Below are 144,179 nucleotides of genomic sequence, written 5' to 3' on the forward strand. Positions count from 1 at the left end.
TCTTTATAGATTCTGGTTATTAAATCCTTATCAGTTGCATAATTTGCAAATATTTTCTCCTATTCTGTTGGTTGCCTCTTCACTTTCTTGACTGTTTCTTTTGCAGTGCAGAAACTTCTCAATTTGGTGTGATTCCAGTTGTTAATTTTGGCTTTGACTGCCTGTGCTTCTGGGGTCTTTTCCAAGAAGTCTTTGCCTGTGCCTATATCTTGCAGGGTTTCTCAGATGTTCTCTAATAATTTGATGGTGTCAGTTTGTAGATTTAGATCTTTAATCCATGTTGAGTGGATATTTGTATAAGGTGTAATGTATGGGTCTTGCTTCCTACTTCTGCATGTGGAAATCCAGTTTTCCCAGCTCCAGTTGTTGAATAGACTGTCCTAACTCCAGGAACTGGTTTTAGCTCCTCGGCCAAATGTAAGTTGGTTGTAGATGTTTCTATTCTGGTGTTTCTATTCTGTTCCATTGGTCTATCCATCTGTTTCTGTATCAGTAGCATGCTGTTTAAATCTATGGTGTTTTCACACAGTTGATTCCTAACTTCTTTATTGCAAAGGGCAAACAAAACTAGGACTTTGTTCTGATACGAATAAAGGAGATATCTTCTCCTCATTAAAAAGTACGTCAATTCAAAAGCAGACAATGAAATCATCCAGTGAGCAAATAAAGTGGATTGTTTAGGAAGGAGTATTTCCTTTTTTTTACATCCAGGTTAGTACTTCCTATGTGGATTGGAGTCAGCTTGAAGGCAAGATCCATCTCCAAGGCTTTTGTAAGTCATCACTCAATCATATACACTGATAATTTCAGTGTAAATTTATACTTTTGTTATACTATGCCAAATATTCATTTCAGTACTAAATCTAGCATTCAGTTTATGCCCAGTTCTCTTGTAATGTATTTGATTCACTTTCAGGACACTTGGAGATCAACAAAGTACTTCAAATTCCATTAATCTCCACCGGTTTATTTAAATATTTTTGAAGACTCTTCTTTCCTCCAGCTAATACCTGTGCTCTTTAAGTAGTGAAAAAGTTAAACTTACTACTGTTGTTTTACATTGGAAGAATCAGGTAGCCTTTTCCCACAAGATTGTTTCAGTTGTATTTTCTTGACCTTTCCATTCTCAATATCATAGCCATCCAAACCAATTCCAGGTTTTGTTTTCTTAGCAAATGCTAGAAAGGGCAGATGGAATATTTGAATTTGGATTTGAAAAAAAGAAAACTTCAACAGAAATAAGAGGGTTTATGGCATTGACTCTTAACTTATCTGTGTCATCATCCTCTAATAAGAGCTGTCAGCTACAGAATAGACAATGGGAAATTAGGGAGAGAAAGGATGAAAAGACAGGGAACTAATCATAAGAAAAATTAAGTGAGGAAGATGGGGAAACTTTCCAAATGGTAATTTCATATAGGCTATGTGCAAAATTTGTAGCATTATGTTAAACATAATAATTTGCTGTTTTCAAACTGGAACCCTGAAATGAATTGATACCCATATACTTATTCAACAACACAGCTATTACTTTATTCATTTGGAAAGATGTTAATTCATTATTAGTAAAGAAGTTTTTATATTTGTAAAAGTAATTTTCTCTAAAATTACAAAATATTCATAGTCATTCTCTCTCTCGCATCCCTCTCTCTCCTCTTAGGATGTTAGAGAAATTTAGAAATATTTTATATTTCTGTAGTTCAAGACAACTGGTCCTTAAGACTTGGATGTAAGCTTACAGGAAATAAAGCTTTCCTCACTGGAATAAACATGAGAAGATGAATTTATCTCCCTCACCAACATTATTTCTTTTGAAACCAACAAGATGCTGCATTCAGCATTACAGTCTTCCACATAGCATTGCTTCTGACCAAAGAGTTCATTTAATAGCAAATGAAATGTGACAACAGGTTCATGCTTATGGGATGAACATTGTCCTCAAAATTCTGAAACAGAAAGCTTTAAAACACACTTCCAGTCAGGTGACATTGTAAAAAACTGGATTATGTTCTGTAGGATGTTGTATATACTTTAAATTGGTGACTGCTATGATGCTGTTTCTTCCATATCCAGGAAACTACATGAAACATATGTGTGTCCCCTCTCTCAATTATTCCTTTGGATCTACTAAAACATTCCATTCTTGCAAAACTCATCTCTTATGCTTCCTGAAAGGGTCACTTTGGTCTCTTCCGTTCAATGAATAGGAGGCAAAATGAAGAGTTACTGCATTGACTGTGTTGATGATTAATTCGTAATGTCAAAGGGAAGTTGAGCTACTAAAAGTGGGGGAAAGGTAGACTTGTTTGGAATGTAGTAGATACCTCTGTAGTGTCTGATAAATACTAAAGGAAAACGATTATTGGTCTGGACTCTGTGAATGAATCCTCTGGCCAGTAGCAAATCATGACCACTTGCCATTGGCTGAGAACAAAGACAATGTAGAGTTATAAATACCAACCATAACTATGTGATCAGTTGAAGAAATAAAAACTATAATTATTATTACCTCCTTATTTTTATTAAATGTTTATTTATCTGTTTTTATTTGTGAGGCAGACTTGGGGGAAAGAGAGAGACAGAGACAGAGACAGAGACATAGAGAGATAGATTGATTTCTCATCTGCTGATTCACTTCCCAGTGCCAGGGATCTGAGAACTCAGTCCAGGTCTCCTATGTGGGCGGCAGTTACGCAACCACTTGAGCCGTCATCTACTGCCTCCCAAAGTGTATGTTAGCAGAAAGTTAAAATCAGAAGTGGAACCAGATCTTGAGACCAGTTGCCCTAATATGAGATGTTGATGTCTCAAATGGTTACTTAACTGCTATGCCAGTTACCCACCCCAGCTTCCTTTTTTTTTTTTAAGCAAACACATTTATGCCTGTGTTAGCTAACTTTTTTCCATCCTATTTCCCTGATATTTTGATATTTAACTTCTTATATGATAATAATGGCTAACTATTTCTCAGTATTTATATTACAGGATATTAACGTGGATGTGTATGACTTAGCTAGATGAAGAACATGACAAGTCCTAAATTTTATTAAATTAATATAAGAAATTTTGTTCCTTATTTAGGAAAAGCATATTTTTAGTTATATGATGGATGGTTGCATCAAATTAGGCAGATACACAATTTTATTAATGCTTTTGTTTGTAAGTTACGTATAGATAAATGATGTTTCTATGGATGTCAATTTGACAAGCATGAACTCTGGATGTTTTATATTGTGACAGTCTGGTTAAGCCAGATGTTTCTTCCAGAATTACTTTTCTTTTATGGGTTGAGGATAGAACTGGCCAAAAGAAAATTTTGTATGAGTTTTAAAGGTGAAAGTAGAGCATCAGCCATTGTGTGCTGAAGATCGGTATAGGACACTAGACACCTCTGCAGCTTACACAAATTATTATTGAGCTCCTCACTCATCTTTTAGCATGGGGCAGCAACCACTCCTACAGATCCTTCTGCTCCCACAAGAGCTTTCCCTTCTGTTCCTCTTAACCTTTGGACCAGGTACCTGTGCTGCTTCATGATGAAGTCTCTAGGTTTTCCTATAGTTTATTCAGGTCATTGAGTTTGGAGGTAGATTCAATTTGCCTGTGTGCACCAGTTTGTTACTGCTTTCCACTGCCTCGTGTTCATCTTTTCTTCCTGACTGTTGTCTCTTGTGACCTATAGGCAATTCAAACCCATCATTATATGTAGAGGTCAGTGCCTTCCATGAACTGTGGAAGGTCTAATCCATGTAATAACTCCATTACTTTGTTTCACCCTTGGCAGTCCCACTTCTTCAATACAATTCTAACCAAAATAGCCTTTAAAAGAGCGTTTCTAACAGAGAATAATAAAAGAACTGCCCAACAGTCATTGCTAATCTACTCTATATAGTTATATCATGCTGAGAGTTGACCAATCATTGAACTGAGTCAATTTCTAATGTTTAGAAGTACACATTTAATACACCACACCAACAGATAGAGCAATTACAGTGGACATCTCTGGTATAGGAGAGGGGTCAGACTTTTTGTGCCTTTACAGTGAGAGCAATTGCTGACTTGGTAAGTCCAGAAATCTAGGATGTGTCTGGAAAAGAGCATTTGCCTTCACATCTGCTGTTTTCTGCTTCAGAGGACCCAGAATCCATGCTGTTTAGCTGTTTAAAAATATCCTACTTTGACAGAGATAGGAGGTGACCAAGTTGCCTTGTGTGACTACTGTACTCAAAATAAATTGGTTTCTATATAAAAAAAAAAAAACACCTTAGAATTCAGAGTTTGTCTAAAGAACTATTCCTAGAGAAAAAGTAGCTGGGCTCCTCTTGTGAGTGGATAAAAATCTGTTATGGGAAGTTAAGATGCTACTTGGGATGCCTCCATTGCATTTCAGCATTCTGGGTTTGAGTCCTGATTCCTTTTCTGATGCAGCTTCCTGCTTATGTACACTCTTGGAGGCAGCAGATGATAGATAAAGTGATTAGCTTCATACCACCCATGTGGAACACCCAGATTCAGTCTTGGCTGCTGACTTAGGCCTGAACCAGGCCTGGCTGTTGGAGGCATTTGAAGAGTGAACCAGCAGCTAAGAGATCTTCATCTATCTCTCTGTCTCTTTCTCTCTCTGTCTCTCTACCTTTTAAGTGAATGAATAAATACAGACTTTTAAAATTGTGGCAAAGTTATGTTTAGACAGAAAAACTGATTTCAGTCAAAATAACAAAGGTATTTCAATTTTTCCCAGGATACCAATTAATGCAGATAACATGGTTAGTCTTGAATTACATATATTACGGCAATTGTAGAGAAGAAGAATATCATGAAATTTTCTATGGGTTTGCAAGGTTGTCTTTGTGAATACTTTTTAATATCCAAAAGTATATTATGATTTGACAATCTCATGTTTAGGAATCTTATCATATCTTTAATTGGATAATTTAAATTCTGGAACACATAAACATCATTAAATAAAAATTTATTCTGTGAAAATATATTTTAAAATTTTGAATATTTTACCAAAGATATCTTCTAAAATATAAAAGAAAGGAAAATGAAAAGGAAATAGAAAGTAAGCAAACAAGTGAAAGAGGATGAAATAAGGGGAAAGGCAGAGACACAGAAAAAAAGAAAGAGAATGAGAAAAAACGCAAGATCTTGTAATGCTTATTATATGCAGAGTTAACCAAAGAAATAACTGGTTTAATGTTCTCAATTTAGTAATTGTATTTCATCTCATTTCTTTGAAAGTTGAAAATTGAATGCAGTAAGGGAGAGGACAGCTGTCCCTTCTCCATTCTTGTACAACCACCCAAATTTTTATTTTTGGCGTTCTCCTACAGCACAAATGCTAGTACATGTAGGGTGACATCTAGATCTCATTGTGCTGTCCTGGAAGAGGGAAATTGGCACATGGGTAACTGGAGCAGCTATTTGTTGAAGTGAAAAATAGTCCTCCTTGGTCCAAAAACTTGATATTTGTACTAAGGACATTTTAAAATATCATTATGTTCTTAGATTTGTATCTACAAAGCACATTGAATCTGTTAAAAAAAAAAAAAAAACTAACTAATTTGAAAATAAATGAAGAGTCTTCCAAGATGGTGGATTATGACATACTGTTCTAGGCTATATAAATATTAAAAAAAAAAAAAAGTGTAGGAGGTTCACTCTCAGGAGAGAATTGGAGAGAAAACCACACTGAAAATCCTGCAAGAAGAAGGGGAAAGTCAAGGAGCTGGGCATAGGGTGTGGACACACAGCATGAACATGAACACAACATAACAGCTGCAGCAGCCGATAGCTGGAGCAGGTGACAACTTGGAGACAGAGGTGAGACTGGAATGCAGCAACCTGTGGTGATATAGCCAGATAGAGAGGGTGGCCTATGTCTGGACTGGAGCCCTAGTGGCTAGCATTTGGTAGCAGTTGCCCGCTGACCCAGTAGAAGTAGAGAGGGCATAGCTGAGAAAGAACTTCTAAGATTGATCCCATTCACAACAGCTACAAAAAATTTTAAATACCTTGGAATAAACTTAACCATGGGTGTCAAAGATCTCTGCAATGAAAATTAAAAGCACTAAAGAAAGAAACAGAAGACATTAAAAATTGAAAAAATCTACCGTGTTTATGGATTGGAAGAATCAATATCATCAAAATGTCCATACTACCAAAAGCAATTTACATATCAATGTAATCCCAATCAAAATACCAATGACATTCTTCACAGATCTAAAAAAAACTTGCTAAAATTCTTATGAAACACAGGAGACCCAGAATAGCCAAAGCAATCTTATACAACAGAAAGAAAGCCAGAGGCATCATAGTTTTCAAGACTTACTACAGGGTAGTTATAATCGAAAACAGCCTGGTACTGGAAAAAAAACAGGCTTGTAGACCAGTGGAACAGAATAGAAACTCCAAAAATCAATCCATGTTTCTACAACCAACTTATCTTTGACAGAGGAGCTAGAATCAATCCCTAGAGTAAGGACAGTCTGTTTAACAAATGGTGTTGGGGGAAATGGATCTCTACATGTAAAAGTATGAAGCTGGACCACTATCTTACACCTTACACAAAAATCCACTCAAAATGCATCAAAGACCTAAATCTATGACCTGATACCGTCAAATCACTAAAGAACATTGGGGAAACTCTACAAGACATTGGCATAGGGAAAGACTTCCTGGAAAAGACCCAAGAAGCACAGGCAATCAAAGCCAAAATTGACACATCCGTTACTTCAAGCTGAGAAGCCTTTGCACTGCATAAAGAAACACTCAGCAAAGTGAAGAGGCAACCAACAAAACGGGAGAAAATATTTGCAAACTATGCAACTGATAAAGGGTTAATATCCAGAATCTATAAAGAGCTCAAGAAATTCAACAACAAAACAATCCAGTTAAGAAATAGGGAAAGGACTTGAACAGGCATTTAAGAAAGGAAGTTCAAATGGCCAACAGACACTTGAGAAAATGCTCAAGATTACTAGCCATCAGGGAAATACAAATCTAAACCACAAGGAGGTTTCACCTCACTCCGTTTAGAATGGCTCTCATACAGAAATCAACAAATGACAATTGCAGGCAAGAATGTGGAGAAAAAGGTACCATGGTGCACTCTTGGTGGGAATGTAAAGCGGTGCAGCCACTGTGGAAGACAGTATGCAGCTACGTTAGAAATCTGTATATAGATCTGCCATATGATCCAGCCATCCCACTCCTGGCAATTTACCCAAGCCAAAAGAAATCAGGATATGAAAGATTAATCTGTACCCCCATGTTCATTGCAGCACAATTCGCAATAGCTAAGAAATGGGATCAACCCAGATGTCCAGCAACTGTTGACTGGATAAAGAAAATATGGTATATATATATACTATGTAGTACTACTCAGCTGTAAAAAAAAAAAAAAAGTTAAAAAAATCCTTTTGCAACAAGATGGATGCAACTGAAAACCATTATACTTAGTGAAATAGGTCATTCCCAAAAAGACAGATATCATGTTTTCCCTAATCCAAGGTAACTAATAGAGTACATGAAATGCAATGTATTGGAATGAAATAGACATTTTGAGATTTGATGACTTTATAGTCCTTGTCTCTTCTGTTGAAGAACAGTGTGGTTCAACTTTTTGTTGATCTCTTTTACTTTTTTTTTTTTTAATGCATTAAGTACACTGAAAATAGATCTTTGTAAAAATCAAGAGTGGGAATGTGAAAGGGAAGACGAAGAAGATTTGGAGCATGGGTATGTTCCAAATCTGTACATATGAAATATGTGAAACTTGTATAACAAATTTTTTTAAAAAAAATTAAACTAAAAAATAAAATAAAATGGATGTATTAAAATTAATATGGTCTTAACACAAGAAATGCATTAAGGGCACTTTTGTTACATTTGTTCACAAGAAAATATTTAAAAATATCAGAGGTAATAGAAATTCATTCGCATTCATTAACCTTGAGTTTCTCAAAAGGCTTTGGAATTGTGAGTTCTATTATGCCCTGAAGTAATGAAACTGTTAATGGTCCCTCTATAGAAAAAAAAATAAGACCTCTTTAAATTACAAAGCTTTGCAGTACTTTCTTTGACCGCACCCTTCTTCCACAGTCACAAGCCAGAGCTATTTGGTATAAGTAGAATTTGCCCAATTTTATAAAGGCAAATCTACTTAAACAGAATGTGAATTGAGTCTGTTATGCACAAAAGGAATGACAGGTAACTGAATGGTATTTTAAATGTTAAACCCACTCAAAGACTTACTACCTTTTTGTCTCTTACCATAAGGATGATTACCTGCACATCAACATAAATAAGCTCACTTAATGCAAATTTATGTATTAAGTGTAATATTCATTTATTTGAAAATATTAATGCAATTATCATGAGACACTGATGCAGCTACAATTAAAACAAAACTTTGTTATACCCCATTGCATGTATTTCTCCTTTACCCCTACATATACCCTCACACTAAAAGTGCTACAAAATGAGATATGCTTGTAACTAAGGCAACTGGGTTCTCTTAATAGAAAATCTAAAGAAGTAGAGCTTACAACTAGGAGTGTGAAACACACATATGGTATTGTACTTACATTTTTGTGGCAGTAAGGAAAAGTAATCAATAATGCTGGCTATCTAAAGCTAAACTGTTATTGCTCTATTGAGGTGCTTCTGTGCCACATACAAGAGAAACCAGAATGTCTATTCTCATCTGAGTTCAGTTCTAAGTTTCTCCATCAACTTACTGTGATCCCTTAGGAAATTTTATTAAGGTTATGGTTTTTTACCATCTGTAATATGGGAATAAAGTATTTGATACTTAAAGCTCAATAACTCTGAAGAAAACTTGTGGAATATCATCAAATCTTATGGGAAGAAAGCACTATAAAGCATGAAATTTTATTACATCTTTTCTTTCAAGAAGGAGCAGATGATGAAATTTCTGTAGGCTAAGATAATTAAAGTGGTTCTATAAAAGTTTGCCTTATTACAAAGATGTATTTCAAGGCATTTCATCCTTGTGTCCCCACAAGGATTTGTAGTGTTGGGTTATATCCACTGACAGATACCAAATACTTTTTTCTGGAGTAATTCATGTAAATTGATTATATTAAATAAAATTAAAATTAAGATATGTTCCTGTAGTTATTTCAGTAAGACTTTTGCACTTTAGCCAAAATAAAGAAATATAATTCACTTGGAACATTGGTGGGGACATAGTTCTTTATACCTATAGAGCCAGAAAAATGTGATTATCTCTTTTCTAAAAAATAAACCAGAAAAATATGTGTAATGCATCACAACTTTCTGTGTTCCTGCAAACTTTTAAAAATTATTATTAAAGAATTCTTATGTTGTTTTCAAATTAAATGATGGTGGGAGAACTCAGCAGAGAGAAATTGCTTGTAGTTTTCATAAACAGACTTACTATTTTTTGAAATGTGGCAGGTAATTGGAAACTTTAAAAAAAAAAACTCTCCATTTCCACTACTGATTACCAAGTTGCCTTTAGAGGCACAGCATCAATATAGATAGATGCAACATGACCAACTTTCAGCTTGAAACAATAGCATCTTCAATCCCAGGGCTTTTCATTTTATATTTTATTTCTATATGAGCTGTTTCAAAAGTTTTGCTAGCAATAAACACCTGATGTGGGCTGTCATCTATAAAGAAAGCATCGTTTAAAAATGTAACTATGCAATATTTGCATCAACATTTCAATAACAAGTCAAAATTAAAAACATTAACTTGCAATATCCTACTGATGATCAGTACCACTACAAACCTGTTATTAGTGAGGTTTTTGTTTAATTCAAGATATTTTAATATCGAGAAAGATACTTCCTATTGCCTCAAAATACATGCCTCAAAGTTAAAGTAATGGTTTTACCAGTATGACCGCTTCTGTGAATATGTGAATTAAAGAGTAAATGAAAATCAACAGATGTTCACTATATGCCACTTCTATACAGCTCTCTTCAACAGAAACAGTAATAAACATTGATGCTTTTTTTCTTTAACAAAAACTTGTCATGAAGAGTGTTCCATAATTAATATCTCATCATCTGATTAAATTCTCACTGTAATTTGTTGGATTGTGTGGTTTTCTTAAGATCATTTTTCAGATAAGCAAATATTTATTTAAAAATTGTATACACTGCAAGGTTGCACATCTTAAAAGTGGTAGTGCTATTATCTTAAACTAGTTCTGTTTGACACAAGAGTTCAATTTCAACTGTCAATAAAGGCACAATCTCACAGTAAGATTACAGGTGTTCCCCAACTTAAAAATAATACATTTTCCCAAAGTCTTTTCCCTAAGGTTAGATCTCAGATTCTTTGAAAGGTAGGACAGAAAAGTCATTTTATCATTTACATTGCCAAACTGTTGTGTTTAATGCATTTAACTAAAGTTGCCAAACAGCCTTTTCAATATTTGTGCCCTAGCCTTTATACAAGATCAGATCCATAATTGGGTTTCTCACCCTACTTCAATCCCTTTCACTTACCCACCATTACCTAACTCCCAATGGAGTGATCCCATGTTCCAAGCAGAAATGGGTATCTCAGCAAGCTACAATCAGCACTTCAGGAATAGAGCTTATTAGATGATTTTTTTATATCTTTGCAAAAAATCAATCGCTGATATAGAAGAAATAATCAACATTTGATCTCCCTTGTTTCTATTCTAGCCAAAAACTTAAACAAAGTTCAGTTATTAGTGAGAATAGGGCAGGAAATCTTAATTTTTTTGTTCACAAGGAATAGACCACATGAATTGGCAGCAAAGTCCATTTTTGCCATTTGTGTCAATTTAGATACATTTTTTACCATTTTTCTCAACACCTCTTCCACAGGAACAAGAATGACTTTCCTGAAACTTGTAGGAAAAGTTAACCTAAATGGTTTGTATCTTGATTAGTTTCTGTAACGGCCTGGATACTGAATACAGGGTTGACTTTGTGCCCTTGGCTTTTGACCTTTGACCATTACCTTCTTCAATACAGTCTCCATGCACTAGGTGGCAGCATGTCTTAAGGTAGTGATTCATTAAAATGTTTAGGTCATTGTTAATAGTTGATGAGACAAGGACCAACTAGATTAACTTTTATAAAGTTTAGAACATAGATTCAATAACACATATGCAGAATTAACTATTCTGTTTTTATTTTTGCAAGAGAAGCTTTTAGAATAAAGTAGTCCACAAGCAAAGAAACTATGTAAATAACTTGCAAAATATGAAAAATTCAAAAACAATCTTGAAAGGTTTATATCACTGTATTCATGAAAGTAGTAACATCTCTTTCAGTTATTTCCCCCTTTTTTGAAAATAGAAAAGTGCAAAGACATCATGGGAACTAGTACTCACACCAAGTCCTCATAATAAATAGAACAGTCATGGAACTTAAGAGACTTATGACTTCAGTTTTCTGTGTCATGCTGAGCTAAATAACTTATAAAGCTCATGTGGTAGAGATAGATTCAGTTCACCCGTTGTAACAAAAATATTGACTCTAGTGTCACAAAGGTGAACAATGACACTACCAATTTTCTAAGTAGCCACATAAGGCATTCTGTCACTTCTTAAATACTCAGTTTTGGGAATAGATTATTTTGTCCTCTAATTTAAAATATTTAGGAGCACAAAGTTTCTGGGTTCTTCTTCTGAGGACATTTCTGTAGGAAAAAAATCCATGTGAATTTACGTGGTGAACATGAAAATAAACCTCTCATATATACTTTCTCTCTTTTTTGTGTAAATATGTGTTTATATTCTTTGTTTTTTTAGAAAGATTTTATTAATATAAATTTCATAAGTACAACATTGGATTATAGTTGTTTTTCTACCCATAACCAACCTCCGACCCACAAACCATCCCATCTCCTACTCCCTCTCCCATCCCATTCTTCATTAAGATTAATTTTAATTATCTTTATATACAGAAGATCAACTTAGTATATACTAAATAAAATTTTCAACAGTTTGCACCCACACAGACACACAAAGTAAAAAGTACTGTTTGAAGACTAGTTTTACTGTTAATTCAAATAGTACAACACATTAAGGACAGAGATCCTACATGGGAAGTAAGTGCGTAGTGTTGTTGATTTAACAATTGACACTCTTATTTATGACATCAGTAATCACCGGAAGCTCTTGTCATGAGCTGCCAAAGCTATGGAAGCCTCTTGAATTCAGCAACTCTGATCTTATTTAGGCAAGGCCATAATCAAAGTGGAAGTTCTCTCCTCCCTTCAGAGAAAGGTACCTCCTTCTTTGATGGCCCGTTCTTTCTACTTGGATCTCACTCGCAGAGATCTTTCATTTAGGTCATTTTTAAAAGGCCATTTACATTCAATGTGACTACTGATAAGTAGTGGCTTTGCCCTGCCATTTTTCCAAAGGTATTTCTAATATATAGTTTGAACTTCCTGTGATCTCTTACTGAGAGATTTTCTTCCTTTACCTTCTATTGATGACCGTGTTCCTGTGTTTCTGTGTGTAATACAACTTTAAGCATCTTTTGCAGGGCTGGATGAGTGGTGACAAATTCTTTCAATGTCTGTTTGCTATGAAAAGTCTTTATTTCACCTTCATTCACAAATGAGAGCTTTTCAGGATATAATATTCTGGGCTGGCAGTTTTTCTCTCAGTACTTGGGCTATATCTCACCATTCCCTCCTAGCCTGTAGGGTTTCTGATGAGAATTCTGCTGTGAGTCTAATTGGAGATCCTCTGAGAGTAATACCCATTTCTCTCTTGCACATTTTAGAATCTTTTCTTTGTGTTTCACTGTGGTTAAGTTTGATTACAATGTATTGAGGAGAGAATCTTTTCTGGTCATGTCTATTGGGAGTTCTGTGTGCTTCCTGTGCTTGGACGTCTCTTTATTTCTCCAAACCCAGGACGTTTTCTGCTAGTGTCTCACTAAAAAGGCCTTTTAATCCTTTCTCTTTCTCCATGCCTTCAGGAACTCCTAGAACCCGACTGTTGGGTTTTTAAATAGTATCCTGTAGATGCCCAACAATATTTTTTAGATTTCTAATTTCCTCTTCATTTCTTTGGTTTGACTGTATATTTTGTCTTCCTTTTTTTTTTTTTTTTTTTTTTTTTTTGACAGGCAGAGTGGACAGTGAGAGACAGAGACAGAGAAAGGTCTACCTTTTCCATTGGTTCACCCCCCAATGGCCGCTCCGTCCAGTGCACTGCGGCCAGCGCACCATGCTGATCCAAAACCAGGAGCCAGGTGCTTCTCCTGGTCTCTCATGAGGGCGCAGGACCCAAGGACCTGGGCCATCCTCCACGGCACTCCCGGGCCACAGCAGAGAGCTGGCCTGGAAGAGGGGCAACCGGGACAGAATCCGGCGCCCCGTCTGGGACTAGAACCCGGTGTGCCGGCGCTGCAAGGCGGAGGATTAGCTTAGTGAGCCGCGGCGCCGGCCTTGTGCTTTGTCTTCTAAATCTGATATTCTCTCTTCTGCCTTAATGATTCTGTTTTTAAGGCTCTCGATTGCATTTTGTATTTGTTCTATTGAATTCTTCATTTCATTTTGATTTCAATATCTCAATTTCATGTTCTATTGAATTCTTCATTTCATTTTGATTCCTTCTTAGGATTTCATTTTCTTGAGAGAGCTTTTCTTTCATGTCCTCCATTACTTTCAGTAGTTCATGTGTGTTTTTTTTTATTACTTTTAAGTATTCTTATCAATCTTTTGAGTTCCATTTCTTAAATTTCTTCTATCTCGTTCTTCATAATCTTGTATTGAAGTGTGATGTTCTTTTGGGAGCATCATGTTGTCTTCCTTATTCTTGTTTCTTGGATTTTTGTGTTTGTTGTTCAGCAGTTGTGGAGATGCTTGTTGGTTTCTTCTTTTTTTTTTTTTTCCTGCTGTGGTGGTTTTTATCATTGTACTATGACTCTGTAGTTAAGTGGATTGTCTGCTTTCAGTGAATCTCTAGGGGCTTGTGGTGGATGTGGCCAGAGAGCTATGTTCAGTTCTTCAGGTTTAATGGTGTGCCTAAGGTGACACACCCAGGTTTGGCATGGTAAATCTCTCTGTTTTAATCAGAAGGGAAGTAATTCCACTCAACTGAGCTCTTCTCAATGAAGATCAGTGCCTGAGTGCTAGCCCCAGTGGGTATAATACTCGTCTACTCTGTCCCAGGGACCACAGAAATGATCTGTGCAGTCCTCAGTATAAGTTCAGATTCCCCTGCAATGTCTCTCACCAGGGAGCCGCCTGAGCTTGTGGCATCTCCACCAAGACTACTCACAGTCTCAGCCATACAGTGAATTCTCCCACACACGCTCAGTTTTTTTTTTTTTTTTTTTTTTTTTTTTTTTTTTTTTTTCACAGTCCTGGTTCAGAAGTTCTATACAGTCACTAGGTCTTAGCCTCCAGTTATTACTACCCATCAGAGTCAGGTTTCTCTGCTTTGCTGATTGCCAGGTGCATACACGAGCTGGCATAGCTGTTTTGTATGCCCAAAATGGCCCCTGCTCTATCGGCTTGTATAACTTTGTAGGGTGATTGGAGAGAGAGAATTGTGTCTTTACTGTCCCTTTTATTTTTTTGTCTCCTCTAGTAGGCTGGTGCACTTTCCCCCACAGGGCTTTAAGCCTCATTTCTTCGAGGCTCTTCCTGCCACTTTTCCACCAGTGTCTTGGGCTACTGCAGTCTCCTCTCACCTCACTTTCCAGCGCTGGTGTGGAGGCTCTCTGCAGCTGGAGTCTCAAGCCATGGCCACCCACGCTCTCCACTTAGGTCCACCCTGTCCCTCTAATAATGGAAGAGTTTCCTCTGCTGTTTTTTCCCTAACTCTTCCCTGAAACTACACTATCTTCACTTTTATTAAACTATCTTCTCCTGGACTAGGTCAGTAAGCTCCCTCCCTATTCCACTATCTTTGAACCAGCCTCATATATTCTTTTTCAAAAACTATATTTGACTGATGGTCTTTGTTACTGGTCTTTGATTCCATTACCATGTTCATATCAAGGCCACTTGCTACATCCAGGATGGCAGGGTGTCAGGTTAACCTGAAAGAGAGATGACATCCCATCAATTAAGGAAGCAGACTCAGATTAAAGATTTAAATGTGGGAAACCAAGAGACACTGTCTGGTGCCAAAGGTGGAGGCAGAAGCAGAGACTCAGATATCTGGTTACTCCAAGTATTATTATTAATGATGTTCTGATCGATTAATCATAAAGAATGTGCAGTTTCATGAAAACAGGATTTTGTGATGATGGAGTTTAAACATAGTGAAACAGGGAACAATGGGGAGTTTTGGTGTTTACAGGAAAGACTTGTTTGCTTGGAAGCTAGGATTAAGAGAACAATGAAAATGTAGAGGGGTTTTGAAGGGGGCTAATTATTAAAGGGAGTGAACATCCCACTTGCTGTTTACTGGAGCCAACAACATTTCCTTAGCTGCTTCAGCAGCATGTCAAATGACTTTTGCCATTGTCGACATAACTTGACAGATAACCTTTGCAATATGGCTAAGCATGCCTTCAGTAGAATTCAGGCTGTTCGGTGGTCCCAACAGCCACTAAAATGACTCATTGACCCAATATGGAGGGTAAGTCCAATGAAATGAAGGATTCTGCTAACAGGTGATTTTGGCTCTATGACTCCCCTTTGGCCTTGATAAAACTTTATTGGAACTACATGATTGTTGAAGAATTTTCCTGTAAATTTCACTTGCCTCTCTCTTTCCTATTCTCATACATAGGGATTACATGTGAATTATCTGGTTATCAAATCCTCTTTTGGTTGATACATTGTTTTCAGATTAATTTAATCTTATTTCAGTTTGCTAGTATATATATATATATATATAAAGTAAATTTTGCATATTTCTGTTCTAATTGATTATGTGTTGTAGGTATAATATTTCCAAGTTAATAGGCAGTGGCATTTTACTGGGTTTCCCAAGTAGTAGACACTAAAAGATGCCATGTGATATAACTAGGGATTTTATTATTCAAAATTCAAAATTCCTAAGAATCCTTGCCTAAAATGCAATATTTTAAATTTATTAAGCATTAATTTATTTAAATATATTGGAAAATATTTGTGTTGTCAAATCTATATGATTTCCACATAAGTATACAACTTGCAATATAACAATGTTAGAGTAAATTAAAGTTATCATCCTGAATCTAAGAGATAATAGTCTCTTTTATGTAATGTCCCAATTAGAAAAATATGCATGTTACCATTAATTGTGCTTACAAATTAAGAATCCATGAAACTAAAATATTTGCAAAGAAATCACATAAAATAGTGAAATAATTGACTGTATAGCCTTTAAAAGATATCAAAGATAAATGTGATAGATATTTTCAAAGACTTGAAAGAGATGTCATATGGAAAATTGTTGATTTTTTTCAGTCTCCCTTTAGAGGATAGAACAAAAACTTGCAGTTGACAGTTGATATTATGCAACACTTCACTCAGTATGAAGAAAAATGTGTTCATGCAATGTATTAGTCACTTTAGGGATTGAATTACCTGAACTTAATATGATATTTTAAGTATAGGTGAATTCTAGTTTTAAGAAAAATATAGCAGTTATATAACATTTAAGGTACATATATATTATGTATAAATACTTCATGTGCTCTTTAAATTAGAATTTGAGTATTTTATGAATTGCTTACAAAAATTAATGACACATTAATACAGGTATCAGGCATGAAGTTCTCAATACAAAAGGTCTACTGAAGAAAAATTATATCCCAAGAGTTGCTTTCTCATATTTAATTATCCCCACTAGGTGATCCAGCCAGTTGTTCATGACTTTTCCAAGATAGTCTATTTCAGTTTCAGTTGACACCTTCACAGGGATCTAATGGCCTTTGTCTTTGCACCTCATGTCTAAATCCCATACATCCATTCAGGACTTAGTTAATTGTTCCTAGACCTGGCTCTATTTGAATTGTGATGCATGTTTTTTGTGTGCATCTGCCACCATCCTCAAAGTAGAATAAGGAGAGAATGTGAAATGACATCAACACAGGAAACATTAGGAATATTTATTAGTAATAGTATCTGATAGATAAAAGAATATGTATGAGGGATCTTCAAAAACTTCATGAAAATACATGTTATGAAAAACCTGTTCATGAATTTACAATGTTTTGATTTCAAAAACATTCCATTTCTCATGAGCTTTTTAAGTACTTTCATGTCTGTGTGTGCATGTGTGTGTATGATAACCTTATGGATAGAACACATGCTTTTTCCTTACATGACACATATCCTATAGAGGGCAAAGGACATACTTCATTCATTTCTGTGTTATAAAATATCTTTGAATGCTAGGGTCAAGGGTTACAAAGTTGAGGGTATCTACTTTGAAGAAATCTCCGTTATAGATTGAGAAAGTAGGCTGGTGTGCCTTCTTGTGCATTTGTACAATATACTACTATGTAAAAGTGGTCAGCAGGAGTTGAGTAATGAAAGAATCTCTCTACTTTGTCTAGCACACCTCCTCCTGGCTGTTTCTGGTTTCTGAATGTGGCCTATCTTCTTCACTCATTTTTTAAAAAGTTTTATTTTATTTGTTTGAAAGACAGAGTTACAGAGAGAGGTAGAGACAGAAAGAGGGGTCTTCCATCCACTGGTTACACTCCCTAGTTGGCTGCAATGGCTGAAGCTGTGCTGATCTGAAAGCAGGAACCTGGAGCTTTTTCCAGGTCTCTCACATGGGATACAGGGGCCCGAGGACAGGGACATCCTCTACTGCTTTACCCAGGCCATAGCAGAGAGCTGAGTCAGAAGAGGAGCAGCTGGGACTAGAAAAGGCGCCCATATGAGATGCTGGCGCTTTGGGCCGGGCCAGGGCTTTAACCTGCTGCGTCACAGCGCTGACCCCCTTCTTTGCTTATTTTTAAAGGAGAAGGAAGAAGAGACAAAATAAGATTAAATGCAAGAAACTATATTCAATACAGCGATTTCTAACAAGGCTGAATAGCTGAGAACTTAGGTGCTAAGCTAACCATTACTTAAACACACAGGTATACTCACATATACCCCTCCAGAGGGAAAGATCCACTGGAAGATGAGAATGGAGACCAAGAACCTCACAATGAACTTCTGAAGGAAAGGATCTGTTTAGCTGTAATCTTTCCTTGGTGTTGGCTGAGCATATTATGATCACCCTAGATATGCCATAGTCCCTCCCTAAAGTCAGTTCAGGGCATAAAACTGCATAGGGCACATTCTTGTCCTCACACCATAGCTAGATGTGCAGAATAGTCTTCAAGCCATCTGTAGCCATGGTGGTAATTTGGGAGATGCCTTTTTAAATGTCTCATTGGCTCCTTTACAAAGTTCATTTCCGTTTCCTTGCTTCTGAATTGGTTCCGGTAGTATTTTGCTGGGGCTGTAGGCTCTTAGATTCATATGAACCTCTGATAACTGTGCTTTTTAGTCTACCTACTCTTCAAGGAGCATTGCCAAATTATAACAGTGGAGTCTATTTCCTGTTTTTTTAATAGATAAATCAAGGCCGTTTTCATCTTAGTAAATTTTGGGTTACTTTTTTAATGTATTGCCTTGAACTATTTCTACTGCAATTCACCTTTTATTCCTCTGTCTACCCACATAGTCTCCTGAGAACTTTTACCAGTCAGTCTTGACATTTCACTACTCAAAGAACTGACAGGCATGTAAGTGGAAGATTTCAGCATCCACACTCCTTGTTCAGATCAGTTATAAAGATAGGCGAAGTCAAATGTGTTATAGGGCAACATCAAGTCACATTGTTCTATTTGGAGTTCATTGTGCAATATATTTTCACTGTTTTTTTTTTCTACCATTTCTTTCTTTATAATATTCTGGTATTAGAATTTAAAAACACTGATCTGGAAGGGGATGAATAATTGTGTGAGACAGTTAGCTTTAATTTTGAGTGTTTCGATTACTTTGAAATTCTTATCCCACCGTCATCTTCAATTAATAATCATCACAGTTTTTTAATATGCTAGCTAGAAAACAGCTTAATAATACCTTCATATCTAAACATAAATAAATAAGTAAAATAAAAATCTAGCTCACTTTAGGACAATTTAGGATAATTACATCTTTAAGATGTAAAATCCTAAATTTACTCTCTTATATTTATCAATACACATAATTTTTTTCCTACTAGGGAAAAGCAATAGTAATAGGCCACTTTTCAGTTTTGATTAATTGTTTTGAAAGGTTTACTTCTAGTTTATATAATCTCTTTATCTCACAATTCAGTAAGTTTTATAATGGAAGTTATAAGTTTTAATAATGATAGTTTACTGATCTGTGATTCTTAAGAAATTTTGCTTGGGGATTTGGAAATCTATCAGCATGGGTGCTTTCTGCTGCGTATAACTGTAAACATCAGTGCAAACACAGTCATAGAAGAAAAGTATTATCTCATATAATAATAATTCAGGATAGAAAATGAGGATGAAGTTACCCAATATGGAAGTTGTGGTTAGTTTCTCTGTAGCTCTCATGGTGCTATCCTTAACTATACTTTGACTTTATATTCAGATTAGTAGAAAGACAACTCTAGAATTTCCAGGCATAATTTCTAAAGTTGGAGATGTCCATTGGAATAATGTGTTACTCTTTTCTTATGTCTTTTTTTTATATCAGAAAGAACTTATTTTCTGCATGATTCATAGAAAAATTCTTCTGAGCTTGCTATATGCCCTTTTCTAAATATAGAGTGGCCAGGAAGATGTTTTTGGCCTAATCTCATCACTTAGTCAACCACAGACTATTTGGATAGCAAAATGCATGTATGAACCTATACATATTTTTTTTTATTTAATGAGCATAAATTTCCAAAGTACAGCTTATGGATTACAATAGCTTCCTCCCCCACGTAACTTCCCTCCCTCCCACAACACTCCCCTCTCCCACTCCCTCTCCCCTTCCCTTCACATCAAGATTAATTTTCAATTATCTTTATATAAAGAAGATCAATTTAGCATATATTAAGTAAAGATTTCCACATTTTGCTCCCACACAGAAACACAAAGTGTAAAATACTATTTGAGTACTAGTTATAGCATTAATTAAACACCTAAGAGTAATTGTGTATTAAATACAGAGTTCAACCAATAGTTTTAAGTAGAATATAAAATGCAACTTTTGTATTGTTGTGGCCCCCCCAAACCTCCCTCCCTCCCGTGGCCCTCCCCTCTCCCACTCCCTCTCCCATCCCGCCCTTCATCACGTTTCATTTTCAATTACCTTCATATACTAAAGATCAACTTAGTATATACTAAGCAGGGATTTCAACAGGCTGCACTCACACAACCGAACCAGGTATAGGGTATTGTTCGACTAGTAGTGTTGTTTTTGAGTTTCATAGTGAAACACATTAAGGACAGAGATCCTACGTGGGGAGCATGAACCCAGTGACTCCCGTTGTTGATTTAACAATTGGCACTTTTATTTATGATGTCAGCAATCACCCGAGACTCTTGCTATGAGCTGTCTAGGCTATGGAAGCCCCTTGAGTTCACCAACTCTGAATTTGCTTAGTCAAGGCCGTATCACAGTGGAGGTTCCTTCCTCCCTTCAGAGAAAGGCACCTCTCTCCTTGATGGTCTGATCCTTCTGCTGGGGTCTTGTTCACCAGGATCTTTCATTTAGATTGTTTTTTTGCCACCGTGTCATAGCTTTCCATGCCTGTGAGACTCTCATGGACCTTTTAGTCAGATCCGAATGTCCCAAGGGTTGATTCTGAGGCAGGAGTGTTGTTTTGGGCATTTGCCATTCTATGAGTCTGCTGTGTGTCCTGCTTCCCCCGCAGGATCATTCTCTCCCTTTTAATTCTATCCTTCATTATTTGCTTACACTGGTCTTATTTGTGAAATCTCTTCGACACTTACCCTATCTTTTTGATCAGTTGTGTATTTATATTTATCACTTTACCAAGTGTGCTGGCATTGGTAGCTGCCTCCTTGGTAAGGTTGAGTTGAAATCCCCTGGCACATTTCCAGTTCCACCATTGGAGGTAGGTCTGAGTGAGTATGTGCTGTCCTATATATCTCCTCCCTCTCTTATTCCCACTCCTATGTTTCACAGAGATCAATTTTCTGTTAATTTTTAAACGCTTAAGAATGGTTGTGCATTGATTGCAGAGGTCAACCAGTGGTCTTGTGTAGAGCAAACCGGGCAACAACAACAACAACAATACTAAAGGAACAAAATAGTAAGTTGTTCCTCAACAGTCTAGACAAGGGCTGCTCATGTCATTGTCTCTCATAGTGTCCATTTCACTTCAATGGGTATCATTTTAGGTGCTTGTTTAGCTGCCATTGATCAGGGAGAACATGTGATATTTGTCCCTTTTGGACTGGCTTATTTCACTCAGCATGATGTTTTCCAGCTTCCTCCATTTTGTTGTAAATGCCCAGATTTCATTGTTTTTTACTGCTGTATAGTGTTCCATAGGGTACATATCCCAGAGTTTCTTTATCCATTTATCCGTTGATGGACATTTAGGTTGATTCCATGTCTTAGCTATTGTGATTTGAGCTGCAACAAATATTGAGGTGCAAATGGCTTTTTTCACCCCTTTAATTCCATTTGGGTATATTCCAAGGAGTGGGATGGCTGGATCCTGTGGTAGGTTTCTGAGGATTCTCCAGACTGTTTTCCATAGTGGCTTTACCAGTTTGCATTCCCACCAACAGTGGATTAGTGTCCCTTTTTCTCCACATCCTCGCCAGCATCTGTTGTTGGTTGATTTCTGTATGTAAGCCAATCTAACCGGAGTGAGGTGGAATCTCATTGTGGTTTTGATCTGCATTTCCCTGATGGCTAGGGATCCTGAGCATTTTTTCATGTGTCTGTTGGCCATTTGGATTTCCTCTTTTGAAAAATGTCTGTTAAGGTCCTTGGCCCATTTTTTATTGGGTTGTTTGTTTTGATTCTGTGGTGTTTTTTGATCATTGTGTAGATTCTAGTTGTTAATCCTTTATCTGCTGTGTGGTTTGCGAATAACGTCTCCCATTCTGTTGGTTGCCTCTTCGTTTTCCTGACTGTTTCCTTTGCTGTTAAGAAACTCTTCAATTTGAGGTAATCCCATTTGTTTATTTTATCTTTGATTACCAGTGCCTGTGGGGTCTTCTCCAGGAATTCTTCGCCTATTCCGATATCTTGAAGGGTTTCCCCTATGCTCTCAATTAGTTTCATGGTGTCATGGCGCATCTCTAGTTCTTTGATCCATGTTGAGTGGATTTTTGTATCAGGTGTAAGGTAGGCGTCTTGCTTCATACTGTGGCATGTGGACATCCAGTTTTCCCAGCACCATTTGTTGAAGAGGCTGTCCTTGTTCCAGGGGTTGGTTTTAGGTCCTTTGTCGAATATGAGTTGGTTATAGATGTTTGGATTGATCTCCGGTGTTTCTATTCTGTTCCATTGGTCTATCCATCTGTTTTTGTACCAGTATCAGGCTGTTTTGATTATAACTGCCCTGTAGTATGCCTTGAAGTCTGGAATTGTGATGCCTCCGGCCTTGTTTTTATTGTAAAGGATTGCTTTAGCTGTTCTGGGTCTCCTGTTTCTCCATATGAATTTCAGCATCGTTTTTTCTAGGTCTTTGAAGAATGACTTTGGTATTTTGATTAGTATTGCATTGAACTTGTGAATTGCTTTTGGGAGAATGGACATTTTGATGATATTGATTCTTCCAATCCATGAGCATGGCAGGTTTTTCCATTTTTTTGTGTCGTCTTCTATTTCTTTCTTTAGTGCTTTGTAATTTTCATCATAGAGGTCTTTGACCTCCTTGGTTAAATTTATTCCAAAGTACTTTATTGTTTTTGTGGCTATCGTGAATGGGATTGATCTTAGTAGTTCTTCCTCGACCCTGGCATTGTCTGTGTATACAAAGGCTGTTGATTTCTGAGCGTTGACTTTGCATCCTGCTACTTTACCAAACTCTTCTATGAGTTTCCGTAGTCTCTTATAGGAGTTTATCGGGTCCCCTATATATAGTATCATGTCATCTGCAAATAGGGATAGTTTAACTTCCTCCTTTCCCATTTGTATCCTTTAATTTCTTCTTCTTGCCTGATGGCTCTGGCTAACACTTCTAGGACTATATTGAATAGCAATGGTGAGAGTGGGCATCCCTGTCTGGTGCCAGTTTTCAATGGAAATGCCTCCAACTTTTCCCCATTCAATATGATGCTGGCCTTTGGTTTATCATAGACTGCCTTAATTGTGTTGAGGAATGTTCCTTCTAACCCCAATTTGCTTAGGGTTTTCATCATGAAAGGGTGTTGTATTTTGTCAAATGCTTTCTCTGCATCTTATTGAGATAACCATATGATTTTTTTTCTCAATTTATTAATGTGATGTATTACATTGATTGACTTTCGAATATTGAACCATCCCTGCATACCAGAGATAAATCCCACTTGGTCCAGGTGAATGATCTTTCTGATGTGTAGTTGGATTCGGTTTGCCAGAATTTTGTTGAGTATTTTTGCATCTGTGTTCATCAGGGAGATAGGTCTGTAGTTTTCTTTCTCTGTTGTGTCTTTCCCGGGCTTAGGAGTTAAGGTGATATTGGCTTTGTAGAAAGAATTTGGGAGGATTCCCTCTCTTTCAATCGTTTTGAATAATTTGAAAAGAACTGGGGTTAGTTGTTCTCTAAATGTCTGGTAAAATTCGGCGGTGAAGCCATCCGTTCCTGGGCTCTTCTTTTTCGGTAGTGCGTTTATTACTGATTCAATTTCTTCCATGGTTATGGGTCTGTTTAGATTTTCTGTATCTTCACGGCTCAGTTTAGGAAGGTTGTATTTGTCCAGGAATCTATCCATTTCTTCCAGGTTCCCCAATTTGTTAGCATACATCTCTTTGTAGTGGTTTCTGATTATTCTTTTTATTTCTGTTGTGTCTGTTGTTACGTTTCCATTACTATCTTTGATTTTACAAATTTGGGTCTTCTCTCTCCTTTTTTTGGTTAGTTGGGCCAATGGTGTGTCGATTTTGTTTATTTTTTCAAAGAACCAGCTCCTGGGTTTGTTGATCTTTTGTATTGTTTTTTTTTTTTTGGTTTCAATTCTGTTTATTTCTTCTCTGATCTTTAGTATTTCTTTCCTCCTTTTGGATTTGCGCTTGATTTGCTGCTGTTTTTCTAGATCCTTGAGGTGCATAGAGAGTTCATTTGTTTGGTTCCTTTCCAGCTTCTTGATGTAGGCACTAATTGCTATAAACTTTCCTCTTAGCACTGCTTTTGCTGTGTCCCAGAGGTTTTGATAGGTTGTGTTATCATTTTCATTTGTTTCTAGAAATCTTTTGATTTCTCTTTTAATTTCTTCGATGACCCACTGTTCTTTTAGGATCAGGTTGTCCATTCTCCATATATTTGCATATGGTGTAGAGATTCTTGGGTTGTTGATTTCAAGTTTCACTGCACTATGGTCTGAGAAGCTGCATGGTATAGTTTCAATTTTTTTGAATTTGTTAAGGCTCTCTTTATGGCCTAGTATATGGTTAATCCTAGAGAATGTTCCATGTACTGGGGAGAAATATGTGAACTCTGTGTCTGTGGGGTGGAAGGTTCTGAAGATATCTATTAGGTCTATTTGGTCTATGGCGTCAATTAGCTCAGTTGTTTCCTTGTTGAATTTCTGTCTGGTTGATCTGTCCATTGGTGAGAGTGGGGTGTTGAAGTCCCCTGTTACTATTGTATTTGAGTCTATATCTCCCTTTAAATCCTTTAGTAATTCTTTCAGGTAGCCAGGCGCCCTGTAATTAGGTGCATATACATTTATAATAGTAATGTGTTCCTGTTGGATAGATCCTTTAATCATTATATAGTGCCCTTCTCTGTCTCTTTTAATAGTTTTTATGTTAAATTCTATTTTGTCTGATATTAGGATGTTCACACCGGCTCTTTTTTGATTTCCGTTAGCTTGGAGTATCTTTTTCCATCCTTTCACTTTCAGTCTGCGTGCATCTTTGCTGATAAGGTGTGTCTCCTGAAGGCAGCATATAGATGGATTCTCTTTCTTTATCCAATCAGCTAGTCTATGTCTCTTTGTCGTGGAATTAAGACCATTCACATTCAGTGTGATTACTGTTAAGTACTGTCTTTTCCCATTCATGTTTCCTGAAACGAGCTGTTTATGTATTTTGAACTTTGTTTGTGGGTTACTCTACATTCGCTTTTTTTTGTAGTGAAGTTCTTGTTTTTGTATTTCTGTGTGCAGCACATCTTTGAGCAAGTGTTGTAGGGTTGGACGTGTAGATACAAATTCTTTCAGTTTCTGTTTGTTGTGGAAGATCTTTATTTCCCCTTCATTCATAAATGATAGCTTTGCAGGGTATAGTATTCTAGGTTGGCATTGTTTGTCTTTTAAAACTTGAAATATATCATGCCATTGTCTCCTTGCCTGTAGTGTTTGCGATGGGAAGTCTGGGGTGAGTCTGATTGACTTACCCCTGAATGTGATTTGTCGCTTTTCTCTGGCACATTTTAGGATTGTTCTTTGTGTGTCACTGAACTGAGTGTTGCCACAATGTGTCATGGTGAATTTCTCTTCTGGTCTACTCTGTTTGGAGTCCTGGCTATCTGTTGTATTTGTGTGTTGTTATCCAGCTGCCTTTGTTTGAAGTTTTCTGATATTATTTCATTGAAGACACCTTCCAATCCATTCTCTCTTTCCACCCCCTCAGGGACTCCTATTATCCGAACCTTACACCATTTGATTGAATCTTGTAGGTCTCCGACGGTATTTTTTAATTTCTTCTTCTTGCGTTTGAACTGACTGTATTATTTCTGGAAGTTTGTCTTCAAATTCTGATATTTGGTCTTCTATTTCATCTGTTCTATTTCTGAGGGATTCCACGGTGTTTTTTATATGGTCAATTGAGTTTTTCAGTTCTAGTATTTCATTCTGGCTTCTCTTTAGGATCTCTAATCCTTGGGCTTGTTTTTCATTCAGCTCTTGACACTGTTTCTCATTATTTCTAAGTATTCTGATTATTAATTTTCTGAATTCTTTTTGTGGCATGGTTTCAACTTCTTCTTCTTCAGCCTCTGTTATGGTTAGTTTAGCCTGCTCCATTGGCAAGTTTATATGTTCTTCTGTATTCTTATTATGGGTTTTTGTTTTGTTTTTTGACATTCCGTCTGGGTGGTTTTTCAGGTTGATTTCTCTCTGCTATAGGCTGCTGTGAGTCTGCACCAATATCCAGTGTAAGCAGGCTGCTCTACACAGCCTGAACGTAAACAGACAGGATGGCTGCTCTCTGCCCGCTGCAGCTCTGATTATGGGTTGGGCAGCTCCTGTTGATCCCTCAGTTCTGGATCCTGCCCTTTGCCTGCAGGAGCTATTCAATTTTTTTTTCTTGTAACTTGTGTAGACGGTCGTCAGGGCTTTGAGCTGCCCTCCCTCCATGCCCGCCCCTGCGCAAGAAGTGTCCTGTTGCTCCGCTCCACCTTTGGGCTCCGCCTCTGAAGGTTAGTGTTGAGGCAAAGACAGTTCTCCTTTAAAAAGACAGTTCTCTTTTAAGCCCGAATGTAAACAGACAAAATGGCTGCTTCCTGCCTGCTGCAGCTCTGAGGAGGCACCAACAGATACTGGCTTACTCAGTCTCTCAATTAGTACCCCTGAATCACGCACTCTTCCCGCAGGCGCCACTCACTCTGTTCCATTTTCTATTTCTCCCCCACTCAGTCATGTGTGTCTCAGTGTCCGTCCCAGGGTGGGTTGGGGGAGGGGCAGTGGTCGCTGTTGTGGTGGTGCTGGGTGAGCGCCCTGTCTCAGCTCAGCTTCCAGTGCTGGTGTATACACACTCCTGCTGGTGTCCTGCTCCTTAGGCATCCACGTCCTCCTCGCGGGTCCACCCTGTCTCCCCAGTTTTGGGAAGAGCTTCTTGTTCCCCAAAACTGCAAATTCTCACCCCTCTTTGAACTTTTCCTTCCCGGACCTTCGGTGTGCTCCCTCCCTATTTCGCCATCTTCCCCCGCATCCCCTATACATATTTTTTAAACGTGTGAAAATTTCTATTTATGTTATTTCAATGCTAAAGGGAAGGTGACTCCAATTTAAGAAAATAAAATAAATAGGGCATGTGACTTGGAACTGGGAAAAACTATCAGTTTATATTGATGTATGTTCCAAGTGACTGTAAATTGCTCATTATCTCTCCAGATTAGTACAGAAACTAATGTATTCATCATATCAAAGGTCCGAGAGGAGCTCATGTTCCTAAGCCTGTATCAGTCAACTGCAGCAAAGATACCCATTTGATGCAGTGCCTTCAATTATAATACTCTACTGAATTTGGGAATTTCCTTCTATGTGCTATGAACCATTAATTTTGTTTAGGAGCCAGAATGGTAAGTTACATGGAAAAAATTTAGGGCCCGCCATCTATTTTGTTTAGGTAATTGTGGGAGACACAAATTTCATCATCTTTTCATAGATGTAAGTAATAATTTTGATTCACTATCTTAGCTAAAAGTTATGTAATTTCAGAGCTTGCCACTTAGCCTTTTCTTTGTTGTAGTGCTTATCCCACAGGCAAAAAGCCAATCTGGTACTTGTACTGGATGCCAAAAAGGTCACTCAGTAATATACCTATGAGGGTGGCCAGCACTGTGACATAGAGGAGTAAAGCCCCTTGCAGTGTTTGCATCACATATGAGTGCCAGTTTGTGTCCTGGCTGCTCCACTTTTGATCTGTCTCCCTGATAATATGCCTAGGGAAGCAGTGGAAGATGGCCCAAGTCCTTGGGTCCTTGCACCCACGTGGAAGACCTGGAAAAACTCCAGATTCCTGACTTTAGATCAATTCAGCTCTGGCAGGCTGTTGCGGCTCTTTTGAGAGTTAACCAACAAATGGAAGATCCTTCTCCCTGCCTCTGCCTCATTATAACTTTGCATTTCAAATATATATATATATATGTATATATATATGTATGTATATACACACATACACACCAATACATATACTTAGGATGACCAGTGGAAGCAACAAATTAAGTATGATCTGGACTTGATTTATTACATAACCTACGTAAGGCTGTTTTCAAGGGCTCTAAGATGGTGAGGACTTTGGTTACCAATTCTAACTCAGAACCTGTGTCTGTCAGTTTTATGATACCTAGATAGTCCCTCCTTTTGTGGATATATTGTTTCCTGAGTCATAGGTCACTTTGGCAAAGTTGTGGAAAATTCCTCTGTATACTTGCTGTGATGCTCTCCTAACACATTGGACACATTTTTAGTCAATGGTTCCCGCATTTGAAAATAGGATTAGTCTGAAATTGGGGAAGCAGCTATGATTTTTATTGAGGTGACAACCAGCAGTGATGTAATCATCCATTCTTGTTTTCTCTGATGGTAAAAGTGCACGTCTATTTTACCCCTCATTTATTGTATCATTAGATACCATTGGCTGTCATTCTAAACTCACATATCATTACAGTAATTGCAACCTCTTCCCTTCTGGTACTTAAGTAACATCATTAGGCCTCTACTTTTTCAGGATCATGTTATCCCTATTGAAGTCAGTATGACAAGTTCTCTAACAGCCTCTCTTATCATCAGTATTGGCCAAGAGATGCGATTGCTACTAAAATGTTTGGTGTTTCCAATGGTCCTATCATTATTGCATTCCTCTAGGCCTTGGAATATGGTGTATTTTTGGACCTTTCTATGAAATGTAACATGCAGCAATTGGGAGCATACATTGTATATTTATTTCTGAAAGTCTGCTGCTTTTATTTTTTAAAAAGCTTGTTTGAAAAGTATCTGAAAGGTTTGAAAGTGACAGAATGAGAGAAAGAGAGAGCGAGAGAGAGAGGGAGAGAAAGAAAGAAAGAAAGAAAGAAAGAAAGAAAGAAAGAAAGAAAGAAAGAAAGAAAGATCTATCAGTTGCCCCTAGCAGCAAGAACACCTAGATCTGCCAGGAGCTAGGAACTCCATCCTGGTCTCCCACAGTGGGTGACAGTCCATATTTTGCTTCCTTTGCAGGTGCATTAACAGAAAGCTAGATCAGAAGCAGAGTAGCCGGGACTTGCACCAACACTCCTATATGGCAACTCCAGTGGCTTAACCTGTTGTGTCAAAATGTAGTCCCCATTCTCTCTGATCTGTGACAACTAACTGAGCACCTAAAAGGAAACTTTTAGAAGTGAAACTGACACTAAGAGAAGCAGTGACTTGATCAGCCCTTGTCCTTAACTGTTGAGGAACAGGTTACTATTTTATTCTTTTTAGTATTTTCTTTTTCTTCTTAATACCATTGGCTGAACCTTTTACTTAACATGGAATTATTCTTAGGTGTTTAAATCCTACTGAAAATTGATCCTGTTAAAAAATAAGAGTGGGGTTGGGGCCAGCACTGCGACGTAGCAGGTTAAGACATCACCTGCCGTGGCAGCATCCCTTATGGGTGCCGATTCAGTCCCAACTGCTCCACTTCCAGTCCAGCTCTCTGCTATGGCCTGGAAAATCAATAAAAGATGGCCCAAATCCTTGGGCCCCTGCACCTGTGTGGGAGACCTGGAAGAAGCTCCTGGCTCCTGGCTCTGGATCAATTCAGTTCTGGCTGTTGTGGCCATCTGGAGAGTGAAATATCAGATGAAAGTCCTCTCTCTCTCTGTCTCTCTTTCTCTCTCTGTGTAACTCTGACTTTCAAGTAAATAAATAAATCTTAAAAAAGTAAGTGTGGAAATAAGAAAGGGAGGAGATGTACAGTTTGGCAGACTCCCTCAGACTCACCCCTAAGGGTAAATTTAAAAACTTGCCAAGGGACTTCAAATCCCATTAAGTTGGCAGGTAACAATGCCATCTTACTAGTTAAAGTGATGATTAGTTGAAGTTCATACTGATCATAAAGATAGGATGAAGTGTCAAAGGCATCACATAAATAAGACCAAGGGTCTGCTAATAAAAATAGATAGAATTAAAAAGGAGAGAACAATCCAACATGGGTAACAGAACACACAGCAGACTCACAGAATGGCAAATGCCCTCAACAGCACTGTTGCCTCAGAATCAGCCCTTAAGGCATTCAGAGCTTGCTAAAAAGCCCATGAGAGCATTTTAGGCATGGAAAGCCAAGACACTGTGGGAAAAAATGTCCTACATGAAAAATCTCTGTGAGAAAGATTGGGCCATCAAAGAAGGAGGTACCTTTCTCTGAAGGGAGGAGAGAACTTCCACTTTGATTATGGCCTTGCCTAAATAAGATCAGAGTTGCTGAATTCAAGAGGCTTCCATAGCTTTGGCAGCTCATGACAAGAGCTTCCGGTGATTACTGATGTCATAAATAAGAGTGTCAATTGTTAAATCAACAACAGCAGTCACTGTGCACTTGCTCCCCGTGTAGGACCTCTGTCCTTATTGTGTTGTACTATGAGAATTAATGGTAATACTAGTCTTCAGACAGTACTTTATACTTTGTGTGTCTGTGTGGGTGAAAACTGTTGAAATCTTTACTTAGTATAGAGTTGACCTTCTATATATAAAGATAATTAGAAATGAATCTTAATGAAGAATGGGATGGGAGAGAGAGTAGGAGGTAGGAGGATTTGGGGATGGGAGGGTGGTTATGGGGGGAAGAACCACTATAATCCAAAAGTTATACTTATGAAATTTATATTTTTTAAATAAAAACTTTCTATAAAAAAAAAAACAAAAAATAGTAGTTTTCCAGTTCACTCCTTTTAATCTTTTCTTTTACTGTCAGTGCAAGTTCCTTTAATAAGCCATCATTCCTTCATGCTTCTCATTGTTATTCTAGTTGCAAGCATGCAGCAGCTCACTGACTCTGCCATAATATTAAATCCAGTATATTCTGCGGGGCTGGTGCTGTGGTGCAGTAGGTTAATCCTCTACCTGCAGCGCCAGCATACCATATGAGCTCCGGTTCTAGTTCTGGCTGCTCCACTTCCAATCCAGCTCTCTGCTGTGGCCTGGGAAAGCAGTAGAGGATGGCCCAAGTCCTTGGGCCCCTGCACCCACATGAGAGACTGGGAAGAAGCACCTGGCTCCTGGCTTCAGATCAGTGCAGCTCCAGCCGTTGCAGCCACTTGGGGAGTGAAGCAATGGATGGAAGACCTTTCTGTCTCTCCCTCTTACTGTCTGTAACTCTAGCTCTCAAACAAATAAATAAAATCTTTAAAAAAAAATCTAGTATATTCTGCATGCACTCTAAAGTCAATACATTATCCCTGCCCCAGTTGTATATTCTCATTAACTTTATCAATCACCTTCAAAATCTAGCCCTGTCTTTACTTTCTTTGCTACTGCCATGATTTGCCCAGTAAGTCTTAGAAATGCTTCGTAATACAGTTTCCTTTCTCAAAAAATATCAAGCCTAGCAATGCTCTAGGAAGGTCACATTGCAACTAAATCTTTCTTATTAGTAGTATTGCCAAGGTGGTTGGTGAAGTAAAATCCAGAGGAAGTGTTCTGTTTCCTCTTAAGATAGAGACTCATTTTATTCCATCATGGGGTTGGAGATGGTGTATGGATTGTGTGTGTGTGTGTTTAATGGGAATCAGGTCACTTGTTCAGGCTCAGAAGTTAAGAAGGAGGCTGAAATGTCAGTCAATTCATATATGACTGCTCTAGAAGTATCCACCTAAATGTCAAAGTTTCATATTTTCTCAACCAAGGGTTTAATCTCTGCATAACAGACCTTCCTTTGTGTAGCATTTACTTTTCTTGGCAGTTCAGTCACTAAGACAATTAAATCTAGACATGGCCCTCCCCTTTCTCTGTTCTTCTGCTACAGAAGATAAGAGCTTCCTCAATGCAACCAAGATTGTCTGGTTTTTACACTTGTTTTTCAATTGCCTGGTGTTCACCTTCAGCTGTTCTTTATCTTTCTGTAGTGAATCCATAATATTTAGACATAATCCTAAAATACTTAAACTTATTACTGCATTCTCTTCCACCATATTCCACTAATTCATTTCTGTTGAAATTTTAGCAACAGGACTGCCACTCATGTCTAGGATAATCTATGTTCCTGTGTACCACCAGCGATATGATTGGATCTTCATCTAGCAACACAGTGAATAATCCCCATCTCATTGCTTGCTTTCTTGGACAAGTCTTCATTATCCATGAATTTGAATTTCTATTAAGTGAATGCTGAGATGGTAGAGGGTACAGATATATATTACAGATAAATACCTGTGAAAGGAAGAAAGTGGAGTTCTATTGAACCAAAGGAGAAGTTCTGAGAGAGGTTAGCCTTAGCTAACCCAGTAAGGAACTTTGGTATGATTAGTGCATGAGTAGTCCCACATCAGGGAGAGGTGGCTTCCTGCACCTGACCTGCGAGCTGAAGAATGGAACAGCTGGAAGCCATCTGCCAACTGCCTCGTGTATCTTGGAAAAAAGTATACCTTGAAGAATGATCTGCCTGGTGCAGCATCAAGCCTAACACAGAGGCAGTGAGTCTTCCAAATGAATTTCCTTCTTCTGTCTTTCTCTGTTTTATGCACAGCCAGGGTTAAATAAATTCAGACAGATGAGAAACTATCTTAACTCTAAAGGTCCTTAGCGAAGAAAAATCTAAATCCCCCCTAAAATATTCATCTCAGAGCTGTGGTAAGGTAAACTACAAGGTTGAAGAAAGCGTATTTTGACAATCTCCTCAGAAAACATTTATTTTTCCTTCCCGATGAATCAGAGAATTATAAGGCTGAATACACTGTGAGTGTAATTCACTAGACTCTTCTTGTTAGGTCAACTGTCCTGGCAAGCTAAGCACTTTGTGTGCCCAGAGATAATCTTTCTTTTAAGGACACCAGTAAGTTCTTGCCCTAAAGATAGGTAAAAGCCCTTCCAAGCAGAACAAATATTTTGTGCAGAGAAAATGTTGAAGAACCAAAATAAATCTACTTAACATGGTAGGCTTTATGAATTTCCATGTAGTTTCCTCTGTTTCTGCTTTTGACTGCAGTTTCAAGTTATATTATTTTCAAATAAAATAAGGGCTAATTATTTAATGTTTACTCCCATGAATCTCAAAAGTCTTAACCCACCCTCCCCTTTGAATGTTTAAGTTGAAAATTTGAAGTTGAGTTTTAGAAATATAATTTTATTGAATTATTAGAAGTTAGAAATATTTGTGATTTTGTGATTTTTAATTCTTTGTGATTGAGTGGCATAAAAAAAATACCTCTATATTCTTCAACTGAGCCTAAATTTTGTGTTACTGCTACGCTACAGGAATTACATTAGGGTCTGAGAATAAAAAGATAGGAAAGAATATGGATATCACATTATTAGCTGGTCATGAGGATGTACTGTTTGAAATTAACCGGGATTTTAGGATGCAAGGGAGTGTTAACGGCACCCTGAATTTCTCTTGTTAGGAGCTCTTTGTGGAAGGGAAGAAGATCTCATTATCTGAATTCTCTATCATTTATACCAATCTGTGTGTGTGATTCCTCTGTACATGATCAAACATGTATCCCTGTTATGTCTTTGTAGATCTAAAGGCTGTTCTTAGAGCTCAAAATGACATATTAAAGTGTCTAACCAAGAGAGAACTGTAAGAATGTTTATAGCTAAACCATCACTATCCTCATATTTCTTGACTCTTGATGACTCTTGATAGGGAATAGCAGGTGTGCTTAGCATGTGGCAAAACAGAGCTTCTCTCAAAACCAAATATAAAGGTTAATCCTGCTATAAAATTCCATGCCTTTTCTTTTCTCTACATATTATGGCTTTCTACATCTATTTGTAGAAGATTTTGTCATTGATGTAACTGGGATTTCTTTTCAGGACTACCCACAGATATGAAGAAATGGAAAGGAAATCATTTATGCATTTGCTCCTGGATCAATAATCTTGGAGTCTGACTGATTAGCGTCTTCAAATGTTATCACTGTTGATTGCAGAACCCTGAGAATAAAGGGGAGGTGGAGTGGGAAAAAATTATTATTCGCACTGTGAACTCTGATATTTTTACTTTCAGGTTACTGATGGAAGAGCCTAAAGGAAAATGTAGGTCAAGTGCTTTTATCCTCTGCAACTTGCACAAGAGCAATCACAAAATCACAGTGACTGGCCCTGATTTTCAGTGATGGAAAGTGAAAGATAATAGGCGAGAAAGCAACACACATGTATTCGTAAGTATTATTTGAAAATACAAGGCAGCATATATCACATTTTAAAAAATTTGAAAGATTAGCTTAATTTGACATTGACTTATTATCACTTATTATACTTATTAGATGTAACTTTTTATGTGATTTTCTCTGGTAATTATTATATTAATATGACAAAGTGACAAAAGGAGAAATTTATAAGGTACCATGTTAATGTGCTCAAATTCTCTAATTGACACAAAGCCTTCACAAAACAGTTTACTACACATTTAGATATTTAAGAGTAGATACTTTATTCATCAGTGTAATTATTGTAAAATCAAATCTACTTAACTTCTTGTTTACAGATAGTGCATTAATTTAAAAATAACTTATAGCATCTTAGAGTACTTCTTGTGGTTTCAAAATGGCATGTTTGTTAGTTAAAGGAATTTTTCTTTAGCTATATTTTAATTTAATTGGGATAGAATCGATTTAATTAATATAATTAAACATCTCATGAAATTTCCTATTATATTAGAGCTGGTTGTGATGAGTCTATAATATTAACACATTATAAAATTTGAGAAGAGTGAGTGCAGCTAGAAAAGTAATGCAAAAATGTCCATGTTTCAGTTAGTTTTTAAATGCTGCCTTTAATTTTGAGCCAGGACAGGTATTTATTTGAATTTATTGGATGCAGCATATCAAGATTTTATAAATCATAGTGTGAAGTTTTGCAGACAGTCAAGAAAACCATGTGTTGTAGATTCAGGGCATAGTGCTGATAGAAAAACAGAGAGAAGAGAAGAAGTAGGGCAGTTGGTTCGATTTTCTTTTATCTGTTTTATTGTTTTTCCTTTAAAGAGCCCAAGACACACACATCTAGAAAAATCCAATGGAAAATTGGGGTATAGAAGAAGGGAGAAGAGGCAATAGAGAATCACTAGAGCAGTTTTATATTACTTTCTCTTATCCCTTAGGGTTACAATTAACTTATTAGGTAATAAAGATGTTAGATTTGCTTATTGGTTTTTGACTGTATAAGTTGTCTACATAATAGCATACCATAATCAGTGATGAAATATATCACAAGAAATTTGGGATAACATCTTAAAAATATTAAAAATTCTCCTTAGCAGTGCTTTTCTTTTGCCATGATGACTAATTTTTGAGCTGGGGACTTGTTACCTCAGTAAAGGAAAGAAGAAAAACTACCAAGGAAGGATAAAATATAAGTCCTAAGCCTAGTTTATAACATAAAATAGTGGGAAATAGAATATTCTTTTTATGCTGGGAGAGAAATTATAGGGGATAGGTGAAAAGTCAGATAAATTGAAATAGGGCTAGTGCCAAATAGTTTGACCAAGCATCTTAGATAATTAATCCTCTAACCTTCCTTGGAGTTAAATGTTGGGGGAAGCAGGAGAGGACAACTTGGTAAGTTTGGGATAACATCTTGATTCTCAGATATAGCCTATAATACCACAAAAAGGCTTAGCACTCATCTTTCCCTATTGCTACATCTTGATAATTTAAGCTTATTCCAGGAGGGAAATAAGAAAAAGTGAGACAGACAGTTCAGAGTTAATTGAGGTGAAAATAATTTGCTTTAGATCAGTGATTTTTACATCAGTGCCTTTTAAAATGCTGGTCATAACTCATTAGTAAATGATGAAATAAATTTGTGGGTTTAAAACAGCTTGAAATAGGAAAGTGCAAATGCCCCCTTACTTGGTGCATAGTGAGTGGTAAGTGTTGCTTGGTAAAATTTGAAGATAAGTTTTGTATCTGTAGCTAAATTTATATATTTGCACACACACATGCATATACCTATTTATGTTGTGCTATATCACAATGAAAAAACAATATTTTTACACAACTGTGATCTTTTTTAAATTGAAGATAAAGTTACCTTAAATGGAACTTTTAGTTTTGTTTATTTACTGCCAAATGGTAATAGAGAATTCAGAATAAACATGAGACCTGTGATTGAAAATAACTTAATTTTCTTATATCTGATATTTGCCATGTAAATGTTGATCCCATACACCACAAGCAGTTAATGTACTTGAGTATATGTATCATTTACCTTACTAGACTATAGTGGAGTTAAGATTACATATTAAATATAAGCACTTTGTACTGTATTCTTATAAGTTTTCTTGATTGAATAGAAGTAGTAGAGTGAAAGTATACTTAACTCTATGTCATTTACCATTAGAGTCAGAATGGAAAATGGTGGGTCTTTTTGCATTAGGATTCTGTTACATGTCCCCTACTCTTAAGTTATTTTCAGACCCTGAGGAATGAAGGAAATATGTGTTGAGGCAATTGGCTTCTGTATTCTAATCATTATCCAGCTATCTCAACAAATCTTCATAATAATTTGTATATTATTTTGGGTTTTCTATTTAAATGATATCATGTGTAAAGAAACAGTTTTATTACCTTCTTTTGAGCCTTGGTACTTCTAAATATTCATCTCATTACTCTGGCTTTAATGTCAAGTAAAAGACAGCAAAAGGATGATAATGGACCATCTTTTGCTTTTTAAAGTCCATTTGTATAGCTTTCATTCCATTTATGTCAACTTAATACATATGTTCTTAACAATTATGCTTAGATTATTCTTGCAAATGTCATAAGACATTAAACAAAACTATTTATCATCTCAAATTTTGTCTACAGTCATGCATTTATAACAAAAATAGAAAAGACAAAAGTTAAATATATTTTTTACTTTTTTTGCTGCTATGACTTATATACCTGAACTAATGGCTATCAAACATTCCATTTCTACTGCATTTTCACTTGTATTTTGTTCTTAGGTAGCCTCAAACATTTAAATATAACTAAATATTTTAACATAATAAATAGCAAATAACACTACAAATAATGGAACATGAAGATTTATATACTTAGCCACAGAACAGTGTGTCATAGCTTTCTCCAAAGGAACACTTCTGTATCTGTTGTCAAAAAGTGTGCACATTGAGATCATGTACTCTATAGATACACATATTATCTCTTCATAGATTTATTTCTACTATAGTCTTCAGATCCAAACCTTTAAAGTAACTACAGTAACTACATTTTGACCAGAATCCCCATTATCTGTCAACAGAACAAACCAATATGTGGCAGATTTCTTTGCTTAAATGTGGAAGCATTTAAGGGCTTTATGAATCTACACTGTACCAAAAGTACTATGTAAAACCCTTAGAAGTTACATAAAATTTCTACATCCTTATATTAAACACTTGAAAATGAAAATAGATAACTCCCCAAATGTTAGCTGGCCCTACTTTCCTAATATTAAAATCCACACAAGGAAGGTAGATTATTATATAGAATAACAAACATTTTGCACACCATAGACCAAAACTATTTTTACAGAGGAAAAAATATTCTATTATGGAAATTTGAGTATGAGACAAATGAAAACTGGGAGGCTAGTTAATTTTCCCACTTCAGTTTTGTTTCCTTGGATATCAGCCTGGTATGATAGATTGGCTGCATTTCCTTTTAACTATTTTCAAAAGCTTCTTGGTATGCTTGTTGTGGCCAATTCCACAGTCACTTTCCTGTCATCACTAGGAACAACCAGAGTCAAGTAACTTCATAGTCTCCTTTCATTTCCAGATGGAGGACTGTGCTTTCTTTCTATAAAATGCTGAGATCAAGAACTTTTCAGAGACATACTGCATTATTGCAGACGTGCTACTAGATTGGTCCCAGTTTTCTGTGTAGTCACAACTCAGTTGTTTTTCTCAGCATATTTCATCAGAAGCTCAGTGTTTGAGATGATCCTCCAAAATGACCTATAGTTTCCTACAACAGTTTTAGAAATCACTGAAAAAAATTTATCTCTTCATGGGATAATTTAGTTCCTTGCTCAGCTACAGACTTCTGTAACGGCACATTTTTATCCATGACTGCATGTTTTGCATCTGGAGGTTGTGGTGGTAGATGGACATGGCTCAACAGTCTCTACCTTTTGTTTTTCAAAGATACTTTTATTGGATTAACCATATTCCTCTCTATTACTGAATTATTAAATGGGTTTATTGTAATCATGAATTTAGATTGAATTTCATGTTACCCTTCACTTATTCGAAGTAACCATATTGTTTTTTACTTCGATGTATTAATGTGGTAAATTACAGTTATTGATTTTTCTAGTCAAAAATCTTAGGAAAAACACTTTTATACATTTTCTTTTTATATAAATTTCTTTTACTTTTAATTTTCCTATGTATCTATAATAAGTATATACAGTTTGATTTTTTAATTTTATTGAAAAATATACGGTGCTACCTATGACAATATAGGACTTTTTCTACCAATGATATATTGCCAAGCTTCATACATATTATTGTATATAAATGTAATTCACTCATTTTGATTGCCTTGTATTTCATTATATAAATAATTTATTATATATTCATACTATTTTTAAGGACTTAATTATAAACTTGAAAATTTATTATGCATTTATTTTCATTTTATTTGAAAGGGAGAGAGAGAGAAATATCCTCTACCTACTAATTTAATCTCCAAATGCATGTAGCAGTCAGAGCTGGGGCAGATCAAAGCTAGGAACCAAGAACTCATCCAAGTCTCACACATGGGTGGCTGGAACCCAAGTACGTGAAGCATCATCCAATCCACTGCCTACCAGTTTGCACATTAGCAAGAGGCTGGATTAGAAACACAGTGACTAGAACTAGAACCATACAGTCTTTTATGAGATGTAGGCATAGCCAGTGGCAACTTAAGTTTCTGTGCTAAATACTCACCTCAGATCTTAATTATAAATTTCAGTAATGACTATGGCATGTAAGTGGTTCAGGGATATAAAACTTGTCTAATGAAATAAAGAACTAGACTCATTCGTTCATACAAATTATGAGGTGACTCACTTTCAGAAAGGAAAGGTGGGAGGATCCAGTAAATGTGGGATGACTGAATAGAATAGGAGAACAAACTATCAACAAAAGTCAAACTATCTCCAGATATATTAAGGTCTTCAATATTGAAAACAAAAAGGTGATTGTCTTAGTGAAACATACCAGTGAGCATATTTTAGGTTTAACAATCTCTGACAATATCACAGTTAAGAAATTTGGTTCATCAATAATAATTCTAAGTGAAAACATAAATTATAAGGGAGGAAAAATTATCAGCAATAAATTTGGACAATAAAGAATTCATTAACAAGACAAACTAAAGAACTAAAAATTAGTAGGTAAAGCACCAACAACAGAAATAATAGATATGGGATAAGGGGATGAACAAGATTTCACATCAGAGGAAACATATTGTCTAGTAAATAGGTAAATACACATTTTAGAAGATGTATACCCTTACTTGTGGTCAGGGCAATGTAAATCAAGACCACTATGAGATATCATTTTAATATTATGTGGGCAAAAATATTGAAATCTTGACTATGCATGGTGTTTTACCATATTTGTCTTTTTTTTTTTTTTTGACAGGCAGAGTTAGTGAGAGAGAGAGAGAGAGAGAGAGAGAGAAAGGTCTTCTTTCTGTTGGTTCACCCCACAAATGGCCGCCACGGCCAGCCCGCTGCGGCAATCCGAAGCCAGGAGCCAGGTGCTTCCTCCTGGTCTCCCATGTGGGTGCAGGGCCCAAGCACTTGGGCCATCCTCCACTGCCTTCATGGGCCACAGCAAAGAGCTGGACTGGAAGAGAAGCAACCAGGACAGAATCTGGTGCCCCAACTGGGATTAGAACCTGTGGTGCCGGTGCCGCAGGCGGAGGATTAGCCAAGTGAACCACGGCGCTGGCCAACCATATTTGTCTTTTAAACTGGAGGTGGAACTGGAGATGGGACTGTGAAATCTACAACCATTTTAATGTTATCTTATCAATTTTGATATAGTGATGCCCTATGGACCAGAAATTCTAATCCTCTATAGAAATCTAAGAGAAATTCAATATAGGTAGGTGTGGATAGCAGAAAATGTTTATAAAAATGTTTACAGCAACACTGTTTATAATAACAAAACCCCAGAAACACCTCACATGCTCATCAACAGGAGTGTAGATGAATACAAAGTATCTTTATATGATGGAATATAGGACAACTAAATTGGAAAAATTACATCAATTATATGTGAATACTAATGGCATATTGTTCAGTAAAGATATATTCTAAATTACTACATGTAGAATAATACACTTTTTAATAAAGTTTAAAACAACTTAAGTCATATGCTCTTTATTGAAACGTATAAGAGTTTTTGTAAAGATTTATTTTATTTGAAAGGCATAGTTACAAGAGGCAGAGACAGAGAGAGAGAGAGAGAGAGAGAGAGAGAAAGAGATCAGTCTTCCATCTGCACTGATCTGAAGCCAGGAGGCAGGAGCTTCTTCTGGGTCTCCCACTGCAGGTGGCAGCTTTACCCACTATGCCAGAGTGCCAGCCCAGCATATGAGTTTAAAACTCTACATTAAAAGAGAAGCAAGAGAATTGTGAACAGAAAAATGCAGATGATAGTTTCTTTGGGTGGAGTAGTTGGATGAAGGAAATGTATAGTTATCTGAAAATTGTGGAGCCATAAAGGAGATACTTTCAAGAATCTGGCCTTCATTTTGGATAGTATGATCATAAAAGTTTATTATATTAAAATGAACTATTACATAAATTTTAGTAATACATAAGTACAAAAAGGGAGGACACAAGCAGACCAGTTCGATCAATCCAATTCTAAGCATCTGAAATCCCTTAAGATTGCAAATGTGCTGTGTCAATATTAATTATTTAAACTTTTTAGAAAACCTAAATGAATTTTATTGGCATATCCTAGCACTAATATCTGTTCAGCATTTCTTCAACATACATTACTGTTACCCTGATATTTAAAAATTTATTAATTTGGGGGGTAAACCAGCAGAAGGAAGACATTTCTGTCTCTCTGCCTATAACTCTACCTGTCAAAAAAATAAATAAAAATAAATAAAAATTTTTTAGAGATATAAGGAGACTTACCTTTCTCCTCAGCTGCTATATACTGTTGTTTTTTTTTTTTTATAGGCAGAATTAGACAGTGAGAGACAGAGAGAAGGGTCTTTCTTTTCCATTGTTTCACCCCCCAAATGGCCACCACAGCCGGCGTGCTGTGCTGATCCGAAGCCAGGAACGAGATGCTTCCTCTGGTCTCCCATGTGGGTGCAGGGCCCAAGCACTTGGGCCATTCTCCACTGCCTTCTTGGGCCACAGCAGAGAGCTGGACTGGAAGAGGAGCAACCAGGACAGAATCCGGTGCCCCAACCGGGACTAGAACCTGGGGTGCTGGCACTGCAGGCGGAGGATTAGCCAAGTGAGCTGTGGCGCTGGCCATATATACTGTTAATATGTTTAGAAACAACAGAGTCTTGTCTTGAATGTTCAAATCTCTACAGAAATGCTTGTAGGTAGAGTTAACAGCTGATTGTAATTTTCTGGGGTTCTAAGGTAGAGTGAAGAATGGAGCAAGTGATCTAAGTGCAGAGAAAGGGCAAAATCTTTGTTTCAAGGAATACAGGGTAGAAGTAGCTGTTCAATGTACCAAATAGCCAAAACAGATGAAAGTCAGAATTAGAAATTATGTTATTATCCTTCACTGTTTGGATCCCATTTATTGCTCTAAAAACCTAGATCTATAATCTTTGTTCCTAGCCTAACCTACAGCTTTTTAAGCAAGTAAAAGTTGCCCGTCTCAAAAGAACGGAAAATGTGGTTGTGAATTTGAAATTACATGCTTCTCTGGACATGACTAAACTTTATACTATTATGAAGACATATTTTCCCAAGAATTCCACACAGCAATCATTAGAGTTCTCCATTTGCTACCATTTAATGGAAATAACTGTAGTAGTGATCTAATCTATTATTTAACCCTCAGATGTCATGCAGATTTTCTTTCTGTCCTGAAACCCTTGGCCGTGTTTCTTGCTTGAGGGACAGTAGAGTATAAACACTGAAGGTGAAAATTGAGGAGTCAAGGTAGACATGGGTTCATGTTTATCTATGCCATTTATCTATTTGATATCTACCTTTTCTTTTTTTAAGACTTATTTACTTACTTGGAATTCAAAATTATAGAAAGAGAGGGAGAGACAGAGGAGAGAGAGGGAGAAAGAGAGAGACAGAGACAGAAATCCTCCATCTGCTGATTCCCTCCCCAGATGACTACAGTGGCCAGAACTGAGCCAGGCTGAATCTAGGAGCCAGGAACTTCACCCAGGCCTCCCACATGGGTGGCCAGGGCCCAAGCACTTAACCACCTTCTGCTGCTTTCCCAGGAAATTAGCAGGCAGCTGGATCAGAATTGGAGCGGTTCAGACTTGACCCAGTGCTCACATGGACACCAGTATCACAGCCAGTAGCTGAACCTACTACGCCACAACACTGGCTCCAATATCTATCTTATGTACCTTTTTTTTCCTTAGTATTTTATCACAATAGTAATGACAGTAAATATTTGATAGTTTTGCATATATATGGGATTGGATGAAGTAATATATATAGAGAGCTCTCAGCAGAGTAACAAATCAGAATGCTACAGTTAATAAAAAACATTTAGCAATAATTTTGTTTCAGAAAAATATTTATGCAAGGATATTGTATGCTATACATTTGTCCTGAACTCTGAAAGACCAATTTTCTATCTGAGAGAGATTGAACTCAAGGTGCTCTTCACTTTCAAAAATATCCTATAGAAACATTCTCAATGAACTTCTGTGTGTTTGGAAATCTATACTTCAAACTGAAAATGATTAAAAGAAGAATGGAGGAAAACATTTGTTTTTATTTCTTGAAGGATATTAACAGTGCTGAGTGTAACTCTGTGATCCTCTTCACTAATACTCTGACTACTCCCATCAAAGCAGATGCAAATGTGCTGTACTGGGGTTGGTGATTCACTGAGATCACTTTTGCATCCATTTGAAAGTCACTTCTTCTTATCTCTGTATTTTTCCTGGTGCAATTTTGGAAAGGTATTTGTATGTTTCACTCCTCCTCTTCAGATGAAAACAAAACAAAGCCAAAACTCAACTGCATAATACAAACACTCCCCATTCAAACAAAATTCAGAATAAGCACTTATGTAGCATGATCTAATCGTAAACTTTTCTTCCGTAGCAGATACTTTGGAAGATACTAATTCTAAAGAAAAACAGTACTGGTTAAAGGTTAACAAACTCTAAAAAAGTTAGGATGGTGGGTAATTCTAGAGAATATTACCATATTATCATCATTAAGCTAAGATCCGGATTGTTCTACCCTCTAATTGTTTGCTTACAAGAGAAAAATTGAAGCATTCATAATTATTTATGCTTTTAATTAGTATTTCTTTTTTTTGCCTTTTCCCATTTTTTAGAACTTTTATTTAGTAAATATAATTTTCGAAAGTACAGTTTATGGATTACAATGACTTTTCCCACCATAACTTCCCCTTCCACCCACACCCCTCCCATCTCCCATTCCCTCTCCCATTCCATTCACATTAAGATTCATTTTCAATTATCTTTATATACAGAAGATTGATTTAGTATATATTAAGTAAAGATTTCATCAGTTTGCACCCACACAGAACATAAAGTGTGAAATACTTTTTGAGTACTAGTTATAACATTACTTCACATTGAACAACACATTAAGGACAGAGATTCCACATGAGGAGTAAGTACACAGTGACTCCTGTTGTTGACTTAACAATTTGACACTCTTGTTTATGGCATCAGAAATCTCCTTAGGCTCTAGTCGTGAGTTTCCAAGGCTATGGAAGCCTCTTGAATTTGCTGACTTCGATCTTATTTAGACAAGGTCATAGTCAGAGTGGAAGTTCTCTCCTCCCTTCAGAGAAAGGTACCTCCTTCTTTGATGGCCCGTTCTTTCTACTGGGATCTCGCTATCAGAGACCTTTCATGTAGGTCTTCTTTTTTCTTTTTTCTTTTTCTTTTTTCTTTTTTTTTTTTTTTTTGTCAGTGTCTTGGCTTCCATGCCTGAAATACGCTCATGGGCTTTTCAGCCAGATCCGAGTGCTTTAAGAGCTGATTCTGAGGCCAGAGTGCTGTTTAGGACATCTGCCATTCTATGAGTCTGCTGTGAATCCCACTTCCCATGTTAGATTGTTCTCTCCCTTTTTTATTCTATCAGTTAGTATTCACAGACACTAGTCTTGTTTATGTGATCCCTTTGACTCTTAGACCTATCAGTGTGATCAGTTGTGAATTGAAATTGATCACTTGGACTACTGAGATGGCACTGGTACATGACACCTTGATGGGATTGTATTGGAATCCCCTGGCACATTTCTAACTCCACCATTTGGGGCAAGTCCGATTGAGCATGTCCCAAATTGTATTTCTAAAAGATAAACAACTTATGTCAAATAGAAATGTTTGCATTTACACTTACAGATAGTTTTTAAAAATGTATACTTTAACGGGAGCCAGCACCATGGCTCACTTGGTTAATCTTCCACCTGTGGTGCTGGCATCCCATATGGGCACCGGGTTCTAGTTCTGGTCGCTCCTCTTCCAGTCCAGCTCTCTGCTGTGGCCCAGGACGGCAGTGGAGGATGGCCCAAGTGCTTGGGCTCCTGCACCCGCATGGGAGACCAGGAAGAAGCACCTGGCTCCTGGCTTCGGATCAGTGCAGCGCGCCAGCCGTGGTGGCCATTTGGGGGGTGAACCAACGGAAGGAAGACCTTTCTCTCTGTCTCTCTCTCTCTCACTGTCTTATAACTAAAAATAAAAGAAAAAAATATATACTTTAAAAACAAATAAATGATCAATTCAAAATATCCGAACAGTAATAAAATACCACCAGGGCTGGTGCTGTGGCTTAGCGGATAAAGCCGCTGCCTACAGTGCCAGCATCCTATATGGGCGCCAGTTCAACTCCCGGCTGCTCCACTTCTGATCCAGCTTTCTGCTATGGCTTGGGAAAGCAGCAGAGGATGGCCCAAATCCTTGGGCCCCTATACTCGTGTAGGAGACCCGGAGGCTTCAGATTGACACAACTTTGACCATTTTGGCCAGTTCGGGAGTGAACCAGTGGATGGAAGGCGCTCTCTCTCTCTCTCTCTCTCTCTCTCTCTTTCTGCTTCTCCTTCTCTCTGTGTGTAACTCTGACTTTTAAATAAATAAGTAAATCTTTAAAAAAATAAAATACCACCAATTCTTAGAGAGCATGTCATTGGACAAGTAACAAAATACATTCATTATACATTATTTTATAAAGTCTCAAAGGGAAAGGTTATATTCATACAATTCAGACTACCTACTTTATTTTACAAAATAATTCCTATTGGAAAATAATTATCCTTTTTTTTTTTTTCATATGAGGAGATTATCAAGAGAGAAGCAGCTTTCTAAACTCATCCTGAAATTGAAGAAGAGATCCTGAGTCTGTATGAGCACCACTTGTTTCATAGATCATGAGTTGGTCATGGTTGATATATTCATATGACTAGACTATATCAGTAATATTTTTAGATCTTATTCCCGTTTTTACTAGTGTTTAATTAAACAAATCTCATTGCTAGTTAGGACTAGGCATATTAATGTTACCCTTCTTATTTCAGTCAAAACATCCTTTAATCAATTCAATGATAGGCTTTTCTGTGGAACAGGACCTTCTGGTTCCCCAAGACACAGTTATTCCACAGTCCAATTAAACTCTGCAGTTATGTTTTCATGTGCATCTAGGTAGCCTATTTTTTAACCTTCCTAAACTGGGATCTCTAAATCTTGGAACTATTGACATTTTGGATCAAATAACTCGAAAGTATGTGTGTGGGGAGCTGGCAGAGGGCAGAAGGTAGAGGTTCATTGTTTTGCAACATTCCCGGCCTTTCTCCACAAAATATCTGTAGCACTCCCTCCACCAGTCACAATCAATAATGCCTCTAATTCTTATGAAATACACCCTGAGAGGCAAAATTGATCCAAATTAAGAACCACTGTTCTGGGGGCTGGCACTGTGGCATAGTGGGTTAAGCATCCACCTGTGGCACTGGCATCCTATATGGCTCTGGTTTGAGTCCCGACTACTCCTCTTCTGACCCAGTTCTCTGCTATGGCCTGGGAAAGCAGTAGAAAAAGGCCCAAGTACTTGGGCCCCTGTGCTTGTGTAGGAAATCCATAAAAAGCTCCTGGCTTAGGATTGGCTCAACTCCAGCTGTTTGGAGAGTAGACCAACAGATAGAAGACCTCTCCCTCTCTGTAACTATGCTTCTCAAGTAAATAAAAATAAGTAAATCTTGAAAAAAATCATTGTTCTCACCCTTCACTTCATTGAAAATCTTGCATTCGTACCCTTTTATACCATATAAAAAGCCTTATATATCTTTAAAATGTATAGGATATTATTCTAACACATGGTGACTGATTATCAGTTATGCCTTTGCTAGGTGCCTCAAGTAATAATATGTGGTTGGGTTCAGTAAGTGTGGATCTAAAAATATAAGATTTCATCCTCAATAGTTACAATATTGACATTGATTATGGAGAATAGTTACTGTGGTCCCCCTATGAAGGACTTTGAAGTATCAACCTTCAAACACAACCCTTAGACAACTGAAATTTCTACCTCATGAAGTAGCAGATTTCTGAAATAAAAACAACACCCCATCCTCACCCTAAGGAAATGAGTTTTAAAATCTTACCTGAAGAATATGTGCCACAAACCATAATTTACAATTATTGCAAGATCATGTCCTAGCCTTTGCTTTGTTGAAGTTTCTGTTTAAAGGAGAATGAGCAAGGCCTTTAAATATTTAAGATGTCTCTAAAAGAAGGAACTGGAGAGACAGAATTCGCAACTATAAAAGCCTTAGGCTGATTTAAGTCAGAGCTGAGGAAGCATTTTATTTCCTGTTTGAAGTTCTGATTTTTTTCTCCTAATTTTATTGTTTTTAGGCCGATATCCTTGGACTTCATATCATGTAAGTCCCTATTTACTAATACTATACTCAATTTTTAATCACCCTTTTTTCTATAGTATATCATCACTGACAGTTTCTTTTCTCTCACCTTTCTAGCCTTAGAAATGTGATAATAGATCTAGTATTCTGTCAGAGTAGGAGATAAATTATATATATATATATATATAATATAAATATATTAAACTAACCCACTATACATGTACAATATAAATTACTTTTATTGCTTTTAATATAATGATTAACATAGTATGTCATTTACATCAGGAATTATGTTATATGTTAGGAACAAACAAAAATGTCATGAACAAATATGGGACTTTACTTTGATAGGCTACTTACTAAATCATAAGTTTGAGCATTTTGTAGCCTTGTTGATCCATTAAATAACAGAGAAAAGTAAAAAAAAAAAAGACAAACATATTTATACTATGCAAGGTTATGCATACTAATTTCACATACAAGTGCAAAACAACTGCATGTACTAAGTTTTCAAGAAGTCTTCCATTTCCAGTATCTTCTACAATGAAGCTAACATTTTCACAAGCTGCTGAACTAACTTTTTTTTTAAGATTTTATTTTATTTTAGATGTAGAGTTACAGTGAGAGGGAGAGACAGAGATAAAGGTCTTCCATTTGCAGGTTCCCTCCACAAGTGTCTGCAGTGGCTAGAGCTGAGCCAATCCTGAGCCAGCAGTTTCATCTGGGTCTCCCACATGGGTGCAGGGGCCAAAGCGTTTGGGCCATTTTCCATTGCTCTCCTAGGCCATAGCAGAGAGCTGGATTGGAAGCAGAGCAGCCAGGGCTTGAATCAGCACCCATATGGGATGCCAGCACTGCAGGCAGAGGATTAACATACTGCGCCACAGCATCAGCCCCTGTACTAACTTTTTTTTTTTTTTTATCTTTTATTTAATGAATATAAATTTCCAAAGTACGACTCATGGGTTACAATGGCTTCCCCCCCCATACCGTCCCTCCCACCAACAACCCTCCCCTTTCCCACTCCCTCTCCCCTTCCATTCACATCAAGATTCATTTTCGATTATCTTAATATACAGAAGATCAGCTTTGTACTAACTTTTTTTTAAAAAATATTTATTTATTTGAAAGAGTTACACACACACACACACACACACACACACAGGTCTTCCATCTGTTGGCTTACTCCCCAGTTGGCCACAATGACCGGAGCTGTGCCAGTCCGATGCCAGGAGCCAGGATCTTCTTCCAGGTCTCTCAGGCAGGTGCAGGGGGGCCCAAGGAATTGGGCCATCTTCTAATGCTTTCTTAGGCCATAACAGAGAGCTGTATCAGAAGTGGAGCAGCTGGGACTAGAACCAGTGCCCATATGGGTTGCCAGCACTGTAGGTGGTGGCTTTACCCACTATACCACAGCGCTGGCCCCTTGTACTAACTTTTGATTGAAAATTAGTTTGTAATAATTTTTGAGAAAGTATCTTGCACTAGTACCAGCATTTTTGATTACCAAAGCAAAAACTGAGGGCTGAAACTGTCAAATCATAGCAAATGATTCAACCTTTTTTTTTTTTTTTTTTTTTTTTTTTTTACTGTATTGCTTACCATCAACACACATTTCAAAATTTACCCAGTATTGTTGCCTTTTGGCGTTGGCACCAGTCGTAAAGTGATGATATTTCAAAGAAAACTGAAATGCAAAGGATGTTATGTTGCATTTACTTTAAGGTTCATTCATTTTGACTTTTACATGACTTGTTAGACATTAGCCTCCCTGTTTTGAAAAGGCCAAGCACATCAGGGTTAGTGCGGAGGGTGAACACCATTAGTTTGCACTTTATCATTGTCATCCAGCTACTGAGTGCTTGCATTTTACACAGGTAACGGGAGATGTCAGAGCTATTTCAACTGTTACACAAGTCAAAATAAACTGAGGAGTCAGGGTTTCTGATTTTAAGTGAGATTTTTATCTTCTAAGCCCTTAAATAATCTACATTCAATTTTCAATATAGTAGTATTTGAAATATAGAATATAGTAATTATTGAGTGCATTTTGTTAACTTATTAATGAACTCTATGGTTCAGAACTTATTATTTTAAAACATAATAGTTATAGAAGATGTGTTTAAACTGTACATCAAATGTTTTTTTAAATTAGATTTTAACCAAGATTAAACAGTTCGCAATGTGTTGCCATACATTTTTTACATTAACTCATGGGCACATAAGATTTCTGAAACATAGAGTTGTTCACTCAATTTTATGTGGAATTCACTGGTTTCTGTCTGTGTGTAGCCTAACAGAATTTAGCAGCCATTTGGGGGGTGAACCAACGGAAGGAAGACCTTGAAAAAAACTGAACTTTTCTAAATTATTAGTAAATTAATAATTTTATGTATTGAATTTATATATTTATGCACATCCTTCAAAATGCATTTGTACATATTATTTTTTCCTGATTTTCTATTTTAAAGTGAGGATCACTTGATACATTTGGACTGATATTACCATTTCCATTTCAACAAGAATGATTCAAGATCAGAAGAAACTAAGTGGCTTAGCAAAGATTCTGTGGCTTTTTAAAATCAATAACTTATTGAGATATATAATACTGTGAACGTAATGTGGATCTACCACACAGAATGTTACTGGTAGAATGTTACTGAAATCCCGTATGTCTCTTTCTGTCTTTGCTGTGACACTTTACAATGGCTACTCATCTCTAACTGTACCATTTTTTAAAAGACCTGCTGTGCTCTAATGAAGCTTTAAGCATTTTCTTTGCTGCACTTGGATGTTAAGCATTGTGGAGGGAGGCTTTGCAAGAGCTTTGCAGGAGGAAGGGGCTTATCTTCCTGATCCCTGCGTTGCCTTTGACTTTTTTTTTTTTTTTTTTGGACAGGCAGAGTGGATAGTGAGAGAGAGAGACAGAGAGAAAGGTCTTCCTTTTGCCTTTGGTTCACCCTCCAATGGCCGCCACGGCTGGCGCGCTGCGACCAGCACACCGCGCTAATCCGAAGGCAGGAGCCAGGTGCTTCTCCTGGTCTCCCATGGGGTGCAGGGCCCAAGCACTTGGGCCATCCTCCACTTCACTCCCGGGGCCACAGCAGAGAGCTGGACTGGAAGAGGGGCAACCGGGACAGAATCCGGCGCCCCAACCGGGACTAGAACCCGGTGTGCCGGCACCGCTAGGTGGAGGATTAGCCTATTGAGCCACGGCGCTGGCCGCCTTTGACTTTTTTTTTTAAAGATTTATTTTATTTATTTGAAAGAAAGAGTTACAGAGAGAGGTAGAGACAAAGAGAGAGGTCTTCTATCTGTTGGTTCACTCCCCAGATGGCCACAACTGCTGGAGCTGTGCCAATCTGAAGCCAGGAGCCAGAAGCTTCTTCCGAGTCTCCCATGTGGATGCAGGGGCTCAAGGATTTGGGCCATCTTCTACTGCTATCCCAGGCCACAGCAGAGAGCTGGATCAGAAGAGGAGCAGCCAAGACTAGAACCGGTGCCCATATGGGATGCGAACACTTCATGCCAGGGCTTTAACCCGCTGTGCCACAGCACAGACCCCTCTATATCATTCTTATAATGCATTTTGGTATTAAGAAAGATGTTAAAGTTTAGTATTTTCCTGAGTGATGCACTGAAGTTTAGCACCTTTCTGCACATTTGTTGTAAACTTGGCTTCTTAATTTGTAAAATGCTTGTTTTAAGGGTTTTACCTAAGTTTTTATTGGTTTATCTGGCTTCTAAGGAGTTTTCTTCATATAAAATTTCGATAAAAGTCCTGTATCAGCTATATGTATTGCAAATAAAGTTTTCTGTTCTATAGCTTTTCATTTTTAAATGTCTTTTGAAAAAGGCAAAATTATGACCATAATTTTAACATCACTGAGTTTATTAATATTTTTCTTTGTGGTTACTGCTTTTTGTGTTTTGTTTAAGAAATCCCTTCCTGTCAAGGGCATTAATATATTATTCCCTATTATCTTTTAAAAGCTTTATGGCTTTGCCTTTCACATTTAGGTTTTTAATCTACCTGGAATTGATTTTTTTGTACAGCATGAATGCTTTTGCTATTATGCCATCATTTCTAAAAATCAAATGTACTCAAGGTCACCATTACCATTTAGTTTATTCAGCTACAGTTGTGGGAGTGCTAGCATGATGTAGAATGATGCTGAGTGAAGTGGGACAGTCTGTTCTTTTTAAGAAACCAATAATTATGCTGTTAACTGAGTATCAGATAAAATGTAAGTGTTTTATGTATATAACCTGAAAAAAAAAACCCTCATTTTTATAAGAAATCAATTAAGGGTTAAAGAGATTAAGGAAGTTGGCTAAGGTTACATAGTAGTATAAATTGAAAAGGATTTAACCTTTCACAATTTAATCCAAAAGCTTCTGCTATTTATATCTATCTAAATATATAGTTTTTGTGTTGACCCATTATTTTTTTTCTTTTCCATGTCTTTAATATGAAATTTGGATTTTCCTAGAATTATTAACCATCTTTGAGTCCTACTCTACGCGTTGCTTATACTCAAAGTCCCCTCACTTTCCTTCTGTTCTCTAGTGTTGTTTTCAAATAGTCCCATTTGAAGAGTTGTGCTTATTTTTCTGTTTACTTCATATTATCATTGAACAAAAAAGTGGTTTATTCAAGAATTATAGAAAGTGGGCAATTTTGTAGAATTTAAATGCTTATTATAAATGCAGAGTCTCTAGAACCTGGATCAGAATTGGGTAGTTTTGTGTGTTGGAATCATTGAAGTTTCTGCCAGGTTTCCATATAATCCAAAATGGGAGTTGCTGAACAAAGAAGGCAAGATTTTAAGTCCCCCATTCCACACAAACACCTCACATCAGCTTTAGCCAAAGACAGTATGGTTTATGTGATGAGGTTTTTGGACTACCATACATAATTTCATTTGAATGAAAGTTTTTTATTTGAAACATATCTGAAAATACTCATTGTGTTGAATAATTTAACATCTAATATTGTGCCCTCAACTCTTCAATTATATAAAAATATGATTATAAAATCATCTATGGCAGAAAATTAATAAGATAATTTAGTAAAATCAATACAAAAACAATTTCATTTTTATATTCGTAATAGTCAGAAAATGATATAAAAACATTTTTAAGAGCATCATAAAACAAAAATGCTTCAAAAGATATTTTTGAAAAGATGTGAAAGATCTCTACTTAAAACTACAAATAACATCTGTGAGAGATAGAAGAAAGTATTAATAAGTTTAGAAATATATTCAGAAGTTGAAAAACTCAGTATTGCTAAGATGTATGTTCTCAGCAAAGTTTTTTCAACCCAAAATTATTTCAGCATTTAAAATTCTTTCTGGATATTTTATTGTGGCTGGATCTTCTGATAATTCTTTGTTGTTTTTATTTCTCTAGTGTCCTCAAGCTTTATATATGTTCTTGTGTATGTATGTGTATCCATGTTCTCACCTGTACCAAAATACCTCCATCTTGGTGGTGTTAACATTGGGGGCTGGAGAATTCTGTTTTTGATGATTGTTCTGTGCATTTCATTTACAGTAGTATCACTGTCCTCTTTCCACTAGTTTTAGTAGCACTCTTGTCCCCCTTTTGATGAACAAAATGTGTCCAATTACTGCCAAATATTTGTTAGGTGGTAAATTTGCCCTATTTGAGAACTGACCCAATACAGTATTTCCTGAAGTAGAGAACTGATCTTCAAATAGTTATTTTCTTCTCCTCCTTTCCCTTTTTGCTTTCAGACATCATCTCCCATCCTGAAGCTTCCAACAATGTTATTATATATTGAATCACTAATAATTATTACACTCCTCTAAATCATTAATTTATTTCCTATTAATTATAGAATATATTCAAAATTTCTTTTTTTCATTTAAAATTTCCTTACTATTTTTGAGATAAAATATTTTTCATTTAAATTATAATCAAAGAGTTGATTCTCCACTAAACAAAGAGTTCAACACAATAAAAGCACCATAGTGCAGCAAGGAAATAGGCAAGGACTACTAATGATAATCGAATGAAAAGATGCTCAACTTCACTCATATAAAGTATATTTTAAAATACTCACAATGGCCGACGCTGCAGCTCAATAGGCTAACCCTCCACCTAGTGGCGCCGGCACTCGGGATTCTAGTCACAGTCAAGGCACTGGATTCTGTCCCAGTTGCCCCTCTTCTAGTCCAGCTCTCTGCTGTGGCCCCAGAATGAAGTGGAGGATGGCCCAGGTCCTTGGGCCCTGCACCTGCATGGGAGGCCAGGAGAAGCACCTGGCTCCCAGTTTCGGATCAGCGAGGTGCACTGGCTGCAGCCGCCATTGGAGGGTGAACCAACGGTAAAGGAAGACTTTCTCTCTCTCTCTCTCTCTCTCTCTCACTGTCCACTCTGCCTGTCAAAAAAATAAAAATAAAAATAAAAAATACTCACAAAATCATTAAAACTGTGGTAGCATTTAAATCCTCTTAATTTGTTTGATAAAGATTGACACAAAGTTTGAGAAAACATTGCATTTAAAGCAAAGCTGATACACACAGGCATTTTTTTTTTCTTAAAGTTCAATTTACTTCTCCAGTCTCTTGTCTCACCATACCTTGCTATACACAGAATATTTTTGAAACAGCACTTTTCAACATTACTCTTATTGCACACATCTGGAGCCTTACCTTGTGTCACTTCTCAATGTCTTTGTGGCCTTCTTTCCCCTTGCCTGTGAATGAGACACTTTGCCAGCCTCTCTTCACTTTCTTTATGCCCCACTCTGACTTCAGAAACTCTGTGAGTAATGTTGTGGTATTATTAAGCAGTTTCTCATGAGTGTTGGCCTGCAAACACATCTCATACCCTGCCCTGGGATTCTCTGATGTTATAGCATAAGATACTTATGGAAGTTTTTTTAGAACTCATGAATGAGTGAGCAGTGGTTGGTGCCTGGGTGCCATCCTGGAACAAACAGAATTATCTGTACATGTCTCCTCTTTTTCATCTGCTGGTTGGATAATTTGAAAATATTTTACAAAGTTCTTCAGAAAGTTCCACGTGATCGAGTACCATTATTTTTTTTTATCTTGGTGAGCAAATTGACTGTACTACTTATTTTAAATTTCCGTCTTTGCTTGTTTGGGTCCTGCAGTTTGCTTTCTCTGATTAGAATGATTTCTCCCAATAAATTATCTGTACACAAATTTTGACTACAGGCTCTGCTTTCAGGGAATCTCAGATTATAATAACCTGGTTAACTCTTGCCCATCCTTTAAGACTGTTGTCTAGATATAATTACTTCTAAAAATATTTGTTCGCCTCTCCCCTTCCTACCTGTTTCATTATTACTCCTTCTAGTGCCACTGATCTCACCATACCTTTTTCTTAGTATTTGAAAAACTGCTTAAGAACTGGACTTATATCATAATTGTCTTTGTGTCTGTTAAACAGTTAAAAATAAGTAAATTAAATAAATAAATAATAAAAAATAAGTAAGTTAAAAATAAGTAAATAATGATATACCTAGTTGGTCATGATGATATATTCAATATCTTGAAGAAAACAATCAACTATATAATTAAATAATAAAAATACTGGTTTAATTATTTTGTCCTCTGACAATAATTTGGAAGGATAAATCTGTTCTCTGATAACCTCTTTTCTCATATTTTGTGCTCATTCTTTAGACATTACTATCTCATTGCTACCTGTTCCTCTCAAATATAACTATACCTCAAAACTTGGAGCAATATTTTAATTACTAAATCCAGTGACTTTCTCTGTCTTCCTCTTCCTTAGTCTCCCTGAAGAATGATATTTTTGACAGTTTCCTCTTTCTGGAAACTCTTGGCTTCCAGGATGTTGCTGTTTTCTTTTTTCCTTTTTGATTATTCTCTCTCAATTTCCGTTAATATCACCATTCCCCTCCTTACTCTTATTTAATTCATTTTCCCTATTTTCACTCATTTATCTTTCTTTTGTAACTCTATACATCATGTCTAGGCTGGCACTTAAATACTGGCAACTTTATTTTTAATTTTTAAAAAATTATTTATACATTTTACTTATTTGAAAGGTAGGAAGAAAGAGAGAGAGTGTGTGAATGGTCTGTCAACAGTTGGTTCACTCCTCAAGTACCTGCAATGACCAGGGCTGGAATAGGCTAATGTCAGGAGCTGGGAACTCAATCCAGGTATCCTGTGTGGGTGGCAGGAACTCAGTCACTAAGGACTAAGGAAGAGGAAGACAGAGAAAGTCACTGGATTTAGTAATTAAAATAGGGATCACCTTTTGCCTCCCAGAGTGTGCATTATTAGGAAGCGGGAATTGAGAGCAAAGTACGTACTCAAACTTAGTCATTCCAATATTACATGCTAATGTCCCATGTGGCAGCTTAACAGCTGTGTCAAATACCTGCTCCAATGCTGGCACTTTTCATTGTGGGTAGTCATTTTGTAGAATATATTATCTGAATGTTTATAGGCAATTGTAACTCATTAGGACCAAAACTTCCCATGTTATTTGTGTTTCTCAAGCAAGCTCTTTGTTTCTGAGAATTGGTTAAAGACACTAGCACATTATCAGTATCTCTTTTTCTAAATGAGTACAGTCTTTTTAGTGCCTGGTTCCAGTTCTAATCATCCCAATCTTATTCTCTGCCATCAGAGGGATTTATCTGGACAGGAAACCTGACCTTGTCATGTATCTACTTATAAGCTCCCAATTGATCATCTAAAGTATAAAGGTGATTTCTGAAATCTTTGGCATGGCATTCAGGATCTTCCATAATGAAGTTCTACCTTCCATTCTCCTCATTTCATTAATTCATCAGTTTTGCTGTGTTTGCTGTTCTTTCAGGCAATAGGATTGCCTGTTTGATCAAAACCTACACAGTCCCTTTCTTAGATCTTTTATTTCCCCACACTTCCTGTCTCCATTGATCACATGCTAGACTCTCCTGGTTGTTAATGTGATATACGGATAGATTGTGAAATGATTATCAATATCAAGCTAATTAACACATCTATCACTTAACGTAGTTTTCATACGTGTGTGTGTGTGTGTGTGTGTGTGTATGTGTTTGTCCCATGATTTGGCCATTAGTTGCAACCCTCTAATTTTATTTTAAAGCCTTTACTTAGAACTAGAATACTATTTCACTATGTAAATTAAGAGTCTTTCATATTCTCGGACATCTAATAAATACTTTGAAAAGATGGAAACATTGTGGGATCCCAGTTTTGCTATTAAATGTGTGATCTTGGGAAAAATATGTATTTTCTTGACTATAAAATGGTTTTAATGACATGTCACAAGATTATTTTAAAGTTTTTTTAAAGATTTATTTTATTTATTTGAAACACAGAGTTATAGAGGGAGGTAGGGAGAGTGAGAAAGAGAAAGAGGTCTTCTCTCTGCTGGTTCACTCCCCAAATGGCTGCATTGCCTGAAGCTGAGCTGATCCAATCTGATCCAAAGCCAGGAGCTTCTTCTGGGTCTCCTACATGGGTGCAGGGGTGCAAGGACTTGGGCCATCCATCACTGCTTTTCAGGTACATTAACAGGGAGTTGGATTGGAAGTAGAGCAGACAGGACTTGAACAGGCACTCATGTGGGATGCTGACACTGTGGACCAGGGCTTTTACTCGCTGTACCAGAGTGCCAGCCCCAGATTAGTTTAAGTTTTAAATGTAGCTGAAATTTATTTAAAGCTAGATAATTTTAATTTCCTGCCCATTAAATTGAATTAATCAGTGAAAAATCCATTTTAGGCAGGTGTTTTTCTAATTTTCTTTTTTAACTTTAAAATTATTATTATTAAATTCATAAAACAAAAAATTGAGATAGTATTACAAGTTCCCGCATGCCCCTCATCCCATTTCCCCTATTTTTATCTTGGTATATTTGTCATATATAATGAACCACACCCAGATTTCCATATTTTTATAATCAAAACTCCCTCTAAGTCTGACCCTGTCACACACTTCCCAGTAGCTAGTAGTCACCATTCTGGGTTCAAATTGAGTTTTTTTTTTTTTTTGTTAAATTTTAACTCCCACATATATGGGAGAGTATGCAGTATTTTGTCTTTCTGACTCTGGGTTTTCTCATTCAATGTGATGTCTTCCATTTCCAACCCTTTTGCTTCAAATGATAGGATTCAGTTCTTTTTTAAAAAACAGATGAGTAATATTTCATTTCATTTATATATTGCATTTTCTCTATCCATTCATCTGCTCTTGGACATCTTGGTTGACTCCATATTTTAATCATTGTAAACAGTGCTGCTGTAAACTTCATCAAACAAGTATATCTGATACAATGAGTTCCTATATTTTTGGTATATACCAGTAGTGGGATTGTTTGAACAAGTCCCTAATGTATTTGCATCCACAGAATATTCCAGAATAGGCAAAATTGTGATCCTTGTCAAAACTATTTGATTTTCAAAGATTTATTTCATTACTGATTTCAAAGGCAGAACAATAGAGATACAGGAGGGGATACACACACACACACACACATACACATACACACGGGGTTGGGGGGGAGAGAGATAGAAAGAGAGACTGACTTTTCATTCACTTGTTCACTCCCCAAGTGACTACTGCAGCCCAATCTGGGCCAGGCTGAAGCCTGGCCTTCTGTAAAAGGGTCAGAGACCTAAGCACATGGGTCATCTTTTGCTGCTTTACCAAGAACATTAGCAGGAAGCTGAATTTGAAGCAAAATAGCCAGGACTCAAACCTGCACTCTGATACGGGGTGCTGTTGTTACAAGTGGGAGTTTAAACTATAGTACTACAATGCTGGTCCCAATGCAAAATCTTTAAAAAGGTGATTGATGCAGGAAAATAGATAGGCCAAAGATGAGGCTTCAGTGAAAGAGTGATGTCATATTGTTAAAGACCTTGAATCTCTTAGGGCCAGCGCTGTGGCAAGTGGGTAAAGCCACCTCCTGCAGTGCCAGCATCCCATATGGGCCCTGGTTCATGTCCTGGCTGCTTCACTTCCGATCCAGCTCTCTGCTATGGCCTGGGAAAGCAGTAGAAGATAGCCCAAGTCTTTGGTCCCCTGCACCCGCATGGAAGACCCGGAAGAAGCTCCTGGCTCCTGGGTTCAGATTGGCACAGCTGCAGCCATTGTGGCCAGTTGGGGAGTGAACCATCAGATGGAAGACCTCTCTCTCTCTCACTCTCTCTGCCTCTCCTTCTCTCTCTGTGTAACTCTGACTTTCACATAAATAAATAAGTCCTTAAAAAAAAAAGACCTTTAATTCCATAGTTTATTTACTTTTTACTTTTACAGAATTGGCTGTTATGGAAACCATTGTAGTTCACCAGTGCCATACTAAATATGTGATTTAGAACTATCCCTCGAGCAGAAGTTAGGTCAACTTTGAATGTGTCTATACTTCTGTAATGGAGTATATGACATGGAGAATATGACAGTTTGGGGGATGCACTGGCATTGGGGATGGAGCTGAGTAGGTTGGTATGAAGCATGTATAGGTAGTATCTTACAAGGACTTGATGGCAAATTGTCTGTTGAGAGATGTTAGAAAATAAGACTATAGGAGGCTTTGTCACTCCCCCTCTTCACGGAGGAACGACACTAGACCCTGCACTGTTCTTTTGTCTGCTCGGCCCTTCCCGGGTTTGCTGCTGGTTCTTCCCAGGTTGGCTGCCGATCCTTCCACCTCTGTGGAAGGGTGGCTCCCCCTGCCACTTTCCCCACTTCCACGGGGGAGCGGCACGCTGCCGGCCAGCTCTCTCGGGGGCTGCTCAGATGTTATTCGGATGTTCCCCTTAGATGTTCGTGGTGCATGTTGTCTCTCTCCTCCTTTATAGTCCTCTTCCACCAATCCCAACTCTGCTACCCAGACGCCAAGTACACTGCTCTCCTCCAATCAGGAGCAGGATCAGCTCCTGCAGGTTATTGGACGAACTGGAGGCAGCTGTGTAGAAGTTGTTTACTCCTCTCCCAGCGCCATATTGTGGGAGAGCAGATGCATAGAATAAGTCTTAATTCCAGTAACTTAGTCTAGTCCGAGTTGCTCTCCACAGTTCCCCCTTTCTTTTTATTTTTTGGTGTTGATATGCGCCTGTCTTCGGTGCCCCGCGGCACACACTCTGCTCTGCTTGCTGGAGTTGCCCACAGGTGCTTACAGGCCCTACCAATCAGGCAAACCGAATCCGGGTCCTCTCTTTGCCATGTTGAGAGGAGGTTTTTAGGTGCTGATGCGTGCCTGTGTTCGGTGCCCCGCAGTGCAGGCTCTGCTCGAGCTGCCTGCAAGTGCTTATCGCCTTAATCAGGCAGACCGAATCCAAGCCCTCTCATTGCCATATTGTGGGGAGACTTATTGGTGTTGATAACGTGCCTGTCTTCGGTGACCTGCAGCGGATATTCTGCTAGCCGCCCGCAGGTGCTCATCGCCTTACTAATCAGGCAGACCGAATCCAAGCTCTCTCATTGCCATGTTGTGGGGAGGCCTTATTTTTCTCCATTTCTCTATCTCCGGGCATTCCTATCTCTCCTACTTTACTTCTATCTGCCAGCATTCCTATTTCTCTCATTTTACTTCTAAACTTCTGTTTCTCTTATCCCCGCGGCTTCTCAGCGCCTCGCCCCGCGGCGGCTTCCCGGCTCTGCGCGGCTTCAGCCCGTGCTTTTCTCATCTGCGTGGCTTCCTGGCTTCGCGCGCGCTCCGCGGTCTCCGCACCCCGGCCTCCGCACCAGCCCCGCACTTCCTATCTACTCACGCCCCGTGTGCTCTCTCCGCTTGTGCCCCACACGCTTTCTCTGCGCTTGGCGGCTTCCGCGAATCACAGCCTAGCTCACGTTTCTGCCATCGGCTGGTTTAGTTTTCAGTCTAAGTTCCCGGGCTAACCTGACGAAATCCAACCTAGCTTAAGTCTCTGCCTTTCGGTTTGGCTTCCTGTCTTTTGCTCCCCGGGCTAATCTGACGGATTCCAACCTAGCTTACGTCTCCGCCTCTGGTTTTAGTTTTTTGCCTTTTGCTCCCCGGGCTGACTTGACGAATCCCAACCTAGCTTACGTCTCCGCTTTGGCCTGCCCCGGTGGCTTCATTTTCCCTAACATATTTTTCTCTACCCGGTATGTTTCCTAACTTTTCTTCCAACAATATTCCCCTCTCATTTCTCCTGGCTTCTCCCCACAGTCCGTATCCGAGTCTGAGTTTCTTCTAGCTTTCACTTTTGCTTTTAACCATAGATTTCTCCTAACTTCCCCACCATAGTCTGTATCCGAGTCTGTTTCTTCCAGCTTTCACTTTCGCTTTCAATCCTAACTTCTTCCAGCACTTTTTCCATCCAGCTTTTCCCTAGGCTCTTCCCTAGTCTCTCTCTCCGGTATTTTCCCACTTCTTCCCGCTTCTTCCCTAGTCTCTCTCCGATATTTTCCCGCTTCTTCCTGCTTCTTCCCTGCCTAGGTTTCCTATCCGAGTCACGGCACCATTATGTCGCCTAGGCTTCCTATCCGAGTCACGACACCATTATGTCGCTCCCCCATCTTCGCAGAGGAATGACACAGGACCCTGCAGTGTTCTTTTGTCTGCTCGGCCCTTCCCGGGTTTGCTGCTGGTTCTTCCCGGGTTGGCTGCCGATCCTTCCACCTCCGTGGAAGGGTGGCTCCCCCTGCCACTTTCCCCACTTCCGTGGGGGAGTGGCACACCACCAGCCGGCTCTCTCGGGGGCTGCTCAGGTGTTCTTTCAGGTGTTCCCCTTAGATGTTCGTGGTGCATGTTGTCTCTCTCCTCCTTTATGGTCCTCTTCCACCAATCCCAACTCTGCTACCCACACGACAAGTACGCTGCTCTCCTCCAATCAGGAGCAGGATCAGCTCCTGCAGGTTATTGTTCGAACTGGAGGCAGCTGTGTAGAAGTTGTTTACTCCTCTCCCAGCGCCATATTGTGGGAGAGCAGATGCATAGAATAAGTCTTAATTCCAGTAACTTAGTCTAGTCCGAGTTGCTCCCCACAAGGCTTCAGTATTTTTATCAGATGAATGTCCGGTGTCAATCTTCACTAAGGCAGGAAAGACTCACATGAGCACGTAATTTGATGATTATTCATTGAAAATAATTATTAAATATAAAAATATAAGTACCGTCTATTAAGCATTCTAAACTGCCCTGTGTTTTATTTAATGGAAGCTTCATTCTGATCTTTTCAGATGGATTATTTCTATTTCACAAGTAAGAAAAATAAGTTCCAGAGATAGTAAGTGACTTGCATAAATTCCTTAAGCAGAGCTATTATTTGAATACATATTTGATTGTAGTGATAATGTGCTTAAGTTAGATGCTACATTGTGTGTCATTAAGGATTTAGTAAATTGGCCTATTGAAGAAAAAGCAAAGCTTGTGGCATTATTTAGCCCAGGATAATAAAGACTGACAGGTCACGGAGTACTATCAATAATATGAAACTTTTTACATATACAATGAATTGCTGTTTTTATTTTTTACTAGAAGGTTAAAAGGTCAATCTTTTCAACCTAGCTTGCAGTCACAGCAGTACAAATAGGTTATTAAAAATAACTCACCAAGAATTCAATTAACATTTAAACAATTGAAAAACAGATTTTGGGGGAATGGTGTATGAACATGTAAAATGTATCCTCCTGGGTAAATATCTGTCTCAGGGAATAGTACTCTGTGAAAAGATTCAAGAGGTAATCTATGAATGTTTTTGTTTCATAAATTGTTTAATGCTTGTAAGTCAAAGAAGCTCAGTTCCAGAGAGAGTAGACCCAGATTTGGACAGGCCAAAGAATAATTTCAGAACTTTTTGCAGGTTCATACCTCTTTATTCTTGCAGTGGGAAGCAAGTATACACTGGAAAACTCCACTTGCACGTGATGGCAGTTGGACTACAAAGAAGTCTGCATTTAACCACAACCCCCTCAACATCTACACCACTACAGGAATACTGACTAGTAGGCAAGCCAGTTGCATAACAGAGCCACATCAATTCTTGGTCTGTCGGTTACCACAACACCAGTTGCATAGAAGCATAGAGGTGTTAGAACCTGATAAGCCTCACTTTTCCAACACTATTCCTTCTGGTTTCCTATCATAAATTCCTGTGCTTACATTATCTTCTTGGAAGGTCCCTGTGCAAGGAGCATGCATGGAGTGTGGAACATTACACCCAAAGGACACAATTTTATAAGCTACAGCAACAAACTGGAATGAATATGGCATTCCAAAGATAACAGTCAAGGTTGTCTACTATCCATCCGTTTGTTAAGGATACTCATCAATCTTGGAGGGGATCCACAATTACCTGCTCAATGTGCAACATTTCTAATTTTAGAAAAGCAAGGGTTTAGGTTACATTATGATGGGCATCTGGTCACATGTGGACAAACACACATACACACACACAATATTCAGTCTTTTGCATGGTGTATGCACCATGTTGGGCTATTTTAAGGATGTCTAATGTCATGTGATTTTGTTAAACAACCTTTTATGTTGGCACAGTTCCTCATTTAAGAAGCCCAGTGCCTTGTTACTTTCATTAAAGGCCCATGCTGGATGCAGAGCCAATGCAGTAACCTCAGCCTGAATACCTATGGTAGCCACACATGGGGAGAGCATGGTAAGTGGAAAATACCACAATGCTTTGTGTTTCACTCAGTGTCAAGCCTTAAAATCTTTCCATTTGGAAGGCAACTGGGAAAGTGTAGGGATCCATTACCATGGTATATGAGGTCATCCCAATATACAGTGTCCTACCCAGCCATAAGGCAAATAGGAGCATACATAGGATTCACAAGCCAATAAGACACCAAAAGATATTAGTTAGGTGCTCACTATAGTTTTAGGATTTCTCTTTGGTATTGTTAGTCTTGTGTTGTATAGTTATACACAAAGATAGAAGAGTCCTTCCTATTTGACAGCCATTCCTTGGTTGTTGTATGCGTGTGTGAAGGTAGCTCTGTTGCTTTTGCAGAAAGCTAGCACAAATCATTTCCCATAGAAAAACCCAATCTTGGCCAAGACGTGTTATACTGTTGCTGGCTAAAGTCTTCATCTGCTTCCAGGTGTGATTCCATAATGAATAGAACTCTGGTTTCCTAACCAAGTCTCCTTTTGGTCAGTGACTACAGTTATATTTTAAGGCAGCCCAGTTGTAGAGCTGATAGGTAAATTGCTGCACACCCAACAAGCCAATTGGTTGGTTACCATTGTGAAGGTAAGCAGTTCATCGTGGTATTCAAAGCCATCAGGCTAAGGTCAATAAGACAAAAGAAGTTAATGGCACCAGCGATGGCAAGTACTTACCATGGGGTAAGATACAAGTAATGGATTTATCTTGATGTAGCACTACAGCTGGCAAAAGAGGTTGCCCTGGCTTCTAATTCCAGACTGGGTGGAGTATAGTCTTTTTTGGGTACTCGTTTATAGGTATGGATACTGGAAATGCTGGCATTGGCCATAAAGCTTAAATAAATATACTCTTGAGCAAGCTAGTTGCCCCTTCCTTGTGTGGGTAATGCACTTTGTCCACAAGAGGTCAAGTGTCCGATACTCATGGTGCCACCTCTAGGTCATGTTTCAGTCGTGTTCTCCATGCAAACAGCAAAGCAAAATGGGAATTACTGGCTTTTCATATTTTTATGGACACTGCCAAGTGGCACGCTCCCTGTCTCAAGGGCCATGTAAGCAGGCAACAACACATTGTTCACCCTTTTTTTTTTTTTTTTTGGCCAGGTAGTGTTAGTGAGACAGAGAGACAGAGAGAGAGTTATAGAAAGTGTGAGAGAGACAGAGAGAAAGGTCTTCCCCCCATTGGTTCACTCCTCTAATGGCAGCTACGGCCGGTGCTACGCCGATCCAAAGCCAGGAGCAGGGTACTTCCTCCTGGTCTCCCATGTGGGTGCAGGGCCCAAGCACTTGGGCCATCCTCCACTGCCCTCCTGGGCCACAGCAGAGAACTGGAGTGGGAGAAGAGCAACCGGGACTACTACCCGGCGCCCCAACTGGGACTAGAACCTGGGGTGCTGGCACCACAGGCAGAGGATTAGCCAAGTGAGCCACGGCGCCAGCCAATGTTCACCCTTTCAAAACCAGGTTTTAATAGGGGGTCATGACCTTTCTGAATAATGCAGCAAAACCACCATGGAATTCAGTGTTTCTGCCTGGGGTCATTCATTTTTACAGTCATAACAGTCAAAATTCTCTTGGTTCATAACCACTTGTGAGCCTAAGTTGGCTTCTTTTCTGAGGCCTTGTTTTAATAGGACATTATACCATGTAATCATTCTGGTACGTTGGGAATAGTATGGTACATGTAGTTTCCAGTCGATACCTAGGCACTTGACCCAGTCCTACACTCAAGAGTCTGTAAAATGTGTCCCACATTCACTATCAATAAGCTATTGTCACTCATATATGGCAATAGTCTTTCTGAGGCATGCAGGGCCACTTGCTGGATAGGCTGTCTAATGGGAACAGCAAAGAGTAATCTTGTGGCAATCTCCACATTAGTAACATTGAATTTGCACCTGTCAGATTAGGGCAAAGGGCCAATGAAATCTATTTGCCACTGTTCAAAGGGTGCTTGCCCCTGCATCACAGTGGCTGTCAGAACTTGACAGGGATATTTCTGAAAACAGTACAATTTTTGTCGGTCTCTGGAACCTTCTGGTGGGTTTCAGACAGATTCCAGGTCTTCACTATCTTTTGTCTCACACCTAGCACCTGCCAATGTAGCCATTGAGCAGCTTCGTTTTCTGGAGCCTTCTGCAGCCAAGGTACCTTTGTAAGGATGTCAGCCTCATCATTCCCTGGATGAGCAAGGGGAGTATAGCTCTTTATGTGATATATGGTCATTGTCTTCTGGTGTCCTATCTCCCATAAGTCTTTCCTCATGGCTTGGCCCCCCATAAGCTGGTGCATAACCATCTAATTTTTGCATGCTGTGTCACTATCTAGACAGGCCCTGATAGATGGCCCAGCTGTCTGTGCAGATAATAAAAGGTGAGAATTCATTAACATCAACCAGCCACACTATTTGTAACTTGGCCTAAGGGCTGCTTTGTGATTATTTGATTTCCACCAAATTGTCTAGAAGACTACCACAGTCACTGCATGGGGTGTACTCTGTGGGATTCATCTGTGTGCCAGACCCCCACAGGAATCAGTGAAGTTCCATCCTGGAATGGACTAGGTACTGGTTCCAAGGTGCACAGGGCTGAGGGAGTATACAGTTACGTTAAGTCATAATGAAATAGGCAGGCATACAGAATAAAATCAATTAGGTTTGTGAGCTGGAAGACCACACCTTCGCCATGCCCCTGTGTGACCTCATGCCTTACCTGATACCTTCACTATGCCCCTGTGTGACCTCGTGCCCCTACCTGGCCACACCTTGGTACCCACCAGCCAATCAGGTTAATTAACCACTCCTCTTTGGAAGTGGGTTAAAATTTTTGCCTGGGACATGGAGTGTCCCACCTTTCACTTTGGCCCTGGCCTCTTGCCAGGAGGCTTGCTGTAGCCCTGCGCCTTTGGGCCACATGCCCTAGGCTTCCTGGCCTAGATGCTCCTCCATGTGGCTGGTTCCTGGTGCTTGGTATGAACCCAGATTTATCTCTCTGTCTTAGATAAAGCTCTCACTCTCCTATGCATCTTTCTCACTAAATAAAAGCTTAAAATGTAACATGCTGCCTCGTTTATCTGTGCTGGTATTTAGAATTCTTCTCTAAATATTAGGCAAGAACCCTCTCAGACTTATTAATATTGGTGATTTATTAATAAGCATATGGTGATACCGTATGGCACCCCAAATTCCGGTAGCATATGTGGCACCCCGGATGGCACTTCTGGGGAACTTTAAAGAGGCCACATTTTGATATAGATTTTAGGGGGTCATCTCAGATATCAATAGGCTCCAAAATCTCTTGTAATGTACCCCACAGTGGGCTTGTATTTAAAACTGCCTGTTGTCCCAGGTAGGCTTCTTTGCAATGTGAGCATTTGTGTTCTACTATGTTATTCTGCTTCTACTCCCAGTCTCCTGTGCATCCAAAAATAGTATGAACTGTGCACTATGACAGGAACAGTGCCTGTTATGCTTTTAGTAGCCATCAGATGACATACAATGTAGTGAGTGGTTTTTAAGGAGTACCAAATCTCTGCTCCTTTTTATAATTAAGACCCAAACCCAAGATGCTATCTCAGCTTTTATACTCTGCCAAAGGCCTCAACCCAACCCTTCCATAGTGACATACACATCAAGATCATATTGGCAGGTTGGATCAAATACATTGAGAGCCTGGGCACCTTGTACATTCTGCTTAGCTTGCTCATCCCATTCTCTCCTGGAACCTTTTTTTACCAAATGATATAATGGCCTCAAAATTTGTGTTAGCTGCAGAATAAACATCTTCTAATATCTCAGCAATCCTGTAAACTCTTGAAACTGATTTACAGTAGTTGGGGTGGGAAAGGCCTGAATCTTATCTATCATTTCCTCAAGGATGACATTGTCCTTCCCCAACCAACCAACTTCCAAGATTTTGATAAACTGTCCAGGTCACTGCGTTTTTGACTCTAGCCACATTATTTTAGATGATTCAGTAAAGTAGGAATAGCTGCAAGAGAGTCATAGGTTCACATCATGTTATTTATATAATGAAACACCTGCATGGCTGGAGCTGTGGGCCATTGTGCCAAGTCTGCTGCTACGAAGCCATGACTTAAGGTGAAGCTTTGTAGCATAGTCTTGTAGAAGAATGGTGAAGCTCAACTGTTGTTTATCCTAAGTGAAGGTGAAGTGGTCTTGACTCTTTTTTTTTTATTTATTTTTTATTTTTTTTTTATTTTTGACAGGCAGAGTGGACAGTGAGAGAGAGAGACAGAGAGAGAAAGGTCTTCCTTTGCCGTTGGTTCACCCTCCAATGGTTTTAATTGCTGTCACAATGCTAATAATACTTTATTAGTCTGTCCATCTAACATTTCTCTGTCTGCTCCCACTGCCAGGGAGCATTTCTGGGTTTTATTAACCTTAATTGGGCTTTTTCCTTCTTTCTTCTCCTGGGCCCTGGCCTACATCCTGTTCCACATGAGCACAATCTCATCCTCTCCCAAGTAAGCAACAGTTTATGTTGTTACATTGATAGGATGTCCCACATATAGGGCTAGCATTGCAACCAAGGAGCCAACCAAAACAGAGGGAACATAAACTCCTGTGTTCCTACCTGCCATGAAAAAACTCTGATCTGGCCTGTAAGTTCCACATCACAGATGGAATTGCACATGCCCAGGTCAAGTAATTCTTATAGTGCAGCATATATCTGCCACCCACTGAAAGTCCCAGGTAAATCTCTAGCATTAGGCCACACCAAGTGGGCACCAGCCATGAGCCAATCCAAAATAAAATGATTCCCTACCGTGTGATGAGGAGTCTGCTGCAGGGCTTAGTGCATGCTCGGAGATACCAGTTTGTCCATTTTTTGTACAGAACATAATTTTCCACCCTACGTACCATAGCTGAAGCAGCTAAACTGCTGACCTTCACTCCCAGCTCTGAGTGTATTAGCAGAATGTTAAATCCTCCATTACCTGGTGTGTGCAGCTGCCCTCGAGGAGCCCATAGTTGCTTGGTTTTATCGTCTGGGTGACCACCAGATGGAGCCTTGACCAGCACAGGAGGCTAAATGTTGTCTCCATCACTGGAGTATGCTTCCACTATAATCAGCAGGTCATCTCTGGCATTGGATGCAACTCACAGAGTGGAAACCCTTCTTTCTAAGGTGTGGATTATATCTCCCTTTGATGCTTTCTCACTTCTTCTGAGATGAGGTTCAGCCTCTCTCTCCCAAAACTCTACTGCAATCTATCATTATTTTTTGCTTGTAAAGCAATCAGAAGGATCCAGTCCATAGTTCCAGCTGTTGTCTGGGCATTTTTCCTATCTAAAGTTTCTGAAAGGGCATGAAATACCTTCTCTACACTTGTGGGAGAGTCATCCCTCTAGGCCAACAAGGCCTTAGCCACTGGATACCACACACTTGTGACTAGTCACCTCTGAATCCCACCTCCTGTGGGGATAAGACTCCATTTTGGCCTGAATCTAATACTGCCAACTTTTCGAAGTGTAAGTCAGGAGCTCAGCTCCAGGGAGACTATGTCTGGATTCAGACAAACCAAAGAACAATTTTGGAGTGTTTTGCAGATTCAACTCTTTGCTCTTTCATCAGGAAGCAAGTATACCCAGGAAACCTCTGGTTACACATGATGGTAGTCAGGCAACAAAGAGGTCCATGTGAAACCATGCCCCCTTCAACTTCTATGAGCCTACAGAAAAAGTGACCAGAAGTCAAGCAGTTGCATAACAGATCTGTTTCAGTTACAGGTTGTGGTGGAATGAGAAGGCCATGCCAAGATGGCTGCTGGCAAGGGAGCGTCAGCTACTCAGGAATGGCTTTGAAACCACCTGGTAATAGAGCCTGACTGGCAACAGGCTGTGATTGGATGGCTTTGGAAACCACATGGCAAACGGAGCCTGCCTGGCAACAGGCTGTGATTGGATGGCTTCGGTTGCTGCCTGGCAACAGGCTGTGATTGGTTAGGGCATAAACTGCCCCTTGATCAGATTGGCTGCCTTGGCTATTTAAGCCACTGTACCAACTGAAATAAACGAGTATGCGGGCTGCTCGCCTCTGGTCGGCTTTCACCTGACTCCCGGGGTCTGTGTGGTGACTTCATGCCTCTTGCCCCCACCACGCTCCTCCTCTCAGATCGAATCAACCTCAACACCAGGTCTGTCAGTTACCATGGTGCCCACTGCCAAAGAAGTGTAGAGGTAAGGGATAGAGGTGTGGAAACCTGATAAGCCTCACTTTCCCACAAAGGTGTAAAAATTTAGCTTAAAATTGGGTGAGAGGTTATTCACCAATTGAACAAGAAAGAAGTGTCCTTACATAGATCTGAAAACAAAGAAAAGTGCAGCAGCAAAATAAGTCAAAAGGACCATGATCAGACAACACACAGGGGAAATATGTAAATGCCCAGTAAAGATACTATAAACATCCAACTTTATTATTCATCAAAAAAGGAAAAATAAAACTATAATAAGGTAAAATATTTGTCTATTAAACTTCAAAATATATTTGTGATAGTATAGTCATCTTCTAATGAGAATGTTAATTTGAAATAACTATGGTAAAACACTAATAAATGTAAAAAAAATTCAGTTTCCTCCCTGAAAAGAACTATTCTAAGTGTTATGAGTATTTGTTCCTATTAAATCATTACAGTGATCATTTAAAGTGGTTTCTGAATTTATTGTTCAGATGAGGAGACTGAGCCACATAGAATCTGCCCTTGGTGGGACAGGCAGCTTGGTTCCAAATCCTACAGTCTGTTTCTTCTAGAGAAAGGTTCATTCTTTCTGCAGCGTCATTTATTTGTTAAGTATGCAGATCCTTTAAGTAAGCCATTTAAGAATTTCTCTTGAAGGAGTGATTAAAATTTTGACAGAATTTACGTACAAAGGTAGACATTGTAGCATTAGAGATAACACTAACAAATCTAAAACTTCCTATAGTCCCATGGAGAAGTAGTGGTTGATTATTATCAACAGGGTTGATGCCATCTGTACTATAATACTGAGAAGATAAGTTAATTACATGGAGGATAATTATCATTTGTTAAATTAGTAAGTAACTTGCAGAAGAGCCTATACACTATAATTATCTTTGTAAACACAAATGTTTATAAATAAACATAAACACACATCATGAAATATTTGGAAATTTGTTCTCTGAAATGTTACCGTGTTTATCTCTGGGTTGTTAAGATATTGATTATATTGAATTGCATATCTGTTTACTGTGATTTTCCATACTGAGTGTGCTTGAAAGAAAGTCTCTTGGTTGCAGTGAGAGTTTCCATATTTGTTACTCTGTAACATTTGAGAGAGAGTTAAGGAAGCCTGGGGGAAATTTGGGAGGACAAAAGAAGCAAACTCAGTCACTAGGGTGAAATCTACAACTTTTATCAAACAACTTTTGAGTCAAGGACTTGATCACTTTGTGTAAATTATACTGAAAGGAGTAAACAATAGAAAGGTGACTCTCTGCATTTCCTATTAATGTATCTGTTAGCACTTGTTTTTAGTGGTTCTGTGAGTCTAATCCCTGTTTGTTCTAAATAATGACAGTTTCACAGCTTCCTGTGGTAGATAGATTATTCTGAAAACCCACAGTTTTAATTGAGCCATCTTTCCTGAGAATCCATTCTAAAGGTTTCTCCTCAATTTCCCCCTCATCAATCTTCCTCATATCATACTAATTATTGATTGTTGCTAACTTTGTAGACTGACTCATTCCTTTAGGTTTTTTATTGTAGCACCTGTATTCATAGATGCTTTCTTTACAATATCACTTATTCTTATCCTCATCATCTGTTTTACTTCTGTGTATTTTCTTTACTTGATTCATGTTTATTTGGCTTCCCACAGTGTGTAAAGTTCTTATTCTTGGTTAATATCATCAAAAACTCTTTTTAGCAGGTGTGATGACAGGTCAGACTTACATGATAAGTACATTATTATATTACTAACCCTTTGGTTCTGTGACAATGTGCCCAAAATATGAGCATACTAAGTCAGCCTCCACATTGTTTAGTAAGCAGAAATATGGCCAATTTTTCTACCATGGATGATTAGAATGCTTTACCACAAAGCTTATTGACCTTTAAAGCTGATGTGATGCCAGCCAGTGTGACATTTTGTCCAATTCTGTGACCCAGAGATTTTTCCAATAGGTTGTCATTAGGAAGAGCAGGAGTAATAGTGTGCCCAGGGATTGTTTTGTTTGCTCTAGACTATGTAAACTGTGCCTTATAAAAAACAGCACAGGCTCTGGAGCCAGATAAGTCTGATGTAAGATCAGATCTGCCATTTACCAGTTACATGACCACAGGCATTTGCTGAAAGTCTTCAAACTTTTGATTCTTTTTTTAAAAAAATTATTTATTTATTTGAAAGTTACACACACACACACAAAGAGAGAGAGAGAGAGAGAGAGAGAGAGAGAGAGATGGATGTCGTCCATCTGGTGGTTCATTTCCCAATTGGCTGCAACGACCGGAGCTGTGCCGATCTTAAGTCAGGAGCCAGCAGCTTCTTCCAGGTCTCCCACACAGGTGCAGAGGCCCAAGGACTTGGGCCATCTTCTACTGCTTTCCCAGGCCCTAGCAGAGAGTTGGATTGAAGTAGAACAGATGGGTCTCAAACCAGTGCCCGTGTGGGATGCCAGTGCTTCAGGTCAGGGCATTAACCCGCTGCACCACAGCACCGGCCCCTTGATTCTTTATTAATGAGAAAGAAGTATTACCATCTATATAATAAAGATATATATGTAATATATCATAAAGATATATGTGTAATATATCTTTATTAATGAAAAAATATTACTATCTATATATATAACAATACTGTTGAGAGGCTAAAATAAAATAATAATTTATCAAATACTGTGTATTCAGAAGATACGCCATAAAAAATGTTTTGAATGAATTCATGAAGCAGTTAATTTTTACTCTTTCTGTCCTTCTCAAGTGTATAATGACAGCTCTTACACTCTGATTCAGATCTTGGTGACAAATATCCCAGTGATACTCACTTTCTTCTTATACTTCCCATTGTTTTAAATGCTCATTTCAGTTCAAATGAACAGTATTTCTAAAAATTATTTCTTTTATTTCATGTATTACTAACATCAATAACAATAATTTCTATCCAATAATCCTTCATAAAAAGATGAAAGACTATCAAAAGTAAAAGTATGACTTGGGATTCAGTTATCTGTTTTATGTAGTAGGCATATAAAAAATTTCTAATTGATACCCTCCCAGGGCTCTTTACTACAGATGCATCTTTTTGTTTTTATGCGAAAGTCATTCAGAGTATCAAGTTGTGCAACAGTAGGCACCTTGATATTACTTCTCCATTTGTTTGCTCTTTCTTGCTTTATTTTTTTTTTTAAAAAAAGGTTTATTTATGGGGCTGTCCTTGTGGCAAAGCAGGGAAAGCTGCCACCTTCAGTGCTGGCATCCCATATGGGCACCAGTTCAACTCCTGGCTGCTTCACTTCCAATCCAACTCTGTGCTATGGTCTGGGAAAGCAGTAGAAGATGGCCCAAGTCCTTGAGTTCCTCCACCTGTGTGGGAGATCTGGAAGAAGCTCCTGGCTTCTGGCTTCAGATTGGCCCAACTCTGGCTATTGCTGCCATTTGGGGAGTGAACCAGTGGATGGAGGACTTTCTCTCTCTGCCTCTGCCTCTTTGTAACTCTACCTTTCAAATAAATAAATATATTTTTATAAAGGTTTACTTATTTATTTGAAAGGCATAGTGATGTTGAGAGATACTCCATCTGCTGGTTCACTCCCCAAACGCCTGCTCCAGCCAGGTTGAGGGAAAACCTAAACCAGGAGCCAGGAACTCCATCCAGGTCTACCATATGGGTGGCAGAAGCATACACACTTAAGCCATCATCTCCTGCCTCCCAGGCATGTTTTTAGGAAGCTATATCAGAAGCACAAGGACTTGAAGCACACATTCTGTATGTAATGTGGGCATCCCAAATGGCAGCTTAACCAGCTACACCACAATGCCCACCTATGCCCTTCTTATTTTAGATCATCATTGGCCATTTGGTGACTCTGAGTTCCATTCCTGGGTTCTGTGTCAGGCAGGCTTCTCTGTTTAGAGCTATTCCATGTGAATAAATTATGTCCATGAATAAATTACTTACTCTTTTTAGTTTTGGATTCTTTTCAAATAAAGTTATAATATTCTTGAAGTGGTTACTTTAAGTATTTGTTTAGATAATGTTAATAAAGTACTTATTGGCAGCTTGCCACAGTTTAAGTATTAGATTTTTCTATTTTATTATTATGATTAGAATATCATAGTGAATATGTTTACTATAATGATTGGGATCATGACTGGAAAAAACTTGAGGATTTTAGTAAAGAAATTTTCTGTGAGTTGAAATGATGCCAAGTGTCAAAAAAATTTAACCCATATATACTTGTGCGGAAACCAAGCAATTGCTTTTCAAAAGTAGATTTAAGAAAGAAATTTGTATCAAGTAACAGTGTTCCAATACTCTAGATAAAGGGGGATAAATTATGTGGCACATATTGCTAATCTGTTATCATGAGTTTCAATCCATATAAGGAACTGAAAATGATGAAGAGAAGTAAAGAAATTTTGGACTGGAGATTAGCATAGAGAACACAAAACAGATGTGATATGACAAGAAAAAAATAACCAAGTTTGTTTTTGGAAAAAGTAGAAACAAAGGACATTTATTTACAAGGGCAAAATTTTGTAAGAATATAAATAACATAAAACAGAAGAAATTCTTATTCTTAAAGAGCTTGGAATTAAAATAAGTACTTATATTCTCTTAATCTTCCACCCAGCTTCAATTTTAAAAACTGTCATTAGCTGACATCATTATTTGTGAATGTCACAGTTTTGGTTTAGTAGGAAGCAGATTCTAAGGCCAATTTTAGTGTTCAGGAGGAGTCAGACACAGTAGAAGGGCAAGAGAGAAAGCAAGACTGAGGAACAGGATTGGATAAGAGAAGATGTTGCCAGATCTAACAGCCCAAGCTAACCTCCCAAGAGGGTTCTTTTTATTTTTTTATTTTTTATTTTTTTTTACAGGCAGTGTGGACAGTGAGAGAGAGAGAGAGAGAGAGAAAGGTCTTCCTTTTCCGTTGGGTCACCCTCCAATGGCCGCTGCGGCCGGCATGCTGCGGCCGGCACACCGCGCTGATCCGATGGCAGGAGCCAGGTACTTATCCTGGTCTCCCATGGGGTGCAGGGCCCAAGGACTTGGGCCATCCTCCACTGCACTCCCTGGCCACAGCAGAGAGCTGGCCTGGAAGAGGGGCAACCAGGACAGAATCCGGCGCCCTGACCGGGACTAGAACCCGGTGTGCCAGCGCCACAAGGCGGAGGATTAGCCTAGTGAGCTGCGACGCCGGCATTTTCTTTCTTTTTAATCGCAGTACCAATTCACACCTTTACAACATCATCTCTTAGTTTTAAAAATGTGTTTTCATTTTGTTTGAAATGTAGAGTGTAGAGAGAACACTTCCACCTGATGGTTTACTCCCCAAATACCTACAGAACACAGGAGTGCATCATGCTGAAGCTGGGAGCCAACAACTCAATCTCTGTCCATCACATGGGTGACAGGGACCCATTTCAGCCTGCATTTCACCTGCTGCGTCCTAAATTAACAGGAAGCTGAATCAGAAGAGAAGGAGCCTGTATCTGAACCATGCATTCTGATATGGGTACAGACATCCCAAGTGGGATATTAACCACTTTGCCAAATATTCATTCCACATCCTATCTTCTCAGTTTTTTTCTGTCTGCTTCAGGTTTATAAAGTTTCACCTTCAAAAGATGCTTTCTTATTCAAACGAAACAAAAATAAAAGCAAAATTTTCTTCTCAATTAATTTTTAGATTTTCTACATGATTGGCAGCTGCTCTGTCAAATATAAAACACAATCTTATCCCAGGTTTTCTTTTACCCTCTCTTCTGTAACCAGATGTGTGACAAAAATATCAAGACATTCTCTTTTGTTGTGTTTTATTTTTTGCTCTCTTCTTAACAAATAATCTGATGTCTATGTAACAAAAGTAACAATAGGGAGCTTATCAAAGAAGCAACAATAATTTACCCTTTGAAATCTGTGTGGGGGCTTGGAAGATTGTGTGTTCATTTGTTAAAACAAAATTATTGGGGTTCTGCATTATGGCTTAGTGGGTAAAGCTGCCGCCTGCAGTTTTGGCATCCCATATGGGCGTGGGTTTGAGTCCCAGCTGCTCTACTTCATATCCAGCTTTCTGCTATGGCCTGGGAAAGCAGTGGAAGATTGACCATGTACTTGGGCCCCTGCACCATGTGGGAGGCCCAGAAGAAGCTCTTGGCTCCTGTTTTTGGATGGGCCCAGCTCTAGCCATTACTGCCCTTTGGGGAGTGACCCAGTGGATGAAGGACATTCTCTCTCTCTCTCTCTCTCTCCCCCTGTGCCTCTGCCTCTCTGTAGCTTTGTCTTTCAAATAGCTAAATGAATCTTTAAGACAAATTATTCCCCATTCTCTTTGCATTCATTTCATGATGTTGACAACTATCCTGTAATTATTTCTTTCAATTCTAGTAGATTTTTTCCCATTCCAAATAAATAATCTAACTCAACATTTTTCTTGTTAAGTCTTCAGTTTTCTCAACTTCTCCCATGCTTATGTATTCACAAAAAATAAAGCCAGTGAATATATTTAACTTATGCCAATTCAACATATAATTAAAAGTGTTTTTCAATGATTTCTTCACCCTCAGAAGAAGTGTATTTTCTCTAAACTTACGTTAAGTGTCCTCCCACAATTGTTTCTCAGACTTGGACTGAACAAAAATTATCAAGAAGAAAAATATGGAATTAACAAGTTTATTTTTCTCCCTCGGCAACTGATTTGGAATCAAGCAAATGCTTTTATTACATGATTCTTCTATCTACTTCTAATCTTTTAATTATAAAGTAAGATTCACTTTTGGGGAAAATTATATAATACTTAGCAATCCCAGATATTATTGGCACCAGAGGGGCTTCCTTATATTTGGTATTGTCTCAACTATTTCTATTAGATGCCAGGACTGTATTAGAAATTATATAGCATACATGTCCTACTTAATAAATAATTAATGGTGATTAAATATATTTGCAGGCATCGAAAGTGATTATTTCAAATACCTACATCATCAAAAATGGAAATTCATTATTTATGGCTAAAATTTTATTATTTTAAAACCCTTCACTTTGAAAGATTTAGTTTACACTAAGCAATCTTCTAGTACTCAAGGAGAATCCTTGTTCAATTGTACTACACAATACTGAACTCAGAAGCAATAAGGATCAATATGACAAATGGAAAGTCATTTTTATGCTTAGAGCAGGATGGAGTATATCCTTCAAAATTTGGGAATATATAAAATTCTAGATCATGATCAATCTTACATTAAGGACAACTTAATACATTATCCCTCATAGTATTTTTTTTTGTCTGTTCTACTTAATATGACTGGTTTAATTCTGTAATTATCACACAGTTATTCTTAAGTGTTGAAAATTAACTGAAATGTGATCCCTGTTCAACATAAGAGTGGGAATAAGAGAGGGAAGAGATGTATAATTTGGGGCATGCTCGGGCTGACTTGCCCCAATTGGTAGAGTTGGAAACATACCAGGGGATTCCAATTCAATCCCATCAAGGTGGCATGTGCCCATGCCATCTCACTATTCCAAGTGATCAATTTCAGTTCACAATTGATCATAATGAAAGCACTAAGAGTCAAAGGGAGCACATAAACAAGTCTAGTATCTGCTAACACTAACCGATAGAATAAATAAAGGGGAGAGTGATCCAACATGGGAAGTGAGATACTCAGCAGACTCATAGAATGGCGGATGTCCTAAATAGCACTCTGGCCTCAGAATCAGCCCTAAAGGCACTCGGATCTGGCTGAAAAGCCCATGAGAGTATTTCAGGCATGGAAAGCCAAGACACTCTGGCAAAAAGATCTCTGTGAGTGAGATCCCAGTGGAAAGAACAGGTCTTCAAAGAGGGAGGTGCCTTTCTCTGAAGGGAGGAGAGAACCTCCACTTTGACTATGACCGTGTCTAAACAAGATAAGAGTCAGAGAACTCAAGGGGCTTCCATAGCCTTGGAAACTCATGACTGGTGCATAGGGAGATTACTGATGCCATAAACAGGAGTGTCAATTTGTAAAGTCAACAACAGGAGTCACTGTGCACTTACTCCTCATGTAGGATCTCTGTCCTTAATGTGCTGTACACTGAGGCTTAATGCTATAACGAGTACTCAAACAGTATATTTCACTTTGTGTTTCTATGGGGGTGCAAACGATTGAAATCTTTACTTAATGTACACTAAACTGATCTTCTGTAAAAAAAAAAAAAAAAAAGAAAAAGAAATTATCAATTCCCAACTTGACTCTCACTGGGATTAAACATGACAATAGGTCTGATCTGATTTCATCATCATTTAAAAAAAATCATCTATTATTTTTCACTTTATGTTTCTGTGTGGGAGCAAACTGTTGAAATCCTTACTTAAGGTATACTAAGCTGATCTTCTGTATATTAAGATAATCGAAAATGAATCTTGATGTGAATGGAAGGGGAGAGGGAGTGGGAAAGGGGAGGGTTGTGGGTGGGAGGGACGGTATGGGGGGGGAAGCCATTGTAACCCATGAGTCGTACTTTGGAAATTTATATTCATTAAATAAAAGATAAAAAAAAATGCATGAAAAAAACTAAAAAAAAAAAAAAACTAAAAAAAAAAATCTTACATTAAGACTTAAGCCATATATAAAAACTCAGTGCTTCAGTGTCTTTTGACCTTGGTAGAAATGACTTCCTGCCATTTTTCTGTAAATATTTCTTATGTTTGTTTGGAAGTCCTTTGTACTACTAATAGGAGGTTTTGTCGCTTTACATTCTTTCATGATGTTCATTATCTTTCTCTGTTTCTGTGTGTACTGCATACTTAACTATCATTTGCAAGGCTGGCGACGTGGTGACAAATGCTTTCCTTTTTTGTTTTAAAAGATTTATTTATTTGAAAGTCAGAATTATACACAGAGAGAAGGAGAGGCAGATAGAGAGATAGAGAGAGAGAGAGAGAGAGAGAGAGAGAGGTCTTCCATCTGCTGGTTTACTCTCCAGTTGGCCGCAATGGCCAGAGCTGTGCTGTTCTGAAGCCAGGAGCCAGGAGCTTTCTCCTGGTCTCCCATGCGGGTGCAGGGACCCAAGGACTTGGGCCACTTCTGCTTTTCCAGGCCATACTAGAGAGTTGGATTGGAAATTTAGCGGCTGAAACTCGAACCAGCACCCATATGGGATGCCGGCACTGAACACGGCGTCTTTACCTGTTATGTCACAGCACCGGCTCTTTCAATTTTTGTTTATCTTCTAAGATCTTTCTTTCACCATAATTTATAAATGAGAGCTTTGCTGGGTACAGTATTGTGAATTGACAGTTTTGTTTGTTTGTTTGTGTTTTACAGATTTTGGACAATATAGCTCCATTCTCTTCTAGCCTATATGGTTTCTGATGAGAAATCTGTTAATCTGATTGGGTAGCTTTTAAAGGTAATCTGCTGTTTCTTGCCCATTTCAGGATCTTTTCTTTATATTTTACTTTTGAAAGTTTGAATATAATGTGTCATGGCGAATTTCTTCTCTGATCCTGTCTGGGGTTCTATGTGCTTTCTGTACATGGATATCCATATCTTTCTCCAAGTAAGGGAAAATTTGTGCTATTATTTCATTGAATAAGTTTTCTAAGTCATTCTGTTTTTCCATTCCTTAAGGAATAACTACGACACAAGTATTTGGTGGTTTGATGGCATCCCATAAATACTGAACACTATTTTCTGTTTTTCTGATTACTTATTCTTCTTCTCCTTCTTTTTCTCCTTCTTTTTCTCATCTGAAATATTTCAAAAGATTTCTCCTCTGGCCTGGATATTCTTCTGCCTTGCTGAGTCTGTGGTTAAGGCCTTTCATTTAATTTTTCATTTGATATATTTAATTCTTCATTTCTAATATTTCAATTTAATTCTTCTTTAATATCTCTATCTCCCAGCAGAATTTATTATCTATGTCATATACAGATTTCTTTAACTTGTGTAATTACTTCTCTGTGTTTTTTAGTAATCTTAGAATCATTCTTTTGAATTCCTTTTCTGTCTCTGCTGGTCAAAATTCATTTGCATCTTCATAGTCTAATATTGAAGATGTGATCATAATAAATGTGTATGCAACCCAAACACATAGGGCACTCATCTATTTAAAGCAAATGTTAATGGATGTAAAGGGAGACATATGCTCCAATACAATGATGGTGGGAGATGTCAATACCCCACTTTGGTCAGTGGACAGGTTCACTAGACAAAAAAAATAATCAAAGAACAGCAGGCCGGTGCCACTGCTCAATAGGCTAATCCTCCGCCTGTGGCGCCGGCACACCAGGTTCTAGTCCCGGTCTGGGCGCCTGATTCTGTTCCGGTTGCCCCTCTTCCAGGACAGCTCTCTGCTGTGGCCCGGGAATGCAGTGGAGGATGGCCCAAGTCCAGTACCTTTCTCCTGGCTTTGGATCAGAGCGGTGCGCCGGCCATGGTGGCCATTGGAGGGTGACCCAACGGAAAACAACAACAACAACAACAACAACAACAACAAACAAAAAAAAAAAACAAAAACAAACAAACAAAAAAAAACAGCAGAGCTAATCTACACTATTTACCAAATGGATCTAGTTGATATCTAGGATAGACCAAATGCTAGACCATAACAACTTCAACAAATTAGAAGAAAATATCTGATATCTTGCTGTGTATCTTTTTGTGCCACAATGGATTGAAGCTGGAAATTAACTGTAAGAAATTCTAGAAAATATTTCAAACAGCTGTGTGCCAATGCGTTTCCAAATCTAGAAGAGATGAGTAGATTTCTGGACACATAGAGTTTACCAAAATTGAGGCATACAGACATAGAAAACATAAATAGATCAATAACCAAGGAAGAGATTGAAACAATAATAAAGACTCTCCCAACAAAGAAAACTCCAGGACCAGATGGCTTCATTGCTGAATTCTACCATACATTTAAAGAACTAATTCCCATGATTCTCAAGCTATTCAAAACAACAGAAAGGGAGAGAATACTCCGAAACTGCTTCTATGAAGCTGTCACCTTAATTCCACAACCAAGAAAAGATACAGCAAAGAAAACTATAGACCAATATCCCTGATTAACAATGACAAAACTAGTACACTATGGAATACTACTCAGCCATAAAAATAATGAAATCTTGTCTTTTGAAACAAAATGGATACAACAGGAGACCGTTATGCTTAGTGAAATAAGCCAGACCAAAGAAGAAAAATGTCATATGGTTTTCTTTGATTATTTGTACCTAATAAAGAGATAACCAAAAACAAAATAAAACAAAGTATATTGAGCTAAACTGACATCTTGTGATTGATTGTTTTCTATAATCCTCATAAATACCCCTGTAAAACAGTGGGTTACCTACCTTTTAATTCTGGAGCTCTTTTTTTAGAAAAGCATTGAGCATGTGATTATAACATAAGTTGAAAGTATGTTACCAAAAAATTAAAAGGAAAGAAAGACAGGAGTAGGGTGTGAGGAAAGTATCATTGTATTTTTGAAATCATAGCTATAAAATTCATGAAATCTGTTCTACATTATTAATAAATAAATTCATGAAATCTGTTCTATATTATTAATACATAAAAATATAACAATCACAAAATGAGAAAACACAAACATTACAAAAAAAAGAATAACCAAAATTGTAGTTTGGAAGTTTTATCATGCTAATTTGTCATTTAGATATATTTATTTTTGTAGACAACTAACCGTTAAAATTAAACATCAATACAAACAAGCCTAAAATTCAGAATTTCAATTATTATATTACAAAGCACTACATTAAATATTTCACAAAGCAAGATATCCACAATCTAGTCACAATCAACAGAGCTTTTTTTAATGACAGTTAAACGTTTCTGTGCCAATCATGTAATCTATAAAAGTTTTTACTTTCCTTATTTTTGTATTATTTGCACAAGAGAAATAAAATAATGAATGTTTGCCATTAATAATTAAATATGTAGGTACTGCAGTAGGATCAAAATTTTTAACTGGTTGTCCTTAATGATCAAAAAAAGTTTGGAGGGGCCAGTGCTTTGGCATAGTGGGTAAGGCTTCCACCTGAAGAGCCAGCATCCCAGATGGATGCCTGTTTAAGTCCAAGCTACTCCACTTCTGATCCAGCTCTCTACTATGGCCTGGGAAAGCATCAGAAGATGGCCCAAGTTCTCGGGCCCCTGCACCCACATGGGGGATCCGGAAGAAACTCCTGGTTCCTGGCTTCAGATTGGCCTAGCTCTGGCCATTGCAGCCATTTGGGGAGTAAACCAGTGAATGGAAGACCCCTCCTCCCGCTGCTTCTCTGTAGCTCTGTCTTTCAAATAAATAAATGTTTAAAAAAGAAAAGTTTGGCGACCACTCATTCATGGTAATTTGTGTTTCCTTTTGCAAAATACTGTTCGTGCTTTACCTCCTGCCTGAAAAGCACTCAGCCTTATCCTTTGACTGCACATTATCATTACTTAACTCCTGCTTATCCAATCTTAGCTTAAGTGACACTTTCTTAGAGAAACTTTTTTACAATTTCCTTCAGTAGTTACTCTTCGTACTCTCCTATGGCTTTAATTTATTTGCATAGTACTTACTCATAGTATGCAATTTTGTATTCATTTCTGAGGTTATTTATTTGATGTCTGCCTCCCACTTCCTGCTTCCAGGAGGCCTGCAGCTTCGAATAGCCAGGTTCTAGCAGTCCTATGCTCATCATGCTCTGATATATCCTAGTTGTTCAGTGAAAACTCTAGTCGTCTGTGAATGAATGGACTTCCCTAAAAACTCTGAGGTGACTGAATGCCAGTTCAAGGATGTGTGTTTGGGAATCTTAAATTGTATTAAATTTTTATATTTTTACAGATAACAAAAGTGAAGCTAACAGAAATGAAATTATATTCCTATGTCCATGTGACTGAGACTAGAAATTAGGCTCCTTACTCTCAACCCATGGTTATTAATACTCTCAAATGTTATCGTTTCATATGTTTTTATATTAATTTCTTAGGATTTTTTATTTGTCTTAAAAGCACTTATCAAAAACAGTGTTTCATTCTTCGGTTTCTGTGAGTATTGATATTTATAAAATTCTGAAGTTCTTTTATAAACAAAATAAAACAAAATTGTAAACATAAGATGGGATATAAAACTGAGTAGCTACAGCAGTTAGTTAAGTAAGCTCAGTGTAATTACAACACCAGGAAGGCTAGAAATAATCATTTTTCTACAAAATGTAACTGAGAATAATGGACACTATCCCATTATAATATACCACTGCTTATCCTACCTCTAGCATCCCAACAATGATTAAGGCTACTCCAAAGGCACTTGACTTGACAGGAGGACTCCTGTGACATAGGGAAGATTCGAGAGGAAAGAAACAGTGATTTGAAGTAGTTTGTGTTAAGTAACTTTCTTTGCAAATCTTAGAAGATACATAATCACATTGTTCAAGCCCCTCCCAAAGCCTAGGAAGAGAATAGTAGAAATGAGGAGCATTTGAAATTAAGATCGGGGCCAGTACTGTGGCCTAGGGGGTAAAGCCATCACCTGCAGTACCAGCATCCCATACAGGCACTCGTTCAAGTCTCTGCTGTTCCACTTCTGATGGTGCTTTCTCCTATAGCCTGGGAAAGCAGTAGAAGATGGGCCAAATTCTTGGGCCCCTGCACCCACGTGGGAGACTGAAAGGAAACTCCTGGCTCCTAGCTTTGGATCAGCGCAGCTCCGGCTGTTGCAGCCAATTGGAAAGTGATCCAGCAGATGGACGACTTCTCTCCCTCTCTCTCTCTCTCTCTCTCTCTCTCTCTCTCCTGCTCTCTCAGTGTAACTCTGAAAGGAAGAACTCAAACTATCCCTCTTTGCAGATGATATGATTCTTTATTTAGGGGATCCAAAGAATTCTAAGATACTGTTGGAACTTTATCTCTCCCTCTCACTGTCTGTAACTCTACCTCTCAAATAAATAAATAAAATCTTAAAAAAATGGGCAAAGGAATTGAATAGGCATCTTTCAAATGAGAAAATCCAAATGGCCAACAGACACATGAAAAAAATATTTAGGATCCCTAGCCATTGGGGAAATGCAAATAAAAACTACTCAGCCACAAAAAGAAAGAAATCCTGTATTTTGCAACAAAATGGATGCAACTAGAAACCATTATACTTAGTGAATTAAGCCAGTTGCAAAAAGACAAATACCTTGTTTTCTCTGATCTGTGGTAAGTAATAGAGTACCAAAAATGTAATATATAGGAGTAAAATAGATATTTTGAGATTTGATGATTCTTTTCAGCCGTTGTCTCTACTGTTGAGGAACAGTGGCTTTTTTCTTCTTACTTTTTGTTGAATCTTTACTTAGTGTTGAGTTTATTTTATGAGGATAAAGTAAACTGAAAGTAGATCATTGTAAAAATTGAGAGGGAATAAGAGAGGAAGGAAGAAGAAAGATTAAAAGCATAGGTGAGAGGGACTGTAGGGTGGTAAATATCACTATATTCCTAAATCTGTATACATGAAATTTGTATGCCTTAAATTTTTTAAAAGATTTTATTTATTTTATTTGAGAGAGTTACAGACAGTGAGAGGTAGAGTCAGAGAGAAAGGTCTTACTTCCATTGGTTCACTCCCCAAATGGCCACAACAGCCATTGCTGTGCCAATCTGAAGCCAGGAATCAGACGCTTCTTCCTGGTCTCTCACATGGGTACAGGAGCCCAAGGACTTGGGCTACCTTCTACTGCTTTCCCAGGCCATAGCAGAGAACTGGACTGGAAGAGGAGCAGCCGGGACTAGAACTGGCACCCAGATAGGATGCTGGCACCGCAGGCGGAGGATTAACCTACTGTGCCATGGCACCGGCTCCAATGTATGGCTTAAATTTAAAAGATAAATAAATGGTTGTGAATTTAAGGTGTTATGGATGGACTACTTTACTTTGATGATATTATAATTAAAAATAATATTCTAGTGTTAAAAGAAGGGATCATTAATGCTATAAGAAACAATAATAATAACTTTTCCACTTACTATTCGAAGCTTCCTAGATGTAAGATTTATTTTTAAGCTTAAGAGATAGATGTCCCTATTTCTACTTAAGCACCCTAGAAATTCACAAAAAGGAGGGAGAAGAAAAGGGAAGGGATATGAGAGAGAGTGAGAGATGGATCAAAAGAGAGACAGAGACAGATAGCTAGCAAGACAGAGAATAACCCCCCCCCCATAAATATGGTTATTTGATTTTTGACTCTGTCATATGAGGATCTCTTCAAGAAATGTCTCCTAGAGTTTTAAGGAGAAATTGATTCTAAATGTGACTGAGAGCTCATTTGCTTCAGGTATGTTTTTAAAATTTTAATATTAACCAAGGATGATAATTCCTAACATTCTGAAATATTTGACTATATATTACTTCATAATTTGTATATGACTTTATACTAATGCAAGTCTTTTTGTACATGGATGTCTTATTATGTAATTGAGTTTAGCACCAACTTATGTCGAATGATTTCTTTTTCCAGCTCAATTTTCTAGTTGTTATTGATTGTTCAACATTTTATATATATTGCTACTAACCAAGAATACTTGATCTGATACTTGTTGCATTAAAGATTGGCAGATGTGGCCATGCAATTAGCTTCAAACAAAGTTAGTGTAATACCAATCCTCAATTCATCAAAAACTCCAGTTGTATTCCCTGTGGAAGCATGAAAGGCCAGATTTAGGAGGTACAAGAATAATTCCAACACTGTAATTGATTTCCTAATAGTTTTCTTCACTACAAAAAGGTGATTAAAAATAAATGTATCAAAATAATTAGGCTATTAAATGTACACTCTTTTATATATTATTTTTATGATTATCTGATAATTCAACTCTTTTTCTAATTCAAGGGACATGAAATTTGAAAGTCTTATGATCCCTACAAACTGAACAAAGTGATTCCAACCTTCAGTTTAATTAATTAAAAGTAAAAAAATCCTGATTTTTCCTTGCATTTTAGTTGTATTAGGGAATAATAAATTTCTGCATAAAAAACAAAATATGTATTCCAGAAATCACTATATAATTCATTTTAATTGAACACTGTAGTGTTAATCATATTGCTGTTTTCATAATATTCAATGATATTAAAATACATTGAATAATAAAAATGTCTAAATGCAATGTTCCCAGGACACATAACACTTTTTTAAAAGCAGCTACAGTCCATAAAGTACCTGTAGTTTGGAAAATTTTAGATGAATAAATTTGTATTGTAAATTAGCAGTTTTTTCTTATTAAATAGATTGCCTTTTGTTCTAAAACAAACTAGTAATGCAAATCTTTATTCTCCTTCTTTCACATTATTTGAACATTGGAATATATTACACTTAAAAGAAAATCTACTTTTTCTGGACTAATTGGAAGCAATTTTGCATTGGTTTTATCTGTGCATATATTCAAAATGGAGTCATGTTTTCTGTGGGTTTCAGTGCTTTTAGAATGAATGTATAAGCTGAAACTCAGTTGTTATATAATAAGACTGCACCTTTGCTTTTGTTGTTGTCTGTCTGATTTTGAGTTAAAACTTATTCAATCACATTTCCCAGCTTTTCAATGGCTCTTATTAAAGATAAATGCCCTGAAAATCTGCTTAACATACTGTCTGTAAGAGTGCTTTTTCGCTTTACATTTTTTTTTGGGGGGGTAGTAAAATTATTTCTGCTTTGTGTGGTACTAAATATAAGCACTTTACTTGTGTTTCCAGTAATGAGGAAGTTTTCAAGATTTTACAGTTTTACTGAGCACAGGCTTAAATATTAAAATAATAATATAGCTTCTTTACATTCTTCAGAAACCTTTATTTTTAGATAAAATGGGAATCATACATGCTCCATGCTGCTATCTCAGAATTTGTTTAATCTTTCATGAACCAAGTCACTTAGATCTCAGGAGGAAGGTTAATAGAAGCAGTTACATATTTTGTACTTCCCATTCCCTCTAGTGTCCTTTCTGTCCATATTTTACTCTCTGCCAATAGACAAATGGGTAGGGTTGGAAAAAAAATAGTAAACTCTGTATCTTGGTTGTACTAAGTGGGTGGCAGAATGAATCAGAAAATATATCCTAATTCTACTTCATGTTTCTTGAACTCATGGTAACTCAAATTTTGCCTGAAATTCTTAAGCTGCTAAACTGTATCATGACCATGCCATTCTGAAGACTGCTGCAGTCATTGTAGACCTTTTCTTGGCCTACTTCCAGACAATATCTAGAGGAGCCTGGATATCTGCTGAAAAAAATCCTCTTTAGAAGAAACTTATAGGTAGGAGAAAAATCTGTGGGATTCCCCTATTCTTCAAACTGAGGAAGGGAAAGGGTTTTCTCCCTCCTCCCAGCGAAAGCCAACTGAAAGAACCCTATAGCAATCACTGGAAAACTTTGAGTGCCCACTATTTTGGATCAGATGCTTGTTAAGCTCCAAGTTGTAGACCTTACCAACTGCTACTGGAGATAATTGCAATAAAATTCTTTTTCCCCAGTAGTTGGATGTTTAAGTCAACTAAGAAGTTGGTGGCTGGATCACACCTGGATAATTTTGAAGGTGGAAGGGTTGCTGAAGTAATCTTGTTTTTGCAGATTAAGTTAAGTAAAGCCAGCAGCACAAGTAGTATGTATTTGCTGTATTTGGAAAGGAAACAAACTATGTGTTGTTAAGGGCTAAGGAATCCTGGAAATCCTAGTAGTCATAAAATATCTCACCCAAGAAAAGTATTCAAAAAATTCATGGAATTTAGCAGAAAGGTTTTCTACCAAGGTTAAGATGGAGGAATCTTTCCAGGCACAGAATGCATCAGAGAGGAGAGGACACTGTGATGTATCTACAAAAGATAGGGAAGAGAGAGAATTCAGAGTGCAGAAATGGATCTTAAAATAGGAAGTCAGTTTGTGTATGACATTCACAATGGAGCGCACCAAAACTCACATTTGAAACAAACAAACAAACACAACCCAAAGTACTTGACAAACAGAGCAGTTTGTCTTTCCTCCTCCAGTCCGTCTTTCCATACTCCCAACCATGGATGAGTCACAAGTAGAAGAGAACAGATTAAGGGGGAAGGGAGTGGGAGTGGGAGGGTGGGTATGGTGGGAAGAATCACTGTATTGCTAAAGATGTACTCATGAAATTTATACTCATTAAATAAAAGGTTTCTAAAAAAATGAGGAATAGAAAAGTGAATGCAATGGAAGATAAAATCAACTTCAGCCTTCGTTTTCCCCTAGGCAGAACTACAAGCCATCAGTCAGGCCTGAGGTAAGAGAGGAACAATGATTCCAGATCGGAAGTTGAAGATTTAGTGGAGAGTACACTGGATAGAGTAAAGAAGTTGATATGAGGTCTTACTAAGATTTTATCCAGAGTAGATAAGCTAGATATTAGAATGTGTTTGTAGGCACCAGTAAGGAAAATTTTTTTTCAGGTTATACTTTGCCAGATTCAGCCCAGTCATAAAGCAATAACTAATTTTTGGCACATGCATTGTTTTATCTCCTCTTTCTAGTCTTATGTCTTTCAATAATAGTCCTGGTTTTCATCTCTATCTGCTGAACTTCATTCTTGACTCTAAAAAATTGAAATATGGATCAGGTCAAAATAATTTAGTGGAAGTTCACTCCCTGAGCACATTATTTGTTTAAAAAGGATGTGGGGGGCAGTGACCAGATGTCTATGGCTTGGTCTCATGGGAAAGGTTTGGCCAACATTTGTATTGAAACTATCAGGATCTCCATGCCGTGGCCCAGTTGTATCTGATGAATATTCTCTCCCCAGAATCATGGCTTCAGCATGTGGGACTGTCTGGTGCTCATTCCTGCATCTGCCCAGTGTGTTGTCTATTCCTTTGGAAGTATATGCACACTTCTCATCCACCTTTGGATCTGTGAAAACATTTCTTTAATTTTTTAAGATTTGTTTCTTTATTAGAAAGTCAGAGTTACAGGGATGGCAAGGCAGGGTCAGAGAGAGAGAGAGGAAAAAAAAAGAGAGAGAGAGAGGTCTTCCATCTGCTAGTTCACTCCTCAAATGGCCACAATGGCCAGAGGTGGGCCAGGCTGAAGCCAGGAGCCAGGGTCTTCAGCTGAGTCTCCCACTTGGGTGCAGGGGCCCAAGGGCTTAGGCCATCTTCTGCTATTTCCCAGGGACATTAGCAGGGAGCTGCATTGGAAGTAGAGCAGCTGGGACTCCATCCAGCACCCATATGGGATGTCGTCACTGCATGCGGAAGCTTAACACACTAAGCCACTGCACAGCCCCATCACGCACATTTCTGAGGCAAGGGTTGACCACGAGATTGGAGAACATAATTAAAGAAATGAGTCTCCTTCCAGATAATCTCAGAACAACATTGTCCTAATGGGTACGGACTTGATTTTTTTTTTAGGTCTTTGAGTCACCAGATTTTAAGGATGAAAATGTTCAAGATGTTAATGGTGGTCATGTTTTTACTAAAATGGTGATAAAAATCTAGCAGAGAAGCAAGTTGCTAGCATGGTTGAATGTGATTAAGTATAAGCAATGGTATGAGGAAATACCTATCACTAAACAGCACTTTACGTGTATTTTGGACATTTTTGCTCCAATTGCATTTCAATTAGAATGTTCCTCAACTCACTATTCTTTATTGGATGGTGGCAAGAGCAAATAATACAATTTCATGGAAATGCTTTGGAAATTTTAATCTGAACTTCAAGGTACATAAATTATTTGCTATGAAAATGCTAAGGATCTGTGCAACTTGTATTATATTACTTCTCCTAAAATAGAACATGGCTATTTAAATTCAAATGACCAGAACAGCCAATACAAATGGATTATATACCATCATCTCTCTCTCTTCCTCTCTCTCTCTCTTTCTTTATAAAAATGCAATCAGAGCAATCATGGAACTGCATATCAATAAAACTGTTCATTTTCTATTCCAGTTCATTTTACATTAGGTAATTTGGATTCCCCACTTAGGAATGTTTGTCTAAGTGATGTTCCTCAGGGAAAAGCTGATACATTCTTCAACTTATGTATTTTGAATAACACCCCCACTTCCTGTGGAGATAATTGGAGTAGCAACCCTTGGTTGTTTGGATTATAGATTGAACTTCTAATGCTTTGATGTGAACTTCTAATGCTTTGACATGCAACATTTAAAGGAGAATTAAAGCACTGTCTCATATAGGGTTATAAGATGATGCATTTATCTACATAAGACTTTACATGTTACTAGGAAGCATGATAACAACCATGAAGCTTTTAATTTTTGTGTCCCAAGCAGAACATATAACATTTAAAAAATTCTTCTGTGGTTCCTAGGATACCTGGAGAAAACAGATGTGGTTTTGGTATTGCTTAGAAGGAGTTACATGCATAAATTATATTCCAAATATTTCATATATCATTTTCATAATTCTGTGTAGAACAAATGAAACATGAACTTTATATGTCTAAAAATCATTTAAAAATTAAATTGTACTTATGTTAGACATATTTTTACAAACAATTGAGCTTATTTTTAAACAATAGCAGTTTTGATTAACTTTCTGTATTGTTCATAGTAAACTCCAGTCATGGAAAATCTTTTTTGAGTTTTTACAGGAAGCTGTGCAGCTTGTTTTATACTTTTCATTTAGTCTACTAGAAACATTTTCTCAATAATGCTGATTACCTACAAAGCCATCATTTTGTACTTGGAGATCTTCCATATTTTATTTCGTTATGACAATTGTTAAAAAACAGTCTTTGTGTTCACCAGTAAAGCTGTAAACAGTTTTTCCATCAGGATACAGCCATCCACTTTTCAGCATCTTTGCTCTGCAGCTAATACATTATTTCGAAATTGTGTTACAAAAAGTTATTACAGGTAGTTTTCTGTAGCTCTTTATAAATCTACTCTGAAAGTGCTTGTGATAATGTCATAATGTCAGAGGAAATTTTTATACTTGTTATAAAGTAAAGGACAGTGTGATAATTCCCAGACTAGTTGATTTTAGAATTAACTAAGAGTAATTTTGAGAAATAGGGAGTTGCCATGTCTGCCCAGAATCCCTGCAGCTTCAGTGTAGGAATTTGATAAGAAACACATAAAACCAAAACCTTCAACCCTTTCAAGAACCATTTTTGGTTGTTGTTTGTTTGTTTTTTCTTTTTTTTAAGGAAGCCCCCCCCCTTTTTTTTTAAAGATTTCTTCTTTACTTGAAAGTCAGAGTTACACAGAGTGAGAAGTAGAGGCAGAGAGTGATAGAGAGGTCTTCCGTCTGCTGCTTCACTCCCCAGTTGGCCGCAATGGCCGGAGCTGTGCCGATCCAAAACCAGAGCCAGGAGCTTCTTCCGGGTCCCCCACATGGTTTCAGGGGCCCGAGGACTTGGGCCATCTTCTACTGCTTCCCCAGGCCAAAGCAGAGAGCTGGATCAGAAGTGGAGCAGCTGGGACTTGAATCTGTACCCATATGGGATGCCAGCATGGCAAGCGGCAGCTTTACCCACTATGCTACAGTGCCAGCCTAAAAAGAAGCCCTTTTTAAAATATTTATTTATTTGAAAGAAATTAGAAAATTAAAAAACAATGTTGGAGATTTACAGGCTACTATCAAATGACCCAACATACGAATCTTAAAAGTTCCTGAAGGCATGGAAAAAGAGAATGGATTAGAAAGCCTATTTAGTGAAGTAATTACAGAAACTTCCCTAATTTGGAGAAAGTAAAGGACATCCAAATACAGGAAGCACATAGAACTGCTGATAGACGTGACCAGAAAAGATCCTCACCACAACACATGGTAGTCAAACTCTCCATAGTAAAACATAAAGAAAATTTTCTAAAATGTGCATGAGAAAAACATCAATCACTTTCAGAGGATCACCAATTAGACTCACAGCTGACTTCTCATTAGGAACCCTACAGGCTAGGACAGATGGCAAGATATTTTCCAAGTTTTAAGAGAAAAAACTCTCATCCCAGAATACTGTTCCCTGTGAAGTGGGCAAGCATATAGGTTAAAATCGATTAGGTTTGTGAGCTGGAAGACCATGCCTTTGCCACACCCCTGTGTGGCCTCATTCTCCTACCTGGCCACACCTAGGTGCCCACCTTTGGAAGTGGGTTAAAAGCCAGACACGGTGTGGCCCGGGGGCTCTTCTTCCCTGGCCTCTTGTCGGGAGGAGGCTTGCTGTAGCCCGCGCCTCTAAGGCACATGGCCCTTGGGCCGTGTGTTCTAGGCTTCCTGGCCCAGATACAGGCCTAGATGCTCTTCCACGTGGCTGGTTCCTGGTGCTTGGTATGAACCCCTATTCATCTCTCTCTCAAATAAAGCTCTCACTCTCCTATGCATCTTCTCACTAAATAAAAGCTTAAAATGTACCATGCTGCCTCGTTTATCTGTGCTGGTATTTAGAATTCTTCTCTAAATATTAGGCAAGAACCCTCTTGGGCTTATTAATATTGGGGATTTAGTAATAAGCTCCTGGTGAAATCATAAGGCACCCCAAATTCCGGAGCACATGTGGCATCCCAAATAGCATTTCTAGGGAACTTTAAAGGGCCACATTTCAGTGTAAATTTTAGGGGGTCTTCTCCGATTTCATCTGCAAAGCTCTCATTTATGAATGAAGGTGAAATAAAGACCTTCCATAACAAATAGAAATTGAAAGAATTTGTCACCACTCTTTCAACCTTACAAATGATGCTTACAGGTGTGCTATACACAAAAACATAGTCATCATTATGAAAGAAGATGATGATCGAAAATCTCCCAGTTAGGGGCCAATGCTGCAGTGCCAGCATCCCCTGTTGCTGCCAGTTCTAGTCCTTGCTTCTCCACTTCCAATCCAGCTGTCTTCTATGGCCTGGGAAAGCAGTAGAAGATGGCCCAAGTCCTTGGGCCCTGCACCCGCATGGGAGACCAGGAGGAAGCACCTGGCTCCCGGTTTCAGATCGGCACAGCGCGCTGGCCGTTGTGGCCATTTGGGGGGTGAACCAATGGAAAAAGGAAGACCTTTCTCTCTCTCTCTCACTAACTCTGCCTGACAAAAAAAAAAAAAATACTCATTGTGTCATTTTTTGGTTAGTATTTTACCATTTAAGGTATTTTAGATACCTTAAATCATTCTAATAAAGGGTCTATAAAAATTTCAAACAGTACATACTATATTTGAATTTGGGAGACTGTTGGTGGTCTTGGCTCATATCCTTTTCAGGTGACAGGGAAATATATAATGCTTTTAACAAAAGTGCTTGTAGTAAATTTGTGCAATTTATTTTACTTTATTTATTTTCAGTGTATTTGAAAGATAGAGAATCAATCTTCCATATATAATATATATTATATATAAGTATATAAATATATATAAGTATATATTTATATATTCTAAAAATTTTATGTATACATTTTATTATATATACATTATATATAATGCATATATATATATATATATATATATATACACACTTCAGGGTGAAACCTTCATTCCTTAAAGGATTACTCAAGATAACAATGCCACAAAAATTTGTAGATTGCAGAGATGTTAATGGGCTTTTAGTTTAGTTCCCTCATTTTATAGAAACAGATGCTCAGAGGGTTGTATAGTTTACCTGATGACTCATGTCTAATCTGACTAATTTGGGGGACGATAATACCTTATTTAGCCTATTTTTCATATATTATAAATACTAAATGCACTAATAGGTTATTAGATTAAGTTGCTAGTATTATTAATTTTAAATTTTACTTTTTTGACACATTTTAACATAAAGGGATGTATTAGTTAGCTTCGGCTATCATAACAAAATACCATAGACTCCTTTGAACAACAATGTATTTTTTCACAGATTTGGATGCTAAAAGTCCCAAATGCATTCAAAATGGATTCTGTGAGTTTTCTTTCTGGTTTGTAGATGGCAGCCTTCTTGCTATATTCTCACCGAGCCATTCCTTGAGGAAGGCGTGTAGAGACCAAGACTGAAGTTCTGTGCCTACCTCGTCTTATAAGGAAACTAGTCATATTGGGACAGGCCCCACCCTTATGACCTCATTTAACCTTACTTAATTCTTTAGAGGCCTCATATACAAATAAAGTCATAAGGGGGGTTTGGACTCCCATCTTATGAATTTTGGGTTGGATATAAACATTCAGTCCATACACTGGAAAAATGGTTGTGGTAATAATGTTTTCAAAATAGTTATTGACATGACTTATTCAGAAAAACTCTAGGAAATAGGAGTATAGAAGATATTTTCTAAGTATAGAAATAACTGAAATATGTTTGATTCAAGGTCAATGCATGAAGCCCCAGCAATGGGATAAATATGATTGAAGAGTTTTATCTCTTTCTCAAATATCCTCTGATCATGGATCATGAATTTCTGTTTTAAGCACAGGGATGAAGAACTATAAACTGAGAATAAGAACACCAAATGTCCTGTATTTGTACTTCCTTGGGAGAAAAGAATAGTGTGATCTGCTTAGAGCCTTAATGTCTATGGCTTCTCTTCTGAAAGGAAACTGCTAGGGCTTTGTCCAATGATGAGAAGTAGGTTTATGTCTTCATAAAGGAAGATCATTAGAACCCTTAATATTAACATAAATCAGTTATTAGCAGGTATGGTGCAGGCAGTGGCAGGCAGGGGAGTACGTCTTGTTGGAAAAGGCAGTTTTCAGGAAATGAAAATCTAAAGTAGTTTAACACAGATATTTACAGATGAAAGAATGAATGAGTGGAGTACATATAAAACCTCTGAGGATTATGATTTTGTAAGCATGTGAAACAAACTTTAGGGATGCTGCAGAGGTAATAATATTCACAGATAGTGCATGTATAATATCTAATATGTACCAGGCACTGAACTATGTTCTTAATATTTAATCTTTCAGTAATTAATTAAATAGGTCCTAAACTTAGTTTTCCATATTACAATGAAAACCACAACAGTGATGAGTACTTTGCCCAAGATAATTTGGTGTATGACAGAGTTAGTATTAGAAGCAAGATAGTATGATTCTATAATTTTAGATTTGTGACTTTTAAAACTATTGGAATTCTTGTATAGTTAACACCCTTGCACTGGTAGATTCCACATCTGTGGATTGAATCAACTCAGGATTAAAAGTATTTAGAAAAATATAGCAATATTGTACAGATTTTTTGTCATTATTCCCTGAATATACATTATAACAACTATTTACATAGATTAATGGTATACTGAGTTTAAGTAATCTAGAGGTGATTTAAATTATATGGAAGGATATATATGTTATATATAAATACCATACTATTTTATAAGGGATTGGAGCATCTGAAGTTTTTGGTATTCATGATATGGGGGTGGGTCCTAGAATCAATGTCTCATGCAAGTGGTCCCTCTCTGAGTACTGTTTTGGTGCTAATATTTATCTGCAGGCAAAGATGAATTTATGAATTTTCAGTTTGTTCAATAAGTGCACAGTAAAATTTAGGGAATTAAAACAATGGAAATACCGTTAGCCTGTGGGTAAGATAATACTTTTTATTTATTTCATCATTTCATCTTGTGATACTATTGTAGCCTACTCATAGAGATCAGAGAGTAACTTCTTCCTTGCCTGCAAGTTGACGGATACATTTATTCATTTAACAATACAAAGCAGTTATTTCAAGTGTCTAAGTGACATATGCCATATATTGTAGCAGCATTAGATGCTGTGGTAAACAAAAATGGATAGAAGCTATTCTGGAAAAACTACTTTCTAGCAGAAAGTAGCAGCTAAAAAGCTGTTAACAGTGGCTAATTGATTGATTAGCAGTTTTAGAACAGTATTTAGAGGTGATAAATATTCTGTGACCTAGTTGAAGAACTACCAGAGAGTGACTTCAAAACTAATTAACATGCATTGCAGAATCTTAGAAACCTTTATCTCCTTTCCATTTATCTCTCCATTTTGTGTGTCTTATCTTTCTGTCTTTCTTTTCTGTATTGTTTCCCACTTTTATATCCTGTCTTTAAGAAATTTAATCAACTAGAAGATAGCTAAATTATCTTACTTTTCCTCTTTTTCCAGTTGGTTCAGAAAGGTGAAGGTAAAGATTAGTGCTTTTTGTTTTGCTTTTTTTTTTTTTTCTTTTTGATACTTCTAAAGGGACATAAAATTCCTTACAGGTAGAGGAGACCTTGTCTTCAGCAGAAGGGGAAATTGCCAAGTGCGTAGGCATCCAGCTGATGAGTACAATGGATCTTTAAAGGAATGGGCATTCATGATCCCCCAGAGCAACTGTAAGAATCCAACAGAGAAAGAATTTTAATCATATTCCAGTTCCAGAGAAGATGTTATCCATCAGCGAGAACGTTCTCATATCACTAAATTTTATTCCTTGTAAGTGTTCAGAAGATGAATACACAGATCACAAAGCCCTCTCCTAAGAGATGAAGAAAAGAAAGTTTTATTATTAAAGATTGAAGTTTTGACCATTTCACAGGACAAAACAATTTAATTGTGAAATTGAGACTAATAGTGTGATTTTAAATTACCTGAGAACATTTTTTTTAAAAAAAGATTTGTTTATTTATTTAAAAGGCAGAGAGAGCTCCATTCACTATTTCCCAAATAGCTACAAAGGCAGGGCTGGGCCAGAATGAAGCCAGCATCCAGGAACTCCTTGTAGATCTGCTATAATGGTGGCAGGGGCCAGAGTACTTGGGAAACCTGCTGCTGCCTTCTGTGCTGCATTAGCAGGAAGCTGCATCAGAAGTGGTGTAGCTGGCACTTGAACCAGGATGCGGCCTCCCAAGGTGGGACTTAACTGTACCACAATGCAGCCCTGACCTGAGAATGTTTTATGTAGTCAAAAATTAATCAGAATTCAAGGGGTTTTCACAAGACTTCATTGTAGGGTATGGAATGCAGCAGCTCAAATCAGATGAAAAGAACAAAAATGCAAGAAACTTTTTTTTTTTTGAAAAACTTGCATTTATCATTTTACCCCACACATAAACTAGTTTACTTAAACATACATGAATACAGTCATACATCATTTAATAAGTGGGTATGTTCCAAGAATATACCCACAAGAACAAGAATGTTCTTAGCTGATTTTGTTGTGAAAACATCTTACAGTGTACTTACTAGCACAAACCTAGATGGGACAGATTAGTCATTCAGTGTGGCCTCTTAATGTAATCCAGAGATGTGTTAAACTGGTTCCACGGAAACAAGGGTTGCTGCTTTACTATATATATATATATATACACACACACACACACACACACACACACACATGTATGTGTGTGTGTAACTCAAAAATACATATATATGTGTGTATACGTATTTTCAAGTTATATATATATATATATAACTAAAATAATTATACAGGGATTGGTCATTTGGTGCAGAATTGGCACAGCTGTTGTCACCATTTGGGACAACTGCATCCCATATTGGAGATTCTGGTTCAAGTTTCAGCTTCTCTACTTCCGTTCCAGTTTTCTGCTAATGCAGTTTTGGGGATCAGCAGCAGTAGTTCAAGTACTTGTGTCCCAGTCACCCATGTGAGAGACTCAGATTGAGTTTTTGGCTCTGGGCTCCAGTCTGGCCCAGCCCTGGCTGTTGTGGGCATTCAGGGAATGAACCTGTGGATGGAAGGATCTCTGTATCTTTCTGTCTGCCAGAAGGACAGAGAGACAGAGAAAGAGATTCCATTTGTTGCTTCACTTCACAAATGCCTGTAATGGTTAAGACTGGACCAGATTGAAGCCACAACTATATCTGGGTTTCCCATTTGGGTGCAGGGTCCCAATATTTGAACCATCTTCCACTGCTTTCCCAGGCACGTTAACAGGGAGCTAAATTGGGAGTACAGCAACACCTTGATATAGGATGCTGGCATTGCTGGTGGCTGCTTTACCTGCTATACCACAACATCAGCACCCCCCACTCCCACCCAAATCTTCTAAAATAACAATATACAAATCTGTGACATACTCATTTATTATTACAGCCATGTATTGTGTACTGTATGTAATTAATTTTGTGCTATGCTTCTGTGTGACTGATGGTGCAGTAGTTTTGTTTACTTTAGCATCATGACAAAACATGTGAGTGATGGTTATAATATGACATGACACCTTTGTCATGAGGCAATAGGAATTTTTCAACTCCATTATGATCTACAGTGTCATTGCCATATATTTATCTGTTTGTAGCTGAAACTTCTTTATGTGGTGCATGGTTATATGAGAATATCAGTAGTGTGTTGTATGTGTGTAGATTTGTTGGGACATATGTTGTACACAAACTTAACTTTTAAATATAAAAAAACACTTATTGTTTGTGATCAAGATGGCCTTAAATGTTTCCCTCAACTTGACTAAGTTTTATTTGTTTATTTTTAAAAAAAGACGAAAATAAAAAAGGAAAGATATGTCTGTGCATATCAGTATTACTTGAAATATATTTTTGTCAAACTCTGTTACCTTTTTCAAATCAATGGGTAAGAATATTATATTATTACAGTCCTTGAAGAATCTTGATAGCCCATCCATGGAGGTCTTTCCCTTGCCTTTGCTTGGAAAATTTATTTACGGTAACTAATATTTAGTGTGCAAAAAATGTATTGTATATGAGGGAAATTGACATTTTGAGATTTTATTATTATTTATAGACCTGTCTAAACTCTTGAGGAACAATTTTTTTTTCACTTACTATTTGGAATTCTTTATTTAGTAGAGGGTTAAGATTATGCTTATAAAGTATATCAAAACTATGTCATTGTAAAAGTTAAAAGGAAAATAAGAAAGAAAGAAAAAAGGAGTGAGGGTGGAGAGTATCATTATGCTCTTAGAAGTGTATATATGAAGTACATCAAATTTGTTCCTTTTATATAAATAAAAAATTAAAAGTAAAAGAAAACTTTTAAATTGGAAATCCTTTCTCTGTTCCTTTGAGATGGAAATTTTTGTTAAAAATCTCTTGCCAGTTTTACAACCCAGGGATGTTTTTCTCAAAGGAGAAGCGGCCAACCATTTAAAATGTAATTTCAAGGAATGGAGAGCCCCTGTTTCCTACCAGGAAGATATGAGAAGGTTACTTTTCCTTTGAATGAAGGCATTTAGCAAACACAATTGGCCTATCATTGCCCTCATCCCAGCTCTAAAAATCTCTCCACCCTGTTTTCAAATGGAGTTGAATTCATAATGAATTCTGCCTCTTATCGCCTACTACAATAGACTTGAATAAAGAATCACTTGTGTGTTTTATCTTGCACAGTATTATTTTTGCTTTAATATTTTATATTTCCCAGTTGCATTCTGAGCAGTGTATGAGCAATCCTGTTATGCTAATTTCTTGCACAATTTGGCATTTCAAACTATTTTTTTTATCATGGCAGATTTGCAATTACATATCTTTTTAAATTTAATTACTACTTTACTGATAGCAGATGCATCATCCATTTTTTATTTTTAATTATTTATGTATTTGAAAAGCAGAGTTGCAGAGAAAGAGGGAGAGACAGAGAAATTTTCTATCTACTGGTTCTCTCCCCAGATGGCATCCAGGAGCCAGGAACTTCTTCTAGACCTCCCACATGGATGCAGGGACTCAAGCACTTGGACATTAGCAGGGAGCTGGATTGAAAGTGGAGTAGACAGGGCAAGAAATGGCGTCTCAGGTGGTGATTTAACCCACTGGGCCACAAAGCTGGCCACCATCCATCTTTTCATTTTCTTAGGGGATCTGTATGTTTTCATCTTCTCTGAAATACTTTATCAGGTTATTTACTCATTTCTGGATTTTCCCTTCACCCTTTATCTCCTTGATTTTTAGACTTCTCTCATACAATCAATATACTAACTGTTTCCTGACTAATTTTATAACACATATCTTTTCCTGGTTATAGGTATATTTGTCTACTTAATATGAGAATCTTATGAAGATTAGAAGACGTGTGTTCAATGTAGAGTTGGCCATTTTTGTGTTTATTTAAAAAATCTCCCTTTGCATTGCACTCATATGTTAGCTTCCATATTCTTGGACTTTTGACTTTTATATCTGTCTTTAATTCACTTATGTATTGTATAAAGTACCTATCCAGTATTATTTTTATCAACTATATATTGTTCCTTTCCTTAGGTAGTTATCTCACAAATTAAATTAAAAAATGAACATCCAGCCTTGCAAGATCCTAATCTCTGGACTCAGGAGGTCATTTGCTTCTGCGGTAGATAACTTCTTGGTGGCCAGTATTGTCTCATTATCAATAATTTCAAACTATTATTTGTTTTTTTCTTGTGATTTCTTATTTCACCTTCATGATATTTGAGAGATAATTATTCAAATATTTCTGACTTTCTACATGTCATGTTTTATGGATTTCTAGTTTAATGACATGATGCTGATACAATGTAAACTATTAGATTTATTACATTTGAGGATTTATACAAATTTATTTTAGCCACTTGTTATAGTCTACTTTGTTTAAAAAAAGACTTATGTGCCCTTAAAATTTAAGTTTTCTGCAATTGTTGAGTAATGTATTCCTCAAATATCAATTATATCAAGATAATTTGTGGTGGTGTTTAGTTTATATAATTCACTGATTATTTTTAAAATATCACCCTGACTGTTGATGAGCAACTTGATATGTTATCCCTCTTAGTATTTTTTTTGTTTGTTCTACTTAATACTTTTGGTTGAATACTGTAATCAATACACAATTTTTCTTAAGTGCTGAAACTTAACTGAAAAGTGATCGCTGTTAAATATAAGAGTGGGAATAAGAGAGGGAAGAGATATGCAATTCGGAACATGCTCAAGCTGACTTACTTCAAACGGTAGAGTTAGAAACATACCAGGGGATTCCAATTCAATCCCATCAAGGTGGCATGTACCAATGCCATCTCACTAGTCCCAGTGATCAATTTCTGTTCACAATTGATCATAATGATAGGACTAAGAACCAAAGGGATCACATAAACAAGAATAGTGTCTGCAAATACTAGCTGATAGAATAAAAAAGGGAGAGAATGATCCAACATGGGAAGTGAGATACACAGCAGACCCATAGAACGGCAGATGTCCTAACAGCACTCTGGCCTCAGATTCAGCCCTTAAGGCATGCGGATCCGGCTGAAAAGCCCATGAGAGTATTTTAGGCATGGAAAGCCAAGACACTCTGGGAAAAAAACAAAAAACAAAACAAACAAACAAAAAAACACAAAACCCTAAATGAAAGATCTCCATGAGTGAGATCCCAGTGGAAAGAACGGGTCATCAAAGAAGGAGGTACCTTTCTCTGAAGGGAGGAGAGAACTTCCACTTTGACCATGGCCTTGTCTAAATATGATCAGAGTCGGTGAACTCAGGGGGCTTCCATAGCCTTGGCAGCTCATGACAAGAGCCTAGGGTGATTACTGATGCCATAAACAAGAGTGTCAATTTGTTAAGTCAACAACAGGAGTCACTGTGCACTTACTCCTCATGTAGGATCTCTGTCCTTTGTGTGCTGTACATTGTGATTTAATGCTATAACTAGCACTCAAACAGTATGTTTCACTTTATGTTTCTGTGTGGGAGCAAACTGTTGAAATCTTTACTTAATGTATGCTAAACTGATCTTCTGTATATAAAGAGAATCGAAAATGAATCTTGATGTGAATGGAAGGGGAGAGGGAGTGGGAAAGGGGAGGGTTGCGGGTGGGAGGGACGTTATGGGGGGGAAGCCATTGTAGTCCATAAGCTGTACTTTGGAAATTTATATTCATTAAATAAAAATTTTAAAAAAATCATATATTTAGTAATCAATTAATGAAACTTTGCATGCAATTGAAAAATTCTGGGTTACAGATTTTATGAACACATAGTTGAATTATGATTAGTACATGATATAACTCATGGTGCCAGCTAAATACAAATTTATTGTACAGCAGATAGCTGCTAGTAAGAAGGATATATATATATATATATATAGATAGATAGATAGATATGTGTGTATGTATGTATGTATATGCACCTATGTTGGTTTTCTTAAATAAGCAGCTGATTCCTATATTGACTGTGTTTGGTAGTGTCATGACTACTTGCCATCCCTCAGTGTTCTTCCAGTCAGATGGTTTTCATGATGGCCTCAGAAGATAGTGCATAGTGGTTCCCTGGCTGAGAAAACAAGTCACTGGATACAGAACAGATTTTCCACTTTGGCCTCAGTGAATGCATAACCTGTGTGACTGCTCTTTGGCCCATATCATAACTGGTTCTGGAGAAAATGCATCATATTTTGCCTAATGGTCTGTCATTTCATTAATTTGATTTAGAAATTTTCTTTACTTCCGTGAATACATATAGGGAGGACAGTTGGAGGTACAGAAAGGAAGACAAATGTTCAATCTTCCATTGCAGGCCAGATGTTGCCTGCGTGGTAGTAAAAAATATATAAATTGCTTCTCTAGTCCCTGCCAACAACCTAAAGTCCACAACTGAAAAGCAAATTGGTACATACTGTCAGTACTGACAATTTTGTTTCTAACCTTATCTTTTGTTTACCCATATCAGGGATTTTCAATATGTTTTCCAGCAAGAAAAATTGTATTGTAAATTTGAGCACTTTCACAAAATTTTCAGAAAGGACTCAATGGTAATTTAAAACCTGTGAAGGCTGTGTGCCTGAGGGTCTCAACAGTAAAGGATGGCCCGTGAGAGAAACTGATTCTTTCTTAACATTTAACAGCTTTATATAGAAGTTGTTCTCCATCTCTGGTGTAATTCCATGTGATAATGTCAAAGTGTACTGAATGTAATAGGGGAGGGACGGCAAAGTATTACTAATTATTGAGAAATTGGTACATTTTTAACTTCAGGACATAAAGCGGAGTCTGTTCCAAGTACCATATTGCAAGTTTTCTATAGATTACCTCATTCAATCACAGCAACAGTCTTGTGAGATGAACAGCATTCACACGAGTTTAGAGAAAAAAATACCTTCTTCTTTGGAGAAGCAAATGCAATTATTTCCATTTTCAAAGATCATACTAGCTCTTCCACAGTGATGTGTTGCCTTCTGTATTTCCTTTATTAGTCAGTGATATATCCTTCATTATTAATCCTTTACTGGGATGTTTTTAGATCAGCACAGTACTAAATTATGCAATAATACTATATTAAATTTTATTTATGCAACAGAATTTAATGCAGCAAAAGTTACAAAGTGATATTCAAATAATTTTTGTATAGCAGAAATACTATTCCCAAGAATTATCTGTCATGTTAAGATATAAGAAAACTAATCAGATATTATTGATGATGTGCTTTTAAACAAAATTATTGAAGTCAATGACAAGGGTTAAGTTAACTCTTTTCTGTGAAAGATGGTGGTCTTAGCTTTTTAAAACTGCTCTCATTTCCTCCCTATTACTTTAAATTTTGTTTGTCATATTTTTATGTTATCTCAATTTACAACATTCTAAAATCATAACTCCTTTAGATATTTAGTGGTAAGATTAGTTTACATGTAATAGATTCCATAATAACCACTGGTTATTATTGCAGATACTTCATGTAATTTCTGATTATTTATCTTGATTGAATTAAATTTTAATTAAACCTTAAACTTTGAGATTATTACATATTTACATGCATTTGTAATAAATAATGGAGCATAATACCATGTACCTTTATTGAATTTTCCCAAATGGCAACATCTTATAGCACTATAATGCACTATTACAACCAGGATAATAACATTGATACAGTCAGTAAGGATACAGAATACTTTTATCATCACACAGAATGTCCCATGTTCCTCTTTTATAGCCATAACAACTTCCCTCTTACTCCAGTCCTCCTTAGCATCTGACAGTGACCGTCCACCCTCACTGTCTATTGTAGTGTCAATTCAAGATACAAGAAACAGCAAATTCTCTCTCTCCTGACTTCCTATGGGTTCTTTAGATTTCAGAATAATGAGAAAGCAGAGCAGAGATAAACTGGGAGTGAATTGCAAGAACATTTTAAATTGAATTTTCAATAAGATAACTGGACACACACGCAGTAACAAGAAATATTATAGAGAAATCTCTTGAATACCATACTGTTTTTCCCAATGGTGACATTTTATACAACTATAAAATGTCTTATATTATAGGATTATAGTACTTTGTTGTAATATACCCCTTGGATATTCACTTCGATGCAACCCATCAATCTTACTCATATTTTCCAAATTCTACTTTCACTCATATATGAATCTGTGTCTGTATAAGTGTGTGTTTGTGCATCTATGGGTATGTATTAAGTTCTATACAATTTTACCCCAGAATGTGGGGCTTTGTCTGGCAATTTTAGTAAGTAGATATATATCTTTTGCAAATTTGGGAAATTCCTAGTAATTATTTCTTTGAAAACATTTTGTTTATATGTTGCTTCCTTGAAAGATAGAGGTACACAGAGAAGACAGAGACAGAGAGCTTCCATCTGCTGGTTCACTTCCCTGATGCCCACAACAGCTGAGCTTGGACCAGGACAGAATTGGAAGCCAGGAACTCAGTCTGAGTCTGCCACATAGGCAACTTGAGCCATCACCAGCTGCCATTCCTGGTCTCAATTAGCAGGAATGAAATCATGGGGACTCTAACCCAGAGTCTCTGATGTGAGATATGGGCATAATAGCCATTAGAATAAATGCCAGCTCCCTGTCAGACAATTTTAAAATCTGTGTCATCCTAACAGTGGCATCCATTGATTCTTATTGCATTCAGTTTGAGATGTTTCCAGTTCTTGATATAACTGCTTATTTTTTAATCAAAGCATGAACATTTTGAGTATTATGTTATGAAACTCTGGATCTTATTTCAACCCTGTATTTTAACTGACATTCTTTGAATTTGTTCTAACAGGGGAAGGGTGGGTGGATAAAAATCCAAATTTCTTACTTGGTCTCCATTGACCCATGAAAGGGGTACTCCTTCTAATGACTCAGAGAGGATGGAGTCCTGGCTGCCAGCTGGACCTCCACTAATCACTCCCTAGCTGGGAGAGGCAAGAAATCCTAGGTCCTGCTCTGGTCTCTACTGACACTGTGGGGCCAGTCTTCCTTTATGCCTGATGATGGTGAAATTCTCAATTCTCTGCTAGGCCTCCTCTGACTATAGAACCATGTAGAGAGGGAGAGGTGTTTCATTACTATTTTCTGATTGTTTTCTAGCAGAGGGCATTAATACCCAAAAGACTGTTTCTCCCTAATGTTTTTACTAAGAAAAAATCTCCAGCTTTGTCATTCTATTTTATTTAAAGATTTATTTATGTATTTGAAAAGCACAGTGACAGAGAAGGGGGTAGGGCAGAGACAGAGACAGAGGCAGAAGTGGTGGTGGGAGGGAGAGATAGAAAGAAAGGTTATTTACCCTCTTGTTCACTACTCTTAATGCTGTCAATAACTGGAGCTTGGTCAGGCTGAAACTAGAAGTCTAGAACTCTGTCCACGTGAGCCTGACTCAGTTCTTCTGAGAGATTGTCCCTAATAACATGGAATTTCAGTAAGTCATTTCCAGGAGTGCTTTGTGTAAATGTGGAATTCTGTGTTTTTTCACATTTGTTGTGTTCCACAGGTTAGTCCAATATTACCCTACTGGAGCCCACTAAGTGCCATCCCTACCTGTGGATGGGTTTTCTATACTCCTTGTGTACTCTGATTTCATTTGGATCTGTTTCTTCATTTCATTTGGGCTTTCAGAATGCTTGTCTTTATCTCTTTGCTTTTTCATTTTAGTCTTCATGTCTGAAATAAATTTTAGGATTTTTTTTAAAATAAAGTGAAAACTTGAGATGATAATGAAGAGGGTTCCCAAATGCCCACATGCAATTTCTCCTATTATGAACATCTCATAGAATTGTGAATGAGATTATGAATGAAAATGATTGTGAATCATCACTACACAGAAAATATAAGTTTTAGGGAGGGGGTGACCACAAAATTGAGTGCCATTCTTTTTACTTCATATTGAGAGTACACACACTAAATATGACATCACTGTGCATGCTAACATTGATCACTTGACTGATATATCCTGCCAGTTTTCTCACAGTAATGTCAGCAATTCATGCTTCCAACCTCAAAATCTTTCCTTACTATACTTGTCAGGAGGTTACCATATGTAACCTGAACTTGAGGAGTGGGGAGTTGTATACAACCTCCTTAAGGGCATATTATTTACATCAATTATTTGGAATTATGCAAGAGAGATCTATATATGTTTTCTCCATTTATTTATTTTTAACAGTGTAGACATTATTTTAAAAAATATTTTGGGTTAAGAAAGTATTTCTAATACTTTCAACGATTATTCTTTACTTATTACTTAACTATTTTAAAATTTATTTATTTTATTTATTTGAGAGAGCACCTATGCTCAGGTAGGCAGAAGCCAGGAGCTAGGAACACAACCTGGGTCTCCCAATGTAGGGTAGGGGCCCAAGTACTTGATCTATTACCTATTGCCTCCTAGAGTATGTATTAGCAGGAAGTCTGATTAGGAGCAGAGCTAGTTTTCTTACCCAAGCACTCTGATATCAGATGTGATGTGATGTCTTAACTGCTATAACAAAACCTTGCCCTATTACATCATTTAAATTTTTTTTCTGTTTATGATTTATCATTCTTTTCAATTTCTATCTCTAGATTATTATTACTGGTAATTTTATTCTCTTAATTTTCTGTCATTTTTATCAATTTCTCTTAATTTATTTTACATTATTAACTTAAAATTTTTATATGCTTTATGGTTGTGCTAATGGCATGCTTTATTAGAAACAGAGATGTTATTCTTCCTGTTTTCTTTGTTTTATTACAATAACTTTGATGAGATTCTGTCATAAATTTTCTCTACTGAACATTGATAGGTGAGATGATTACCTCCATTTTCACAAACTATTTATAAGTGAGGCTCCAATTTTGTTCTTCAGGGTTTCATTGTTTTTTGGTGTACATAAGTTTCACCCCTTGGTTGCATTTGCTTGTAAGTACTTTATTGTTTCTCATGCTGTTGAGAGAGTATACATTCCTAGACTTGGAAGACTATAGCAGTAGATGAATTAAAGGATCAAAGAAAAGACCTGAGAACTTTCTCTACGTTTTTCCACAGACTTTTACTCCACCAAACTCTGCTCTTCCTTGCATCTTTTTTCCTCCTTTCCTTCCATTGGCCCAGATCCACTCCATTTGCATTCTACACCTAGCAGTATGTCCATAGAGGACTCAGATTTTGAAAGATGCATTAGTTTGTTGGTTTGTGACTTTATACAGATCACAACTCAGACTCTCAGATAACCTTGCTCTCTTTAGATATTGTCAAAGTTCCTTGAATTCACCCATATTAATGATCACATGTGGCTTCCAGTTTTTGCTGTTGGTCTTTGAATGAACTGAGAAACTTAGCAGTGAATCACCGCTCTCCAGATTCAAGGTCTGTCACAAAACCGTTTGCTCTCCCTCTATTTTCTCTGCTAGAGTGTCTGGTAAGTTATTTAGTTAAGTAAGTTATTTAGCTGTTGATAGTTTGTCTTCATCTACTTTTATTTTGAGGTTTTCAAGTTTTCTTCTCACTGTAGGTTTGCTTCTCAAAGATTTTCAAAATATTTAAATTCCACATTTCTGTCACAACTGTTTTTCTGGAATTGTGTTTGTTGAAATTTAGTTTAAATCTTTCTTCCCATCTAATTGGTATTTTGCTCACCTCTGTCCTGTTCACATTTTTTTTGCATAGCATTTTTAATTGAGTTATCACCTCTCCATTACCTTTCCACCTATCATATTATTATAGTCATCTTTACTAAACACAATTCTGGAGTCTTGACTAATGGGACTTAAAAAATAACCTACATAGGAAACACTTCCTCCTTCATGTATGTGTGTGTGAATAAGGAAAAAGATGTTTTACATTCACCTTGAGCAATTTGAGGAAATATGCAAAGTAAAACAGTAACAATATATTTATGCATTTGTTTATTTATATTTTATAGCTTCCACCAAAAGGAATGTGAAGAGGTGGTATTATAATCGTTTAATTAGATTAAATTAGAAAGAACTGTGCAGAGTGTTAAATATTCTATCTTCTAGGCACTTTTCTTTCTTTTCCTATTTTTCCTCCTGTCCTTTTCTCCTTTTTTGCTTGTTACCATGTTTCCCTTTTTACCCTTCTTTATTTAAAACACTTTAATGAGTTAAGAACTTAGCAAGAGAAAACAACTTCTAATTAAAAAAAATGTGATAATATCTTTTGCCATATGATCCACTGATACCATTACTGGGTATATATGCAAAGAAATAAACATTTCACATCAAAGAGATACTAGTATCACCATTTTTTTTTTTGACAGGCAGAGTGGACAGTGAGAGATGCCCCGACTGGGACTAGAACCCGGTGTGCTGGCGCCGCAAGGCAGAGGATTAGCCTAGTGAGCTGCGGCGCCGGTCAGTATCACCATATTTTTAGCAGCACTGTTCACAATAGTCAAAATATGGAATCAACTAAGGTATCTCTCATCAGATGAATGGATAAAGAAAATATGGGATAAGTGTGCATACATATATGCATATGCATACACATACACATATATGTATACTGGAATATTATTCAGCTATAAAAAAGTATGAAATTCTACCATTTGTATCAAAATGTTTGCAACTAGAGGACATCCCTTGAGTGAAATAACTGGACACAGAAAGACAAATATATCAGAAGCAGTATATATTGGACCTAAAATTATAAAATCAAAAAACAAAAACCAAAAAAGAAAGGAATTCCTTGTGTATTGATACTGCTGCAAATGTAGTTTCGTCAAACTTTGTTGATATCTTTGTTAAACTGGTGGTTACAAATGATATACTAGGCCGGCGCCGTGGCTCACTAGGCTAATCCTCCACCTTGCAGCGCCGGCACACTGGGTTCTAGTCCCGGTCTGGGCTCTGGATTCTGCCCGGTTGCCCCTCTTCCAGGCCAGCTCTCTGCTATGGCCCAGGAGTGCAGTGAGGATGGCCCAAGTCCTTGGGCCCTGCACCCCATGGGAGACCAGGATAAGTACCTGGCTCCTGCCATTGGATCAGCGCAGCGCGCCGGATGCAGCGGCCATTGGAGGGTAAACCAACTGCAAAGGAAGACCTTACTCTCTGTCTCTCTCACTGTCCACTCTGCCTGTCAAAAAAAAAAAAATGATATACTAGTTTAGTTTTAATGATCTGTGATTATATTGAGATTTACTATATATATGAGAAATTGACATTTTTTCATTTATTACTATTTATAACCCTTGCCTATATTCCCATTGAACCATGGTCTTTTTACTTTTTACTTGCTGAAGTCTTTATTTAGTGGAGCAGTACTCGTTTGATTTTAATGTAAATTAAAAATCTTCTTACACTATAGACTCATTAGTAAATGTGCAGTGACAAATAATTTTCACATATCAAGCATTTCTCTTTCTCATGAAAATTATTTTAGTTATTTTTGAGTTGAAGAATGTTAAGTGTATATTTTATTGACTCCACATGAAGCTAGAAATTTAGTAATATAGTTTCTCACCACCGTATTGAAATTTTGATTTTGTTATTGTAATTTTGTTCTCTACCTACTTTTCTGTGGCCTGAAAATGTAAGCCTTTTATGTTCTCATCTAATGCATGAAACAAAATTGATAATGGTGTATGGCAATCCCATTGTTTTGTGATGTTCTATAGAGATTTATCCCAAACAAAAATCATTGTCTTATTCAACACTGCACAATTACTAAGGCATTTATGGATCCACTTAACATTACCTAACTCACATTTTGTACGCATCCTATCACTACATCTGAACACTTTATTCAAGTGTCCAAGTGTTTTGCCAAGCTAGTGCAAAGTTATCAAAGGAAAAAATAATTACATTTTTATGGATTTTTAAATGTTTCATTGTTTTTAAAAATAATAATAAATGGTATTTGTATAGTGCTTAAAATTTCTGGCTTATTTGTCATGGAATGTTCCAGAGTAGAAGCATTGTTCAAAGTTCTAAGGCATTGTGATCCAAGAAATCAATTAAAAAATTTGTCTTTGTTACATATTAGTTCTGTATTGAGAAAATATGTAAATTTGAATGTATAAAGAGAATAATAGCTCTTTTAGCTATTTCATGAGGTTTTATTAATATTTATTGAGAACTTTATATAAAGCATTGAGTCTATAGTTTAGCTCACAATATGTATATGACAAATGTTATATTTTTTATATCTAACACCAAAAAACTGAGAATAAATGCATTGAGTAGTCTGATATAATGTCCATTTTGAAGTTGAAGAAAAAAAATCTAGAGGCGTTTATTCATTCATTAAATAATGATTATTTTTAGAGTTTGGAAATCTGAGATATTGATTATAAAAATGAATTGTGAGATGTAAGCATAGATAGTTCAAGAAACATAGAGGATGTGTACCAAAACTAGCCACAATGACCAGTTAGATTTGAACTCAATTGGCTAAATATTCTGAAAACACAGTGATTGTTTTTTTTAGAGATATTTTCTTTTTTTTTGTTCCATTTTTTTAACTTTTATTTAATGAAAATAAATTTCCAAAGTACAGAATATTGATTACAATGGCTTCCCCCCATAACGTCCCTCCAACCCGCAACCCTCCCCTCATCCACTCCCTCTCCCCTTCCATTCACATCAAGATTCATTTTCGATTCTCTTTATATACAGAAGATCAGTTTAGCATACATTAAGTAAAGATTTCAACAGTTTGCTCCCACACAGAAACATAAAGTAAAACATACTGTTTGAGTGCTAGTTATAGCATTAAATCTCAATGTACAGCACACAAAGGACGGAGATCCTACATGAGGAGTAAGTGCACAGTGACTCCTGTTGGTGACTTAACAAATTGACACTCTTGTTTATGGCATCAGTAATCACCCTAGGCTCTTGTCATGAGCTGCCAAGGCTATGGAAGCCCCCTGAGTTCACTGACTCTTATCATTTTTAGACAAGGCCATGGTCAAAGTGGAAGTTCTCTCCTCCCTTCAGAGAAGGTACCTCCTTCTTTGATGACCCATTCTTTCCACTGGGATCTCACTCATGGAGATCTTTCATTTAGTTTTTTTTTTTTTTCCCCCAGAGTGTCTTGGCTTTCCATGCCTGAAATAGTCTCATGGGCTTTTCAGCCGGATCCGCATGCCTTAAGGGCTGAATCTGAGGCCAGAGTGCTGTTAGGACATCTGCCGTTCTATGGGTCTGCTGTGTATCTCACTTCCCATGTTGGATCATTCTCTCCCTTTTTTATTCTATCAGCTAGTATTTGCAGACACTATTCTTGTTTATGTGATCCCTTTGGTTCTTAGTCCTATCATTATGATCAATTGTGAACAGAAATTGATCACTGGGACTAGTGAGATGGCATTGGTACATGCCACCTTGATGGGATTGAATTGGAATCCCCTGGTATGTTTCTAACTCTACCGTTTGAAGTAAGTCAGCTTGAGCATGTTCCGAATTGCATATCTCTTCCCTCTCTTATTCCCACTCTTATATTTAACAGCGATCACTTTTCAGTTAAGTTTCAGCACTTAAGAAAAATTGTGTATTGATTACAGTATTCAACCAAAAGTATTAAGTAGAACAAACAAAAAAAAATACTAAGAGGGATAACATATCAAGTTGCTCATCAACAGTCAGGGTGAGGGCTGATCAAGTCACCATTTCTCATAGTATTCATTTCACTTTAACAGGTTTCCTTTTTGGTGCTCCTTTATTTGTCACCTATCAGGGAGAACAAGTGGTATTTGTCCCTATGGGATTGGCTTATTTCACTCAACATAATGTTTTCCAAATTCCTAACAGGGATCACTTTTCAGTTAAAATTTAAACACCTAAGAATAATTGTGTGTTAATTACAGAGTTCAACCAATGGTACTAGAACAAAAAAAATACTAAAATTGATAAAGTATTACATTGTACATCAACCGTCAGGACAAGAGCTGATCAAGTCATTGTTTCTCATAGTGTCCATTTCACTTCAACAAGTTTCCCCTTTGGTCCTCAGTTAGTTGTCACCAATCAGGGAGAACATATGATATTTGTCCCTTTGGGACTGGCTTAATTCACTCAACATGATGTTTTCCAAATTCCTCCATCTTGTTGCAAATGACTGGGTTTCATTGTTTTTGACTGCTGTATAGTATTCAATAGAGTACATGTCCCATAATTTCTTTATCCAGTCTAAAGTTGATGGGCATTTGGGTTGGTTCCAGATCTTAGCTATTGTGAATTGAGCTGCAATAAACATTAATGTGCAGACTGCTTTTTTTGTTTGCCAATTTCATTTCCTTTGGGTAAATTCCAAGGAGTGGGATGGCTGGGTTGAATGGTAGGGTTATCTTCAGGTTTCTGAGGAATCTCCAGACTGACTTCCATAGTGGCTTAACCAGTTTGCATTCCCACCAACAGTGGGTTAGTGTCCCTTTTTCCCCACATCCTCGCCAGCATCTGTTGTTGGTAGATTTCTGAATGTGAGCCATTCTGACCAGTGTGAGGTGAAACCTCATTGTGGCTTTGATTTTCATTTCCCTGATTGCTAGTGATCCTGACATTTTTTCATGTGTCTGTTGGCCATTTGGATTTCCTCTTTTGAAAAATGTCTATTGAAGTTCTTGGCCCATCTATTAAGTGGGTTGTTTGTTTTGATCTTGTGGAGTTTCTTGATCTCTTTGTAGATTCTGGTTATCAACCCTTTATCAGTTGCCTAGTTTGCAAATATATTTTCCCATTCTGTCAGTTGTCTCTTCACTTTCCTGACTGTTTCTTTTGCAGTACAGAAACTTCTCAATTTGATGCAATCCCATATGTTAATTTTGGCTTTGACTGCCTGTGCTTCTGGGGTCTTTTCCAAGAAGTCATTGCCGGTACCTATATCTTGCAGGGTTTTTCCAATGCTCTCTAATAATTTGATGATGTCAGGTCGTAGATTTGTCTTTAATCCATGTTGAGTGGATTTTTGTGTAAGGTGAAAGGTAGGGGTCTTGCTTCATGATTCTGCATGTGGAAATCCAATTTTCCCAGCACCATTTATTGAATAGACTGTCCTTACTCCAGGGATTGGTTTTGGACCCTTGATCAAATATGAGTTGGCTGTAGATGTTTGGATTGATTTCTGGTGTTTCAATTCTGTTCCATTGGTCAATCCATCTGTTTCTGTACCAGTACCATGCTATTTTGATTACAACTGCCTTGTAGTATGTCCTGAAATCTGGTATTGTGATGACTCCAGCTTCGTTTTTCTTGTACTAGATTGCTTTAGCTATTCGAGGTCTCCTGTGCCTCCATATAAATTTCAGCATCATTTTTTCTAGATCTGAGAAGAAGGTCTTCGGTATCTTGATTGGTATTGCATTGAATCTATAAATGGCTTTTGGGAGAATGGACATTTTGATGATGTTGATTCTTCCAATCCATGAGCATGGAAGATTTTTCCATTTCTTGGTATCCTCTTCTATTTCTTTCTTTAAGGTTTTGTAATTTTCATCATAGAGATCTTTAATGTCCTTGGTTAAGTTTATTCCAAGGTATTTGATTGTTTTTGTAGCTATTGTGAATGGGATTGATCTTAGAAGTTCTTCCTCAGCCATGGCATTGCCTGTGTATACAAAGGCTGTTGATTTCTGTGCATTGATTTTATACCCTGCTACTTTGCCAAAATCTTCTATGAGTTCCAATAGTCTCTTAGTAGAGTTCTTTGGGTCCCCTAAATACAGAATCATATAATCTGCAAAGAGGGATAGTTTGAGTTCTTCCTTCCCAATTTGTATCCCTTTAATTTCTTTTTCTTGCCTAATAGCTCTGGTTAGAACCTCCAGAACTATATTGAATAGCAGTGGTGAGAGTGGGCATCCCTGTCTGGTACCAGATCTCAGTGGAAATGCTTCCAACATTTCCCCATTCAATAGGATGTTGGCTGTGGGTTTTTCATAGATTGCTTTGATTGTATTAAGGAATGTTCCTTCCAAACCCAGTTTGCTTAGAGTTTTCATCATGAACGGGTGTTGTATTTTATCAAATGCTTTCTCGGCATCTATTGAGATAATCATATGGTTTTTCTTCTGCAGTCTGTTAATGTGGTGTATCACATTGATTGTCTTGCGCACTTTAAACCATCTCTGCATACCAGGGATAAATCCCACTTGGTCTGGGTGGATGATCTTTCTGATGTGCTGTTGCATTCTAGTGGCGAGAATTTTATTGAGGATTTTTGCATCTATGTTCATCAGGGATATTGGTCTGTAATTCTCTTTCAATGCTGCATCTTTTTCCAGCTTAGAGATTAAGGTGATGCTGGCTTCATAGAAAGAATTTGGGAGGACTCCCTCTTTTTCGATTGTTCTGAATAGTTTGAGAAGAATTGGAGTCAGTTCTTCTTTAAATGTCTGGTAGAATTCAGCAGTGAATCCATCTGGTCCTGGGCTTTTCTTTGTAGGGAGGGCCTTTATTACTGTTTCAATTTCTGTCTCAGTTATGGGTCTGTTTAGGTTTTCGATGTCTTCCTGGTTCAATTTAGGTAGGTTGCATGTGTCCAGGAATCTATCCATTTCTGATAGGTTTCCTTGTTTGCTGGCATACAAGTCCTTGTAGTAATTTCTGATGATTCTTTTTATTTCTGTGGTGTCTGTTGTTACGTTTCCTTTTTCTTCTCGGATTTTATTGATTTGCGTCTTTTCTTTTTTTAGTTAGTTGGGCCAATGGGGTGTCAATTTCGTTTATTTTTTCAAAAAACCAGCTCCTCGTTTGGCTGATTTTTTGTAATGTTTTTTTGGATTCAATCCTGTTGATTTCTTCCCTGATTTTAATTATTTCTCTTCTCCTACTAGTTTTGGGTCTGGGTTGCTGCAGTTTTTCTAGATTCTTGAGATGCATTGAAAGCTCATCTCTTTGGTGCCTTTCCAATTCTTGATGTAGGCACCTATTGATATAAACATTCCTCTTAACACTGCTTTTGCTGCGTCCCATAAGTTTTGGTATGTTGTGCTGTTATCCTCATTTACTTCCAGAAAAATTTTGATTTCTCGTTTAATTTCTTCTATGACCCATTGTTCATTCAGGAGCATGTTGTTCAATCTCCATGTGTTTGCGTATGCTCTAGGGATTCCTGAGTTGCTAATTTCCAACTTCATTCCTTTATGGTCTGAGAAGCTGCATGGTATGATTCTAATTCTTTTGAATTTGCTGAGACTTGCTTTATGGCCTAGTATGTGGTCAATCCTAGAGAAGGTTCCATGTACTGCTGAGAAGAATGTAAAATCTTTAGCTGTAGGATTGAAAGTTCTGTGTATATCTGTTAGATCCATTTGGGCTATAGTGTCGTTTAAATCTGCTGTATCCTTGTTGATCTTCTGTCCTGCTGATCTGTCTATTTTTGAGAGTGCAGTATTGAAGTCCCCCAGTACTATTGTATTGGGGGCTAAGTCTCCCTTTAAGTCCCTTAACAAATCTTTTAGATAAACCGGTGCCCTGTAGTTAGGTGCATATACATTGATAATTGTTATATCTTCTTGTTGTATTGATCCCTTAATTATTATATAGTGTCCCTCTTTGTCTCTCTTAACAGTTTTTGTGATAAAGTTTATGTTGTCCTATATTAAGATGGCTACGCCAGCTCTTTTTTCATTTCTGTTGGCATGGTATATCTTTTTCCAGCCTTTCACTTTCAGTCTGTATGGATCTTTGTTGGAAAGATGTGTTTCTTGTAAGCAGCAAATAGATGGGTTTTGTTCCTTAACCCAATCAGCCAATCGGTGTCTTTTAACTGGACAGTTCAGGCCATTCACGTTCAATGTGACTAATGATAAGTGGTAACTTTGCCCTGCCATTTGCCAAAGATAAGTTCTAATATATGCTTTGAATTCCCTGTGATCTTTTGCTGTGAGGTATCCTTCCTTTACCTTCTTTCATATTGATAACCGTGTTTCTGTGTTTCTGTGTGTAACACATCTTTAAGCATCTTTTGCAGGGCTGGACGAGTGGCGACAAATTCTTTCAATTTCTGTTTTCTATGAAAAGTCTTTATTTCACCTTCATTCACAAATGATAGCTTTGCAGGATATAATATTCTGGGCTGGCAGTTTTTCTCTCTTAGTACCTGGTCTATATCTCGCCATTCCCTCCTAGCTTGTAGGGTTCCTGCTGTGAAGTCAGCTGTGAGTCTGATTGGAGATCCTCTGAGAGTAATCTGACATTTCTCTCTTGCACATTTTAGGATCTTTTCTTTATGTTTCACTGTGGAGAGTTTAATTACAACGTGTCGTGGTGAGGATCTCTTTTGGTCGTGTTTATTAGGGGTTCTGTGAGCTTCCTGTACTAGGATTTCTCTGTCCTTCTCCAAACCTGGGAAATTTTCTGCTAATATCTCACTAAAAAGGTCTTCTAATCCTTTCTCCCTCTCCATGCCTTCAGGAACTCCTAGAACGCGAATGTTGGTTTTTTTAATAGTATCCTGCAGATTCCTGACAATATGTTTTAGATTTCTAATTTCCTCTTCTTTTCTTTGGTCTGACTATATCCTTTCCTGTTCTCTGTCTTCTAAGTCTGATATTCTCTCTTCTGCTTCACCCATTCTGTTTGTAAGGCTCTCTAATGTGTTTGTCATTTGATCTATTGAATTCTTCACTTCATTATGATTTCTCGTCACTATCCCAGTTTCCTGTTGTACTAGTTGTTTCGTTTCATTTTGATTCCTCCTTAATATTTCATTTTCACGAGAGAGATTTTCTATCTTGTCCATTAAGGATTTCTGTAGTTCAAGAATTTGTTTTTGAGAACTTCTTAATGTTCTTATCAATTTTTTGAGATTTGCTTCTTGCATTTCTTCTAACTCATCATCTTCATAATCTTGAATTGGGGTGTCTTTTTCATTTGGGGGTGTCATGGTGACTTCCTTGTTTTTATTACCTCGGTTTTTGCGTTTGTTATTTGGCATATTGGAGATATTTGGTTTCTTCACTGTGGTGCTTTTTCTTGTTATACTATGACTCTAGATTAAGTGGACTGTCTGTTTTTGATGGAGCCTTAGAGGCTTGAGATGGGTGTGGCCTGAGAGCTCTGTTTGGTGTGCCGAAGGTGACACTCCCAGGTTAGGAGTGGTAGATCTCTCTCTCTTTCTCTCTCTCTCTCTTTTTGATTCAAAAGGGAAGTAATTCCGGAAGCACAGCTGAACGAAGTTGGAGGTAGTTAGCAGGCAAATGATATACCCACAGGAGCCAGAGATTGGAAGCTCTTTCCCAAGGACCACACAGGGAATCTGTTCTGCCCTCAGAGTGGGCTCAAATTCTCCTTCAGTCTCCCACTGGGTTGCCAATGTTTAGGAATTGTAGCGTCTCTGGAGAGTACTCATATGAATTTCGTGAGTTCTCTCCCCCACCATCTCTTTTTTCACAGTCTCAGTTCAGTAGCACCACAAATATATTAGGTCCTAATCTCCTGTTAATTCGCCCCGCCCAGAGTCAGGTTTTTCTGCTAGGCTCAGGGCCGGTGCAGACCTGAGGTCGCTCTGCTTATGACGTATGTGCAAGATGGCGCCTGCTCTTTGTCTTGCTCGCCCTTGAGAGGTGAGCGGAGAGAGAGAAACCCGTGTCCGTACCAGTCACCTTTTTTTCTCTCTCTCTCTCTCTCTTCCAGTTAGCCTGGTGAACTTTCCCCCCCCTGGGGTCGTTCCCTCTAGTCTCCTCCTCTGCTTGCCTGCCGGTGTCTCGGGCTATTGATGTTCGGTTCATCTCGCGTTCCAGCGCTGGTGTGTTGAGTCTGCCACTGGTGTCCCAAACTGTGGGCTCCCACGCTCTCCACGCAGGTCCACTGTGAATCACGCGTTCTGGAAGAGTTTCTTCTGCTGTTTCCTCCCCTACTCTTCCTTGGATCTGCAGTATCTCCACTTTTATTAAACTGTCTCTCCCCGGACTATCAGTGTGCTCCCTTCCTATTCTGCCATCTTGCCTCCTCCCCTTAGAGATATTTTCTATATACTTATTTAGAATCTCCTAAACTCATTCTCTTCCATCTTCTCCTCCTCATTCGCTTCCTAATTTTCCTCCTCCAGCTTATATTCCTTCTTCTTTCTCCTCCCCTTCCTCTTCTTTTTCCTCCTCCTCCACTTCTTCTTCCTCCTCTGCTGCTGCTGCTACTACTACTACTACTACTACTACTTCCTCATAATAATACAGCTTCTTGTGTTTATATCCAAAGAATATGTTAGGTCAATGAAGTGTGGACAACATAGGTGCCTAAAGAGCATCTGAAATGAATTAATAAAGGTTATTTATACTCAGTGTATGAAGTTCTTGTAATTAGGTCCTTATAAAGTATTCATGGGCTCAAATTATTATTCTATGAAAAATATTTCTTTTTATTTTGAAATACTCTGTTGATTATTGTAAAATATAGAGTTAATAGAGTTATAATTAATGATGTTTTAATAAAACTTAAAGTTTTCTAATTATAAGCTTTTCACAAAAGATGGCTGGCGCAGCAGCTCAATAGGCTAATCCTCCGCCTGTGGCGCCAGCATCCCGGGTTCTAGTCCCGGTCGGGGCACCAGATTCTGTCCCGATTGCCCCTCTCCCAGGCCAGCACTCTGCTGTGGCCCAGGAGTACAGTGGAGGATGGCCCAAGTGCTTGGGCCCTGTACCCGCATGGGAGACCATGAGAAGCACCTGGCTCCTGCCTTCGGATCAGCATGGTGCACTTGCTGCAGCGTGTCAGCTGCAGCGGCCACTGGAGGGTGAACCAATGGCAAAGGAAGACCTTTCTCTCTGTCTCTCTCTCTCACTGTCCACTCTGCCTGTCCAAAAAAAAAAAAAAAAGATAAATTTACTTTATTCAAACCTTAATGTCTGAGAGAATGAATATTATACAACTACTAAAAATTTTCCACAATTTGTAGTAATATTTGATAGCACTGATGAGAAAGATCATCTGGAAATGTGGCTTAAATGTGACAAATCTATTTAAGTTTCTCCAAAATTGATCAAAACACACAATGTTTTCCCTTGGGAGAATTTTAACTCATTTAAAATAAGACCATTTTAAACATATGTTAATTTAGAATTTCCCACTTTGAATGGAAGTTCACTGAGTACTTTACATAAAGATCCTAAATAGATCTTAAAAAAAAATAACACAGATGTAGTACTTCCTTCTACACAGAATGAATGAGTTGATGATCATCTCTGCATACACACATACACATACACACAACACTAGATAGAATTCTGAATAAAAACTGGGCTCTGGAAAGTGATCAAAGGCAGATTAGAAATTAAAAAAGACTAATTGTTGAACAATAGCTAATTTCAAGTAAGAAAAATTGGAAGCATCATCATTTTGCTTAGGATTGTTCCATTTCCTCACATTCCCACTCGTACTTGGTAAGAACTGTTAATTTCTCATAATGTGGCGGCTGAAAAAAACTTGCAGGTGTGTTATGAGAGGGTGAGGACTCAGTTTTGTGTAGAATTTGAAAATGCAAGATTTTGCAATTAAGTGTGGTGAATGCAGTAGGAAATAAATAGTGTAAAATGATAGCATTGACGCCTGAGATATTGTGATCCTGATTGAGGTGAATGTTGGACAAATTAGAAATAGAAATGATACGAAAAATGTTCAGATAAATACTTAATGAATTACTGGCTACTTGGAAGCAATGAACATGAGAGATCCAGGTGGAAAGTTAACATAAATGGAGATTTGAGCATTACCTAGCACTTACCAATGCTAGGTGAACACAAACAGGGTTCAAGATTTGTGAGCATAAAATCTGCCCAAATCATTAGCTTATCATGAAGGGAAGGAAACATAGGGGGATATTCCTAAAAAAGAAGACTTAAATTTTTTAAAAAATAAGAAAAAATATTTCTGAAACTGCAGAGCAGAGTCTGCACACTGTGGGGAAAACATTATATACAGTTTAAGTGAAGTCAATATATTATTGAAACAAAGTGCTCAGGAAAACACTTCAGAATAGATAGTTTCTAATGTATATTACCTAATTACCTCTGGAAATGAAAATGGAGAGATGTGGAAAGATGTGATGCATATTCAAGAAAAAAATGTCAATACAATGCAAATCTGAGTGAAAAGGATACTGGATTTAGCAAAGACTTAAAAGCACTTTTTATGATTGCAAAAGATAGAGAGCAACAGATGCTGATGAGGACGTAGAGAAATGGCAACTCCGGGGCCGGCGTTGTGGCATTGTGGGTAAAGCTGCCACCTGCAGTGCCAGCATCCGATATGGGCACTGGTTCAAGTCCCAGTTGCTCCACTTCCAATCCAGCTCTCTGCTATGGCCTGGGAAAGCAGTAAAAGATGGCTCAAGTCCTTGGGTCCCTGCACCTGTGTGGGAGACTTGGAAGAAGCTCCTGACTCCTGGCTTTGGATTGGCACAGCTCTCACCATTGCAGCCAATTGGAGAGTGAACCAGCAGATGGAAGACTCTCTCTCCAACTCTCTCTCCCTCCCTTCCTTCTTCCCTCCCTCCCTCCCTCCCTCCTGCCCTCCCCACGTCCTCTTCTTCTCTCTCTGTGTAACTTTATCAAATAAATAAATAAATCTTTAAAAAAATAAAAAGAATCGACAACTCTAACACAGTGATGGTGGGAATGTAAATTAGTGTAGCCATGGTGGTAAATGCTATGGAGATTTCTTTAAAAACTGGAGTTAGACTTATTACATGATCTAGCAATCCTACTACTGGGTAAATAACCAAAAGACATTAACACATTGTATCAAAAAGATACCTGTACCACAGTGTTTATAGTAGCGCTGTTCGTAATAGACAAACAATGGAATCAATCAACTTGCTGAAAATCAAATGAAGGAATAAAGAAAATGTGTATGTACAATGGAATATTATTCAGCTATAAAAATGAATGGAATTCTATCATTTGCACAAAATGGTTGAAATTGGAGGATATTATGGTGAGTGAAATGAACTGGATGCAGAAAGACAGATACTGCATGTTCTTCCTTGTATGTGAGAGCTAAAATTAAAGCAAAAATTACAAAAAATTAAAAAGATATGCCTGTGTATGAGTTTTGCTGCAAAAAATAAATATTTTCAATGAGTTAAGAACAAAAGATCTTCAAAAATGAAAAAAAATGATTATAACAATGACCCAGCAAATAGGAGCAATAAGAAAATAGAAAGCATAAAAACTAGCCAAGTGAAAGTCCTAGAGGTACTAGCCAATGGCCATATGGAAAAATTCACTAAATAACCTTAATACTATATCTGAGTTGGAAAAAGAAAAAGAAACAATGAATTCAAAGATAGAGCCACAGGCAGAACTAAAACAGAAAGCAAAAAGTTTTCTATCAGCTATTCCCTTAAAAGAAATATTAAAGGATGTTCTCAGGGAAGAAAAGATATAAAATAACTTGAATCCAAAAGAAGGCATAAAGGCACTACAAATTGAAAAATGAATGAGTAATATGAGACTGAATATATATAAATGTGTGTCTATGTTTGTATACATATAAATATTTTTCCTCTTTTTATTCTCATCATTTCTTCAGAAATATTCTTTCTGATTTCCTGGTAACATTTCTTATCCAAAAATCTTTGATCTGATGCCTGTGTAGACAATCAAATCAACTATTTGGATGACCTCATTTTCTTAAATTATTTACTTTCAACCTGTTCATATGTTTTAACACAAAATATGTCTTTTCCTCAGCATATCATTAGATCATGCTTTTTAAAATCAAATCTGTCAAACTTTTTTTGAGTATTTATTTCAATCATATTTAGTATTACTATTGGTATGTTTGGATTTACATCTGTCATTCTATTTGTTTTTATATGTTAGCTATCTTTTTTTTTCCTTTTTTTCTTCTTCACTTCCCTTTGAAACAAAATGCCTTTGTGTGTTATGCAAATATTCATAGTGTAACACTTAAATTCCTTTGTTGATTTTATCATCATTTTTAGTTAGTTTTTTTTTTTTTGTGGTTTATTCTAGTTCTTTGTGTTTGTCCAATATGCATTTTTAACTTAGCACAACTGATTTCAGGTTAATATTGATGGAATTCTGGCAGAATAGAGAATTTTTTATGATATGGGTCCATTTCCCTTTCTGGTTTTGCAATATTTTCATGATATACATTTTATCTTGATATGTTATAAACTCAGTAATTAAGTACTTATAATTATTACTGTATACAATAGAAATTTCTATAACCACTTTGGAAAACAATTTTGCCATTTCTTTGTTAAGCACCATATGTATTATCAGCAATTTAACTTCAAGTGTTTAGACAAGAAAAGTGAGAACATATACTTAAACATATACACGAAAATTCGTATATTCAACATATTCATAATAGCCAAATAAATCAATCTAAGCATTTGTCAATTATTAAATGAACAAAAATGATATGTAGAATGTAATATACAGCAAAGTATGTAATTAAATTCTATTAATCATTGAAAAACAATGCACTAATAAAATATGCAGCAACTTTTGAATCTCAGTGCCAGAATCATCAAAAGGGAAGAAAGCTAAAGGTAAGTGAAACTTCTCATAAAAGACTGAACTGTAGAGAAATCAAGGAGATAAGTAGCTGCCTGGAGCTGGAGGTGGAGCATGTATTAACTTCAGATAGGTATTGAGGGAGCATTCTTGAGTAATAAAGTGTTATAGAACTGAATTTTGATGATGGTTAGAAAAGACTGAACACATTTTATAACAGGTAATTGCACTTCACACTGACAACAGATAGGTTTTATGCTTTCAAAATTATAGCTCAAAAGAAGGAAGAAGAAAATAAAAATTTTAACACCTAATATTCCATGGAGACTGTATATAGGTATCCCATTTGTTTTATTTTTGCCTTGACATAAGCTTTAAGGAATTCCCACGATTAGTGATATTTTATGCTAAATATTAGTGACAAACAAAGTACCAGTTTCTTTAAGGTTTAAGCACCTATACAAAGCCTTCTTTATTACAGTAATTTAAAATACATACGTGAAGCATAATTCTATGAGCTTCATTCTGCAATCATGAGGCAGCCATAATTATCCACATTGTAACTGAGATAAACTCATCTTTTTGAGTGTATTAAATTTCTAAAAGTACCTGTGTTTAGAAAAGGTAAAAGTTATATTCCCATTCTTCTAGAAATTACATTTGTATTTGCTAATTATGAAAAAAATGAATTTGCTTAAAGTTTTATTCTTGTAAAACAAAGTTTTTACAGTTTTGCCCAGTGATTTGCTGAACACAATTGAATAAGAACTCTGCATATTTCATTGTTGGCTCAACAATAATCTTTTAAAGGCAAATAGATTTCAGATTCATTTTATATGACATCAGGAAAATTGTGAGATTTGGAATATACTGCCCTTTTCAGCCAAACAGACGAGTGTGGAGAAATACTGTACAAATCAGAATAGATCAAGGCAGAACAAATGTAGGTTGAAGCTGAAGGATCTGTACAATAGTTGAAGAGCTATTTTGGCAGTGAAGACATTTTTGGTTCTTGCTACATCTTAATGTAGGGTTGATCATCCTTGGCACTATTGACGTTTTCAGTGGACAGTTCTTTGTTATGTGAGAGTGGCTTGTGAATTGCAGGTTTAACAGCATTTCTGGTTTATACCCACTTGATGCCCGTAGTACAATTTACTCCAATTTTGACAAAGGAATGTGCTTGTAGAACAAAAATGCCCCTTAGTTGAAACTCACTAACTTTAAAATACAATATTAAACCCCAACATAATGTGTATAAAGGCTGGAAAGATCTGAGGGATTATTTCTTTTTTATAGAAATCTTTTATTTGATAAATATAAATTTCATAAGTACAACTTTTGAATTGGAGCGTATCTTCCCCCATACCTGCCCTCCTACCCCCAAATCATCCCACCTCTTCCCTCTCCCATCCCATTCTTCATTAAGATTCATTTTACATTATATTTATATACAGAAGATCAACTCTATACTAAGTAAAGATTTCAACAGTTTTCATCCACATAGACAAAGTATAAAGTACTGTCTGAAGACTAGTTTCACCGTTAATTCTCCTAGTACAATTCATTAAGGACAGAGGGCCTACATGGGGAGCAAGTACACAGTAACTTCTGTTGTTGATTTAACAATTCACACTCTTATTTATGATGTCAGTGGTCACCCGAGGCTCTTGTCATGAGCTGCCAAGGCTATGGAATCCTCTTGCATCCACAAACTCTGACATTATTTAGACAATGTCATAATCAAAGTGAAAGTTCTCTCTTCCCTTCAAGGAAAGGTACCTCCGTCACTGATGGCCCCTTCTTTCCACCGGGATCTCACTCTCAGAGATCTTTCATGTAGGTCATTTTTTCCCACAGTGTCTTGGCTTTCCATGCCTGAAATGCTCTCATGGGCTTTTTAGCCAGATCCAAATGCCTTAAGGGCTGATTCTGAGGCCAGAGTGCTGTTTAGGGCATTTGTCATTCTGAGTCTACTGTGTGACCTGCTTCCTGAGGGATGTATTTCAACATGATAGGACAATGTGTCTTTTGGGGTAGGGTGGTAGAAAGAACAGAGAGTAGTGTGGGGAACATGTTCCTTAACAATGCATTCATTCTTGAATTATATAGAAGAGATGGAACAAGAAACCTTGCATCCTTGCTCTATACATGTACTATCTAAATTATCTATGCTAAGTAAGGTATAGATAATAACAGCACTACTCTAATAAGTATAGAAGAAATTATGAGTTAATACAGTCAAAGCAATTGTAGCAGCATGTGACACCTAGTAATTGTTCTTTCTATGGGAAGAAGCAAGTGTGCTTTTACAAAAAAAAAAAAAAAAAAAAAAAAAAAAAAAAAAAAAAAAAAAAAAAACTAACAAACACCAAATTATAAGAGTAGTAGTTTTCACTCAGATTAAGAAAAAAAATCTGGAAAAGCAAATTTGCACTATACAAATTTTCAAGATTTTATTTATTAGTTTTAGGTTTCCTGAATTTTGTTATTCTTGTTGTAGGGTGCATTTGTTCATTCAGCAATTATGCATTACTAAATGTCAAGCATTGTACAAGTTGCTGGAAATAGAATGATGAATAATGTGAAAATTACCAAAAAATGAAAGTACTAAGTAAGATGTTTCAAATATATTATAACTGTTTTAAGAAAAGCAGGGTTTCAGTCTTGGTTATGTTATGAGACTGCTAAAGGTAAAGTGTATCCTTCCTGTGAATATATGTTTTAACTGTGCTAAATGGTGACTATATCCGTCAATAACAGATTGAGCTACATATTCATTAACATTATATACATATATAATAGATACAGCATTAAGTGTGTATTCAAGTTATTCTAGTTAGTGCAACTATTAAGTGGAGATGTCTCCTAGAGTTGTTTTACCTTTTTTGGATTTGTTAATAGTGACATCATTCATATATTATTTCAGAGTACAGAGACATTGGGATAGATTTCTAACTTGAGAACTTGTTGAGAGCATAATACCTTAGGAGAATCCATTGTTGTTATCTTAAGGAGTAGTGCTCACAGCTCTCTTTGATTTTTCCCTCAAACAACACACAAATAATTCATCCATTTCAGACTTGCCTATTGAGACTTATCCACAGGAATGGGCAGAACTGAGTTTGCAATTTCTGTTGATGGTAATATCTCATAATATCTTTGTTTCCACCTGGTTCTCCATTGACCCTTATATTACCTGACATTTCCAAATAGAAGTCTTATGGATATATCAAACAATATTTTCCAGTAGGAAATCTTGATTTCATCCAACAAATCTGATCCTTCTCTGGGGTTTCTGCTTTTCAGAAATTGTTAAAACTACCCACCAAGAACATTCAAGCTTGAATGTCTTCTTCAGTCTCACAAGTGAATCAATCTGCAGCTGCTGTTATTTCTGTTTTCAAAATAAATCGTGTAGCCATTCATATTTCTACATTTGCTCAATGACTGTTTACTTCAAAGTGCTTGAATTTTGTCTTACATCATTCCTTCTAACCTGTGTGGCTATCAGGATGTATCCTCACTTAAATCCCTTTTCCTGCTCAGCAATTAGGAGAATGCTTTAAATTATAAATTAGACAATGCTATTTTACTTTTTTTGAAAAAAATTATTTACTTATTTATTTAAAAATTAGAGTTACACGGAGAGAAGGAGAGACTGGGGGAGGGGTGGAGATTACCTTCACTTAAATCCTTTTTCCTGCTCAGCAATTAGAAGAATGCTTTAAATTATGAATAAGACAAAATTATTTTACTTTTTAAAAAAGATTTGTTTGTTTAAAAATTAGAGTTTCACAGAGAGACGGAGATATCTTTCACCTGTTTTACTCCCCAAATGACCAAAACAGCTGGGGCTGGGCCAGGCTGAATCCAGTAGCCCATAGCTTCATCCAGGTCTCCCACATGGCTGGCAGGGGCCCAAGTACTCAGGCCATCTTCTGCTACTCTTCCCAGGCCACTAGGAGGGAGCTGGACTGGAAATGGAGCAACTGGGACATGAAGCAGCACCTATATGGGATGCTGGCATAGCAGGCAGTGGCTTTACTTGCTAGACACATCGCCAGCCCTGAAATTATTTTCCTTAAAGAACTTCAGTATCTTCCCATTGTACCATTACAAATAAAAATTTATTAACATGGCCTATTGCTAGATTGTGCGTAATATGGCCTCTATACACCTTTCAAATTCATTTCACTCTACTCTCCCTTTCATTTTATGTTCCTCCTGTATTCTTATTTCAGTTTTTCATTTTGTCAAATCCTCTCTCATGCCAGTGCCTAGGCCCATAGTTTTGTTTCTAATTAAGAAAAAATATCTGCTCTCTGGGATGCAGCAGATAATGGTTCAAATTGTTGCTTCCCTACAACCCAAAAGGGAGACCTGAATTGCGTTCTCAGCTCCTGGCTTTGGCCTGGTTTAGAATGGGTTGAAGGCAAGTGGAAATTGAAAATCAGTCTCTATCTCTGTCTCTGTCTCTGTGTGTGTGTGTGTGTGTGTGTGTGTGTGTCTCATTTTCTCTTTCTTCTCCCCTTTTAAATAAACATAAACAGGAAGAAAAACAGAAAAAAATGTTTATCTTATGGGTCTAGACTTAAACTTTGCTCTTCAAAGATCTTTCCCATCCACGGTAAGTTGGATAACTTCTTTTTATTATTTTGTAGTATTCTGTCCTCATGTAGTCGCTCATTTTCTCCCCCTACACACACACACACACACACACAAATATATATACATACATATACACACATACATGTATTGGTATATTTTATAAAAGAAGTGCCAAAAGAATATTTAACAATCAATTCTAGAATTTCCATAGACTGTACTAAAAGTACATAGACGGTACAAAGAAAACCCACAAACAAAAATGTATATTAATATCTACTATATACTCATAATCCATAAATGAACACAAATTATTCATATGGCTGCTAGCTATTGACCTACATAATCAATAAGATAGTGAAGTACTGTACCATTCTGCACCTGTGATACTCCTTACAAGCCACTGTCCCACACTGACCACCTCATCACATTGATTTGTCTATTTCTCCAGTCCTAAAGCTCATTTCTCAGTTTAATTCCTGGACCAGGACACTATAGAAAAGGAGTTAAAATATTTCCAGGAATTCTGAATTTTTAGAGGAATGACACTTTCAAATAATTGTGGAGAAATAGAAAAGCACAATATATCCTAATTTCTATATAGTCATTTTATTAGTTTTGAAAAATGAAAATTATATTCAAATACTTTATTTATACTTTAAATGAAACTGATTGGCATATTAAGTGTAAAAGGCTAATTTATTTAGATTCTAATTTTAAATTCACTAATAGGATTTACATGTGTTTAATTGCTGCAAATGATACTGTAGGCTGTTAAGATTAAGAAATTTAACCTCCTTTAGTTTTTAATCTATTGGAAGGAACAAAAAACTGAAAAATAAAAATCTAATAGTATTAAGATTAAACAAATGAATTCATCAGGTTTTATAGATGTGATATCTACAATGTTGAAAAAGAAATGCAGAAATACAAAGTTTTAGCAAAGGACCTAAGATGATGCCCTGGGCTTCACCAGGAGAACTAGGAAGTGGATGGAGTGATGTCAAGACCATGAAGGGGAAGTAGGATATACAGCAAATTCATAGAATGGCAGATGCCCTAAACAACATTCTGGCCTCAGAATCAGCCTTTAAAGCATTCAGATCCAGCTAAAAAGCCCATGAGAGTTACTCAGGCATGGAAAGCCAAGACACTCTGGCAAAAAATGATCTAAATGAAAGATCTCTGTGAATGAGATCCCAGTGGAAAGAACGGGCCATCAAAGAAGGAGGTACCTTTCTCTGAAGGGAGGAGAGAACTTCTGCTTTGATTATGGCCTTGTCTAAATAATGTCAGAGTTTGTGAACTCAAGAGGCTTCCATAGCCTTGGCAGCTCATGAGAAGAGCCTCGGGTGATTACAAATAAGAGTGTGAATTGTTAAATCAACAACAGGAGTCACTGTGAACTTACACCCCATGTAGGCCCTCTGTCCTTAATGTTTTATACTATGCGAATTAATGTGAAACTAGTCTTCAGACGGTACTTTATACTTTGTGTGTCTGTGTGGGTGCAAACTGTTGAAATCATTACCTAGTATATACTAAGTTGATCTTCTGCATATAAATATAATAAAAAATGAATCTTAATGAAGATCGGATGGGAGAGGGAGTAGGAGATGGGATGGTTTGCAGGTGGGAGGGTGGCTACGGGGGGAAAAACCACTATAATCCAAAAGTTGTACTGAAGAAATTTATATTTATTAAATAAAAGCTTAAAAAATAAAATTAAATAAAAAAAGAGCATGAAGCAGGAGGTACATGTTCTCAGGGGGTAAGGGAATCTCTGGCAGTAGGAAAGGAAGAGCCCAGCAAGGGGTTAGAAGCAGATACAGTTTTGTGTAGAGGTAAAAATTCATGGAGAAGATAATGTCATTTTAATAAATAAACACCATATTCCTAGAATTGTGCTAGTTAGTTTAAAAGTAAGCTAATTTAATGTCTAAAACAAATGTTTGAGAAAGTAGCGTTTTCCTTAATTTACATATACCAGACTTGAAGCCCAATGAGTTGTCCAACTTCACACAGTTAGAACGTGGTCTTATCAGAACTGAGAGATAAATGTGGGTCCCAAACCAAATCCTGTCTAGTAGGTGAGCCAATACCAGGATTGGTTCCCAAAAAGGGAGCCAGGAAACGAAAACTACGTTAAACCAAAAGTCACAGAAATACCTGTTACTACAATAGCAGTCCATGCGCCAGGACAAACAGGGCTGTGTAAATAAGACACACTAAACCTTATGCTCATGACCCTTGTAGTGTAGTAAGAAAGATGATGAAAAACAAAGTTATAAGTCTATGAGATAAATAATTAGTAATAGGTGCTTTGAAGAAAATTATAGTTATCCAAATGGATGGAATATCCACTGCTTGAGAGCAGGTATTTTTAAAGTACTTTTCACTTCAGTAATAAAAATGAAAGCCATGCATAACATAATGCATATATTACTTGATTTACTCTTTGTACTTTGTATACACATATTTCAAAATATGTTGTGTAATGAAACACACACACATAATTTTATCTGTGAATGAAGAATAAATAAGTGAGTGGAATGTGGCGGGTATAGAAATTACCAATTTTAAATAAGGTAGTGAGGGGGCCGGCGCCGTGGCTCACTAGGCTAATCCTCCACCTTGCGGCGCCGGCACACCGGGTTCTAGTCCCGGTCGGGGCACCGGATTCTGTCCCGGTTGCCCCTCTTCCAGGCCAGCTCTCTGCTATGGCCAGGGAGTGCAGTGGAGGATGGCCCAGGTGCTTGGGCCCTGCACCCCATGGGAAACCAGGAAAAGCACCTGGATCCTGGCTCCTGCCATCGGATTAGCGCGGTGCGCCGGCTGCAGCGGCGGCCATTGGAGGGTGAACCAACGGCAAAGGAAGACCTTTCTCTCTCTGTCTCTCTCTCTCACTGTCCACTCTGCCTGTCAAAAATAAAAAAAAAAAAAAAAAATAAATAAATAAATAAATAAATAAGGTAGTGAGGAAGGACTCACTGAAAAACAGATACTGATAGGAAAAGAGTTGCAGATTGATGCCTCCTCACAAAGGGGACCAAAAGGTTAGGAAAAGAGGCACAGAATAGAGAGGAGACAGACCGAATTTATTCAGAGAATAAATGGTCAGCTGCCCATGTGCACATTGATGGAACAGAAGGCCCGGACCTCCAGGGGCCTGGTCTTTTTATATTTTAGGAAGGCTAGGGCTGGGGGTGGGGGGTAGGGAGCAGCAGGGAGGGGAATTCCTCCAACTGGGCAGGGACTTGGGAACCTGGAAAAGAATGCAGGGTGGGGTATGAAGGCCAGAGGGTGTGAGACCCAATTGAGATTCAAGGGCAAGGAATACATTCCAATTTTTATCTATCTTTGGGCAATGAGCAAGAATGGCTGAGGCTTACCTCTTTGTTCCATCAGGTGCTTTACAAGGGAGTGAAATGAGTTAAGGATGGAAGACCTTCAACTTTAGTGTTCTGGGCAGTCAAGAAATAAATGCCTTGAGGTGACTGCTGTGCTTAAAGGATATTAGGGAAACAGTGGGGTTAGAACTGAAGAAAGGAAGCTAAGAGGTCTGGCGATAAGGTTAGAGACAGAGGAAGTAACTAGCTTATGTAACTCTCCATAGGCTTTGCTAAAGAGTTTGTGTTTTGTTTTATGCGATGTACAGGGGAGTGTCAGAAGCTGCTTAAATTTCAAAATACCACATTTGTTGCTTTGTGAATAAGGGTACAAAAGTCAGAGCAGGTCAGCTCCTTAGGAAGCTATGACTGAGTTCCAGGAGACACAGTGTGGCTTGGATTAGAGAAGTAGGTAATCAGATAATAAGTCCTAACAGAGACCTATTTTAATGTTATCAACACAGAAACAAATGAGTATATCTAAGAGAGTAGCTGTGGTTTAATATGAGCAATAAGGGAGCCTTAAAGAGGCCCTCTTGGAAATCCATGGACCCTACTGACATACTCTGGTTGGCTGTGATTTTAGCTCTATCATACTCAGAAGTTCACAGTGCTGCCAGGATACCATGAAGAAGCTGTACAACATCTGATCATCTTGTTTTTCAGGCTCTAACATCCTCATTGACAATACCCTTTGCTTACTGTGGATTAACTTCATTGTTTGAATGGTTAATAACAGCAGCACTTGTATTTCACAGTTGTGTCATTTGAATCAGAGTTTCACAGAACTGAAGGTTTTTACACAGTCTTGTCCTTAAAATCATTTACTTTATTTCTTGGGGATTATGTCAGTGTTTTCACCCAGGTTTATGGTTTGTTACTGTTCTTCTCTTTAGTTTTCACTTTGTTTTTGTAAAAGATTTATTTATTTATTGGAAAGGCATAGTTAGGGAGAGACACAGAGAAAGAGAAGGAGAGAGAGGTATCTTCCATCTACTTGTTCATTCCCCAAATGACCGAAATGGACAGGGATTAGACCAACATGAAGCCAGGAGCCTGGAACTCCATCTGGGTCTCCAATGTGGGTGGCAGGGGCCCAAGCACTTGGGCTATCTTCTGCTCTGCTTTCTCAAGTGCATTAGCATGGAGCTGGATCAGAAGTGGAACAGCTGACTCGAATCGGTACTCAAGTGGTACGCTGGCATTGCAGGTGGTGGCTTAACACTCTGTGCCACAATGTTGAACCCCTTCTTTTTTTCTTAATAGTGTTTTTAAAAAATGTATTTTATTTTAGAAGCAGAAAGACAGACAGAGACAAATATCTTCCATCCATTGGTTCATTCCCCAAGTGCCTTCAACAAAGTTGGGAGCCTGGAACTGTTCCAAGCCTCCCATATGTATAGCAAAAACCCAACCACTTGAGCCATCACCTACTGACTCAGGGTATGCATTAAAAGCAAGCTACAATCAGGAGTGAAGCCATGACTTGAACTCAAGCAAACTAATATGAATGTAGGCATTCTAACCAGCAACTTAACCACTATCCAAACACCCATTCCAGTTTACATTTTTTTTTAAAGTTATTTATTTGAAAGAGAGAGGAGGTTGGAGGGGGAGAGAGAGAGAGAGAGAGAGGATATCTTCCATCTATTGATTCACAGCCAAATGGCAACAATAACCAGTGCTGGACCAGCCTGAAGCAAGAAAGAGAGACTCCACCTGAGTCTCCCATGTGGTGGCATGGGCCCAAGTGCTTGGGCCTTCATTAACTGCCTTCCAAGGTGAATTAGCAGGACACTGGATTGAAGCAGAGAAGCCAGGACCCAAACCGGCACTCATGGGATACTGGTGTCACAAGTGGCAAACTTAACCTGTTGCATCACACCCTGGACCCTCTCTTTTCACTTTCAGCTGAGGACTCTGATGCTACCTTGGTAAAGGCCTTGGTAATGTTGTGGGAAGAGAGTGCTAATTACCAGTAATGGACCTTTCCATATGCTAAATTTGAGACAAAGCATCCTGTTTATATTGTTTCTCTTTAGCTTCAGAATAACCCTGATATGGTTATGTTTATATTATTTTCATTCACTGAGAAGGAAACTGAAGTTGAGAATGAAAATATCATAGTCAACTTGGTACTAGTAAGGGATGGAATCAAGAATTGAACCTTTCCCTGTAATTTTCCTGTAACTCTTACAAATGCCTGGCTGATCCCAGATTAAATTCCTGGAGCAACCCCTGAAAAACTGCCTTTTCTCTTCCAGAACTTTAAAGTTTTTGTTTGACATACAGGCTAACCGTGCTCCTTATTTTGTAATCCAGTCAAATGCAGCAGTAGTTTTATATTTCTGCCTTTGAAACTCAGATCCAAGAAACTGGCAACAGCATGAATTCCTCAGTGTAAAAGAATTGTAATGATCTGACTTTGTCAGTGGGTTGACATCAAATTCTTTTAGTCACATAGAACCTTGGTTTAATGTTAAAAATGAAAATAGTTGAATAGAAGTGGATTTGTGGAGGAATGTAAGAAAAATTTAAACACATGATGTTTTCCCTAAAAAGTTTAAAATAAAAATTGTTTAATTTTTCATTTCTAGAAATGACTCTTAAAAATAAACCTCCTCCAGTTTTGGTAATTCTGATCACTTTACTCTTTTCCTTCAAGTCTGCTCTAAAAATGTATATTATCTACTCCAGACAATTATTCTCTACCTCCTCTTCTGAGAAAGGAACAAGGAAGAATCTTCTTTCTACATGATAACTGGGCCATTCTCAGTTATAAACTAATCAGTGGGGAAAGTTTACCTAAGTACCAACTGCAACTTCTTTTTCCTGACTTACATAAACCCATGACTACTTTTACCACTATAAAAAGAAATAGCAAACTTTATATAATGTTTATAGCCCAAGAAAACCACTCAGCTCAGTTCAATATTGAGCACTTAATATGGGCTGCGTCTAGAGAAACTAATCTCGAGGAAGATACAGTTTATGGAAGAACAAACATATAGAGAAAAAAATTACATCCTGAACTATAAATGTTATGGTATTCCCAAGACAGGGTCATTTTTTTCAACTTGAAAGTTCAAAAAAGACTTATTGGTAGGGATAACTAAACCTTGGGCAGGCAAATATGAAGGAGGAGAAACTTCTGGCATAGAAAACTGCTGGAAATAAGGCAATCTAGAGGGTCAGGTAGTTCTGGTTGCTAGTCTGTTTCCCTCCACGTCTCCCTCCTCCCAGCATCTGCCTTGTAAGTAGAGCCCTCCCAAGAACTGATTCTCCAACTCTTTTTCCAATCAATGGCATGGAACAGTATGCAGGGAGGCAGGGCTAGTTAGCATTCTGCTCTCCTACCTGCTCTAACCTGAGGTGTATATGTGTGGTGGTGTTGGGGGCTGGGGATGAGGCAGTAAGGAGCTGAGTTACCATTCCCACCCTTTAACAGCAAAGCTATGTGTCAGCCTTGATACTACACCCCCATGATGGCAGTGGGGTCCAAAGGGGGTGTGTTTACTACCCTACTAAGAAGCAAGAAAGTGATAAGGTTCAGTATCCCAAAGAATAGAAGCAGTAAACTGGAATATGAATCAATAGATTATGCCCTTTCTGCAGAAAAGAATATATTGAAACCAAAAACAATACAACGGAGCATCAGAGAAAGGTGGGCTAATAACACCAGGGTTAGCATGGGTTTCTCTGGAGTTCCAGAGGGAGGTTAGAGAGATATTAGGACTGAAAAAATATTAAAAGATGGCTAAAAGTCATCTTGAAATAGGTTAAAAATAAAATAAATGTATAGATTTAAGCAGATGAATTAAAATCAGATAGAATAATGCCAAATAAATCTACTCCAAATACATCATCATTAAGCATCTAAAATTAAAGGAAAAGATGTGGCGTAGTGAGTTAAGCCACCATCTGTAAAGCCAGCATCCCATTTATATGCTAGTTTGAATCCATACGCTCCACCTCCAATCTAGCCCATTGCCTGGGAAAGCAGCAAAAGATGGCCCAAGTGCTTTGGCTCCTGCATCCACTTGGGAGACCCAGAGGGAATTTCTGATTCCTGGCTTCAGGTTGGCTCAGCCCTGGTTATTGTGGCCATTTGAGGAGTGAACCACCCGATGGAAGATTCATTCTCTCTTTCTCTCTCTGTGTCTCTCCCTCTCTCTCTCTCACTCTCCCTCCTTAACTCCCTCCCTCCTTGTCAGTCTGCCTTTCAAATCAACAAATTTTTAAAAAGATGAGAAAAATAATCTGCAGAGCAGCCAGAAACTGTAGTGCAGAGTCTGACTTCATTTCTGATGTTTGATGTTTGACTACCTTCAACCCTGCCGTTCCTTTTACCTTCTGCCCAACATAGGGGAAAGCTGAAAGTGAAGCTTGACTTTTCTTGCTTTAAGGCAGGTGGGATGTTGAAACTAGTCAAGATGTTGTCCATGTACTCAGCCCAACTCATACCAGGCTGTTTTAACCATTTGGTGACTAATCCAGCAGAATGAAGATCTTTCTCCTCTGTTACTTTGTCTTTCAAATAAATAAAAGTGAATAAACGTTTAAAAATACAATTCTAAATACTCCATGTGTCACAGAAGAAGTCTCAAAACAAATGAAAATACGTAGAACCAAATGAAAATGAAAATACAAAATATCAGTATATGTAGGATACAGTTATATCAGTATTGAGTAGATTAATAGGTCTAAAGCCTTACATTAAAACTGATCTCTAATCAATCGTCTGTTTCTACCACAAAAGAGTAGAAGAAGAAGAGTAACCTTATCTAAATTAAGCCTAATGAAGGAAATAAAGAACAAAAGAACATAAATCAATAAAACAAAGAAAATAATAGAGAAAATAAATTATCAAAAAGCTGATACCTCAAAAATTCTTTTGAGGACTCTCTGTACCAATTTATGTCCCTAGCAGTGGTGCACAACAGTTCCTTCTAGGAATGTTCAAAAGCACTTTTATTTTGTGTGTGTGTGTGTGTGTGTGTTTGCCATTCTAACACATGTGAGGTGATATCTCATTGTGATTTTGACTTGCATTTCCATGATGAGTAGAGACTTTAGGCACTTTTTCCATAAAGTTGCTGCCTATTTTTGTACTTTCTTTTGAGAAATGTCTGTAACAGCTTTTGCTTATTTTGTAACTGAATAATTACTATATTGTTATTATTTGCTGTTGAGTTGAACAAGTTCTTGTATTTTGAATATACCAGATGTATGATTAGCAAATTTTTTAGCCATTTCATAGATTGTCTCTTTACTCCATTGGTTGTTTCATTTGCTGTGTAGATAGATTTCAGTTTGATGAAATCCATTTTTCTTTTGCTTTTTTTGCTTGTGCTTTTGGAACCTCATTAAAAATTCATTCTCCAGGCCAATGTCAGGAAGATTTTTCCTGATGCTTTTTTTTCTAGTGGTTTCATAGTTTCAGGTATTATATTTAAGTCTTCAATCTATTTTGAATTACTTTTTGAATATAGGATGAGATAAAAGTCCAACTTCATTTTCTCATGTACATATTCAATTTTCCAACACCATTTATTGGAAAGATTGTTTCTTCCCCATGATGTGTTCTTAGTACCTTTGTTGAAATTCAGTTGAATTTCTGTACTATTCTATTATATTGGTCTATTTATCTGTTTTTATTCTAGAATATATTGTTTGATTGCTATAATTTTGTTGTATATTTAAAACTGAGGTAGCATGATGCTTGCAGCTTTCTTCTTGCTCAAGAGTAATCTGTGTAATCAGTCTGCTATAGACCATTTCTCATTGTACATTCCAAGAAAATGAAATAAGAATCTTGATGAGATATCTGTGTTCCCTGTTCACTGCAGTATTAGTCACAATTTCCCTATGTGAAATCAGAGTATTCATTGAAAGTTGAGTGAGTAAGGATGTGATATTTTATGCACACACATACGCACACACAGAGACACGCACAGAAATAGAGAGAGAGAGAATTATTTGACTTTAGAAAAGAATGAAATGTCATTTGTGAAAACATGGATGGACCTGGAGAATATTACGTTAAGTGAAATAAGCCAGGCAAAGACCTACACTGAATTATCTAACTCATATGTGAGCTTCAAAAACATTGAAGACATAGAATTACAGAGTAGAATGGTGGTTGCTTGGATTGTGATTGTAAATTGAAGGAAATAGGGAGATACTGACCAAAGGGTAAAAATTTTCATTGGACAGAATGAATAAAACTTAATGTACAGCCAGATGATTATAGTTAATAAGGTTGTATTAGATATGTGAATTTAACCTAGAGAGTAGATGTTACATGTTCTCAAAACTCACAACAAAATAGTATCTATGTTATTAGGTTATCTTCATAGTGTGTCATTTTGTGTGTATATATATATAAATGTATGTATATATATTTCAAAAAATTGTTATACCTCCTGTGTGTATGTATGTAGTGGATTATATCTCAATAAAACTTAAATAGATGTTGGATCTTAAAAGAATCAATAAAATTGACAAACCTCTAGTGGATAATTTTTTTTATTTTTTTATTTTTTTGACAGGCAGAGTGGACAGTGAGAGAGAGAGACAGAGAGAAAGGTCTTCCTTTGCCGTTGGTTCACCCTCCAATGGCCACTGCGGCCGGCACACCATGCTCATCCAAAGGCAGGAGCCAGGTGCTTCTCCTGGTCTCCCATGGGGTGCAGGGCCCAAGCACTTGGGCCATCCTCCACTGCACTCCCAGGCCACAGGACCCGGCGCCCTGACAAATCCGGCGCCCTGACCGGGACTAGAACCCGGTGTGCCAGCGCCGCAGGTAGAGGATTAGCCACGGCACTGGCCAAAGTGGATAATTTTTAATGTAAAAATGAGAGGAGACACAAGTCATCAGTGGCAGGAATGAAAAAGTGATGGTGCTATAGAGCCTACAGGCATTAAAGGTTAACAAAGAAAAATTATGAATAATGTTATGTTCCTAAATTTTATAGTACTGAAGAAGGGATTAGTTTCTTGAAACTTGCAAGTTAATAAAACAAAGCATATAGTGTGAATAATTCTATAACTATCAAGGAATCTGATTCTGTAATGAATAACTTAGAGCATAGAGAGCATTAGACCCAGATCATTTCACTGTAGAATGCTATCAGTGTATAAACAATCAGCACCAGTTTCACACAATCTAGTTCAGAAAACAGAAGAATAGAGAACATCTCCCAATTCATATTGTGAGTTTACTATTGCACTCATAAATCCAAAGATTGTATGGAAAATAGACAAAAACTATAGATCAATATTAATCGCAAACTCAGATGTAAACTTACAAACATATCAGCAAGTCTAATAACTTAGCAATATAAACAACTGTACAAGTGGATCAACTGGTATTTATTGTATATATGTAAATCTGGTTCAATATTCAGTTATCTATCAATGAAATCTATAATGTCAACAGGTGAAAAAGAAAAATTACAAGGGCCTTTTAACTAACTCAGAAATTTTATTTGACTATGTATAACACTATTTTGTGATTAAAAACTCTCAGCTAGCCTCTATTACTCTTTGATTTATAAGACCAGGGTCATTTATTTATGTCAAGAGGCTAACTTAATCATATCGGTAAAAACCATTTGTCATGTAAAGTCACATAGGCACAGGTTTTAGGAATGGACATTTAGGGAGGGAAATTATTCATAGATGCTTATTGCAAGTGGCTTCTGAGATACCTAAAGAAAACTGAAGGCTAGTATCTAGATTCTCTGCATTTTACGCAGACCACCAGCTGATATTGAATACAACTTAATGTGAAGTCCATGAGCAAAACTCGAGAGCATTTGTGGTAGAGCTTGTTTATATTCCCACATCTTTCAAGCCTAAGCCCATGGCTGGAGCTTGAATTAGAGAAATATAATAATGTATTTTCCCTCCACATTGATGTGGCAGATCTTGGACATTCTTTTAGTGACTCCTATGGATTGGTCTTACAGTTTAATTTTTGTTGTGTCTTCATGGAAATGATCTGAAAGATTCTCAATATGCAACAAGTTTAGATAATTAATTACCCCCTTCCTGTTCAAAAAGGCAGTTCACTAGGCTAAACCTCCGCCTGCGTCGCTGGTACTCTGGGTTCTAATCCCGGTTGGGGCGCTGGTTCTGTCCCGGTTGCTCCTCTTCCAGTCCAGCTCTCTGCTGTGGCCTGGGAAGGCAGTGGAGGATGGCCCAGGTCCTTGGGCCCTGCGCCCGCATGGGAAACCAGGAGGAAGCACCTGGCTCCTGGCTTTGGATCAGCGCAGCGCTCCAGCCATAGAAGCCATTTGGGGCGTGAATCAACGGAAGAAAGACCTTTGTCTCTGTCTCTCTCTCACTGTCTAATTCTGCCTGTCAAAAAAAAAGGCAAGATCCATGCTCTCATGTTCTGTCTTCTATGAGAGTAATGGTAACGTATTGAATGGACTAGTAGTTCTTAATTCTTTTTTTTCCTTTATTTAAAAGCTTCATTTAGAAAAGTAGGTTCTGCTTATAATGAATATAATTTATGTTGCTTGTGATAAATACTAACAGTGAAATTCAAAACATAATCACACATACAAGATAATTATTCAAAATGAAAAAAATCAGTAAAACTTTTGTTTTTAGCCAAAGAAATATACTCCCTGTGAAATTTTCCATTTTCAAGCTGTCATCTATTCCCTTTTCTCATCTCTGAAGGTGAAATAATCCTGGATATGACTTGAAAAATTATTCTCCTGAGGTTTATACAAGTGACTTACATAACTAAATTTGCAATTTAGAAATATCAGTTTAACTATAGTGTAAAGAATATATGATTTGTGGAGTAGAAATAACTTGTATTAATGTTTCTCGAATTTTCCTAGTTATTTTCCATTTTAGTGAGTTTAGAGCTCATATGAGATTGCCCTTGGATATCGATTACCAAAATAAGTATTAGTTAAAGCAACATAAGCATGCACTATAGTCACTTAATAGGTTGTGTTATTTATTACAGAGAATTTGCAAAGTATTTCACCTAGTCACAAAATGTGAAACTCTACCTAACTAAATCATTCCATAACTTAATTAATTATTCTGTTATTTCATGCAATTTTAATAAAGTTAACAATAAATTGTAAATGAGTTCAGCATGTTACTTTCCATGAAGTTAAAGTAGCGGAAAAAAAGAGAGGCAGAAATGCAAAATGCAAAGCCAGTAAAATTAACATTTAAAGAAGGCATCAATCAATGAAGAGAATCATTCAAAATCTTAATATATGCTAGGTTCCTAGACAAGGAATTCATAAAGCAGAGTTTCTAAAATTTTAGCTGCAACTCATGTAGCACTTGAAAGGAATACTAACATCAACTTGCTGATACCATTTAACTTTTCAGAAACTGAAGAGAAATTGTTGCTTTAACACTATTAATAAATATTTGACATGATTCATCACTGATGCCAAAGAGTATTAATGATACCTTAGCATAAATTTAATGATTCCCTAGAGTCTATGGGATGGCATGGAGTTCTCCTGACGTCAAGTAGAATGTCAATGGCAAAGACAAAGTCAGAATTCACGTTTTTTGTTTTCCGGACTCCAATATACTATATAGATAGATATAGATATAGATATAGATATAGATATAGATATAGATATAGATATAGATATAGATTCTATCTTGAAAATTAGAAGATGCAACTGTCCTCCAACATGTGAAAAGTTTCTACACTGGTAGGATGTCATCTTTTGTATCCAAGTTACTAACAACAGTTTATATAGATGAGAATATAAAGCATAATGAAAAAACATTAGAAAGCTACATTTAAAATGGCTGAAAAAAATTAAAGGGAGAGAGTGAGGAAGGACAACTTACTATTGCTGTTAGACACATGACTGGTTATCATGTCCAGCTCCTGAACTTATTAACATGTGGAGGAATTAACATGGAAACATGCTAGACTTAGAAAATTACAATATCTAGACTTAGAGAATTAGAAATATCCAGTGATGCACAAAAACCAACCAACCAAACAAACGAACAACAAAAAAGCAGATGTTGCTGTGTTACATGCATGCCTCCCACACGGAAAGCATTTAAGCAAAAGCTGGATCATTGTTATTTCTTTTAGTTGTCTAGAGAGTAAAGACTAGCCTGTACTGTACCCAAAAGCAGATTAGATGAATATGGACATTTTCCTCTTTATATTCTTAGCATAATGTAAAAAGGGGAGGAACAGAGAGTTCAGCCATCTAGTGAAGGGTGTGATACTTTGATGCTCCCTGAAAGACACCTGTCAAGATTCATAACAGATAATCTAATCAAATTTGATGAAAATTCATGACGGTTTGTAACTATTCATGGCCCCTTTCCATATTATTCTCTGCTTGCATGCAAATACCTCAGGTATATTTTCTAGGCCATAATTATAACTTTTATATTTATCTTTCTTGTATAATTTTTCTCCTAAATATCTTTAACTTCTTTATTTGAAAGGCAGAGCTACAGAGAGAGAGCGAGAAAGGGAGAGAGAGAGATCGTTTATCCTCTGGTTCACTCCCCAAATGGCCTCAACAGATGGAGCTGGGCCAGTCTGAAGCTAGGGGCTGTGAGCTTCTTACAGGTCTCTCATGTGGGTGCAGGGACCCAAGCACTTGGGCCATCCTCTGCTGCTTTCCCAGGTGCACTAGCAGGGACCTGGATCAGAAGTGAAGCAGCCAAGACTCAAACCGGTGACCATATGGGATGCTAGCACTTTACCTGCTATGCCACAGCACTGGCCCAAAATATTTAACTTCTGTATCTTAAAGGATTGATATATTATCTATAGAGGAGAACCAACTCAGGGAATTCTCCCAGAGCTGTTTTGATGATTATTTTGAGGGAGCTACAAGTTTCAATATACATGAAAAACTGTATCTTCCTGAGAGTCTGAGCTTTTCAAATGAGTAAGTGGTCGCACATACCCTCCCATAAGCAAATCAGACACATGAATTTCATCGCACATATTGGCAGAACTGATGGATTTCTGTTAGTTTTTATTATAAATATTCATCATTTCTGTTCTCATCAGATTGTATTTTTTATATACATGGACCATAACTTAAATGCCTAAGCTATTCATTTACCCAACTGGTGTAAAACATGGTGATCATGGTAAAAAAAAAATTGCTCTTTCATGGTGCAAGTATGGTGTGGAATTACGGTATACTTTGTAAAACTAGAATTTCAAGATTCTAATAAAAATATTTATTATAGGTCAAATGAGGAGCAAAGCATGACTTTGCAATAAAAGCTACATAGGAAATTTTTTTTGTAACATTAGATCTAAGGATGGGAAACCAAAGCAAAATGGAAGATTTTGAATTTAGATATCAACCACATCTCTTCAGTGATCTATGACATCGTTGATTATTTTGTTCTATACCTTACTTCTTTAATTTCATCCCTTTTGCTACTGATTTGATTTCCTTCAGTGTATTGCCAAAATGGGAGATTTTCACTCATGGCCCAATTCGGATGGAATTTTAGAACAGATAAACAAGAAAAGATCAATGAGATAGCCTAAATTAGTGCATATCCTCTGGATATGGATTTTATCTGAAAGATTGAAATGCACTCTTCATTTTAATGAATTGAATATGATTGGGCTCTGGATTGAATTACTAAGTGTCATTCAAGCAGAAGTTCAACTTATTACTGCACCTGATTCCAGTTAAATTTTTTATGAGACAGACAACTGGAGAAATTTGAAGCTGCTACCATGAGAGTAGAAGCCAAAAACACCTCTAGAGATGATTTTATGCAACATTGTACCATCCTGCATAATTGAAAATACCATAAAAGGATATGGATGATTTTAACATAGAAAGTAACTTTTAAAACAAAAAATAAAGCAGAAATTACTTTCATATTCTACTTTAGTTGTGTAAATATACTTGGATTTATATAAGTGTAATGACCAAAGACAATTATTTGGATACTTTTATCTATACTTCCACAAAAATACTAGTTAGAGTCTAGAAAGAGCTTAAGTGCAAATTTTTATATTTAGTGTTTTGATTTTTATTAATATTCATTCTTTAAAAATATTTATTTGAGAGAGACAGAGAGCTTGCTTATTTTGCAAATGTCCACAATGACCAATGTTGGATGGAGACCAAAGCCAAGAGCTGGGAACATTATCCAGGTCTCCCTAAAGGGTGGCAGGAACTCACTTACTTGAGCCATCATTGCTGCCTCTCAGGGTCTGCACTAGCAGGCAGTTGGAATCAGGAGCTGGAGCCAGGAGTCAAATCCAAGTACCCTGATGTAATACACAGGCATCTTAACTGCTAGACTAAACACTCATCCCAATATTTAACGTTTTTAGAGGTAAAATTTGTTGTTACCACAGTTAATTTAAAACACTGAAAAACTTTCAAACACAGTAGGAACTTTGATTATTTACAAACAGGAATTAGAAATTACAAAGAAGTAAAGTCACCATTTTTCTTTTCTATACCACTCCTTTGTTTTACTCCATTCAGTTCTTATTTTTGATTCAGTGTATCATGACATGATGAAATGTGGAAATTGTATGACTGATGGGTGGTCTGGTGATATAAAATTACTTTAACTGTCTTTCTATATCTTCACATTTTGAACTTTTTTTTTTCCCATTAACACTTTTATGAGGGCTATACAATAAAATGAGGTGACCCTGCTATGGCAAAGAAATGTCTTTGATAATATTAGTATGAAGTTTATCTCAAAGTACTATGGACTTTTTTTTTTAAAATCTAACACTTGCAATTTTAACTGTTCCTTCATGTTCTAAATAAGGTGTGATTTTGTTGAAAAAAGAGTGAAATCCTTATGACAAGAACTAATTCACATGGGTTTCACTTATTGCCATGGAGCACCTGTTACATCTATTACATCTCTGTCATTATTCACGTATTAAGTTTGGATATGGTGAGGTGATTAAGAAATTCCTTTTCTGTGAGAAAAAAATGCCCTGTAGAAGTAAGCAAATGCTTCTACTGGTGGAAAATTAACGGTATCCAAGCAATTATTATCATTTCTGACTTTGCTGATTTTTGAAATTCCAAAGATTCTACAGCTCTTAAGGAGTGATGTCTATGCTTACCCTTAGGGCCAACTTATCTGTTGTATTTTTAGATACAATGCTGATGCCTTATGATTGTAGGGGCTCATGAGGTTATTTTAATTTTTTCAAAATTTCATTAGAGAAGAAAAGAAACATTTAGGTGATGGGAAATGCTTTAATGTATAATTATTTTTTTACTTCATGCCATTGCACTTTCAAATGAAATTTTAATATTTTTTATGGAGAAAGGGGCCAATGAAACAAAAATGCAAGCCTAAGTGTTGACTTGTGAACACAATGAAGAAGAGAGAGCATAGAAGGAATTATATTGTGTACAGTTGTATAACATTAGACTCTTTATATTCTGAACATTCCAAAAATAAATTGAAGCAATTTATCAATCATTCATTTAATGGGACCTAATTTATTTCAAGCTCGAGTGATAGTGAATATATTCCAGTGTGTTTCAGTCTGGCCCAAACATTTTGTTCTGTGCTGTGTTCACGTGAAAATTGCCATTCCATCAGTCTGTCAGTCAAAGACAGCACTAGTTCTGCACTTTATTACTTTCTAGGTTGGATGATCTGTGGTGATATGATTTTGCTACAATGTATTGTTCAAATCATTCATCTGAGTGCAGCACCTGGTCCCTCGTCAATATTTTATAGAACAGAATACTCCTGAATGAAGCCACAACCATGACTAGCAGATGCCAAATACCTCATGAGATGATTTTGTGTAACTGCATGTCGATTTCTGCATGTGGTTATTGACACTATATTAGTGAGGGATGAATGTGGAATGGGCATGAGAAAATCTGATTCTTGCCACAGCTTTCTTGTTTGTCTCTGACCTTGACCACGAGATGTACTCCATCTTAGATTGACTGTGGGTTGAACCTAGAGGAAATTTTGGTAAGTGAAAAAGCCAGACAATGAAAGAAAAATTCTGCATGGGCTCACTTATATGTGGCACATATAGAAATTGATCTCCTAAAACTAGAGAGTAGAATGTAGTTACCAGTGCCTTAGGATGGGATACCAAATTTCAGTTAGGAGAAATAACTCCAAGAGATCAGTTATGCAACCTGGTTACTTAGGGAATAATAATATAGAGTATTTATGAAAAATGCTAAGAGTAGCTTTTAAGTATTTTCATCACAAAAATTATAACTTTACAAAACAATGCAGATGTTAAACACATATATTTAGCCATTCCACAATGTATTTATGTATATACACATATATATATATCTTAATCAAAATACTATGTTGTAGATGAATACATGTAATTTATGTCAAATAAATTTTAAAATCAAATGTAAGTAGATCTTTAAAAAGTGAATGATTTCAGGGATTATTTCTATCTCTAAACATCAGTAATTCCCTGAAGCTATTCTGTCATTCTCCAGGATGTCTTAATTATGATATCTTCTCCTATTGCCTGGGACATAGACCTTGGTCAGCAATTGCTAAGACCTTCTACTGACATTGAGCATTTGACGCTGTCTGCAAACAATATAGTAAACATTTCTAGTTTGTAGTATGACCGGCTAACTTTGGGAAATCATTGTTTTAATTGCTATATATCAAAGTTCTACAGTTTATAACCATGGAAAGTTCAAATATAACCATCTTGAATAAGAGCTGGAATCTGATGCTAATTTAATCCTAACCAGTAAAACTTCATGGAGAGCACACTGTCTTTTCTGATTTGTCTTTTTGAACATTTG

Source organism: Oryctolagus cuniculus, chromosome 1 (assembly GCF_051225735.1).
Source record: "Oryctolagus cuniculus isolate XC-2025 breed Fujian yellow rabbit chromosome 1, ASM5122573v1, whole genome shotgun sequence".
NCBI classification, from domain to species: Eukaryota; Metazoa; Chordata; class Mammalia; order Lagomorpha; family Leporidae; genus Oryctolagus; species Oryctolagus cuniculus.